The sequence below is a fragment of the Heteronotia binoei genome, chromosome 1 (genome assembly GCF_032191835.1).
Source record: "Heteronotia binoei isolate CCM8104 ecotype False Entrance Well chromosome 1, APGP_CSIRO_Hbin_v1, whole genome shotgun sequence".
Classification (NCBI taxonomy): Eukaryota; Metazoa; Chordata; class Lepidosauria; order Squamata; family Gekkonidae; genus Heteronotia; species Heteronotia binoei.
This window is the reverse complement of record NC_083223.1, coordinates 13,958,508-14,101,535: the sequence shown is the minus strand read 5'-3', so window position 1 is coordinate 14,101,535 and position 143,028 is coordinate 13,958,508. Positions and strand designations below refer to the sequence as shown.

The following is a 143,028-nucleotide window of genomic DNA, read 5'->3' as shown; positions in this document are numbered from 1 at the left end:
GGGCTGCAGGATCCAAATCTCTGCAGCCCTGGACCAATCACAAGCCCCCGCCGGTTTAAATGACCCAATAACGTGCTTACGTAGGAACCCAGGGGGGTATATAAGTTTGGCCCCGTTGGCCTAGTTCTCAAACTTGTAGTACAGCCAGCTACCACTATGCTTTACTGCTACCTCGTCTCTTCGATGCTTTGAACCTACTATACAATAATGACCAGCCACAGGACTTGGCTAACAAAGTTAACTGAGGGATTTGGTGTTGGGAATTTCTAGGTAACTCCTAGAGATTTCCCAGAATGCCTTCCAGGAGGGCCCCCAGGATGCACCTGGGTGTCTCAGGGTCCACCTGTGTGACCTGGGCAGACCAGGTCAAAAGCGGTGGAGACAGTAATATAAAATGGGTGGAGACACAGGTTTAATAAAAGTCCTTGCTCCAAGGAGAAAGGGACTCTTGAGCTGGGTCCAGACTGGCAGCTTGGGGCACATGGGAAGAAGAAGAATTGCAGATTTATACCCTGTTGGCAACGACATTAAATATTGGATACTGTCCTGGTAAATATATTCCACTGTTGCATACAGTTGTCTCTCTTGTCTATTCATCCCTGTGTTCCATGTCCCTCTTCTTCAGTATCTTCTGCTGCGTATAAATTCTCTAACATACCCCGCCCTTCTCTCTGAATCAGAGACTCAGAGCGGCTCACAATCGCCTTTATTTTCTCCTCCCACAACAGACACCCTGGGAGATGACTGGGGCTGAGAAGGCTCTTACAGCAGCTGCCCTTTCAAGGACAACTCCTGCTATGGCTGTCCCAAGGCCATTCCAGCAGATAGCTATGGCTGTCCCAAGGCCATTCCAGCAGCTGCAAGTGGAGGAGTGGGGAATCAAACCCGGTTCTCCCAGATAAGAGAACTTAACCACGTACTTAACCACTACACCAAACTGGCTCTCAAATTGGGCCATCCCAAATCGAGCTGGCTCAAAATGGTGTGGTGGAAGCCCATCCACATGCTCCCCCACAAAGCGCCTGTATCTCACCCAGGACATGCTATGGTGCGGTCAGACAGCTGTCCTGCACAATCCCTATAGCTTGGTTTGGATTTCTTTTATTAAAATTCATTTTATTGGTCATGCACACGTGCGCCCATGTGCCTATACCTTGAATAAAAGAGAGCCAGTTTGGTGTAGTGGTTAAGTGTGTGGACTCTTATCCGGGAGAACCGGGTTAGATTCCCCACTCCTCCACTTGCAGCTGCTGGGATGGCCTTGGGTCAGCCATCGCTCTGGCAGAGGTTGTCCTTGAAAGCGTAGCTTCTGAGAGAGCCTCTTAGCCCCACCTACCTCACAGGGTGTTTGTTGTGGGGGAGGCAGAAAAGGAGATTGTGAGCCGCTGTGAGTGGAGAGTTGAATATAAATCCAATGCCTTCTTCTTCTTCTATGTACTTGGAATCAATTTTTAAAATATTTTTAAAGCCGGAAGCAGCTTGGGGCAGACTGGTGGCTTCACACTGCAATGCACCTCGCGCGTGTGCTCTGGCATGCAGACACCCGCTGAGGTGGATGCTGTAAGAGGCAAAAATTTGCTACCGCTTCGGAAGTAGTAGCTTTTTCCGGTGGGACTAGGATGGGGTGAGTGTAGGAGCGGGATGGGAGGCAGATGTGCGTGTTTAATTATGCTTTTTTGGTCCACCCACATCCCATCCATGTGCTGGCTTAAAATGCCGGTCTGGGCCGAGCCTTGGTGTTGGTCTGTAAAGTACTGGGGTTGGCGCAGTAAGAGACCAGAGTCGGAGAGTGATTTCAGCAAGCTTTACTTCAGGAACACCAACACAGACTGAGCTCTATTCAAACCTCCCGCTCCTTTATACAATTCTTGCCCCCTTCTGATTGGTCCTTAACTATGTACATGGATTGGCTATTTACAGGGGCCTAAGGGCCTATCAGGGTACAGTATGAGCCTAGATGTTGATTGGCTACTTATGTTTCAATCCTTCCCCTGATTGGGCACGCTTAGGCCTTCTCTGGAACCCTGGTGTGGAGTACAAGCTTTGGCTTGTTCAGCTTCCCTCCAAAAGTAACAGTTCTCCCATTTGAGCCTAGGACACAACATGGTCCTTAGAAGAGGACAGACTGCTGAGCTCATCTTGACCATGTGGTCTGACTATGCCAGCGGGACTGGCATTCAAATATTAAAAAGACTTTAAACCAATAGAACAAACTCCAGAGGCACTTTTAAGGCCAGTAATGTTTTATTCAAGGTAGGAGCTTTAGTGTGCACTCACACTTCCTCAGATAACGGAATCTATCTGAGGAAATGAGTGTGCAAGCAAAAGCTCATATCTTGAAAAAACCTTATTGGTCTGAAAGGTGCCATGGGACTCTAACTTTGTTCTCTTGCTTCAGACCAACATGGCTATCCAGGGGTGGAATTCTAGCAGGAGCTCCTTTGCATATTAGGCCACACACCCCTGATGTAGCCAATCCTCCACGAGCTTACGAAAAAGAGCCTTGTAAGCTCTAGGAGGATTGGCTACATCAGGGGTGTGTGGCCTAATATGCAAAGCAGCTCCTGCCAGAATTCCACCCTGTGGCTATCTATCCCCCTCGATTTAATTCAGTGGGTGAGAGAAGTTCACCTCTGATTATGGGCATGTTTACCTCTTGCTGTTGGATTAGAAAAGCATCGATGAAGCTCCTCTGGTCATTCACATCCAGTTCTTTGAGGTGTTCGATGAAGGTGGCCTGTATGAAGTCGTACAGTTTATCCCTGTTCTTAAGGACAGACTTGAGACCACCAAAAAGAAAACCCAGAGCAGGGAACATGTTGTATAGCTAAAATGAGAAAATATGAGAAAGAAAAGATTGAGAAATTCCCAAATCTGACAGCTGAGGCAGAAATCTCAAAGATGTTTAAAAATCTCCCATGACGCTGTACCACCCAAACTCTCTTGGTGTATTCCAAGCACTGCAGTGATTAGGGTTACCAAGGTGTACAACCAGTAAGGTTGCCAAGTCCCCGCTGTCTGCGGCCAGAAGTTACGTCATCATGTCGGCAACGTCGCGCACACGCCGGTCTAGGATCATCCAGGAAAACTCTATGGTTTTCCCGGACACTCTAGCAATTTTGGAGGAAAACTCTATGGTACCCTATGGTTTTCATATGGTACCATAGAGTTTTCCCTCCCAAATTGCTAGCGCATCCGGGAACACCATAGAGTTTTCCTGGATGCTCCTAGACCGGCGTGTGCTTGACGTTGCCGACACAATGACATCACTTCTGGGTGATTTATTTATTTATTCTATGACTTATATCCCGCCCCTCCCATAAAATGGCTCAGGGCGGCTCACAACAAATGATAAAACAATAAACAAAGTGCAAAATTATTACAATTAAAAAGTCAAAGCATTTAAAAACCATAAAATCTTAACATTAAAACTATACCGTATATTTCACTAAGGTCTGATAAGCTACATTAATCTAGTCAGGCGTAGGCTAGCCGGAAGAGGCTTGTCTTACAGGCCCTGCGGAACTGAGTAAGATCCCGCAGGGCCCTCACCTCTTCCGGCAGCTGGTTCCACCATGTGGGGGCCATTGTGGAAAAGGCCCTGTCTCTGGTTGTCTTGAGACGGACTTCTTTGGGCCCGGGGATGGTGAGAAGGTTTTGCGTCCCAGACCTCAGTACTCTCTGGGGAACGTGTGGGGAGAGACGGTCCTTCAGGTAGGCAGGTCCCAGGCCATATAGGGCTTTAAAGGTAATGACCAGCACCTTGTACCGGACCCGGTATATTATTGGAAGCCAGTGCAGAGCCCGAAGACCCGGCCGAATGTGCCCCCACCTTGGGAGGCCCAATAACAGCCGGGCCGCGGCATTCTGCACCAGCTGCAATTTCCGGGTCCGGCACAGGGGCAGCCCCATGTAGAGGGCATTGCAGTAATCCAACCTCGAGGTGACCGTAGCATGGATCACTGTTGCTAGGTCGTCGCGGTCCAGGAAGGGGGCCAGGAAGGAAGGGTGATGTCTTTGTGCCGGCGACATCGGGCGAGGATCCCCCTGCCGGCCCAATGTGGGCTGGCAGGTTGAGAACCTCCCGGGTGGGAGAACCCTTGCTTGGCCCGGGAACTTGGCAGCCCTAACAATCAGGCCTCATTTTGGGCAAGAGATCTTTCTTTCTTACCCCCCCTCCCCATATATATATATATTTGTTTCTGGACTCCATTGTTCATACTCCCTGTAAGAATTTTGCTGAATTTTAAGATTTGATAAAAATTTCTAATATTTCCCCCCACACAAAAAAGGGAAAAATAACCAAAACAGACAAAGCAGACGGATGGAAATCCTCCTCATGCCATTGTGGCCACTTTGGAGAAAGTAATTTACAAAGTATGATGGGAGTAGGGTTTGATTATGACAATTGGAATTCAAGAAGCATTTTGAGGTAGATGCTGAGCTGATATAATTAAGAACACCTACTGGTGATGTCAGGGGTGTGGGGCATATGCAAAAATGCTTTTCAAATGAGTTGTGATAATGAACTCCAGCACCTCTTTTTCTATGAAATGACTCCTGTGTACAACCACCAAGGGATTAGGAATGGTGACACAGGGGGTGGGTTGCTGGCACTGCATGAGCTGTGACATCACTTCCAGGCATAACCACAAGTGACATCACCCTGTGTGTGACATCAACATCTTTTAAAATCTATTTCTTCAAGCAGCCGCAAGCGACAAGTGTTGTCTGAGGCCCTGGTAACACTTAAAGTGGCACAGGTCTGAAACAACCGTTCCATATATTTTCCTAAAAATTTCAAATAAGTTGCAGGTCTCTCCGAAGAAGTTTTGTAGCTGTTTTGTAGTGAATCTTTTTAAAGGCATAAATATGTACACAGTCCTGCCTGTACTGTTTCTTCTGGCATTTCAACCATTTTAAAACCAACTTTTAAATAGTTTACCATGACTGAGGGCTGTCCCATGAGGCGGATGTTTTCATTCATCAAATTCAGTAATCTTATAAATGTTTGATCTTCATATTCAAATCGCTTGCCAAGTAATATTGTTACTATAATATTGGCAACAGCAGAATTCATAATCATAGTAGTCTCAAACGGTTTCCCTACAGAACAAATATTACAATTAAGATGTGATGTTACAGAATCAACATCAATATTAATTGAGCCTCCTTCATTAGGTTGCCTAAGCTTGGTTAGCATTTCTCATCCATTCGGTGCTGATCCAGAAGGTTCTGCAGTGTGTATGGACCACATGAAGAAAAGCAAAGATACAAAGTTAACTCACTGTTGTATACTGCCTCTTTAAGAGGCTATCCCAATAGGCTTCAGAACAACCAGGAGACTAGGGTTGCCAATCTCCGGGGGGGGGGGGGCAGGAGATCCCCCAGTTTGGAGGCCCTCCTCCTGCTTCAGGGTCATAAGAAAGTGTGGGGGGAGGAGAAAGGAAATGTATGCTGGGCATGCCATTATTCCCTATGGAGAACGATTCCCATAGGGAACAATGGAGAATGGATTCACAGGTATCTAAGGCTGGGCAGGGCTGTCGTTTGAGATAGACACACCAAATTTGCAGCATAGCATTTGGTGCCTCACCCCAAAGTACCCTCCAAGTTTCAAAAGGATTGGACCAGGGGGTGCAATTCTATGAGCCCTCAAAGAAGGTGCCCCTATCCTTCATTATTTCCATTGGAGGGAAGGCATTGAAAAGGTGTGCAGTCCCTTTAGATCTGATGGCCAGGGCTCCCTTTGGAATTCAATTATGCTTATCGCAACCTTGTTCCTGGCTCCACCCCCAAAGTCCCTAGATATTTCTTGAATTGGACTTGGCAACCCTATCGGCAAATAGGAGTGGGTGTCATTTGTTCCATTACACAAAACTCACCTTTAAAAGATTCAAACTTCTGTATTAGGAAGTGGCACTCCTCAACAATTTTGTCTTCTATGGTCTTCTTGCCCATTCCGTAGTCCCTTAACGTGGTTAGCGTAAATCGTCTCATCACTTTCCAGTTCTCTCCATTAGCAAAAACAACACCTGCAGAGAAATATATATTATATTGATGTGCAGAACAGCAGTCGATTCTTCAGCGTTTGGCTCGTGGACTACAGATGACCCATCAGCCTTGTTGGAGAAACTAAAACATTCACCTACTAATCAGAAGTAAAATTGGGAAAGGGGGGGGGGTAGAAGAGAGATAAGTTCCTTGTTTCATTGCAAGACTGTCAAGCATCGATATTTCGAAATAATCAAGCTTTTGTTTTAAATCAAAGACTTGTTTTATTGAAACTCCATGACTTGCTCCAAGGACAGATATCTTGGAAGTAATACTGAACACAGTGTTGCATAGTATCTTATAGGCTACTTCAAAAGACAGGGTTACAGATAACTTCAAAAGAATAACATAAAGATGCAAATTGAGTTGAAGGTTCAAAGGCTACTAGCTATTACCCCTTTGATGCCTAAGGAATGTTAACATCTCCGTTTCTCACACATTCTCTACTAGCTGATAAGACATTGCTGTGAGAATCTGGGGGAGAGGCATTTTACATTGTGAATACAAGGTTACCTTACACATCTTGAAAGCAGAGAGATTTATTATGCATTCATAGGAAGGAGGAGAGAAGTGAGAGAATGGGGGGAGAAGGGAAGAAAGGTATGTTTAAACCAGCGCTTAGAAATATCAGGCTTGACAAAGACATTAGCAACGACAGAAATACATAAAAGAAATAAAATGTTTGCAGGGTCCAATTGTTTGTCCCTGAGAGCTGAGCCAGCTCCTATCCATATAACCAGGCATGTTTCTAGGTCACCCTACTAGGGCTGTGAAGATTTCCCAGAATTCCACCTGCTTCAGAGATAGGTTGCAGTTTTACCCCATCTAGTCTGTTCTTGCTGGCTGTACAATTAAATTTTATTTCAGGCCAGGGATAGAACACTCTTCCATCATGATTGTCCCTCTTCCCATGACGTGAACTTCAATACGTCTACCCCTTCCTTTTCTCTATCCCTGCAACCAGCCTCCCTACTCATTACACAGGGATGGGACACTGTGCTCTGTGTGCGTGTAACGTGTCGTTCAGACACAGCCATCTGATGGAAACCTCATGGGGTTCTGAAAGCAAGAGACGAACAGAGAGCGTTTTCGCACTGACCTTAATCGGGAGCGACGTCCCTCTTCACCGCGCAGCGTCTGCGCGGATTTCGCACGAATTGCTCCGCAGAACCCGGAAGAGCCGCAAAGTCCCGTGGCTTTTGCGTCGCAAATGTAAACTGGGTTTTGGCCAGTTTACATTTGCGGCGCAAAAGCCGCAGGACTTTGCGGCTCTTCCGGGTTCTGCGGAGCAATTCGTGCGAAATCCGCGCAGACGCCGCGCAGTGAAGAGGGACGTCGCTCCCGATTAAGGTCAGTGCGAAAACGCTCAGAGGTAGTTTTCCATTGCCTGCCTCTGCATAGGAACCCTGGACTGCCTTGGTGGTTTTTTGTCCAAGTACTAACCAGGACCGACCCTGCTTAGCTTCCAAGATATGAGGAGATTGAGCTAGCCTGTACAAGTGGCCTTGAACTGTAAGAGCCCTGCCGACGATAGAAAAAACTGTGAATGTTTCACTGTATGGAAAAAAGAGCTGCATGAGGGTTAGGGTACGATGAAGGTGTGAATCCACTGCCACTGTTTGTGCCTCTGTTTTTGAACCTTTTCCCTTCTGCGGTTTCCAAGATCTCAATCTCTTGGGGTTGTTCTTTTCCCTCGGGGTTTTGGGGCGGGGGGCGGGGACATAAGTGCTTGTATCAAAACCATTTAAACCAGCCCAGCACTATAGATAAGGAACCTCCACTTTGCATATCTCATGGATCGTGTTTGGTAGAGACTCTCCATGGCTGAAAGTTCTACCTAAGCAAGCAAGACTAGCTACTCTTCAGAAAGAAGAACCTCACCATTGCCGTGTTCAAGGTCTTCAAACGCTGGCATCACGGGCCTGTCCGCAAAGGCATCTGCCTGGTTCACCAAAGCTTCCTTCACAGTCTTGTAGCCTGCCAGAATGACCATTTTCTGGGTTCCCATTTGGATGCTGAAGACAGGGCCGTACTGCTTAGAGAACTGAAATGTAATGAAGGTAAATGAGGAGCACAGATAATTTGTACTCATTTTCTTCTCTTTAAAGAACTTCTCTTTAAAGATCCTCTCTGAGAGAACTTGTGACTCACCCAAGGTGATACTAGCAACTGCATGCGGAGGCATGGGGAATCAAACCTGGTTCCGCCAGATTAGAGTCAAGCACTACACCGAACGATTAAGATAATGTGTAGCTTATAATGAAGGCTCAAATTCAGCGTTAATATTTGTTCTTTAAGCAAGAGATGTAACCTTTCATGTTTCTGTTCATTTTTCTTCGACTGTTTTGAGTCATTTTGTTTATTGCTTCAAAGAGAGATTATAGATTTGGATGTTGTAATTATGATGCCTTATTATCTGCCGCTATATCTGAAAAGGATACTACGTTATATCAGAAGATGGTGGAGGACCTGGCGCGACTTGGTCCATGGGGTCGCAAAGAGTCGGACTCGACTGTGCGACTGAACAACAATATCTGAAAAAAATGTATTTTTACTAATAGAGCTGATTTCCCTTGCTGCATGTAACTATTCATGATATCTGAACTTTTTGTTTGATGAATTGTTATCTCCCCTAAACCTTCTTGCCCTTTCTATCCCAATTTTCTTTGGAGGAAAAAAAAAAGTTTTTAAAAAGATCATCTAGCTAGGTTTTCTAGATGGTGTTAACAAGGATACTAGACACGTTTGGTAAAAAATGTGTTGATCAAATATATACATGCACACATGTACATACGCACACAAGAAAGTGCCAGAAATGTCTCGTTAATAGAGGCCAGGGTTGTCAGTCTTTTGTCTGACTGCTGAGTGGTAGATTCCATTTGGTGTAGTGGTTAAGTGCGTGGACTCTTATCTGGGAGAACTGGTTAAGTGCGTGGACTCTTATCTGGGAGAACTGGGGTTTGATTCCCCACTCCTCCACTTGTACCTGCTGGAATGGCCTTGGGTCAGCCATAGCTCTTGCAGAAGTTGTCCTTGAAAGGGCAGCTTCTTTGAGAGCTCTCTCAGTCCCACCCATCTCACCGGGTGTCTGTTGTGGGGAAAGAAGATAAATGAGATTGTGACTGCTCTGAGACTCTGAGATTCAGAGTTTAGGGTGGGATATAAATCCAATATCATCTTCTTCTTCTTCTTCTTCTTCTTCTTCTTCTTCTTCTTCTTCTTCTTCTTCTTCTTCTTCTTCTTCTTCTTCTTCTTCTTCTTCTTCTTCTTCTCCTCCTCCTCCTCCTCCTCCTCCTCCTCCTCCTCCTCCTCCTCCTCCTTCTCTTTCTCCTTCCTTTCAAACCTTCCTGTGTGCAATGGAGTACAAATAGACGATGCGTGTGGATGGGCATTGTCCCTTTATCAAGCCATAGGGGCAAGGCAGACCACATGTATGGAGCTTGACCTTCCTGGTTGCAGATCTCTAGCATTTTCTCAGTTTTTGTTATGGGACAGAAAAAGAAAATACTGGAGTGTCCAGTTCAATAAAGTCCGCTCACAGAGTGAGCGACATATAAATCTTAAATAAATAAATAAAAATATGTCCAGCACGGCCCTTTCCCAAAGGAAAGAATTCCCCTGTAGATATGGTTTACACAGAATCCAGAGAACCAAGACCACATTTCTATGCGTCTTAACCTAAGATGGCCCATTTTCCCCTGAGATGTAAGTATTCTATATGTAGGGAGGTTTTTTAAAAAAATGTAAATCAGCATTCAAACATGTGACTTTCCCCGTCTATAGCTTTTGGTGGAAGAAGCAGAAAATGAGGAAGAAGAGCAGCTTGCAGTCTCCTTTCCCTTCGCCTCCCCTCCACAGACACCCTGTGAGGTAGGTGAGGCTGAGAGAGCTCTTTCCAGAACTTCTCTTTAAAGATCCTCTCTGAGAGAACTTGTGACTCACCCAAGATGACACAAGCAACTGCATGTGGAGGCATGGGGAATCAAACCTGGTTCCGCCAGATTAGAGTCAAGCACTACACCAAAATGGAAATATTGGTTGCAACTTGAGGGCACTTTCCACCACTACCTTTCTTCTCTCAAGGTATGACTGCTGGGGTTTCTATGGAGATCTAATTTCTGTTCCAATTTGTGGAATCCTAAGAATGCAGTAAGCCCCACTGAAGAGATCTGAGTGAGATTCCAAGTTGACTCATTGGTGCATGATCTACCTTGAACACAGCTTTGATTCCAATGTTCTGTCTTTCATTATTATTAATAGAGCCCTGTACCCCAACTCAATTTTCACTATGTTCTCTTAGAACAGAAATAAAAGAGGAAGTTCTTTTCATCTGGATTGTATGAACATATATGAAGCTGCCTTATACTGAATCAGACCCCTGGGTCCATCAAAGTCAGTATTGTCTACTCAGACTGGCAGTGGCTCTCCAGGGTCTCAAGCTGAGGATTTTCACACCTACTTACGTGGACCCTTTTTAGTTGGAGATGCCAGGGATTGAACCTGGGACCTTCTGCTTACCAAGCAGATGCTCTACCACTGAGGCACCATCCCTCATAGATTCTTCAGGAATAAATCAGATTATCTTCTAAAATTGAGGGGAACGTGGGTTTGAGGAAGGTTTGTTTTGGTTTAACTTGGTAAAAGTCTATGGATTTGTTCATGGCACCGCAGTGGTTTAGTTAAACAGACTGGTTACAGCATTACTTCCCATGTAATAATATAGCAAAGTATATTTTATTAATACATAAGCAAGTTATATGACATACATTCACCTTCACGTTAGTGCTTGCATTTGGGATAGAAAAACTTAAGGTCCCTCGATCTTACAAGACCAGCACAAGGCAGGGATCTAGGACAAAACAAACAAGAAGGTTACCTTCATCATGGTTGTGTGAGGCCTCTTCAGATCCAGTAGGTGGAGGTTTCCAATAAGTGGTAATGGGCGTGGTCCTGGTGGGAGCTTTTGGCTACGGCTCTTCCAGAAATTCTTCCGTTCCCAAAGGAATGCAAGTGTAAGGGCAAACAGGAACAACACAGAAATAGGACCCATCCAATCCATTTCTTGGAAACAAGAAGTTGCTTGTAGAGTTTACAGAGAAATTTGCAGTGGATTTGATCAAGGGGTGTTTCTGTCCCCTGAAATGAGTCAAAGAGATTTGTTTATATAGATGTGGTCCAGTATAAGCTTTCACCAAGCACCCAGTCTATGCATTTAATAAGAAATATCACCCAAGTTTCTGTATGCTTCATCTAAAACCGTGTGTTTGAATGGGTGGTGTCTAATTCATCAAATGGAAAGTTGACAGAACAGGTCTGAACACTCTTGACTCCTGACTGAAAGTTCAGCACAATATTATCTGGAAGGCTAAGCTAGTTAATTATCTACTGTGTCCAAAGTGTTGTGTTGCCATTGTATAGGTTAACTACTGAACTTTTACTTACTGAGAAGTTCCCAACAGGTGAGCATGACTTTCAGAATTGTTTGAGAGCCAGTTTAGAATAGTGGTTAAGTCCGTGCACTCTTATCTGGGAGAACCAGGTTTGATTTCCTACTCCTTCACATGCACCTGCTGATGTGACCTTGGGTCAGCCACGAGTTCTCTCAAAGCTGTTCTTCTCAAGAGCAGTTCTGTGAGAGCTCTCTCAGCCCCACCTACCTCTCAGGGTGTCTGTTGAGAGGGGAGGGGAAAGGAGATCATAAGCCACTTTGAGACTCCTTCGCTTACAGAAGGACTGTGTATAAATCCAGTCTCCTCCTCCTCTTCTTCCTTGTCTTCTTCTTCTTTTCCCATGGGCAGAGCAATCCTGAGTTATGCCAGCATCTGAGCACCCAGCTGACACATAGTTCAGGCACCACTAGGTGGCTCCCTAAGGGCCAAGTTATGCTGGAGTGGGAAAAGGGAGAAAGTGTCCCAGGCTGCGTGTGAGGCCATCACCATGGTGATTCCACTGGAGCACGGCCTTCTGGCATACTGCCAAGGCAGGGTGGCAGGAGGGGATGGGCACTGTTCACCCAGAGGATGGGCCAATCCTAGGACAAGTGTGGTCTCATGACACAGTTGGGAACAGGGAGAGGCAGCTACAGAGATGCTGATCGCCTCTCCCACCCTGCCCCCTGACAGAAACCTGTGCCAATGATAAGCATACAGTCGAAGTCATCTGCTTTCTCTGCATGCCACCATGTTCCACAGGCAAGCTCCCAGTGATTGCTTTGAGTCTTCCCTCTTTCATGGCTCCCCCTAACACTGACTCCAGGAAGCCCTGTGACACATTGCTGTCACCCCAACAGTGACTCCGGGAACCCCTGTGACTCATTGCCATCCCCTCAACACTGACTCCGGGAACCCCTGTGACTCATTGCCATTCCCCCCAAGACTGACTCCGGGAATCCCTGTGACTCATTGCCATCCCCTCAACACTGACTCCGGGAACCCCTGTGACTCATTGCCATTCCCCCCAAGACTGACTCCGGGAATCCCTGTGACTCATTGCCATCCCCTCAACACTGACTCCGGGAACCCCTGTGACTCATTGCCATTCCCCCCAAGACTGACTCCGGGAATCCCTGTGACTCATTGCCATCCCCTCAACACTGACTCCGGGAATCCCTGTGACTCATTGCCATCCCCCCAACACTGACTCCAGGAACCCCTGTGACTCATTGCCGTCCCCCCAACACTAACTCCGGGAATCCCTGTGACTCATTGCCGTCCCCCCAACAGTGATTCCAGGAATCCCTGTGACTCATTGCCATCCCGCCAACAGTGACTCTGGGAACCCCTGTGACTCATTGACATCCCCCCAACACTGACTCTGGGAACCCCTGTGACTCATTGCCATCCCCACAACAGTGACTCCGGGAACCCCTGTGACTCATTGCCATCCCCCCCAACAGTGACTCTGGGAACCCCTGTGACTCATTGCCGTCCCCCCAACAGTGACTCCGGGAACCCCTGTGACTCATTGTCGTCCCCCCAACACTAACTCCGGGAATCCCTGTGACTCATTGCCGTCCCCCCAACAGTGACTCCGGGAATCCCTGTGACTCATTGCCGTCCCCCCAACAGTGACTCCGGGAATCCCTGTGACTCATTGTCGTCCCCCCAACACTAACTCCGGGAATCCCTGTGACTCATTGCCATCCCCCCAACACTGACTCCGGGAATCCCTGTGACTCATTGCCATCCCGCCAACAGTGACTCCGGGAACCCCTGTGACTCATTGACATCCCCCCAACACTGACTCTGGGAACCCCTGTGACTCATTGCCGTCCCCCCAACAGTGACTCCGGGAACCCCTGTGACTCATTGTCGTCCCCCCAACACTAACTCCGGGAACCCCTGTGACTCATTTCCATCCCCCCAACAGTGACTCCGGAAACCCCTGTGACTCATTGCCATCCCTCCAACATTGACTCTGGGAATCCTTGTGACTCATTGCCATCCCCCCAACAGTGACTCCGGGAACCCCTGTGACTCATTGCCATCCCCCCAATACTGACTCTGGGAACCCCTGTGACTCATTGCCATCCCCCCAACACTGACTCCGGGAACCCCTGTGACTCATTGTCATCCCCCCAACACTGACTCCGGGAATCCCTGTGACTCATTGCCATCCCCCCAACAGTGACTCCGGGAACCCCTGTGACTCATTGCCATCCCCCCAACACTGACTCCGGGAACCCCTGTGACTCATTGCCATCCCCCCAACAGTGACTCCGGGAACCCCTGTGACTCATTGCCACCCCCCCAACATTGACTCTGGGAATCCCTGTGACTCATTGCCATCCCCCCAACAGTGACTCCGGGAACCCCTGTGACTCATTGTCGTCCCCCCAACACTAACTCTAGGAATCCCTGTGACTCATTGCCGTCCCCCCAACAGTGACTCCAGGAATCCCTGTGACTCATTGCCATCCCGCCAACAGTGACTCCGGGAATCCCTGTGACTCATTGCCACCCCCCCAACAGTGACTCCGGGAACCCCTGTGACTCATTGCCATCCCCCCAACAGTGACTCCGGGAACCCCTGTGACTCATTGCCATCCCCCCAACATTGACTCTGGGAATCCCTGTGACTCATTGACATCCCCCCAACAGTGACTCCGGGAACCCCTGTGACTCATTGCCATCCTCCCAATACTGACTCCGGGAACCCCTGTGACTCATTGCCATCCCGCCAACAGTGACTCCGGGAACCCCTGTGACTCATTGCCATCCCCCCAACAGTGACTCCGGGAACCCCTGTGACTGATTGCCATCCCCCCAACAGTGACTCCGGGAACCCCTGTGACTCATTGCCATCCTCCCAATACTGACTCCGGGAACCCCTGTGACTCAAATTTCAAATTTCAGCCTTTAATGGCATATAAAACAAGTTTAAAGACAATAGGAATTAAAAAAAAAACCAGTAAGCAGGTAAGGTACTGTACTGTTCATCAAGACCGACAACGCAACTACATACAAACAGTTAAATGAAACAGCAGGACTGTTCCTTGTCTTTATGAATCTTTTTGGCCCAATACAAAAATAAGGCCGTATTCACGGATCTCCATGTTGACTTCCGGTTGGGAGGTGGCTGGCCGCAGCTGTAGCTCGTGGAGGCTGAGTATTTTAAGATATTTTAAAGACATTTTTAAGATAATTCTTCCCGTTCCTCTCTGGCTTTTGATTTTTGTTATTTTTTTTTCCCTCTCTATTTTGAGAAGCTCTTGGGGGAATGGAACGAGTTGGCTTCTTCTACTTTACTAATTGGTGGAACAGAATCGTCGGCGGGTTGGGTTGACTTGCCTGGTGTGCTGAAGCTTCATACTCAGGGAGAGACTGATTATCTGCTATTTTTGGAAAATTACATTTGGAAGGCTGAAGACTCAAGATTGTTGGACACCTGAGCAACGTCTAAGAACTTTGGACTGGAGAACCCTTTTAGTATACCTCACAGCTGTGTTGCCGGGCAACTTATTATCTTCTATCACGGCAATTAGCTTGCCTGAGCTAACTCCCTGTACTGTTTGGAGGAAGTAAGGGAGTTCCTTAAAGCTGGCAAGCAGTTGACCAGGGACTCTTAATGAGCTAACTTGTAAGCTGTGTTAAGGAAAGAAAAAGGAGTCTACCTTTAGTAAAACTATGATATGAAGTGTCCTTTAAAAAAAAACAAAACTGCTGTTTCACATTCTTTGAGCCAGTTCTAGTTTTATTGTGTTAACTCCAAGAGACTCTCTGTTTGTCGAGCCAATGAAGCCAAACAAACGTGTAAGAGAAACAGAAGAGTCCCCGTCTCCCATCTCTAAACAACTGAAGATCGATGATTACTTCCTGACTTCTAATACTCTATCTCAGGAGACTACTCCAATACCAGTATTTAATCGTTTCTCTCCCTTAGCAGATTTTATTGATGGAAGCCCAAAAGATAGTTTGCCTGAGGTTAATTTGGGATCTATACCCCTGGGACTCATTGCCATCCCCCCAACACTGACTCCGGGAACCCCTATGACTCATTGCCGTCTTCCCAACAGTGACTCCGGGAACCCCTGTGACTCATTGCCGTCCCCCCAACAGTGACACCGGGAACCCCTGTGACTCATTGCCATCCCCCCAACACTGACTCCGGGAATCCCTGTGACTCATTGCCATCCCCCCAACAGTGACTCCGGGAACCCCTGTGACGCATTGCCGTCCCCCCAACACTGACTCCGGGAACCCCTGTGACTCATTGCCATCCCCCCAACACTGACTCCGGGAACCCCTGTGACTCATTGCCGTCCCCACAACAGTGACTCCGGGAACCCCTGTGACTCATTGCCATCCCCCCAACACTGACTCCGGGAACCCCTGTGACTTATTGCCATCCCCCCAACACTGACTCCGGGAACCCCTGTGACTCATTGCCGTCCCCCCAACAGTGACTCTGGGAACCCCTGTGACTCATTGCCATCCCCCCAACACTGACTCCGGGAATCCCTGTGACTCATTGCCATCCCCCCAACAGTGACTCCGGGAACCCCTGTGACGCATTGCCGTCCCCCCAACACTGACTCCGGGAACCCCTGTGACTCATTGCCATCCCCCCAACACTGACTCCGGGAATCCCTGTGACTCATTGCCATCCCCCCAACAGTGACTCCGGGAACCCCTGTGACTCATTGCCATCCCCCCAACACTGACTCCAGGAATCCCTGTGACTCATTGCCACCCCCCCCCAACAGTGACTCCAGGAACCCCTGTGACTCATTGCTTTCCCCTCAACAATTACTCTAGGAACCTCTGTGACTCATTGCCGTCCCTGCAACGCTGACTCTGGGAACCACTGTGACTCAATCCTGCCCCCCAACATTGAGTCTGGGACCCCTTGTGACTGAGTGCTGCCCCTTTCTATGTGTGCAGATGCCTCTGCCTCCGTGCCAGAGGAACTCCGTCCTGAAGCAGACAGAGTTCAGAGCCTCATCCACGCACCCATTCCATTAGCTAATCCCCCAAGGGTTGCATCAGTTCCCTCTTCACCATTCTGCAAGCACAACATTCCCATGAGGTTGGGTAGGCTGAGGGAATACATGTGGCCCAAGGTTCTGTGGAGGGGGCTTGGCTACACCAGGAAGGCAGGAGATTAGCTGAGCTGCAGTCAGCTCCTGAGGAGTTTTGAGGCTACTTGGCAGGGATTCAGCAGCAGGGGAAGACATATTTGCGGTCAATGGAAGCCTATGGTGTATATCATGTTTTCCCTTATAACTTTATGAATCTAGCTGGAGGTGTTCCCAGAGCCAACAAACTCTGGCCACGCCCCCAACATTGGCCCCACCTATGTCAATGTGGATGTCTACACCTCAGTTGCATTGGTGGCCAGCCCCCATGCCCCTCTGCCAGTGGCTGTGAGCAGTGAGGCTCTGCAGTGCCCCTCCGCCAACGTAAGTGCCATTTCTTCCAAAGTAACTGGACTTACAATCGATGTTCCTTCTAAGCTGTAGAGTCTTGTGAGCAAAAATTCTACTTGATGAGCTACTGGCATTCAAGTTGTGAGCTGCTGCATACACTAGCATGCTCTGGGGTCATTTTTCTTGAACTGACATGTGTGAGCTGGAGGCTAACTCACGCTAACTCAGCTTAGAGGTATCACTGCTTCCAATGGCATAACTTGGACTTCTGCCAACATAGTTCGCTTCCAGAGCAGTCCCCCCCCCTTAGGGTTGTGCTGTGGATTAATAAGAAATATTTTGAAACAAATGTCAGACGGCCTGGAGCTTTCTGAGTCACACCTCACAACAGTGGCAACACAGTATAGAGCGGAAAAAAAACTGTACAAAACACGCAATAATATATATTATTGGTGTTGCATTTTACACATGAAACCTGCTTCACAAACATATAAGGCCACGTATTTTTCTTCGTATTCTGCTAATTCTCAGATATATATACGGTCTCTTCTAGTTTGTCTTTGTTTGTTTGCCATGAGCCAATCTGCTCCATTTTACTTTTTGATGTCAACTTTGATGTCAATCAAATTTGTGCCTAATGGAAATTTGATTAAGTGGTCTTAGTTGATGTCAAAAAGTCAAATTGAGCAGATTGGCTCTTTGATGAAGCATTCAATGCGAAATGTGATCCAAGTTGACTGGCACGTAAAGGGGACATCACTTTTGGAGCCTGGATTTATATGGAATTTGGATACCGCACGGAATTGAAAAAGAGATGTGAAGGACTATATATCCTCTGGACATTTGAAGTTTTGTGGTTCCTTCCCTTCTGTGAGATATTTTTTGTTTATTGTGTATTTGGTATCATTGGAAACAAACAGAGACAAACAAGAGAGACCTTACACACACACACACACACACACACACACACATATATATATATATATATATATATATATATATATATATATATATATATATATATATATATATATATATATATATATATATTATTGTGTGTTTTGTACACAGTTGTTTTTTTTTCTGGAGCTCTCTGAGAGCAAACCCTTCTGGCTGCAGAAACACCCCCACTGGACTGTTAATATTCTGCCTCTCTTTCTCAATCACAAAAAATTGCCTCACCAAGAAATCATTTGGGCTTGCTTTCTCATTCAGTAACCATTGGTCTTTGTTTTATACATTTTTCAAAAAGAACCTCACAATAGTTAATAAGTAGAAACAAGTCTACACAATGGGGAATCATATGGAATCCAAAATGTTTACTATGAGCTTAATCAGGGCTCACTCTGAAGCAGGTGCTCCTTTACATGTTAGGCCACACACCCCTGATGTAGCCAATCCTCCAATAACTTATAGTAGGCCTTGTAAGAAGAGCCCTGTAAGCTCCAGGAGGGCTGGCTACATCAGGGGCAGTGTAACTGTTCAAACAAATCTGAGAATGAGCAGAATATGAAGAAAAATACGTGGCCTTATATGTTTGCGAAGTAGGTTTCATGTGCAAAATGCAACACCAATGTTATTTATTTTGTCTACATAACTGGTACAAATTACAAATAAATTACAAATAAAAATACCATTGGAAGAATCTCAGTTTGACGTATATGATCATTGTTAGCTCATTTGAGTTGTTCTGGAGATTCAAAGACATCTGTAATGTGTCGATGCAAGAAATCAGACACAGAAATAATGTTACTGTTGAGCAAATAATTCAAGAAGTGAAGTCCAAATTTTGAACTAAATTATGTCTCTATCTGTAGGGGTTCCAAAGAGAAGGATTTGAAACACAAATGTTTGTGACCAACCATAGTCTGTTTTTGTTGAATCTGAAATGTCCTTATTAAGAAAAAAGATGCAGAAGAGGAGGATGGTGTTCAGAAAGAACTAAGCATGGTGGGATGTTAAGAACGCGGCAAAGCACAGATTCTGAAGGCCGTTGGAAGTGCTGTGAACCCAACTACAGGAGTCAGGTCCAGGTCTTCTTTAGACGTCCCAGGGGCTGGTTGGAAAGTGAATCTCTGCAGAAGACTCACGAAGAAAAGGAAGAGCTCCATTTTGGCAAGGGTCTCTCCAGCGCACACTCGCCGACCTGTGAGAATAAACATGAGACAGGGAAGCCCTGCTTATTGAGCTTCTTTATCATACTTTTGTACCATTTCCCCCATAGAATGATGGCCAAAAGAATTTACCATAAAACACAAGAAAGTAAACATGAAGTTTACTGAAGTACATGGGGACACCACAATTAAGGGTACTGAGGAAGAACACTAATCTTGAATGAATAATTGAGAAATGGGCAGCTGGGATGATGTTCTTCCAAGTCAATAGGTTTGGGAACATGATCTGCTAATTAAACTCACAGTGATTAATTAAAAGGAGTTACCTGCAGAGAAAGGTAGAAAGGCATCTCTCTTGACAAACTTTCCTTCAGCATCAAGGAAGTGCTCAGGGTAGAATTTAAAGGGTTTCTCCCACTCAGATTCATCGTACAGCACAGAGTACAGTAATGCAATGATTTGTGTTCCCTGAAAAGACAAAGCAAAGAGTTATTGAAGAAAATGAAGATGGCCCATCAAGTTAGGGCACTTTTTCTAGCAGAAGCTCCTCTGCATATTAGGCCATGCCCCCCTGATGTAGCCAATCCTCCAAAGAGCTTAGAGGGCTCTTAGTAAAGGGCCTACAGCTCCAGGAGGATTGGCTACATCAGGGGGGCGTGGCCTAATATGCAAAGGAGCTCCTGCTAGAAAAAGAGCCCTGCATCAAGTACATAAGCTATCCTTCAGATAAAGAAAATGCCATTTTACAAACAGAGTTATGTGAGAATTCAAATGCAATGAAAGCGATTAAAAAAATTACTTGGATGGACAGTGTTTTCAGAGTTTGAAATTTTTGTCTTAATCCATGCAGTCAAACACATTCCCATTTTTCTCCACAAAACAAATCTATGGGACATAAAAGAAGAAGATGAAAATACTGGATTTATATCCCTCCCTCCACTCCAAATCTCAGAGCGGCTCACAATCTCCTTTATCTTCCTCCCCCACAACAGGCACCCTGTGAGGTGGATGGGGTGAGGAGAGCTTTCACAGCAGCTGCCCTTTCAAAGACAACCTCTACCAAGAGCTATGGCTGACCCAAAGCCATTCCAGCAGCTGCAAGTGGAGGAGTGGGGAATCAAACCCGGTTCTCCCAGATAAGAGTCCGCACACTTAACCACTACACCAAACTGGCTGTCATTAATTGGCTCTCTTATTCCATGTTGCAGCAAATTCACAAATGTGCCCTATTCAGCTGAGCAATGAATGTAAAGCTAAGAACGATCACCTTTGGGATGAAGTAGTCTCCAAGAGTGACGTCTGCATTGGTGGCATGCGGCACTCCAGCGGGGAGAATATTACCAAACCTCTGAACTTCGTGGATCACCGCATCTGTGTAGGGCATTTTTGCTCGGTGCTCTATCCGCGGCTGAGCTGATCCGATCACTTCTGTTATTTCTTCTTGCACTTTCTCTGAGAGGACAGAACATTTTCATCCAATGAATAAAATTTCTGTTTCAAATTTGAATGACGGGGCCATCTTAATTAGTATGAATGGATCTTGCATTCTGCTCTTGAAAAAGGGCCCCCAAGTTACAGCAATGAAGGAGGCCTCCCTGTTCAGCCTTGGGCTGTGATATCCAATAGACCTTGAGAGGGGGAAAGAAAGAGGGGTGGAGCCCACTTAGAGTAATAGAATCATAGAGTTGGAAGAGACCTCGAGGGTCATCTAGTCCAACCCCCTGCACAATGCAGGAAACTCACAAACACCTCCCCCTAAATTCACAGGATCCTCATTGCTGTCAGATGGCCATCTAGCCTCTGTTTAAAAACCTCCAAGGAAGGAGAGCCCACCACCTCCCGAGGAAGCCTGTTCCACTGAGGAATCGCTCTAACGGTCAGGAAGTTCTTCTTAATGTTGAGCTGGAAACTCTTTTGATTTAATTTCAACCTGCTGGTTCTGGTCCTACTTTCCGGGGCCACAGAAAACAATTCCACCCCATCCTCTAGAGGGCAGCCCTTCAAGTACTTGAAGATGGTGATCATATCAACTCTCAGCCGTCTCCTCTCCAGGCTAAACATCCCCAGCTCCTTCAACCTTTCTTCATAGAACTTGGTCTCCAGACCCCTCGCGATCTTTGTTGCCCTCTTCTGGAAGTTTGGAATTTGGGGAAGGAGGACATTAAGCAGAAGATGTCAGGGAGCATTGGTTTCTCCCTGGGAATCCGGCAAGAAATACAGAGTTGTTGCTTCCCGGAGGGCAAGGTTTTGCTTCACAATCACAATAAGTATCCCTTTGTTTAGCCTGCATTAGTCCATTGCCTACAGCAAACGGAGACACTCTGGTGTATGTCCTACGAAGCACTTCCTTTACCATCACTTTTGCCCATCAAATGTTTGTTTTTGTGGTCACAGAAATGCACAATGAACAGTCCCTCAGGTGGAGGTCATCTGTGAAAAGGAGGAAGGGGGTGAAATCACAACCCCCATGTCACGTAGTGCCTCATATTTCCTCTTTTTCACATTTCGGCGACCTGCCTGGGCATTAGCCAATGTTAGTTTATGACAACCCAGGTCCCTCTACAGCCCATTGAATAGAGACCACATACTGGGACGGCTGAAATGGAACAAGGAATTAAGAGCATTGTGAAACCCCTCACAACAGTTTATAGTCTTTGGTGACCGTTCCAGGGTTGCATCATGATGATTCCATATCCTTATAGGGAACTGAGGATCTCTACCTGCTGCATCCTCAATATATGTCGAAAAGAAGTACGTGAGCACTGCATTGTAGCTGTCTTCATCTGGAAATGCGGCAGCAAGCTCACCAAAAACAGTTCTCACATCATTGATTGGGACAAAGGCTAATGTAGTAAGAGATTTCAGTGTAATTTTTATGTTCATATTAGTTTCATATTCAGTCTTCAAGCCAACGCTGTTGATTTTCCTCATGAGACTCTGACAGAAGTGAAAATAACACCTCAGCATGTGGAAAGGCAATCCTCACTGAATTCATACAAGCCTTCTCAAAATACACTAAAACCTTTTGAGGGGACAGATCTGGAATCAATAGCTTCATTATTTCAAGCGTTCTATTATAGGTGTTCATGTTCTTTTTTTTTTCTGAAGTAAAATTTAAATACGTGGTGGATATGAGTTACCCACCTTGGAATGCCATGTGTACAGTTGGTAAAACGTATCTGGCACTTTATCAAAGGTGCCGTCTCCATAGATGGTATCTTTGTTTAATTCAAGCATGAGATCACCATCACCTAAAACCAGAATTCTGTCTGGATTTTTCCACGCCGGAATTGTGAAGTCTCAGTTGCCTATTCTGTTCAGGAATGTCAAAAGGTATGGTTTTTGGGTTAGGCAAATTATTGCCTGCTCTGTGATAGCTTCTCGTTCTAAAATAGCAGAAGTAGTTAAGGCCTCATAGATCTAAGAAGCTAAGCAGAACTGATTCTGGCAAGTATTTGGAAGGAAGAAATCAATAAACATAGTTGGAATTAATTAAAAAATGGTATAATAGAGAATTAATCTGTGGGTATCTGGGGCTCTGGGGGGGGCCTGTTTTTTGGGGTAGAGGAAGCAAATTTTCAGTATAGCATCTGGTGCCTCTCCCCAAAATACCCCCCAAGTTTCAAAAAGATTGGACCAGGGGGTCCAATTCTATGAGCCCCAAAAGAAGGTACCCCTATCCTTCATTATTTCCTATGGAGGGAAGGCATTTAAAAGGAGTGTGGTCCCTTTAGATGTGATGGCCAGAACTCTCTTTGGAGTTCCATTGTTCTTGTCACAACCTTGCTCCTGGTTCCACCCCCAGTGTCTCCTGGCTCCACCCCCAAAATGACCAGATATTTCTTGAATTGGACTTGGAAACCCTGTTCCACGTGGGCTTCTTTCCATGTGGGCTTCTTTCAGTATGGAAATTTTCCCATGAGGGCATGTTTCCATGGGGGCTTTTTTCCTGTGAGCATTTAGTCCATGGAATTTTTTCTTTGAGCTTTTTTTTCTTTGCACTTTATCCCTTTGTGCTTTTTTCCTAGAACCCACAGAATAATGGAAACCAATCAATGAAAAGGACCTACTCTGAATTTCAGGGTACTTCATCATCAGCAACAGGCCCCAACGCAAGGTAGTCGAAGTGGTCTCCATGCCAGCCCCAAATAAGTTCTCCACAAGAGCTTTTAGGTTTTCATTATGGAAAAATCTGTTGCTCTGATTCTTGTTCTTTTCCTAGGAGATAAAATGAAATAAAGCATTCCTTTCCTTTCTCCAATTCAAACTCTATGGCTCAATGCCTTAAGCTGTATAACAACCTGAAATTTCCAAGAGATTTCCCAGAATGCCTTTCAGGAGGGCCCCCGGGATGCACCTGGGAGTCTTAGGGTCCACCTGTGTGACCTGGACAGACCAGGTCAAAAGTGGCTGAGAGAGTAATGTAAAATGGGTGGAGACACAGGTTTAATAAAAGTGCTTGATCCAAGGAAAATATATTGGATTTATATCCCACCCTATACTCTGATTCTCAGAGCTCCAGAGCGGCTCACAATCTCCTTTATCTTCCTCCCCCACAACAGACACCCTGTGAGGTAGGTGGGGCTGAGAGGGCTCTCCCAGAAGCTGCGCTTTCAAGGACAGCTCTACGAGAGCTATGGCTGACCCAAGGTCATTCCAGCAGCTGCAAGTGGAGGAGTGGGGAGTCAAACCCAGTTCTCCCAGATAAGAGTCCACATGTTTAGCCTCTACACCAAACTGGCTCTCAAAGGGAGTTGGTCCTTGGAGGAGAACAGACTGCTGAGCTCTGGTTTTCAGACCAGCAGTCATCTTGACCATGCTGTCTGACTATCTGCATGCAGGAAGCCTGAGGTAATGGGACATCTTTAGAACCAGGGGCAGCACTGGGGTTTTAGCTGCCCCAGACTGCTACCCCCATGCCCCCCAGTCCTTGCCCCCCATGGAAGGTCTTAGGGGGGGAGGTGAGGCTGCTTCTGCCACCTCCTTGCTAGGCTGAGAAGCAGCTGATCTGCCTCCCCCCTCTCAGTTAAAGACCCCCACCGATCAGCTGATTGGTGGGAGTATTTAAATAGTGGGGAGGGGGTCACTGTGGCACCGTCTCTTTCGTCCACCCGATCCCAGGCAGGCAAAAGAGGCAGCTCTGCACCTCTGCCTCACTCTCATGCTGCCTTCCTTTGCAGGGGAGGCAGCCTAGAAGCGAGGCCAAGCCGCCTCTTTCCTTTGCCCGAGCTTAAAATAAAACATGCTTAAAACATTAGCACTTAGTCTTAAAGCTGCTTTCATTGTATCTCTCCCATGTGATACTGGGAAATGGGCAAAGGAAGCTCTGGTTCTCTCCTTCCTCTCCCAGGGGACCGGGGGGGGGGAGTTTCAGCCAACAGAAGGAGGAGAGGCTTGGCTCAGTGGCTCTGCTGTGCAATTGAGAGAGCCAGGCAAAGCAAGCTCTCCCTCCCTCCCCCCTCCCCAAGGGAAGGGCCTCAGACAATGGAGACAATGGAGACTTCTCTCAGTAGCTCCTGTGCAATTGAGTAAGCCTGGCAAAGCAAGCTGTGATGCAGAAACAAGAGAGAGGGAGAAGGAGGAAGATGGCAGTGAGTTGCTCACAGGCCTGATAGGAGCCCTCCGGGGGCGTGATTCAGCCCTCCTGGCTTAGAAGGAGGAGCACTTTGACAGCTCTAGAGAGAGAAATGAATGACTGGCCTGATTACTCAGCAACAATCAGGGTTAATTTCTGGAGCAGAGTCCTTACAGGGCCAGGGCTGACAGACTGATAAGGAAACAGTAAAAGATCTGCACCCATAGGAACATGGACACAACTGTAAGGAGTGAAACCTGGTCTCTGAGGGATGAATTAGCTCCTAGGCGAGCTCTGTTGCTCAATATGGTCTAAACTGGGCTGCCCAGCCGAGCCTGTGGGGAGAACTTTCCTCACAGGATCGATTTCTCGGCAGACTTTGTTGGGCAGCCCATCCTAAACTCTCAATCTCTCTGAATTCTCAGCTTTTCAAGTTTTTTTTTTAAAGTTAGTGACACCTTTCCTGTTGCAGAGACATAAGGAGAAAAGCATGTGAGGAATTGAGAGAAGCAGAATAATGTTTGTGCTTCATATTTAAATTGTGGTTTCCTTGTGGAAATCCCAGCTAGTCTGAAGGGCTGCTCCAGTTTGGTGTAGTGAGAGCCAGCTTGGTGTAGTGGTTAAGTGTGCAGACTCTTATCTGGAAGAACCGGGTTTGATTCCCCACTCCTCCACTTGAACCTACTGGAATGGCCTTGGGTCAGCCGTAACTCTGGCAGAGTTGTCCTTGAAAGGGCAGCTGCTGTGAGAACCTTCTCAGCCCCGCCCACTTCACAGGGAGTCTGTTGTGGGAGGAGAAGATATAGGTGCTTGTAAGCCACTCTGAGTCTCTGATTCAGAGAAAAGGGCGGGGTATAAATCTTCTTCTGCTTCTACCTTCCTCCAAGCTGGATTCTTTGCCAGCAGGCCTGGCATTCAAATATTAAGAAGACTTTAAATCAGGGGCGTTGAACTCATGAGGGCCAGATATGACATAAATGACACCTTGTTGGGCTGGGCCATGCATGTCATAAAGTGTAATGCCAGGTGGCATAGATATAAATTCTATAAAGCACACAAACACAAGTAAAGATTTTGTGTCTCTCATGTTTGAGGGAACTGAGGAAGGAAGCTCTGTTTCTTTCCCTCCCTCCCCAGGGGAGGAGAATGGGGTGGATCATCAGCCAACAGAAGGAAGAAAGGCTTGGCTCAGTAGCTCTGCTGTGCCATTGAGAGAGTCTGGCAAAGCAAGCTCCCCCTCCTCCCCAAGGGAGGAGCTTCAGCCAGTGAAGAAAATAGAAGCTTTACTCTGTAGCTCCTGTTTGATGGAACAAGTCTGGCAAAGCAAGCTGTGGTAGAAGGAAGCAAAGAGAGAGAGGGAGAAGGAAGCAGACTTGCTTGCGGGCCAGATAGGAACCCCTCTGGGGGCCAAATCTGGCCCCTGGGCGACATGTTTGACACCGCTGTTTTAAATCAATGGAACAAAGTTAAAGCCCAGTGGCTCCTTTAAGACAAGCAAGGTTTTATTCAAGGCATGAGCTTTAGCATGCACTCATACTTCCTCAGATAACAGAATATTATCTGAGAAAGAATGTGTGCGCACAAAAGTCCTACGGTGAATAAAATGTTGTTGGTTTTAAAGGTGCCACTGGACTCTAACTTTTGTTCTTTTGTGGCTTATCTATTCACCTCAATTTAAATTAGTGGGTGAGGGAAGTTCACTTGCTGTTATTGGCATGTTCACCTCTTGCTGTTGGATTAGAAAAGCATCAATGAAGCTCCTCTGGTCGTTCACATCCAGTTCTTTGAGGTGTTCGATGAAGGTGGCCTGTATGAAGTCGTACAGTTCGTCCCTGTTCTTAAGCATAGTCTTGCGACCACCAGAAAGAAAACCCAGAGCAGGGAACATGTTGTACAGCTAAAAGAATAAAATACGAGAAAGGAAAGAATTGAGACATTCCCAAATTCGAAAGCTGAGGCAGAAATCTCAAAGGTGTTTTAAAAATCTCCCATGGTGCTGTATGGGGTGGAATTCTAGCAGGAGCTTCTTTGCATATTAGGCCACACACCCCTGATGTAGCCCATCCTCCAAGAGTTTACAAGGCTCTTAGTACAGGGCTTACTGTAAACTCTTGGAGGATAGGCTACATCAGGGGTGTGTGGCCTAATAGCTCCTGCTAGAATTCCACCCCTGGCGCTGTACCGCCTGAACTCTCTTGGTGTTTTCCAAACATTGCAGTGGTTAGGGTGATAGGCTATAAAACCAGGCCTCATTTTGGGCAGGAGCTCTTTCTTTCATAAACTCCTCCCCCCAAATACTTGCTTCCGGGCTCCATTTTTCAAACCCCGTGTGAGAATTTTGCTGAATTCTAAGATTTGACAAACTTTCTAATATCCCCCCCCCCATTTTACAAAAAATGGGAAAAATAACTAAAACATATAAAGCAGACGGGTGGAGAAAGTAATTTGCAAAGTATGATGGGAGTAAGGTTTTATGATGACAATTATAATTCAAGACGCATTTTACGGTAGCTTCTGAGCTGATATAATTTAGTCCACCTTCCGGTGATGTCAGGGGTGTGCGGTGTATGCAGATGAGTTGTGCGAATGAGCTCTGGCATCTTTTTCAATGAAATGACTACAGCAGCAAGAGATTAGGAACTGTGACACGGGGGGTGGGTTGCTGGCACTGCATTAGCTGTGACATCACTTCCAGGAGAAACCACAAGTAGGGTTGCCAAGTCCAATTCAAGAAATATCTGGGGACTTTGGGGGTGGAGCCAGGAGACTTTGGGGGGGGGTGGAGCCAGGAGACTTTGGGGGGTGGAGCCAGGAGACATTAGGGGTGGAGCCAAGATCAAGGCTGTGACAAGCATCATTGGACTCCAAAGGGAGTTCTGGCCCTCACATTTAAAGGGACTGCACACCTTTTCAATTCCTTCCTTTCATAGGAAATAACGAAGGATAGGGGCACCTTCTTTTGGGGCTCATAGAATTGGACCCCCTGGTCCAATCTTTTTGAAACTTGGGGGGGGGTGTTTTGGGGAGAGGCACTAGATGCTTTACTGAAAATTTGGTGCCTCTATCGCAAAAAACAGCCACCCCAGAGCTCCAGATACCCACAGATCAGTTCTCCATGATTTTCTATGGGAATAAATCTCCATAGGGAATAACAGAGTTCCCAGCAGACATTTCCCTCCCCTCCCCCCGCTTTCTGACGACCCTGAAGCGGGGGGGGGGAGGGCCTCCAAACTGGGGGATCCCCTGCCCCCACCTGGGGATTGGCAACCCTAACCACAAGTGACGTCACCCTGTGTGAGACATCAACATCTTTTAAAATCTTTTTCTCGCTATTACTTCAAGCAGTCGCAAGCAACAAGGGTTGTCTGAGGCCCAGGCAGCGCTTGAAGTGGTACAGGTCTGAAACTTCTGTTCCACATATTTTCCTAAAAATTTCAAATACGTTGCAAGTCTCTCTGAATTTTTGTAGCTGCTATGAAGTCCCTGTGGTGCAGAGTGGTAAAGCTGCAGTACTGCAGTCGGAGCCCTCTGCTCATGACATGAGTTCGATCCCAGCGGAAGCTGGTTCAGGTAGCCGGCTCAAGGTTGCCTCAACCTTCCATCCTTCCGAGGTCGGTAAAATGAGTCCCCAGCTTGCTGGGGGGAAAGTGTAGATGACCGGGGAAGGCAACGGCAAACCACCCCATAAAAAGTCTGCCGTGAAAACGTTGTGAAAGCAACATCACCCCAGAGTTGGAAACGACTGGTGCTTGCACAGGGGACTACCTTTACCTTTTTCTTTTTTTTATGTAGTCCTGAGTTTGTGCAGTGAATCTTTAAAGGCATGAGCATGTACATAATCCTGCCTGTATTGTTTCTTCTGGTATTTCAACCATTTAAAAACCAACTTTTAAATAGTTTACCACGACTGAGGGCTGTCCCCCGAGGCGGATGTTTTCATTCATCAAGTTCAGTAACCTTATAAACGTTTGATCTTCATATTCAAATCGCTTGCCGAGTAATATGGTTACTATAATATTGCCTACAGCAGCATTCATGATGGTAGCTGTCTCAAATGGTTTTCCTATGGAACAAATATTACAATGAAAACATGATGTTATGGAATCAACATCAATATTACTTGAGCCTTCTTCACTAGGTTGCCTAAGCTTGGTTAGCATTTATCATCCATTCGGTGCTGATCCGGAAGGCTCTGCAGTGTGTACGGACCACATGAAGTAAAGCAAAGATACAAAGCCAACTCGCTTCCTCTTTAACAGGCTATCCCAATAAGGCCTCAGAGCAACCAGGAGACTAGGAGGGACTCATTGGCTGAGAACAGACAGGCATTCTGGGGCGGCTTGGAGGCTTCCCGAATTGGGACGGCTCAAAAAGAGCCATCCTTGAGCCTCCAGACGGTCCCTGGCGGCGTGGTCCCATCCCATCCATGAGGCAGCTGGGCGCCTCCACACGGAAAGGTGCCCTAGAAGCCAGATTCCCTTCTTTCCCCCTTGTGGGGCAAGCGCTCATGCATACAAGCACTCTGATTGGTTTCCTTTAAAAAAAAACCCGGAACAGTTTGGGGCGGCTTGACAGCTCCAGACCGCCAAGTCACCTCGCTTGCGTCCTTCCCCGTCTAGACGGCGGGGAGACAACTGACGGCCGGCTCAAATATTTGCTACCACTTTGGAAGTGGTAGCTTTTTGAGCTGGTCAAAGGAGCCTGGAGGATGGGGTTAGGATGGGAGGAGGATGGCCGGCAGATGTTGCCTTCTGCAGGGATTTTTTGGGCCAACTTCAGAGGCGTCTCTGAGTCGGCCCAAAGTGCTGGACTGTAATCAGCCATTGTATCTTGTCTCGGTCTCCCTTCTAGCGTTCTGCAGGAATGCAGGGTCTACTAAGGATCTGCAGAACCACATCAGGAAAACCCTGCCCAAGAGCTTTAGAAACAGCTTAGGTAAGTAGTGTTATTCCTTATTCCAATAGCCAAGCTACCTGTCCTACAGTTACAGTTAATAAAAAGGCCTTCAGCCAAACGGAACCGGGTGTTTCTTGTTCCACTACACAAAACGCACCTTCAAAAGATTCAAACTTCTGTATTAGGGAATGGCACTCCTCAACAATTTTGTCTTCTATGGTCTTCTTGCCCATTCCGTAGTCCCTTAACGTGGTTAACGTAAACCGCCTCATCATTTTCCAGTTCTCTCCATTAGAAAAAACAACGCCTGCAGATATATATATATATATTAGGTTGATATGCAGAACAGCAGTAGATTCCTCAGTGTTTGGCTCGTGGACCACAGATGAACCATCAGTCTTGTTGGAGAAACCAAAATATTCACCTACAAATCGGAAGTAATCAGGCCTCGGATTCAGCGGGAGCTCACAGAAGCGCAGCTCCTGAACCTTTCTGAGGGTTCCCCCTCCTCCTCCCCACCTTAGTAGGTGCAGCTGCATAACAATCCCTGGATGAGCTCCACCACCTGTTTTTCTACAAAGCGACCCCTGGAAGTGATATTGCGAAGGGGGGAGGGTTAGGACAGAGATAAGTTCCCTGTTCCATTACAAAACATTTGCAATAAAGAGCAAGAACAGGACAGAAATACATGAAAATGTTTACTGGGTCCCACTCTTTGTCCCCGAGAACTGAGCCAGCCCCTATCCATATAACCAGCCATATTTCTAGGTCACTCTACTAGGGCTGTGAGGAAGATTTCCCAGAATTCCAACTCCTTCCGAGAGAGGCTGCAGCTTCACCTCGTTGACTCTATTCTTGCTGGCTGTTCAATCATCCTTTATTCCACGCCAAGGATAGGGCACTCATCCATCATGACTGTCCCACTTCTCATAACGTGGACTTCAATATGTCTACCCCTTCCTTTTCTCTCTCCCTGCCACCAGCCTCCCTAGTCATTACTCAGGGATGATGATGAAGAAGAAGATATTGGATTTATATCCCGCCCTCCACTCTGAAGAGTCTCAGAGCGGCTCACAATCTCCTTTATCTTCCTCCCCCACAACAGACAACCTGTGAGGTGGGTGGGGCTGAGAGGGCTCTCACAGCAGCTGCCCTTTCAAGGACAAACTCTGCCAGAGCTATGGCTGTCCCAAGGCCATTCCAGCAGGTGCAAGTGGAGGAGTGGGGAAACAAGCCCAGTTCTCCCAGATAAGAGTCCGCACACTTAACCACTACACCAAACTGGCTCTCCACAAAACTGGCACTACACCAAACTGGCTGGATGGGACTGTGTACTGTGTGTGTGTGTATAAAGTGCTGTTCAGTCATACCCATCTTATGGCAACCTTATGGGGTTCTGAAGGCAAGAGACAAACAAAGGTGTTTTGCCATCACCTTCCTCTGCATAGCAACCTTCGACTGCCTTGGTGGTCTCTCTTCCAAGTACTAACCAGGACCAACCTTGCTTGGTTTCCAAGATCTGATGAGATCGGGCTACCCTGCACAGTTGGCCTTGAATTGTAAGAGCACTGCTGACGATATTAAAAAAAAATGCAAAACGTTTCATCCCATGGAGAAAGTGAAAGAGGTGCATGAAGGAAGTCCTCGTATGGTGAAGATGTGAATCCATCGCCACTGTTGTTTGTGCCTCTGTTTTTGAACCCTTTCCCTTCTGCTGTTTCCATGATCTCAGTCTCTTGGGGCTGTTCTTTGCTCTTGGGGTTGTGGGTGATGATATTGGATATTGGATTTATATCCCGCCCTCCACTCCGAAGAGTCTCAGAGCGGCTCACAATCTCCTTTCCCTTCCTCCCCCACAACAGACACCCTGTGAGGTAGATGAAGATATTGGATTTATATCCCGCCCTCCACTCCAAAGAGTCTCAGAGCGGCTCACAATCTCCTTTCCCTTCCTCCCCCACAACAGACACCCTGTGAGGTAGATGAAGATATTGGATTTATATCCCGCCCTCCACTCCAAAGAGTCTCAGAGCGGCTCACAATCTCCTTTACCTTCCTCCCCCACAACAGACACCCTGTGAGGTAGATGAAGATATCGGATTTATATCCCACCCTCCACTCCAAAGAGTCTCAGAGCGGCTCACAATCTCCTTTACCTTCCTCCCCCACAACAGACACCCTGTGAGGTAGATGAAGATATTGGATTTATATCACGCCCTCCACTCCGAAGAGTCTCAGAGCGGCTCACAATCTCCTTTACCTTCCTCCCCCACAACAGACACCCTGTGAGGTAGATGAAGATATTGGATTTATATCCCGCCCTCCACTCCGAAGAGTCTCAGAGCGGCTCACAATCTCCTTTCCCTTCCTCCCCCACAACAGACACCCTGTGAGGTAGATGAAGATATTGGATTTATATCCCGCCCTCCACTCCGAAGAGTCTCAGAGCGGCTCACAATCTCCTTTCCCTTCCTCCCCCACAACAGACACCCTGTGAGGTGGGTGGGGCTGGAGAGGGCTCTCACAGCAGCTGCCCTTTCAAGGACAACCTCTGCCAGAGCTCTGGCTGACCCAAGGCCGTGCCAGCAGGTGCAAGTGGAGGAGTGGGGAATCAAACCCGGTTCTCCCAGATAAGAGTCTGCACACTTAACCACTACACCAAACTGGGTGGGGGGGGGGGGACATATAATTGCTTGTATCAAAACAGTGTAAGCTAGCCTAGCTCTACAGATAAGGAAACTCCAGTCTGCAGATCTCCTAGTGTAATGTTCGGTACCAAGATACAAAGTTCTACCTATGTAAGAAAGATTAGCTACTATTCAGAAAGAAGAACCTCACCGTTGCCATGTTCAAAGTCTTCAATCATTGGGACCACAGGCCTGCCCGCAAAGGCATCTGCCTGGTTCACCAAAGCCTCCTTCACAGTCTTGTAGCCCGCCAGAACTACCGTTTTCTCAAATCCCATTTGGATTCTGAAGACAGGGCCGTACCGTTTAGAGAACTGAAATGTAACAAAGGTAAATGAGAAACATAGATCATCTGCTCAGTGATTAGGATAGTATGTGGGGCAGAGTGGTAAAGCTGCAGTACTGTAGTCCTAAGCTCTGCTCACGACCTGAGTTCGATCCCAGCGAAAGGTGGGTTCAGGTAGCCGGCTTCAGGTTGACTCAGCCTTCCATCCTTCTGAGGTCAGTAAAATGAGTACCAAGCTTGCTGGGGGGAAAGTGTAGATAACTGGGGAAGGCAATGTCAGGGAAAGGAAAGGTCTCCTGGGCAAGCACCAGTCGTTTCGACTCTGGGGTGACGTTGCTTTCACAACGTTTGAAGGCAGACTTTTTAACGGGGTGGATGGCAAACCACCCCATAAAAAGTCTGCCGTGAAAACCCTGTGATGCAACGTCACCCCAGAGTCGGAAATGACTGGTGTTTGCACAGGGGACTACCTTTACCTTTACCTTACCTCAGGGAACCTGAATAAAACTTTGTCAGAAAATGAAGCACCATTAGGATTTAAAATTTCCAAACCAAAAATAATAGGTTTATTATGTATAGGAGGCAAGGAAGGGAGGAAAATATTAACTATTGAATGGTTATTTGAAATCAGTTGGCAGGCAAAAGTTCAAATAATAAAATGATCTCTGAACACTAGAGATGTTGGCAGGCTGAAGTTGTACTATAAACCCAAGTACCCTAGAGAACACTAAAGATGTTGGGAGGCTGAAGTAATATAAAATAAACAAATAAACAAACAGTGTTTCCTCAGCTCTGGAAAACACTCTTAATCAGAAAAAGATTATAAATTGGTTCAGGCTTCTTATATCTAAAAAATCCACACAGTCAGAGGACTGTCTGAACTTGTGACAGAAATATCCCCACACAGACACTCTTTACTAGCACACAGGTACACTTCAGACTTTGAGAAATACCTAGGAACTAACACCCTTGAGTGCTATCACTAGCACCTCAATTCCCAGTGTTCAGTCTCACATAGCTAGTACCCCTGTCTGACTTCTGGGATTTCTTCACAGCCACAAGAACTTTAGCGTCTCTCCCAATGTGTTTGTGTTTTTTGTTTGAACCAGGGGTCTGTCCTTTAGCACTGACAGAACTCCTCAGCAGAGCCTTAAAGCTTTCCTTTGCTTTAGTAACACGGTGTGCCACCACTTTGAGAGTTTTCCCTCAGGAAGAGCTTTGGTTCTGCCCCTTCTCACAAATTAAAACTCTCAGACAAACTCTAAATTCCAGTTCTGTCTCAGGAACTGAGCCGACAGACTGTTCTTAGCTCCTTTCTCTAGTCGATCTCCAACTGAACTGAGGAGATCTTTCCCTTCCCCCAGCCTCCTTCCACCAGATACATTCATCTCCATGGAAGCAAGTCAGCCAATCAGAGTGAGTTTTTCAACCCCCACTCATATAGACTGCTTTAAGACCATCACAGTAGGTTATAGTGAAGGCTCAAAATTAGTGTTAATATTTGCCTTAAAGCTAGAGATGTAACCTTTCATATTTCTATTCGATTTCCTTCGAGCATTTTGAAACATTTTGTTTATTGTTTCAGAGGTAATATTTTTGAATATTGTAATTATGATGCTTTATTATCTGCTGCTATATCTGAAAAATGTATTTTATTAATAGAGCTGATTTCACTTGTTGTATGTAACTATTTATGATACCTGAACTTTTTTTTTGATGAATTATCTCCCCTAACCCCTCTTTCCCTTTCTATCCCAACTTTCCTTTGAGAAAAATAAAAGTTTTTTTAAAAAATCATTCAGCTAGGGTTTCCAGATGGAGTTAACGAGGATACTAGACACGTTTGGTAAAAAAAATATGTTGATCAAATATCTTTACTCTCTCACACACACAATAAAAGTGCCAGATATGTCTCTTTAATAAAGGTTATTTCAGAAACTTGGTGGAATGAGGAGAATCAGTGGGACACGGTGATTCCTGGATATAAGTTATATCGGAAGGATAGGGAGGGAAGGGTTGGAGGTGGGGTGGCTCTGTATGTTAGAGAGGATATACGGTCCAGTAAGACTGAGGTCAGAGAATTAGATTCACTTTTAGAAATGCTTTGGGTTGAAGTAGAGGGCCCAAAAGGGAATTTAACTATGGGAGTTTGTTATCGCCCACCAAATCAAAAGAGAGAGGACGATTATAATATGATGGAAGGCTTAAAGATAGCGGCTAAATGTAAAAACTGTGTCGTAATAGGTGATTTTAACTACCCGCGGATTGATTGGGTCAATATGTGTTCTGGTAGAGAGAAAGAGATTGAGTTTCTAGATGCTCTCAATGACTGTGCTAAGGAGCAGATGGTCTCAGAACCTACCAGGGGTGGGGCGATCCTGGATTTGGTCCTAAGTAATGCCCAAGACTTGGTGAGAGATGTAAAAGTGATTGAGCCTCTTGGGAGCAGTGACCACAATGTTATTGATTTAACCGTTTGTATAAATAGGGAGTTGTCCAAAAAGACCGCCACAACCACGTTTAACTTTAAAAGTGGTAGATACACTGAGATGAGGAGGCATGTGAGGAGGAAACTGAAAGGAAAGGTACATACGGTCAAAACCCTTGGGGAAGCTTGGACACTATTTAAAACTATAATCCTAGAAGCTCAGATAAAATACATACCACGTTAGGAAAGGCACAAACAGGCATAAGAAAAGGCCTGCGTGGTTAACAAACAAAGTAATGGAAGCTGTAAAAGGTAAAAAGGACTCCTTTAAGCGGTGGAAAACCAGTCCAAGTGAGATTAGTAAAAGGGAACACAGGCTGTGGCAAATCAAATGCAAGACTGTGATCAGGCAGGCAAAAAGGGACTATGAGGAGCATATTGCAAAAAACATAAAAACCAACAATAAAAATTTCTTCAAGTATATTAGAAGTAGGAAACCAGCCAGGGAGGCAGTGGGGCCCTTGGATGACCATGGGGTTAAAGGATTACTGAAGGAGGATAGGGAAATGGCTGAGAAGCTGAATGAATTTTTTGCCTCCGTCTTCACTGTGGAAGACGAGAACTTTTTGCCCGCCCCAGAACCACTAATTTTGGAAGGGGTGTTGAAAGACCTGAGTCAGATTGAGGTGACAAAAGAGGAGGTCCTACAACTGATAAACAAATTAAAAACTAATAAGTCACCGGGTCCGGATGGCATACATCCGAGAGTTCTGAAAGAACTCAAAGATGAACTTGTGGATCTTTTGACAAAAATCTGTAATCTTTCATTGAAATCTGCCTCCGTTCCTGAGGACTGGAAGGTAGCAAATGTCACCCCCATCTTTAAAAGGGGTTCCAGAGGAGATCCAGGAAATTACAGGCCAGTCAGTCTGACTTCAATACCGGGAAAGTTGGTAGAAACCATTATCAAAGACAGAATGAGTAGGCACATTGATGAACACGGGTTATTGGGGAAGACTCAGCATGGGTTCTACAAGGGAAGATCTTGCCTCACTAACCTGTTACATTTCTTTGAGGGGGTGAACAAACATGTGGACAAAGGAGACCCGATAGATGTTGTATACCTTGACTTCCAAAAAGCTTTTGATAAAGTTCCTCATCAAAGGCTCCTTAGAAAGCTCGAGAGTCATGGAGTAAAAGGACAGGTCCTCTTGTGGATCAAAAACTGGCTGAGTAATAGGAAGCAGAGAGTGAGTATAAATGGGCAGTCTTCACAGTGGAGGACGGTAAGCAGTGGGGTGCCACAGGGCTCGGTACTGGGTTCCTTGCTCTTTAACTTATTCATAAATGATTTAGAGTTGGGAGTGAGCAGTGAAGTGGCGAAGTTTGCGGATGACACTAAATTGTTCAGGGTGGTGAGAACCAGAGAGGATTGTGAGGAACTCCAAAGGGATCTGTTGAGGCTGGGTGAGTGGGCGTCAACGTGGCAGATGCGGTTCAATGTGGCCAAGTGCAAAGTAATGCACATTGGGGCCAAGAATCCCAGCTACAAATGCAAGTTGATGGGGTGTGAACTGGCAGAGACTGACCAAGAGAGAGATCTTGGGGTCGTGGTAGATAACTCACTGAAAATGTCAAGACAGTGTGCGATTGCAATAAAAAAGGCCAACGCCATGCTGGGAATTATTAGGAAGGGAATTGAAAACAAATCAGCCAGTATCATAATGCCCCTGTATAAATCGATGGTGCGGTCTCATTTGGAGTACTGTGTGCAGTTCTGGTCGCCGCACCTCAAAAAGGATATTATAGCATTGGAGAAAGTCCAGAAAAGGGCAACTAGAATGATTAAAGGGCTGGAACACTTTCCCTATGAAGAAAGGTTGAAACGCTTGGGGCTCTTTAGCTTGGAGAAACGTCGACTGCGGGGTGACATGATAGAGGTTTACAAGATAATGCATGGGATGGAGAAAGTAGAGAAAGAAGTACTTTTCTCCCTTTCTCACAATACAAGAACTCGTGGGCATTCAATGAAATTGCTGAGCAGACAGGTTAACATGGATAAAAGGAAGTACTTCTTCACCCAAAGGGTGATTAACATGTGGAATTCACTGCCACAGGAGGTGGTGGTGGCCACAAGTATAGCCACCTTCAAGAGGGGTTTAGATAAAACTATGGAGCACAGGTCCATCAGTGGCTATTAGCCACAGTGTGTGTGTATATATAATTTTTTTGCCACTGTGTGACACAGAGTGCTGGACTGGATGGGCCGTTGGCCTGATCCAACATGGCTTCTCTTATGTTCTTATGTTAGTGTTGCCAGTCTCCTGTCTGACTGCTGAATGGTTGATTCCCTCCTTTTCAAACCTTGCTGGTTGCAATGCAGAACAAGTGGACGATGCATGTGGATGGGCATTGTCCTTTTATCAAGCCACAGGGGAAGACAGAGCATGTGTATGGAGCTTGGCCTTCCTGGTTGCAAGTCTCTAGAATTTTCTCAGGTTTTGTTATGGGACAAGAAAGGAAAATATTGGAATGTCCAGTTCAATATGCCCAGACAAGTTCTTTCCCAAAGGAAGGAATACTCCCGTAGATATGGTTAACACAGAATGCAGAGAACCAAGACCACACTTCTATGCATGGTTTTTTGGATAGCAGGAACTCCTTTGCATATTAGGCCACACCCCCTTGAAGTAGCCAAGCCTCCTGGAGCTTACGGTGGGCCCAGTAAGAAGAGCCCTGTAAGCTCTTGGAGGATTGGCTACCTCAGGGGTGTGCGGTTTAATATGCAAAGGAGTTCCTGCTACAAAAGAAGTCCTGCTTCTATACATATTAAACCTAAGAGGAACCATTTCCCCCTGAGATGCAAGTTTTCTATATGTAGGGACATTTTTAAAAGATGTAAAGCAGCTTTCAAACATGTGACTTCCCCCATCTATAGCTTTTGGTGGAAGAAGAAGAAGAAGAAGAAGGAAGAAGAAGAAGAAGAAGAAGAAGAAGAAGAAGAAGAAGAAGAAGAAGAAGAAGAAGAAGAAGAAGAAGAAGAAGAAGAAGAAGAAGAAGAAGAAGAAGAAGAAGAGATTGGATTTATACCTTGAACTTCACTCAGAGTCTCAGGGCAGCTTGCAATCTCTTTTCCCTTCCCACAACAAGACACCCTGTGAGGTAGGTGGGGGTGAGAGAACTCTTTTTGAGAACTGCTCTTTCAAGATCAGCTCTGAGAGAACTTGCAGACTGATCAAAACCACCAAGTAATACACCGTCTTACAGTTTGCAAAAAGGTATTACAAGGATTGTGTACAACACATAATAAACAATACAATATTGATAGAGGCCAGCGGGCCGAAGGCCTTTTAAAGTAACAGAAACTCCAAGGTTTTCTCTTTCATGAAAGAGCCCAGTGCTCACACTGAATATGAGAAGCTTAATGCAGTGATTAGAGAATGTAGAACAGGGTTCCTCAACAACCGAGCCATTAAAATTGAAGAAGGAATTAAAACGTCATCAAAATCTAGAGAGGCGTCTTTTTAAGAAAGTGGCTGCATTGAAGCTACGTTCCTTAGGAGCACCCACCTTGTGAACTTCAGTTGGACTATTTCCAAGTTTGGACTTATATCTATTCATTTGGGGGCAGGGTTTTTTGGACCCCTTGGGGTTTCTGTTACTTTAAAAGGCTTTAGCACTGCTGGCCTCTATCAATATTGTATTGCTTATTATGTGTTGTACACAATCCTTGAAATATATTTTTGCAAACTGTAAGACGGTGTATTACTTGGTGGCTTTGATCAGTCTACTAATTACACCAAGTGCCCTTCAAGCAGCTGAGAGAATTTGTGTCTGACCCAAAGTGACATCAGCAATTGCATGCGGAGGCATGAGGAATCAAACCTGGTTCCCCCAGATTAAAGTCACTCTCTTAAGCACTACACCAAAATGGAAATATTGGTTGCAACTTGAGGGCACTTTCCACCACTACCTTTCTTCTCTCAAGGTATGACTGCTGGGGTTTCTGTGGAGATCTAATTTCAGTTCCAATTTGTGGAATCCTAAGAACGCAGTAAGCCTCACTGAAGAGACCTGAGTGAGATTCTGAGTTGACTTCCTGGTGCATGATCTACCTTGAACATAGCTTTGATTCCAACGTCCTGTGTTTCATTATTATTAATGGAGTCCTGTCCCTCAACTCAATTTTCAATATGTTCTCTTAGAACAGAAATAAAAGAGGAAGTTTTTTTCAACTGGATTCTCCAGGAATAGATCAGATTGTTATCTTCTAAAATTGTGGAGAACGTGGGTTTGAGGAAGGTTTGGTTTGGTTTAATTTGGTAAAAGTCTATGAATTTGTTCATGGCACTGCAGTGGTTTAGTTAAACAGACTAGTTACAGCATTACTTCCCATGTGCTAATATAACAAAGTATATTTTATTAATGTATAAGCAAGTTATGTAACATTCTTCTTCCAATTAACGCTTGCATTTGGGATGCAGAAATTTAAAGTCCATCTATCTTACAAGACCAGTACAAGACAGGGATCTAGAACAAAATGAACAGGTAAGTTACCTTGAACATGGTTCTGTCAAGCCTCTTCAGATCCAATAGGTGGAGGTTTCCAATGAGTGGTAATGGGTATGGTCCAGGTGGAAGCTTTCGGCTACTGCTATTCCAGAAATGGCTCCTTTCCCAAAGGAATGCAAGTGTAAGGGCAAATAGGAACAACACAAAAATTGGATCCATCCAATCCATTTCTTGGTAACAAAAAGTTGCTTGTAGAGCTTACAGAGAAATTTGCAGTGGATTTGATCAAGGGGTGTTTCTGTCCCCTGAAATGAGCCAAAGAGATTTGTTTATATAGATGTGGCCCAGTATAAGCTTTCACCAAGCACCCAGTCCATGCATTTAATAAGAAATATCACCCAAGTTTCTGCATGCTTCATCTAAAACCCTGTGTTTGAATGGGTGGTGTCTAATTCATGGAACGTTGACAGGACAGGTCTAAACTCTCTTGACTGCTGACTGAAAGTTCAGCACAATTTTATCTGGAAGGCTAAGCTAGTTAATTATCTACTATGTTCAAAAAGTAGTGTTGCCGTTGTATAGGTTAACTACTGAACTTTTACTTACTAAGAAGCTCCCAACATGCGAACATGACTTTCAGAATTGTTTGAGAGCCAGTTTGGTCTAGTGGCTAAGTGCGTACCAGGTTTGATTTCCTACTCCTCCACATGCACCTGCTGATGTGACCTTGGGTCAGCCACAAGTTCTCTCAGAGCCGTTCTGCTCAAGAGCGTTTCTCGGAGAGCTCTCTCAGCCCCACCTACCTCACAGGGTGTGTGTTGTGGGAAGGGGAAGGGAAATGAGATTGTAAGCCACTCTGAGAATCCGTTGGGTAGTGAAGGAAGGGGTATAAACCCAATCGCCTCTTCCTCTTCTTCTTCTTCTCCCATGGGTAGAGCAATCCTGAGTTATGCCAACATTCGAGCACCCAGCTGATACATAACTCAGGCACTGCTAGTTGGCTCCCTAAGGGCTAAGCTATACTGAGGCAGAGATGGAGAGGAAGTGTCGCTGGCTGCTTGCAAGGAAATCACCATGGTGATTCCACTGGAGCACGGCCGTCTGTTTTTTTTAAAAACAATACTTTATCAATTTTCATAGATTCAATGATAACAAGGAAAAGCAACACACACACACACACTAATAATAATAATAATAATAATAAAGATAATCAATGAAAACAGTATCAACAATTGCTTACACCATGGCACCAGGAAGGTAAGTATACAATACAAATTAGAAATTGAAGTTTGTACACAAAGTATAATACAAACTTAAATTACTTCCGAAAAAAGACAGGATCTTTTGGGTCGTGGTATTAAAAGAGAGGAAAGTCGACTCAGCATGTAGAAATTCCAAGAAGGGCTCCCATACAGTAAAGAACTTGGATCTGTAGGAGGGATTATGCAAACGGTAAATGTGATCAGCAAGTCTTTCCATGACAAAAAGGTCCCAGGTTGTCTTAAAGCACTTAGAAACTGTAGGGGGCCCTTCATTCTTTCAGGTATGAGTTAAGGTAACCTTTGCCACTGATATAAATAGAAAGTTTAGCTCCTTTCGATACGAAGGGATAGTAATCAGGCCAGTAACACAACAATATGGTTTCAGGTACATGTGGGACCAATATAGCCCAACATTTTATGAACATATGAAACAACCTTTATCCAAAAATTGTGAATAATAGGAAAACCCCACCAAATTGATATTAGAACCAGGAAGAGCACATCACTTCCGACAAGATGAAGATGAATTGCGATGAATATAGGAAAATTGTTTAGGAGTAGTATACCATCTTGCCAATGCTTTAAAGGAAAGGAGCTAAACATTAATGCACTTAAATCTATAAGGGCTATCCTGCCATGCTAAGTCCCATTGAGTAGGTGACAAGGTAAAACGAAGGTCCTGGTATTCTGGTATGGCCTCAGGCTGTTGAGGTCAGCAGAGAGAATGATTGAATAAAGTAGGAAGATTAACCCCTTGTGGCGAAAATGTTTACCGTTTAGCAAGCTTTCGAAAGGGGTGAGAGGTCTACTTAAATTAGTGCAGGAGTCAAATGAGTTAATATGATGTTTGATCTGGAGGTATTCAAACCATGGGATAGTAATGTTGGAGTTTTGTTGAAGATGGACTATATCTATAAGAGTATCTTGATGGATAACATTGACAAATTTAAATTTGTTAAGTCAGCGGTCCCCAAGCTTTTTTGCACCAGGGACCAGTTTCATAGAAGACAATTTTTCCACAGACCCGGGGGGGGGGGAGTATGGTTTCAGGATGATACAATTGTGTACTTTATTTCTATTAGCTTGGTGTGGTAGTGAAGTGTGTGGACTCTTATCTAGGAGAACTGGGTTTGATTCCCCAATCCTCCACTTCCAGCTGCTGGAATGGCCTGGGGTCAGCCATAGCTCTCGCAGAGTTGTCCTTGAAAGGGCAGCTTCTGGGGGATTTCTCTCAGCCCCACCCACCTCTAGGGCAGGGGTGTCAAACTCATTTGTTATGAGGGCCAGATCTGACAAAAATGAGACCTTGAGGGGCTGGGCCATGTTGGGTTGGGCTGAGCCATGTTGCGACAGGCCATGTGTGTACCTATTTAAGATTAGGTAGCAGAAATATGGGGGGGGGGAGGGGTGGGCTCCCTCTTGGGTATCCTGCCCCCCCAGGGAAAGTGTATGCGCAATACATAGCCTCTCCTTCCCGGTGTAGTGAACGCCGCGTGGTCACTGTCCGGCTATGCCTGGCAGATGGTCACTGCAATGGCCTCTCCTGCATTACTGCATCCGTGGCAACACCTTCCCGCTGGTCCCCCCCCCGTTTCTCACAGAGATTGCCACGTCATGGTGCGACCGAATGTCCGGTGGTATAACCGGATGGGCAGGCTGGGCTCACCAACCTCGCCAGCCAAGAGAAGGAAAACTCTAACATCAAACTCAGGCAGATAGAGCTCGTTAATGTAACACCTACCACCTGGAGGACTCGCTGCCGGCGTCCCAGCTTACTGGGCCGTGGCAGATGACCCCAAGGTGAAAGGGTGGAGCCAGTACCGCGCACACTGTGCTTCACCTAAAAATTCCTCTGCGCAGGCCTGAAGGGCATATCCACATCCACAACCCACAACACACCAAGTCCTGCAGCGATGGGCAAGATAGATAGATAGATGAATTTATTGTCATTGTTCTCAACAAAAAGAGAGCAACGAAATGAGGTGCTCTTCCACAAACATACCAACACATCAAACACACATATTCATAAACCATTTAAATACATCTAAAACCATTAAACCATTAAAACCATTTAAATACATCTAAAACGGATAAACATTCATAAAACCATTAAAACCATTTAAACCATTAAATAAACATTCATAAAACCATTAAACATTCATAAAACCATTAAAACCATTTAAACCATTAAATACATCTAAAACAGATAATCCTTCATAACCCTGCATTTAACCTAACCACAGCACTTGGATAGAAACTGTCCTTAAATCTGTTTGTCCTAGCCTTCAACACTCTATATCGTCTACCTGACGGTAAGATCTCAAAAAGCAAATGGCCCAGATGTGTATGGTCCCTTAGGATCATTTGTATCTTCCTTTTACATGCCATATTATACAGATCCACCAATGAGGGGAGAGAACATTCACAAATCTTTTGTGCTCTTCTCGTCACTCTTTGGAGCACCCTTCTCTCTGCTTCCGTGCAGCTCCCAAACCACGCGCAGAGGCAATAAGATAAAATGCTCTCAATGGAACTATGATAAAAGGCAACCAGCAGACTCCCTGACAGTTGTAGTGATCTTAAGAGTCTTAAGTAGTATAGTCGTTGCTGGGCCTTTTTCTCTAGAGCTAAAGTATTTGCCCCCCATGTTAGATCCTGTTTCATGGTAATTCCCAGAAACTTCCATTCTGTCACCTGTTCTACCATAACACCATCAATAAACAACGGCTGGGTGTCCAAACTACTCTTCCTGTAATCCACTATAATTTCCTTCGTCTTATTTATATTTAAAATAAGATTATTTCCTTTACACCAAAGGGACAGCTGTTGAACTTCCCTCCTGTACGGGGCGAAACGGCAGGTGGAAGATGCCACTGGAAGCCGCAGTCCCGATCCTGCATGTAGGCGGTTCAGGGTATTGGTCGCCTGATGCTGACCCAGAGACGAAAGCATCTTTCGGCAGCACCCTGAACGACCAAGCAGCCTTATCTAGGGACAGCACTGCTTGCTCCACACGGAGAGGGGCCTAGAAAAGGTGGCCTAAACAAAGCTCGTCTCCCCCACCCCAGTTGGCTAGCCGCGGTCAATGGGCATCCTTACTTGCGGTCAAAAAATAACAACAAAGAAAAGGCATGCACTTGCCTCACAAAGTGTGCAAAGACTTAAGCTTGTGTGTTGGAACATCAGAACCATGCTTGACACAGTAGACAGTGGTCGCCCTGAACGAAATCCCTTGGCACCTGTCGCATCAACCATCACCAGTGGTTTGACCTAGCCTCAGATCGCAAAGCATGGAGGCACACCATCCACCAGGCTGTCTCTTCCTTTGCGAACGCACGCATAGCTGGTCTTGAGGACAAAAGGAGATTGAGGAAGAATTGCACTGCTACAGCACCAACCCCAAATCAGACTTTTCCCTGCAGCCACTGTGGCCGGATCTGCCTGTCCCGCATTGGTCTTGTCAGCCACCAGCGAGCCTGCAGCAGACGTGGACTACTGCACCCTTCTTAAATCTTCGTTCGCGAAGTCAAGCCGAGAGAGAGAGAGCAGAAATATAAATTTTATAAAGAACACAAACATATTTTTTTAAAAACTTAAAACATGCTTAAAACATTAGCACTTCTTGGTCTTAAAGGTGCTTTCTTTGTATTTCTCCCATGGGATCCAAGGAACTGGACAAAGGAAGCTCTGGCTCTTTCCTTCCTTCCCCAGGGACTGGGGGGGGGGGGGGGAGGGAGGAGCCTCAGTCAATAGAAGGAAGAGTGGTTTGGCTCAATAGCTCTGCTGTGCAATTGAGCAAGCCTTGCAAAGCAAGATATTATGCAGAAGGAAGAGAGAGGAAGACGGAAGCAAATGACAGACAGTTGCTTGGGAGCCTGATAGGAGCCCTCCGGGGTCCTAATTTGGTCCCCAAACTGCATGTTTGACACCCTGTCATAGGGTGTCTGTTGTGGGATAGGAAGGTAAAGGAGATTGTGAACCACTCTAAGACTCTGAAGTTCGGAGTGGAGGGCAGGATATATCATCGTCGTCTTCTTCTTCCTATTACTACTACTCAGGGCTCTTTTTCTAGCAGGAGCTCCTCTGCATATTAGGCCACGCCCCCTGATGTAGCCAATCCTCCAAGAGCTTAGAGGGCTCTTAGTACAGAGCCTATTGTAAACTCCAGGATTGGCTACATCAGAGGGGCGTGGCCTAATATGCAGAGGAGCTCCTGCTAAAAAAAGAGCCCTGCTACTACTACTACAGGGGTGGCCAACAGTAGCTCTCCAGAAGTTTTTTACCTACAACTCCCATCAGCCCCAGCCATTGGCCATGCTTGCTGGGTCTGATGGGAGTTGAAGGCAAAAAACATCTGGAGAGCTACCGTTGGCCACCCTTGTAGTACTACATTGCAATATATAATGAAATAATTGTACAACTCCCGGCCCAGTTGCTAACAGGCCACAGACCGGTACTGTTCCCCGGCCTAGGGGTTAGGGACCCCTGTGTTAAGTCACTGCCATAGCTTAAAAGAGTTGGGATTCCAGCCAGGGAGACACCAGGGTTGACGAGAAAGGAGGAAACAGGGGGAAATAGAGCTTTTTTCACTGAATGATGTTTTTACATGTCTTGATAGAACTAAGGAAACACGTACAGACAGTCAGATATATAAGCTGATCCAGACCATTTCTCATTTGAGCAAAAAAAGTGCATTTTCTACCAGTGGAACATTGCCCTTCTCCCTCCGTATTTCAAGTTCCGGTTAGAGCCAGTCCGCAGCCAAGCTATAATCTCCGAGAGTAGTGGACCTTGATACCAAAGTGTACCACATACCTCGGGTGAGAAAAGGATACTTGTAAGTTTCACAGACATAACACGTGCAATTAGCTAGCCATCTGTTTCTGCAGCACAACAGCAAGGCGTTACAATAGTCTGGACCAATATGGAAGCGCTTATAGCAAGGAGACACCTTGGCATTATATTACCTGCAGCATCACAGCAAAGTTACAGCTCATGTTGACACTCCCTAGGTGTCCCTTTTCCCATCACACAAAGGACCTTTTGCATGACTTTATCCCCTTCTGATGGCTGAACAATGCCAACCCTTCTTGGAAGAAAATAGGCCACATGTTCAGACGTTTTAGTATGTGGTTCAACCTGTTTCGGGGCACAGGCGGTCTTAGTCACCCTGAGTGGGACAGAAACAGTGGAGGTGGAACCCATTAATTCTTTCAGAAACCTTCGATACTGTTGAGAATGGCATCCTTCTGGAGCGGTTCACCAAGAGGGGTACTTGAAAGCACCACGCTGTGATGGTTCTGTTCTAACTTGGAGAACAGGTTTCAGAAAGAGACAGAGTCCGGAATGTGTGGGGATCAAGTGGGATAGCTATTGTGTTTTCCATGCTGTTCAATAGGGGTTCTGGAAGAGGTTGTCTGGATTGGGACCAACCCAAATGAGATTGTTCCCAAGTTTCTCCTCTTTAGTGAAAGACCTGCACTGTTGTCTGAAGTTGGCAAAGAGATGGCAGTATAGTAGACACTAAAACCTATCGCAACTGTTTGCTAGAAAAGGGGTGGCCAAACTGCGGCTTGGGAGCCACATATGGCTCTTTCACACATAATGTGTGGCTCTCAAAGCCCCCACTGCTTGCCTGGAGAAGGCATTTGTCTCTTTAAATCACTTCTCCAAGCCAAGCCAGCCAGTGACTTGGAGAATGCATTTGAAGTTGTCTTCTTTCCACCTCTCCCTCCTCATCTATTCTCCTTCCTTCCTTCCTTCCTTCCTTCCTTCCTTCCTTCCTTCCTTCCTTCCTTCCTTCCTTCCTTCCTTCCTTCCTTCCTTCCTTCCTCCCTCCCTCCCTCCCTCCTTTCTTCCCTCCCTCCTTCCTCCCTTCCTCCCTTCCTTCCTTCCTTCTTTCCTCCTTCCTTCCTTCTTTCCTCCTTCCTTCCTTCCTTCCTTCCTTCCTTCCTTCCTTCCTTCCTTCCTTCCTTCCTCCCTCCCTCCCTCCCTCCCTCCCTCCCTCCTTCCTTCCTTCCTTCCTTCCTTCCTTCCTTCCTTCCTTCCTTCCTTCCTTCCTCCCTCCCTCCTTTCTTTACCACCTCCCTCCCTCCCTTCCTTCCTTCCTTCCTTCCTTCCTTCCTTCCTTCCTTCCTTTCCCTTCCTTCCTTCCTTCCTTCTTTCCTCCTTCCTTCCTTCCTTCCTCCCTCCCTCCCTCCCTTCCTTCTTTTCTTCCTTCCTTCCTTCCTTCCTCCCTCCCTCCTCCCTCCTTCCTTCCTTCCTTCCTTCCTTCCTTCCTTCCTTCCTTCCTTCCTTCCTTCCTTCCTTCCTTCCTTCCTTCCTTCCTTCCTTCCTCCCTCCCTCCCTCCCTCCCTCCCTCCCTGCTATCAAACAACTGGCATTCATGTGTGCCCTTGAAGCTGGTGGTTAAGTAAGAATGTGGCTACAAGCCAAACAGATGAATGTGTAAGGTTTTGCTCAGAATCTATCACAAGGCTTCTTGAGTAAATGCAAGAGAAGCTTTTAATGAAGAAACATGTAGCAAACACTTGTAGCATGCATATGCAAGACAGGGGTCGTCTTGTAGAAAAATAGGTGGCAGAGCTCATTAGCGTAACTTATTAGCATATGCCACCAGCCACCCCCAGGAAAAAGCAACCCGATGCAATAAAGGAGAGCCCGGGGCGAGCAAGGCCTGCTTGGGCTGGCTAGAGATCCAGCCAGCCCAAGCAGGCCTCGCTTGCTTGAGGCTCTCCTGGGCCGCCTCCCCCCAGTCAAAAGACCAGCAAGTCACGCATTGCCCAAAATCACATAAGGAGTGGAGAAAGGGTGGTCTGGGCTTCTCCAGGGGTTAATGAGGGCTGCTGGGGGTGTGGCAAAGTCCCTGGTGGCTGGCTGGCTGCCCGCTCTCCTAATCCAGGGATTGTTATGCAGCTGCACCTGCTATTCAGTGGACAAGATAGGTGGGCTCCTGCTGAATCTGAGGCCTGTGCAAGACTACTGTCTTGCCAGACTATTGAAAAACAAATTCCTATCTGGCCCCAAAACACGGCGACCAGCTGCAGCTTACACTGAAACAGAGTGGGCCGAGAGCAGAAAAACAACTGCATCACCGGGGGCAGAGCCGGCTCTTTTAAAAGCCTTCCGCTCCACCCTGATGAGTTCCCCCTATGCCCGGAAAAGTGTGCCTGGCTCGCATCCTTCCGGATGGCAAAAGACAGCTGCTGGCCTTAGCGGCCATTAGGCCACTCGGCCAGGTGGGGGCCCAGATTCTCATTAATATTAAAGCACACGCTATAATATATATATATATATATATATATATCACATAGGCTTCTTGCGTAAATGCAAGAGAAACTTTTAATGACTTTTACTTGACAGAATGTTTGTATCTTACCATTCTACTAAACTAGTCCAGAGCAATCTGGGAGAAAACTCTTCTCCCTCCAGAAACACCCCAATGCATCAAAGCCGGTATCTTAAATTTTTCGCATCACTTTCTCAACCACAAAAATTGTTTTCACCAAGAAATCAGTTGGGCTTGCTTACTTTCTTCAGTGATTTTTCTTTATACATTCTTCTCTGATTTAAGGCAGCATAATTGCTCAAATAGAGCCCCATGGCGCAGAGTGGTAAAGCTGCAGTACCACAGTCCTAAGCTGTGCTCACGACCCGAGTTCGATCCCAGTGGAAGCTGGTTTTAGGTAGCTGGCTCGAGGTTGACTCAGCCTTCCATCCTTCCGAGGTCAGTTAAAATGAGTCCCCAGCTTGCTGGGGGGAAAGTGTAGATGACCGGGGAAGGCAATGGCAAACACCCTGTAAAAAAGTCTGCCGTGAAAACGTGAAAGCAACGTCACCCCAGAGTTGGAAACGACTGGTGCTTGCACAGGGGACTATCCCTACCTCTAATTGCGCAAACATATCCCAGATGAGCAGAATGCGTAAGAAAACCAAGTAGCCTTACATGTTTCTGAAACAGGTTTCATGCAGTGTTCCCTCTAAGCTACAGAGGCTTGTCACACGCATAGCTGGTCTTGAGGACAAAAGGAGATCGAGGAAGAATCACACTGCTACAGCACCAACCCCAAATCAGACTTTTCCCTGCAGCCACTGTGGCCGAACCTGCCTGTCCCGCATTGGTCTTGTCAGCCACCAGCGAGCCTGCAATAGACGTGGACTACTGCACCTTTCTTACATCTTCGTTCGCGAAGTCAAGCGAGAGAGACAGAGGGTTGTGAACAAAGATTCTACTTTGTGAGCTACTGGCATTAAAGTTGTGAGCTACTGCATCAATTATTGTGCTCTGGGGTCATCCTTCCTGAGCTGAGACAAAAAATGTGTGAGCTGGAGGCTAAAAACCTGTGAGCTAGCTCACGCTAACTCAGCTTAGAGGGAACAATGGTTTCATGTGTAAAACACAACATTAACGATATTTATTTTGTCTACATAGTTGGTAGCATTGGAAGGATCTCACTTTAAAGGATATGATAGCTGTTGGCTCACATTAGTTGTTTGGGGGACTGAAAGACATTTGTAATGCGTCAATAGAAGACATCAGATGCAGAAACATTCTTATTGTAGAGCAAACAATTCAAGAAGCGAAGTCCAAATTTCGAACCAAGTTACGTCTTTGATTTAGCTTGTAGGGGATCCACAGCTAGGTATATGAAACACGAACGTTTGTGACCAACCACAGTGTGATTCTGTTGAATCTGAAATGTCCTTATTAAGCAAAGGTTTCAGAAGACAAGGATGGTGTGCAGAGGAAGCTAAACACGGTGGGATGTTAATAACGTGGCAAAACACAGAAATTGTAGGGCACTGGAGCCCCACTTAACCCAACTGCATAGGACAGGTCCAGGTCTTCTTTCGACATCCCAGGGGCTGGCTGGAAAGTGAATCTCTGCAGAAGACTGGTAAAGAAGAGGAAGAGCTCCATTTTGGCCAGGGTCTCTCCAGCACACGCTCGCCGACCTGTGACAATGCAGATGGGAGAAGGAACCCTTCTTAATCATACCTTTGTATCATTTCCCCACTGTGTGACGGCCAAAAGAATTTACCATAAAGTACAAGAAAGTAAACATGAAGTTTACCGATGTACATAGCAACACGATGAAGTGTACTGAGGAAGAATGCTAATTTTGAGCGAATAATTGAGAAATGGCCAGCTGGGATGACGTTCTTCCAAGTAAATGGGTTTGGGGTCAGTCTCAAAAAGGAGTTACCTGCAGAGAAAGGTAAGAACGCATCTCTCTTGACAAACTTTCCTTCAGAATCAAGGAAGTGCTGAGGATAAAATTGAAAAGGTTTCTCCCACTCCGATTCATCACACAGCACAGAGTACAGGAATGGAAAGATATGCGTTCCCTGAAATGGCAAAGCAATGAGTTATTGATGAAAATGAAGATGGCCCATCAAGTCCATTAGCTGTCCTTCAGACAAAGCAAATGCCATCTTACAAAAAGTTACATGAGAATTCAAATGCAATGAAAGGAAAATTAAAAAAAATGTCTTGAATGGGGAATATCTTCAGAATTTGAACATTTAGGCACAGTCTAGGAAAAGTCAGGCACACCCACATTGGTTCCATAAGACAAATCTAAGGGATGTAGAAAAACTTCATTAACTGGATATCTTAACAGCACAATCCGGAGGGGGGGGGGGGCGCAGGCGGAAAGTCTTTTGGGAGCAAACGAGCCGCTACGTGTGTGCAGGAACAGTGTGCGCCAACATACAACCGGCGTTGCCACAGTGGAGAGGAGTTATGTGGGTGGGGGCTGCCCAAGCGTCGCTCCGTCCGAGGGCAGTGGCGCCTGAAAGCTGTGCCCGAGCGCGGGCGGAAGTGAGGCGGAGCGCAATGTTCAGGCAGAGGAGGGGGTGGAGTTGGGGGCACGGCCAGGTTAGGCAGCTTCCTGAGCAGTTTGGCCCATGACACGCCCCCCCCCCCCGAGAGGTGCAATATCATGCCTGCAAAAATAGCGGTGTGTCCCATAGGCAGTCGTTGAAACCAAAATCAAAGGTCAGCTCGTAAACCCCTTAGGGAGCGGCATGATTGCCTCACCAATCCCCTTGCGCCTCAGCCTGGCGAGCCCCCACCACGGTGCCCAATTGCGGCCCCCCCTCCTAGAAATACTTCCGCTCTGCCTCACACAACTCAGTTGTTAGGGACAGGTTCGCATGGCGGTAAGTTCTGCTGGCGAGCTCCCGGCCATAAAGACTTAGAGTGAGGGACAGGCAAGCACGTTGGTGATGGATTTTGCACCACGCGGTTGCTTTGACAGTATCTTTCACTTGTGAGGGAGAGAGAGAGGTCTCTCCCCTGGGGCTAACTGCTCTTGTTTCCAGGTCTCCACAGGTTCCGGGCTCCTGGAGGCTCTGCATGTGAGGACTGTCACCCATAGCTGGTTAAGTTCCACTGTCCCCCCCCCCCCCCGGCCTCCCCCTCCTTCGCTCTCAATCGCTTGGTGTGTGAGCGGCTCTGGCACAAGCAGTGGGCTCCGGCAGGGGGCATTTGCTGACCCTGGTCCCCTGTGCTGCAGCCTGCTCCCTTCCCCTGGTCTGTCCTCTGCTGTGTTCCCAACCCCTGATAGGACACGGGGAGTGTGTGTGTGGCAGCTGCCCCGTTGTGGGGAGGTGGGTCAGAGACTATCCCGTTAAGAGAGCGCCTGGCTGAAATGCAGCCTGCTCTTCCAGCTGCCGCCCCTGCAGGTGCTCTTGATCTCTGTCTCCGTTTCGCAGGTGGGACTCCAACACAGAGGCTTCTGTGTGTGTTGCTCCACCGCCCCCCCCCCCCACTCCCTCAGCTGCTTCTGCCTGCCGTTCAGAATGGAATCCTGCCCATGCGAGACTGCCTAGTGTGCTCCAGGGAGACTGTTGCACTCTGTTCCAGAAAAATAAAGTCTGAGATGTGTCCTCTGTTGTCTCTCCTGCTTGGCATCTGCTGCATGTTCCCGGGGCAACCCCCCCCCCCCGTCAATGGCCTCTCCGAGGGAATGCCTGGGAGGGTGGGCAGACTTGGTTCTTAGGAGGGAGGAATGAGCTATGAGCCACCATGCTGCCCCTCACGTGGCTGGACAGGGGAGGGGGGATGCTGCCCCTCAGCCTGCCCGGGCTGACGGCTTACCCAATCACACAGGGCTGTTGTGCACTGGGCACTTATGGGGGGGCGCTGAAGTGGATGCATGCCCAGCGGCTCACACTCTAAGTTCTGTGCCCCCCAGGGGAGGTGTTCCTTGCACATAGCAGGGGCGGCAGCAGGGCAACACCGGGGGGAGGAGCTCCAGGGGGTGTCTTTCGGACTTGGTCTGGCCGCTCCCAGACACACATTCCAGCCGCTGTCTAGGACAGGGAACTTTTGCACTCGGCACTTCCTGCTTGTCCACGCATGCCTCTGCCCGCCAGCCTGCCATTGGCAGAGTCCCTGACAGTGGGAGGATTGACGGCCTCTCAGGCATGGGCTTTCCGCCCCCACGCTCGGTCACATGCAACAGGCTGGCCAATCCCGTGGTCCCGCACAAGCCTGCATCTCCCCCACCCCCACCTTGGCAGCGGGCCAATGGTGTGCACCTGGGAAGAATCAACATGACGACGGGTTCTCTCTCCAAGCATGGCGTAACATCTCCCCTTTGGAAGCCAATGAGCGGCACCATAGATCCGCCCACGCCCAAGCAGCCGGCCACCACGTATGTCTTGATTGGGCTGTTAGTCCACAATATTAAGCATTGGTTGCAACGGATTCACAAATGCACCATATTCAGCTGAGCAATGAATGTAAAGCAAAGATCAATCACCTTTGGGATGAAGTAGTCTCCAAGAGTGACATCTGCACTGGTGGCATGTGGCAAGCCGTAAGGGAAAATATTACCAAACCTCTGAACTTCGTGAATCACGGCATCCGTGTAGGGCAGTTTTGCTCGGTGCTCCATCCGTGGCTGTGCTGATCCAATGACCTTTGTCATTTCTTCTTGCACTTTCTCTGAGAAAACAGAACATTTTCATCCAATGGATTAAATTTCTGTTTTGGATTTGAATCTAAGTATACTGGGGCCATCTTGAACAAAGCAGGAGTCAAGCCTCACCTTTAAGACCAACAGTTTTATTCAGAACGTAAGCTTTCGTGTGCTCTCTAAGCACACTTCATCAGACGAGTGGATCAGGTATTGTGGGCTGAAATACATGCAGTTTGTTTAAGAGTGCAAACTGGCTGTGGTCACACGATACAACAGTGCGGCTTGGCCATTTGGTCTGGATAGCCATAAAAGGTAATAAAATTCCCTGCCAATCGGTGCTTTTGCCAATCACAGAAGGACATGTATTTCCTAGTTGTAGGCTACCTAATTTACTTATCAGCATCAGTCTATGCATTATAAATATCATTCTAGTCTGCCGTTAGAAAACAAGAATACATAAAATGAAAATGGGTTAGGGATATGTAATGGAATGAATAGCCAATATCCCTTATTTGAGTATGTCAATATAAAACATTATTCTGATACACTATTATAAAAGAGAAATATATTAGAATACATCTTAATTAGTATGACTGGATCTTGCATTCGGCTCTTGGAAAAAGTGCCCCCAGTCAGGGATTTAGTGATGGAGGAGACTTTCCCGTTCAGCCTTGGGCTGTGATATCCCAAGGAATAACCCCAGGAGTAAAATTTTTCATGCAGAAGTCACAATTCAGACAACAACCAGAGGAATAAAGGGATGCAGGAAGAAATTTAATCATGCAGACTGCAAAACAACAAGATAGCAATTTACTTTACAGAAAATTATTTTAGTGGTGAAATTAAAGAGATACTATCTATTCTTTAAGTCAGCCTTTGGGGGAAATTCTATGGTTTATCAATATGCTCCCAGGTGGAAACTGGAAGGGACAGTAGGGGAGAGACGGTGGCTCAGTGGTAGAGCATCTGCTTGGGAAGCAGAAGGTCCCAGGTTCAATCCCTGGCATCTCCAAAAAAGGGTCCAGGCGAGTAGGTGTGAAAAACCTCAGCTGGAGACCCGGAGAGCCGCTGCCAGTCGGAGTAGACAATACTCTTTTTGATGGACAGAGAGTCTGATTCAGTATAAGGCAGCTTCATATGTTCATATGTCCAGTAATGGATTGCTGTTGAGGACCCCGACCCCACCCCGTAAGTTCCCTCCTTGCCCCCCACACTGATTTCCATTTTTTTACATTACCAAAATCTTCTTCATAGCCATTTATTTATTTATTTTAGTATATTTCTATTCCGCCTATTCCCCGTAGGGCTCAGTGCAGAAATGAAATACAATAAAAACATTTTATATGTAATGTCTGGTTGTTCCTGAGAGAGTGAGAGTGAAGGGTCATTCTCTAAATGTGATTGGGATCTTGGGGAAGGGCACAACAGATACAACTTTAGAAGAGAATTCAACCCACCCCGTCTGTAGCATTACACCAGATGGGGAGAAACAGGAAGTATACACTCATTTGTTGATGTATTGTTATTGCGGTCTTTAGACCACACAGAAGTATAACTCAGTGGTTCTTCTTGTTCTCCCTTATTTAGGTTGCTACATCCAACAGCAATCTCAGGTTTTTGCCCATTCTTATTAGTATGCATAAATGGAATCCAAATATCTTAGAGTAACGGAAACAAATCAATAGAAAGGACTTACTCTGAATTTCTGGGTACTTCATCATCAGCAACAGACCCCAGCGCAAGGTAACTGAAGTGGTCTCCATGCCACCGCCAAATAAGTTCTCCACAACAACTTTTAGGTTTTCATTATGAAAAAATCTGTTGCTCTGGCACTTCTTCTTTTCCTAGGAGATAAGATGAAAGAAATCGTTCCTTTCCTTTTCTTTGGCCAATCAAAAATCTATGGCTCAATGCCTTAAGCAGTATTGCAATCTGAAATTTCATTTGCAATTTCTATTTATTTCTCAAAAGACAAAAGGAATTTTTTTTTTTGTCACATCCAAAATTAAATTAGAATTTTGATCTGAAATGGGACAACCTTGCTTGAATTAAAATAATAGAAATTCAGCTACCACAGTAAGGAGAAATACATTCTACACTTTAGCTGTATTGACATACTCAAGTAGGGATATGGGCTGTTTATCTCATCATATATACTAAACCCATCTTCCACTATATTTTTATGTATTTTTCTTTTAAGGGCAAACTATATGTATGTTACATGTTAAAAGGTAAATCAGTTGGATGGGAAAAACTTTTGAGAAAGAAATGCCCTCATTTTGGCCCAGAGTTATAACAATAGAGTGAGTAACTCACATTCTCACATTTTGCAGTGTTTCTGTTTTATTGGTTTCTCAGGTTCATGTTACCCAGATCAAAGGGTTTGCTCAATCTGTTAATTTTACTTTTCTGTCATTGGATTTTAAATTTGTACCATTTTGCTTTCTAAACCACTGCCTAACAGCTATAAGTAGAAGAAGAAGAAGAAGAAGATGGAACCGACTCCCCGAGGAGGTGCGGGCCCTGCGGAGCCTTGAACAGTTCCGCAGGGCCTGCAAGACCATCCTTTTTAAATCAGCATATTCGGACTGCTAAGAAAAATGGTAATTAAAGATCCGCCAATGCGGTCCAAAGATCTATACCGCAGTATAATTGTATCTACTAGACTGGTTTTTAATTTAATGTTTTAATGTTTTATTGTTCTATAATGTAATTCTAATGTTTTATTTATTATGGTGTTTTTATGGATTGCTGTTAGCCGCCCTGAGCCTGCCAAGGTGGGGGAGGGCGGGATATAAATGAAATTAATAATAATAATAATAATAATAATGATGATGATATTGGATTTATATCCCGCCCTCCACTCCAAAGAGTCTCAGAGCGGCTCACAATCTCCTTTATCTTCCTCCCCCACAACAGACACCCTGTGAGGTGGGTGGGGCTGGAGAGGGCTCTCACAGCAGCTGCCCTTTCAAGGACAACCTCTGCCAGAGCTATGGCTGACCCAAGGTCATGCTAGCAGGTGCAAGTGGAGGAGTGGGGAATCAAACCCGGTTCTCCCAGGTAAGAGTCCGCACACTTAACCACTACACCAGACTGGCTCTGCTCACTGTACCTGATTCCTTGTTTGATGATAGTGTGCTTAGAGCACACAAAAGCTGACATTCTGAATAAAACTTTGTTGGTCTTAAAGGTGAAACTTGACTCCTACTTTGTTCTACTGCTTCAAACCAACATGGCTGCCTACTTGGATCTGTCTATAAAAGAGGAGCATCGATGATGATGATTGTGATGATATTGGATTTATATCCCGCCCTCCACTCAGGCTGATTACAGACCGGCACTTTGGGTCGACTCAGAGACACCTCTGAGATCGACCCAAAAAATCCGTGCACATGGCAACATCTGCCGGCCGCCCCTGTCCCGAACTTACGCTGTCCTCAAAGACGATTCACCCAGCTCAAAAAGGGACAACTGCAAAAGTGGTGACTTTTCGCTGGGGCGGCTCCGAGGTGCCTCCCGGCCGTCTGGAAGGCCAGAGACCGCCAGAAGAGCACCTGGGAAGCCGCGAGTGGGACACGTGAGCATTCTAGACACTACCCGCCTGTCCACAGCCCATCCCTTTCCTCAAGTGCCGTCCGGAAGTTTCGGGGTGCTCTGTTTTTAGCCGGCTGTGTTTGAGACGGCTGCTAGCCGCCCCAAACCGGCCGGCTGGTTTCAGTTTCAGAGCGGCTCACAATCTCCTTTATCTTCCTCCCCCACAATAGACACCATTTGAAGTGGGTGGGGCTGAGAGAGCTCTCACAGCAGCTGCCCTTTCAAGGACAACCTCTGCCAGAGCTATGGCTGACCCAAGGACATTCCAGCAGGTGCAAGTGGAGGAGTGGGGAATCAAACCCAGTTCTCCCAGATAAAAGTCTGCACACTTAACCACTACACCAAACTGGCTCTCCTGGCGACATGAGATAATTTGGGAAAAAGAAGCAGCAGGCAGCCCATGATCTGGGAAAGGCTAGGCTAGGGCATATTTTTTGTTGACGAGAACAAAGGGTCCGCCTCTCGATATCAAAAAGCTTCCACTTCAAAATTCTGAATGCCTTCATTTCACTTAGTATAAAAAGGGAGTCCGGGGAACACCTATTGATTGTATTTTCTTCTGGATCCTACAATGTTGGTTAGAAATAAAGGAGTCAGAAAATATTGTATAAATAGTAGTAGTGGATCTGCTAGTCCCTCTTAGGTTTCCCAACCCTCCCGCCCTGGCGGGGGACCCCAGGATTTACAGCCTCTTCCCCCACTCTCCAAAAAAACGAAAGCGGAGGGAGGGGGGAACGGTGCCAAGGAGCGTGGCGAGCCGCCCCATCTCGGAAGAGCAGCTAAGGTGAACCGGAGAAGAGGTGGCAGCAGCACAGCGGCATCGCCCGCTCCACTCCACCTCTGAGGTAAAATCAGAGAAGGGGAGAGTGGAGGCAGGCCAGGAGCGTAGCAAGCCACAAATCTGGGTCCTGCCTCCACCCTCCCCTTCTCTGATTTCACCTCAGAGGCGGAGCAGGCGACGCCGCTGCGCTGCCGCCTCTTCTCCGCTTCACCGTAGCTGCTCCTCCGAGATGGGCTCAGCCTGAGCCCATCTCGGAGGAGCAGTTACGGTGAAGCAGAGAAGAGGCGGCAGCCATGCAGCGGTGTCGCCCGCTCCGCCTCTGAGGTGAAATCAGAGAAGGGGAGGGTGGAGGGAAGGAAGACATTTAAAAAGCTGTGCCGTCCCTTGAAATGCAATGGCCAAAACTCCCGTTGGGGTTCAGTGATGCTTGTCACACCCTTGCTCCTAGCTCCACCCCAGTGTCTCCTGGCTCCACCGCCAAAGTCCCCAGGGATTTCTTGAATTGGATTTGGCAATCCTAGTCCCTCTGAATACTCAGTTTTTCAGGGTTTTTAAAAAAATGTTATTGACACCTTTTTTGTTGCAGAGACATAAGAGGCAGGGCTGGCCTATCACTAGGCAATTCTGGGGGTGCCAACTTGGGTGCCCCCCGTGTAACTTGGTGAAATTAACAGGGAAGGGGCGCCAGAAAGGCTTTGGGGCCTAGTCTCTACCCCCTCCCCTCCTGTCTGGAAGTAGCAATTCTGAGGAGGCCTCCTAGAGATACAGGAAGTCTTTCAGGCTGGTCTCCCAGAAGGCTGCAAGAGGGGAAACCAGTTCCTGGATGGGAACTGGGTTTTATAGTGGAGATTTTGGGCAGGAAGCCTTCAGTTGGAGTTCAGTCTTAGAGGTCAGTTAGTTCAGAAAGTATGGTCAGGCTTGCAACAGTCCAAGTAAGGTCACTGCCCTGCAGGTCATCCAATGAGGGCAGGTAGTATAATAGGTAGAGAAGGAGCGTTTTTTCCTTAGTATGATTTGTAGCTTCTGTTCACTTTTTTAAAATGCCTGTAAATAGTTGTATGTTGTAAATAAATGTTATGTTTGTTTAAAGTGGAGTCCCTCTGTGCCACATAGTTTCCCCAACCGCCTTAGACCACGCTACTGTAAGAGGGGAGTCCAAGGAAGGGGGAAGGCATGCAGTTGGCAAGGGTGCCAATCCTCCAGGGGTCTCCCAAAGAAGGACTTTGGTCTCTGTGATAATCAGGTGCTGGGCTGGCAGAGGATCTTGAGGCCAGACCCCAGAACTGGAAAGGGGGATTGGGAGTCCTGTTCCTCTCAGTCAGGAACCCCTAAACTGAACAGGTGGTGGCACCATGCCCAAGTGGAAGGAAGAAAGTTAGCTCCCTCCAGGAGTTGGCAACCCAAAAGGGAGCTGAAGGGACTGGGTCTGTAGGCCAAATCGGGCCGGTTCCGCCACATCTTGAATAAAATTTTGTTGGTCTTAAAGGTGCTCTGGACTCTAACTTTCCTCCGGGAGAGCCAGTCTGGTGTAGTGGTTAAGTGTGCGGACTCTTATCTGGGAGAACCGGGTTTGATTCCCCACTCCTCCACTTGCAGCTGCTGGAATGGCCTTGGGTCAGCCTTAGCTCTCGTAGGAGTTGTCCTTGAAAGGGCAGCTGCTGTGAGAGTCCTCTCCAGCCCCACCCACCTCACAGGGTGTCTGTTGTGGGGGAGAAAGGTAAAGGAGATTGTGAGCCGCTCTGAGATTCGGAGTGGAGGGCGGGATATAAATCCAATATCATCTTCTGTTGTTGTAGACTAACCCACCTGGATTTAAATCAGTGGTTGAGAGAAGTTCACCTGTGATTATCAGCATCTTTACCTCTTGCTGCTGGGTTATAAAAGAATCGATGAAGCTCCTCTGGTCATTCACATCCAGTTCTTTGAGGTGTTCTATGAAGGTGGCCTGTATGAAGGCGTGCAGTTCCTTAATATTCTTGTCGAGAGACTTGAGACCACCACAGAGAAAACGCAGTGCAGGAAAGATGTTGTACAGCTAAAAGAATAACATATGAAAAAGGGAAAGATCGCAAAATCCTACTGCTGAGGCAGAAATCTCAAAGGTGTTTTGAAAATTTCCCATGACACTGCCACCCAGACTCTCTTGCTGGTTTCCAAGCATTGCAATGATTTGCAGTACCAGGCTGTGTGACCACCAGAAGATTAGGAACGGGGACATGGGGATGGGTGGGTTGCTGGCATTGCCTGCACTATGACATCACTTCCAGGGGAAACCACAAGTGACATCACTCTATGTGCAACATCAACATCTTTTCGTTCGTTAGATGGTTTATTCGATTTATATCCCGCCCTCCCTGCCGAAGCACACTCAGGGCGGCTCACAATTCATAATAATAAAACAAGGATATAAAAAAACATTAGACTAAAATGACACAGGTGCTATTTCAATACAAATAATTAAATAAATAGGTGGAAGGAATCTTAAAAGGCACCAGCCGCATCTCGTGGCCTTGGTGGTGACATAGCCGTTTTGATGCAATCGTTTCAGCAGATTCCATAATTAAAACAATCAAATGCAAGATGCAATAACATGGTCTCACAAGCGTTGTGGAACCAAGTAAGGTCCTGCAAGGCTCTGACGTCTTCTGGGAGTTAATTCCACCAATAAGGGGCAGCAACAGAGAAGGCTCTTCCACACATTGTTTTAAGTCTTGCTTCTCTCGGCCCAGGGATAGATAATAGATTTTGAACTCCTGATCGAAGTACCCTCTGGGGGACATTTGGAGAAAGGCAGCCCCTCATTTAGACAGGTCCCAGGCCATATTAAGAGCCCCGTGACTCAGAGTGTTAAAGCTGCAGTTCTGCAGTCCTAAGCTCTGCTCACGACCTGAGTTTGATCCCCGGCGGAAGCTGGGTTTTCAGGTAGCCAGCTCGAGGTTGACTTAGCCTTCCATCCTTCTGAGGTCGGTAAAATGAGTCCCCAGATTGCTGGGGGGAAAGCGTAGATGACTGGGGAAGGCAATGGCAAACCACCCCGTAAAAAGTCTGCCGTGAAAACGTTGTGAAAGCAATGTCACCCCAGAGTCAGAAACGAATGGTGCTTGCACAGGGGACTTTTCCTTTCCTTTTCCAGGCCATATAGGGCTTTAAAGATAATGACCAGCACCTTGTAGTGAAGCTGGCAGCCAGTTCAACGCTTCCAGCCCAGGCTTCCAGATTTGGGACCAAGGCAGCCCCATGTAGAGGGCATTATAGTAGTCCAGTCTTCAGGTGGCCATAGCATGGATCTTTCTCCCACTCTCCCATTTTAAAATCTTTCTCCCACTGCTCTTTCAAACAATAACAAGCAACACAGGTTGCTTGAGGTCCTGGCGACAATTAAAGGTTCTGAAAGGACTCTTCCATATATTTTCCTAAAATTTTCAAATAAGTTGTAAGTTTCTCTGAATAAGTTTTGTAGCTGCTATGAAGTCTTGAGTTTGTGCAGTGACTCTTTAAAGGCATGAGTATGTACGTACGTATTTCAACCATTTTTAAAACCAAATTTAAAATAGTTTACCATGACTGAGGGGCTTCTAAACAGCCGGGCGTTGTCATTGAGTAAGTCCAGTAATCTCATAAACGTGGGATCTTCGTACTCGTATCGCTTGCCGAGTAATATGATCACTATAATATTGGCAACAGCCGCATTCATGATTGCAGTAGCCTCGAATGGTCTTCCTATAGAACAAACGTTACACTGAAAACATGACATTATGGAATCAACATCAGTATTACTTGTGCCTCGTCCATTAGCTTGCATATGCTTGGCCAGAGTTTATTATCCATTCTATGCTACCCAGAATGCTCTGCAGTGTGTAGGGACCATATTGCAGTAAAGCAAAGATACAAAGCCAACTCCTTTAAGAGGCTATCCCAGTAGGTCTCAGTGTAAGCAGGAGACTAGGAGGGACTAAGTGCTTGTCTTCACAGTGTCCCTGCTAGCAGTGTGTAGGAATGCAGGGCCTATTAAGGATCTGAAAAAGGGCAACTGGAATGATTAAAGGGTTGGAACACTTTCCCTATGAAGAAAGGTTAAAACGCTTGGGGCTCTTTAGCTTGGAGAAACGTCGACTGAGGGGTGACATGGTAGAGGTTTACAAGCTTATGCATGGGATAGAGAAGGTAGAGAAAGAAGTACTTTTCTCCCTTTCTCACAATACAAGAACTCGTGGGCATTCAATGAAATTGCTGAGCAGTCAGGTGAGAACTGATAAAAGGAAGTACTTCTTCACCCAAAGGGTGATTTACATGTGGAACTCACTGCCACAGGAGGTGGTGGCTGTAAGCATAGAAAGCTTCAAGAGGGGATTGGATAAGCATATGGAGAAGAGGTCCATCAATGGCTATTAGCCACAGCTTATTGTTGGAACTCTGTCTGGGGCAGTGCTGCTCTGAATTCTTGTGCTTGGGGGTGGCACAGTGGAACGGCTTCTAGCCCCACTGGTGGACCTCTTTTTGGCCACTGTGTGACACAGAGTGTTGGACTGGATGGGCCATTGATCTGATCCAACATGGCTTCTCTTATATTTTGAAGAATCAGGTCAGGAGAATCCTTGCCAAGAGCTCTAGAAACAGCTTAGCTAACTTTGTTATTCCCTATTCCAATACCCCAGTTGCCTGCCCTACAGTTAATGTTAATAAAGAGGCCTTTAGCTAAATGGAACTGGGTGTCGCTTGCTCCACTACACAAAACTCACCTTCAAAAGATTCAAACTCCTGTATTAGGAAATGACACTCCTCAACAATTTTGTCCTCCATGGTCTTCTTGCCCATTCCATAGTCCCTTAACGTGCTTATGGCAAACCGCCTCATCACTTTCCAGTTCTCACCATTAGAAAAAACAAGACCTGGAGAGAAATGTTATGTTATGTTGATATGCAGAACAGCAATTAGTTTCTCCCTGTTTGGCTTGGGCCGCAGAAGTCCCATCAGCCTTGTTGGAGAAACTAAAACATTCACGTACTAATGGAGACTAATATTGAGAATGGGTGGCAGGTGAGAGATGTTCCTTATTTCACTGCAGAATATTTCAAACAATGAGCAAAAGCAAAATACAGGAAAGAAATAAAATGTTTACCGGGTCCTCCTGTTCGTCCCTGAGAACTGAGCCAGCTCAAGACATGGGTATGAACCAAACCACGAATCACAATTTGTGCATGAATTGGGTCAATTTGTGGTTCATCCCGAACTGGTTTTGACCCTGTTGATTTGTTTGGTTCGTTTTTGTGGTTCATCTTCCCGAACAGCCTGGCACTGATTCGATCAATTCCTAGGCAATGCTGAGACTTCTGGGATCCCTAGAAACACCCATAGCAGTTGTCCGTAGCTTGATTGGCAGCTCCAGGAGCCAATCACAGAGCTCCCATTCTTCAACATGAAGAGTTGTCGTGAGAGTTGAAGCTGAGATTTCCTGTGGGCACCTGCTTTGGGGAGTTATAACTCAGACATTACAAACCCACTCTTCGCCAAACTTGGAGGGTGGGTGGAAGAGAGCCTACTGAAGATTCCTGGTGAGTTTGGAATCTCTAACTTGTGAGGGGGCTGATCTACGCCTCTTGAATCAAACAAACCAAATGAACCAAGAACCAGTGTGGGCAATTTGGTGAGTTTTATCCCTCCTGGTGAGTTTTACACCTCCCAAACCAAATGAACCAATGAACCATGAACTGGGTCAGAAATCAAATGAATCACAAGATGAACTGAACTACCACTTCCCCTGGTTTGTGTCCATCCCTAGCCAGCTACTTCCATATAACCAGGAAGGTTTCTAGGTCACCCTACTAGGGTTGTCAAGAAGATTCCCCTGAATTCCAACTGCTTTTGAGATACATTTCAGCTTCACCCTGTCGACTATGTTCTTGCTGGATGTGAAATCACCCTTTATTCCAGGTCAAGGATAGAGCACTCTTCCATCATTACGGCTCCTCTTCTCATAATGTGGACTTCAATATGTCTTCCCCTTCCTTTTCTCTCTCCCTGCAGCCAGCCTCCCTATTCAGGGGTAGAGCAAAGTGGGCAGCTGTGTTGGTCTGAAGCAGCTGAACAAAGCGGGAGTCAAGTTTCACCTTAAAGACCAACCAAGCTTTATTCAGAAAGTAAACTTTCGCGTGCTAAAAACACACTTCTTCAGACGAGGGGATCAGGTATAGTGGGCTGAAATACATTCAGTTTGTTGATTAAGAATGTATTTCAGTTCACTATAACTGATCCCCTAGTCTGAAGAAGTGTGTTTTTAGCACATGAAAGCTTACCTATCCAGGGGTGGAATTCTAGCAGGAGTTCCTTTGTATATTAGGCCACACACAGCCCTGATGTAGCCAATCCTCTAAGAGCTTACAGGTCTCTTTTTTGTAAGCTCTTGGAGGATTGGCTACATTTGGAGTGTGTGGTCTAGTATGCAAAGGAGCTCCTGCTACAATCCCACCCCTATCCCTATTCATTACTCAGGGATGGAATATTGTGCTCTCTCTCTCTCTCTCTCTCTCTCTCAGTAAAGTGTCATTCAGTCACACTCATCTTATGGCAACCTCATGGGGTTCTGAAGGCAAGAGACAGAGTTCTTTTGCTATTGTCTGCCTCTGCATAGCAACCTTGGACTACCTTGGTGGTCTCTCGTCCAAGTACTAACCAGGACCAACCCTGCTTAGCTTCCAAGATCTGACGAGATCAGGCTAGACTGTGCAACTGGCCTTGAACTGTAAGGTCACAGAAGAAGACAGAAAAGATGCTGAATGTTTCATCATATGGAGAAAGTGAAAGCTGCCCGAGGGAAGTCCTCAGAAGGTGTGAATCCACTGCCACTGTTGCTTCTGCCTCTGTTTTTGAACTCTTTCCCCTGTGCTGTTTCCATGATCTCAATTTCTTGAGGCTTTTCTTTGCCCAGGGGGTTGGAGGAGGGACGTACTTTTCTCCCTTTCTCACAATACAAGAACTCGTGGGCATTCGATGAAATTGCTGAGCAATCGGGTTAAAACGGATAAAAGGAAGTACTTCTTCACCCAAAGGGTGATTCACATGTGGAATTCACTGCCACAGGAGGTGGCAGCGGCTACAAGCATAGCCAGCTTCAAGAGGGAGTTAGATAAAAATATAGAGCAGAGGTCCATCAGTGGCTATTAGCCATAGTATGTATATATATATGTATATATAATTTTTTTGGCCACTGTGTGACACAGAGTGTTGGACTGGATGGGCCACTGGCCTGATCCAACAGGGCTTCTCTTATGTTCTTATGTGGCACAGAGTGTTGGACTGGATGGGCCACTGGCCTGATCCAACAGGGCTTCTCTTATGTTCTTATGTGGCACAGAGTGTTGGACTGGATGGGCCACTGGCCTGATTCAACATGGCTTCTCTTATGTTCTTATGTGACACAGAGTGTTGGACTGGATGGGCCACTGGCCTGATGCAACATGGCTTCTCTTATGTTCTTATGTGACACAGAGTGTTGGACTGGATGGGCCACTGGCCTGATCCAACATGGCTTCTCTTATGTTCTTATGTGACACAGAGTGTTGGACTGGATGGGCCACTGGCCTGATGCAACATGGCTTCTCTTATGTTCTTATGTGACACAGAGTGTTCGACCGGATGGGCCATTGGCCTGATCCAACAGGGCTTCTCTTATGTTCTTATGTGACACAGAGTGTTGGACTGGATGGGCCATTGGCCTGATCCAACATGGCTTCTCTTATGTTCTTATGTTCTTAAAGCGCTTGTGTCAAAGCAGTTTAAGTCCTATAGATGGGAAAACTCCAGTTTGCATATCTCCCAGGAGACTTTCCATGGGTGTAAGCTCTACCTATGTAAGCGAGACTAGGCACTCTTCAGAAAGCAGAACCTCACCATGGCCATGTTCAAAGTCTTCAAACACTGGGATTACGGGCCTGTCTGCAAAGGCATCTGCTTGGTTCACCAAAGCCTCCTTCATAGTCTTGTAGCCTGCCAGAACGACCGTTTTCTGGGTTCCCATTTGGACGCTGAAGACTGGGCCGTACTGTTTAGAGAACTGAAATGTAACAAACGTAAATGAGGAACACAGATCATCTGATAAATGGTTAAGATAATACATAGGTTATAATGAAGGCTCAGATTTAATGTTGATATTTGTCTTAATGCTAGAGATGTAACCTTTTATATTTCTATCAGATTTTCTTTGAGTGTTTTGAAAAAAAATTGTTTATTCTTTCAAAGGAAGAAAATATTTTTGAATCTTTTACTTACATTTTATTATCTGCTACTATATCTGAAAATGTACTTTCTTAATATAGCTGATTTCCCTTGTTCTATGCAACTATTCATGATATTTGAATTTTTTGGATGAAGTTATCTCCCCTAACCCCTCTTTCCTTTTCTATCCTAAGTTTCCTTTGAAGGGTAAAAGAAACATTTTAAAAAGAGAGAAACAGACCATCCAGCTAGAATTACCAGATGGTGTCAACAAAAAGACTGGACACATCTGGTTAAAAATTTGTTGATCAGATTTATATATGCGCGTTCACAAGTGCACATGCAGACAAACAAGAAAAATGCGAGAAATGCCTCTTTAATAGAGGCTAGGTTGCCAATCTTCTGTCTGGCTGCTGAGTGGTAGATTCTGTTCTTTTCAAACCTTTCTTGGCTGCAATGGAGAACAAGTGGATGACGTTTGTCAGTATCTATTGTCCCTTTATCAAGTCGCAGGGGGAATGTGTATAGCAGGGGTGGCCAAACTTAACATAAGAGCCTCATAGAATAAATGTCAAATGTCTGAGAGCCGCAAGACATGAGCATCAGCTGTTTGAGAGCTGTGAGACAAGAATAGAAGAAAGGAAGGCAAATAGGTGGGGTCGGAGGAGGGAGAGAGAGGCGGAAAGAAAGCAACTTTAACTCTAAATGCACTCTCCAAGCCGCCAGCTGGCTTAGCTTGCAGAAGTGATTTAAAGAGACAAATGCCTTCTCCAAGCCAGCCAATAGGGCAGTGGGAGCTTCAAGAGCCACACAATATGTGCGAAAGAGCCACATGTGGCTTCTGAGCCACAGTTTGGCCACCCCTGGCGTATAGATTTTGGCCTTCCTTGTTGCGGGTCTCTGGTATTTTCTCAGTTTTTGTTACAAGACTGAAAACAAAAATACTGCAGTGTCCAGTTCAATATATCCAGCACAGCTCTTTCCTAAAGGAAGGAATACTCCTGTAGATATGGCTTACACAGAATCCAGAGAACCAAGACCACACTTCTGTGCATCTTAACCTAAGATGAACCATTTCCCCTTGAGATGCAAGTTTTCTTTATGTAGGGAGGTTTTTTTTTTTAATGTAAAACAGCATTCAAATGTGACTTTCCTCCTCTGTAGCTTTTGGTGGAAGAGGAAGAGGAAAAGGAAGAGGAGATCGGGTTTATACCCTGCACTTCTCTCAGAGTATCAAAGCAGTTTGCAATCTCCTCTTCCTTCCCCTCCCCACAGCAGAGACCCTGTGAGATAGGTGAGGCTGAGAGAACTGAATTGAGAACTGCTCTTGAGAGAACAGCTCTGAGAGAACTTCTGACTGACAGAAGGTGACACCAGCAGCTACATGTGGAAGAGTGGGGAATCAAAACTGGTTCCCCGAGATTAGAGTCCGCTCTCTTAACCACTACACCAAAATGGAAACACTGGTTGCAACCTGAGGTCACTTTCCTGTCAATTCCCTTATTAATTGCCTATGTCTGTTATATGTAACCAACAGAATGTATGCTTAGACTGCTAGAGAAAACAAACGTTATCTTTGTGCCTTCTGAGAATGGGAACCTGCAGACCTCAAGGCTGAGGCTCCCATCCTGGAGTATCCTTATCTAATGCTTTGTAGTAACTGCTTGTGTGATTTGTAACCACTACATTTGAACTGATTTTGTGCCCGAAATGAGGCACTCTTTTAACTGACTGAAAGGGACTATATAATCCTTGCCATCTCTGAGTGGGTCAGTTTCAACACTGACCCAGTGTTGTGTCACCTGGATATACCTTCCATTAAACACTTATCCAATAACATGGAGTGTCTTATTGAAGAAACCTAGAGACTTGACATTTCTTCTGCCACCTTTCTTCTCTCGAGGTATGATTGCTGAGGTGTCAATTAAGATCTAATATCAGTCCCAGTCAGTGCAATCTTAAGAACACAGGAAGCCCCACTGAAGAGACCTGAGTGAGATTTTGAGTTCTGTCTGGTGCATGATCTACATCAAGCACAGCTTTGATTCCAACTTTCTACCTTTTCGTTACTAATAGAGTCCTGTCCCCCACCACTCAATTATCAATATGTCTTTGAACACAAATAAAATAGGAAGACCTTTTCAACTGGATTATGGATCCCCCAGGAACAGATCAGATTGCTATCTTCTAAATTATAGAAAAATTTGAGTTTGAAGAATGATTTAATTTAGTAACGCTCTATGATTTAATTCTTGGCACTGCACTGTTTTAGTTAAACTGTGTTCAGTTACAGCAATAATTATTTCCGATATACTAATATATCAAGTACATTTTATTAATGCATAAGCAAGTTATGCGACATATATTTGTCTTCATGTTAATGCTCGCATTTGGGATGGAGAAAATTAAGGTCTCTGCCCTACGAAAACAGCACAAAACAGGGACCTAGAAGAAAAACAAGAAGGTTACCTTTAGCATGGTTCTGTAAGGCCTCTTCAGATCCAGTAGGTGGAGGTTTCCAATGAGTGGTAATGGGCGTGGTCCTGGTGGAAACTTTTGGCTACTGCTCTTCCATGAATTGCTCCATTTCCAAAGGAATGCAAGTGTGAGGGCAAATAGGAACAACACAGAAAGAGGCTCCATCCAAGCCATTTCCTGCTAACAAGGAGTTGCTTGTCCAAGTTACAGAGGAATTTGCAAAGGATTTTGATCAAATGGTGTTTCTGTCCCCTAAAATGAGCCACAGGGATTTGTTTCTATAGATATGATCCAGTATAATCTTTCACCAAGCATCCAAATCATGCATTTTATAAGAAATTTCCCCCAATATTCTTGTGTTTCATCCCCAAAAAACCCTGCGATTGAATGGGTGGTGTCTAATTCATCATGGAAAGTTGACAGGATAGGCCTATACTCTCTTGACTCCCGACTGAAAGTTCAGCCCAATATTATCCGAAAGGCTAAGCTAGTTAATTATCTACAGGGTCCAAAGAGTAGTGCTGGCATTGTATAGGCGAACGACTGAACTGGTACGTCCTGGTAAGTTCCCAACAGGTGAACATGGCTTTCTGAATTGTTTTCCCATTGAATTAATGACATATATTTTGAAACAAATGTAAGACACCTGCTCCATTTCAACCTGCCCAGATATCAGGGATGCAAAGGGAGAGAGAACTGCATTTTTCTGTAGTGTAAGTCCAGTCAACTCTGGAGTTCTGTATTTCCCAGAAAAAAAACTTTTTTAAAAATGGCTTATTATAATTTTAACATCCTATATATTTATTATGGATATTGCACAACCGATAAAGCTTACTAGGTAGCTTTATCCACCCCTGCCCGAAAAGAGTACCTGAATACAGAGCATCACTGCCCCAGTTCCAACAATACCCTGCGGCTAATAGCCACTGATGGAGCTCTGCTATAAATGTTCATATGTATCATAATACCCCTGTATAAATCAATGGTGTGGCCACATTGGGAGTACTGTGTACAATTCTGGTCATCGCACCTCAGAAAAGTTATTATAGCATTGGAGAAAGTCCAGAAAAGGGCAACTAGAATGATTAAAGGGTTGGAACACTTTCCCTATGAAGAAAGGTTAAAATGCTTGGGGCTCTTTAGCTTGGAGAAATGTCAACTGAGGGGTGACACGATAGAGGTTCACAAGATTGTGCATGGGATAGAGAAGGTAGAGGAAGAAGTACTTTTTTCCCTTTCTCACAATACGAGAACTCTTGGATATTCATTGAAATTGCTGAGCAGTCAGATTAGAACTGATAAAAGGGAAGCATTTCTTCAACCAAAGGGAATTCACATGGAATTCACTGCCACAGGAGGTGGCGGCGGCTGCAAGCATAGACAGCTTCAAGAGGGGATTGGATAAACATGGAGCAGATGTCCATCAGTGGCTATTAGCCACAGGGTATAGGGAATTCTCTGTCTGGGGCAGCGATGCTCTGTATTCTTGGTGCTTGGGGTGGGGCTTCTAGTGTCACCTGGTTTTTTTGGCCATGTGACACAGAGTGATGGACAGGATGGGCCACTGGCCTGATCCAACATGGCTTCTCTTATGTTCTTAATTAGCCGGTCAGCTCTTCCTGACCTGGTTTCTCTCCACAGGACTTTAATGGTCTTCTGCCATTGCTTGGAGGCTACTGTTCTTATGGGCAGAATCGAGACACATGTGGTAGCTGAAAACCAATCTTGGTGGACCTTTTCCTCTGATGAATCAATCTGACCCAAATCTAGGGTTGCCAAGTCCAATTCAAGAAATATCTGGGGACTTTGGGGGTGGAGCCAGGAGACTTTGGGGGTGGGGCCAGGAGACATGGGGGCGGAGCCAGGAGCAAGGGTGTGACAAGCATAATTGAACTCCAAGGGAGTTCTGGCTATCATATTTAAAGGGACAGCACACCTTTTAAAATGCCTTCCTTCCATAAACAATGAAGGATAGGGGCACCTTCTTTTGGGGCTCATAGAATCGGACCTCCTGGTCCAATCCTTTTGAAACTTGGGAGGTATTTTGGGGAGAGGCACTAGATGCTATACTGAAAATTTGATGCCTCTACCTCAAAAAACAGCCCCCCCCCCAGAGCCCCCAATATCCGCAGATCAATTCCCCATCATTCCCTATGGGAATCATTCATGGAGGTGCATAATGGCTGTGGGGGTGGGGCTTCCCCCGCCGGCCAGCTGGCTGGGGGAGGGGGGAAGCCTGTTAAACCGGGGGATCCCCTGCTGGGACCTGGGGATTGGGAAGCCTAGTTATAAGTCTAATTTTATCATAAATCTAATTTTGTTATAAATTAATTTTGACTACAGTTTGTAAAAAGGGATGATCACTTTTGCTGTTGCTTCCTCTGATACTGCTGCAGCTCTTTCGGCAGGAGGCAAAACTCCTCTTTCGGTATTCAAAGTACCATCAAATAAGGCGAGTTGAGTGAACTTTGGGGTTGGTGAGTAGAGTGAGCAGGAGCCGAACCCCTAGCCAGTTTGGTGTGGTGGTTAACTGTGCTGACTCTTATCTGGGTTTGATTCCCCACTCCTCCACATGCAGCTGTTGGTGTGATCTTGGGTCAGTCATAACTCTGTCAGAGCTGTTCTATCAAGGGCAATTTCTGTCAGAGCTTTCTCAGCCCTACCTACCTCACAGGGTGTCTATTGTGGGGAGGGGAAGGGAAAAGAGATTGTTAGCTGCTCTGAGACTCCAAGTGAAGGGCAGGGTATAAATCCAATCTCTTCTTCTCTTCTAATTATTCATAAATCTTATCTGCTCATAAAAAGAAGAGAAATAGCTTCTACCAAGACAGAAAAACTCTTGTCCCCAGTCCCAAGGTTATTGAACTACATTCCCCAATCATGAAAGGTCTTATGAAGGCCATAAAAATTATATGCCTTGGCCCTTCGGTTGTTAAAATTAAGGAGGTCCTGAACTTTTACCCTTTGACCAAAGAATTACAGCACTTTTGCCCATAAAGTGCAGGAATATTCCACTTTAACCTCACAGGCCACAGAAATACTGTGCTTTTACCGTAGCTCTGCAGAGTTATTTCACTGTACTTTTGCTTCTTTGTTGTATCTGTTTTGGATTATTAGTGCTTCAGTTTTTAAATAATGCTTTTTGAACATGGACTTTTATACCGCTGATCACATAGCTGGCTTTAATCTCTTTTTCCTGATCATCTGGTGTATTTTTTTTAAAAACTGAGCAATTGTTTAATTATTTTGATAAATTATTAGTTGCTCCAGGAATGAGTTTTCTGGTATGGGGAAAGGGTATAAATGGTTTTTATATAATCAAATATTTTTATATCGTTATAATATAAAGTTTGTAATACTATTTACTATATAGTATTATTATACTGGTTATACTTATTGGGACTGAGTTCAAACTAATTCCATCACTCTTCCATCTCTTCATTCACTGGTCTCCTTGCCTGTCCATTAGTTTTCTTTGCCAACTTAAATATATATTTTAGTATAGTCTTGCTAAGCAACAAAGTTTGCTTCCTAGCTCCAGTGTAAGGGTTTGCCTGATTCTCACTAGCAGTAAGAACACCAACAGGCAGGAAAACACAAGGTCACATCTGTCTCTGAAGACTTTTTCTATGTCAGCTGCTACTCACCACAGTTGCGTGCTTATTTGCACCTAATGGTAAGGCTGGCCCTGGATTTGCATCTTTGTGGGCAATCAGTACATACCAAGTGCAGCCCAATAAACTGGATTTTCCTCAGTTCCCCCATTAAAAGTCACAACATTCTTTTCCAAGTTCTCCCTCATTCTGGTGGAGTTCCCTTACCCAGTTGTTGCTAGCAATTTCCATCACTTGCATCCTTTCCTTTTCCCAGTCAGAATGCCTAGGGCTGCGTGTATTCCGTGCTAGAGATAGTTCTGTGTTTGCCATTCTAAATTCTGTGCCAAGAGAAGCTGGACTCTACAAACTGTATAAACAGCAGTCGTCAAAATGTGCATAATTTCTCTTATTTTTATAATTTGGTTGGTTTTATTATTATGGGAAGTTGAAACCTGTCTTACAGTGGCTGAAAATCTTATTCAGCCTCCCTTCTGGCATCTGAGATTTCATGAGTTGTTGCCTCACAATCTTTAAAACATATCTTCACACTGGTAAGGACTAGGTAGAAACCTTTTTTTAAAAAAATTAAAGTTGAAATGTTGATCTGCTCACTACCCACCCATTTGGTGTTTTTCCCCCCTGCACTGCCTGGGTGAAGCAGGGCGGTGGCGCGGGCATGGAGAGCGGGGCCGGAGGCTCGGGGCCTCCTCCTCGGCCTCCGGTGCTGCTGCGCGTGGAGAAGCGGGGCTGCGCTGCAAAGCTCCCTCATCGCCCTGGGCCGCGCCTGGCTCCACCGCCTCCGCCGCGCCCGTCCTCCTCACCGCGCTCCTGCTGCCCCTCTGCTGCGCCTCTGTGCGTGGAGAGCGGGGCTGTGCTGCGGAGCTCCCTCACCGCCCTGGGCCGCGCCTGGCTCCGCCACGCCCGTCCTCCTCGCCGCACTCCTGCTGCCCCTCTGCTGCGCCAACGCCGCCGGCGAGGCTCTTGGCTGACAGCTCCTCTGCCGCCGCCACCTCCTCCTGCTGCTGGGCGCTGGCGGGCCCGCCGCCTACGGCCTCACTGGGCGGGGAGGGGGCGGCAGCGGCACGGCGCGGTGGCCTTGCCGGCTCCAGGATGGGGCGGCTCGCCATTTTCCCCCTCCCCCCGCTTCCATTTTTGGGGGGAGCGGGGGAAGAGGGTGGAAATCCTGGGGGCCCCCACCAGGGCAGAAGGGTTGGGAAGCCTACCCAAATCACAGGGGCCCCTGGTGGCAGAATATCCTGGACAAGCCCCTATTTGTTCCACATAGCCCGTGGTCTGATGTGTCCTCCTACATCAGGGGTGGCCAATGGTAGTTCTCCAGATGTTTTTTGGCTACAACTCCCATCAGCCCCAGCCATTGGCCTTGCTGGCTGGGGCTGATGGGAGTTGTAGGCAAAAAAACATCTAAAGAGCTACCGTTAACCACCCCTGCCCTACACAATTAAAGAACACACAAGAGGTCCTGTTGAGAGAAACTTTAAAATGTTTTATTATTAATAAGGGAGATTTGGTCTGTTGAGCAAAAGGGCCCCAGGAAGCCAAGAGTCTTCAAAGAATACAAAATTGACCAAGGGATCTTATACTCAGGGCGAGCCCTAGATTATCTTAGCCAAGGCAAGGCTAACTTCTGCCTCTCCTCACTGATAATACATTTTCAAATAAACATAAATACCCATACCAAAAATAAATAAATAAATATTTTTCAGGGCTGTCAAATGCATCAGACTAGTGGCTGTGGACTTGGGTCAAGCTCCTGCTACTTGTGCTTTCTGTAGTCCACGAGAAATCATTTTGTGTGCCTCAGATGAATCATATATTTGCCATCAGCATTAAGTATTATGGAGCCCACACGTAGGGCTTTTTTTTTTGTAGCAGGAACTCCTTTGCATATTAGGCCCCACACCCCTGATGTAGCCTATCCTCCAAGAGCTTACAGGGCTCTTAGTACAGGACCTACTGTCAGCTCCAGGAGGATTGGCTACATCAGGGGGGCATGGCCTAATTTGCAGAGGAGCTCCTGCTAGAATTCCACCCCCTGCTCATCTGCATGTTAGGCCACGCCCCCCCTCGATGTAGCCAATCCTCCAAGAGCTTACAGGGCTCTTAGTACAGGACTTACTGTCATCTCCAGGAGGATTGGCTACATCAGGGGGGCATGGCCTAATTTGCAGAGGAGCTCCTGCTAGAATTCCACCCCTGCTCATCTGCATATTAGGCCATGCCCCCTCGATGTAGCCAATCCTCCAAGAGCTTACAGGGCTCTTAGTACAGGACTTACTGTCAGCTCCAGGAGGATTGACTACATCAGTGGGGTGTGGCCTAATACGCAAAGGAATTCCTCCTACAAAAAAAGCCCTGCCCATACACCTCAAAAAGTACACAAACAACTTATAACACGATTGCGACTGCAATGGAATAACAGCAGGAAACCTTGACAGATAACTGGCTACTAGCGAGAGTCAGCCTGAACAGGAAGCAAAACATGAAACTGCTCTCACTAAGATGCTGAACACAGGTGGGTCAGTATCCGGCAAGCTCATTGGAGTCAGTGCCTTTCAGAATTGGCTCCCCGTTATGAATATCAGAGACACAGCGGATACGGTTGTTGTTAGGGAATCATACCAACAACTGCAAACTTTTCGCAAACAACATAATATAAAAGAAATACTAGTGAAGCGTTATAAATATTGTCAACTTAATCCAAGCAAAAGGGAAAAAAAACGTTTCCCATGCCATGAGTGAGGTATTTCCCATGTCACAGGTGCTGTACCATCATGTCGTACCATCATCAGTACTGAAAAAAAAATTAAGCTATTAATATAGCATTGCTATTTCATCATTATTCAGACTGTTTGTTTCTGACGGGGGCCAGTGGGTTATGTAACAGCATAATATAAGGTATGCAAAGTGCTGATTAGATTCTGAGTTCAATGCTGCAACTGATTTTATTATGATTTTAGGTTCAATAACAACTTGAGTGAAGTATTTCCCATTTCAGTTGTCTGGAATTGTCATGTTATGGTTTTCCCTGCTTTACTTTCCTCCAGAGTAGTGACAGAGAATTTAGACAATTCCCAAAGCATGATCCCAAAATGTTGATAACTCTCTCTCTCACACACACACACACACACACACACACATACCCCAAATTATAGGACAGGAGTTCTTGATTTGGCAAGGACAAGAAGGAGAAAAACTGAATACGGCAAAGATTTAGTGTGGCTATGCCAGATGTAGACCGCTTACAGGCACTGCTCAGGCGGGCAGAAAAGAGAAGCAGTGTCCCTTCCCAGAAAAAGCTACGCTGAGGCTCTTGGGTGAACAGAGGTGGCAGGGAGACTTCCCAGTTACGAAGAATTGACTCATCATAAAGAGGAGAAGATTAATCATAATGTTCACTTACAAGGCATACCAGCTACACCGCTTTCTCTAAAGAGCCGTGGGTCGCCATGGTGATGCAATCTCTCACTAGCAGGGCTCCCTCACCCTTTTTCCTGTGTCAGTCTCAGTCCATTCATCCGGGAGGAAACAGAGCCCAGTACTGGAATGTTTTTGACAAAGAGGAGTGTTTATTGGAGCCCTTCAGTTCAGAGTGAACTTTTTGCGAACTTTACTTCATGTACTCTCTCTCTCCCCCCCCTCCCCTTGCAGGCAACAAACACTCAGACCATGCCACACTCATTGTGAGCCAGCAAAGGAAGATTCCCCCCAACACACACACAACTGCATTTTTCCAGGGAAAAACCCCCAACAATGACCCACTGGAGAGCTTTGCACACAGCCGAGGATCGCTTTCTGATGTGGGGCCACACTATATCGAGGTTTGGGGGGGGGCGCAGTGTCTCTGAAGCTGTCCCTAGTGACTTTCCCTGAAAGCTGCTGTCCCCAGAAGCTGCAGAGAACCTGGGGACTAGGCGGGCAGCTGCTGGGGCCATGCTGTGCCACTCCACCAGAGGGGCTGCCTGTGAGGGACACCAGAAACCATGAGTGGGAGGGAGGGGGAAAGCAGCTGCAGTGAGAGCCAGGGCAGGTTGGCTGGGGCAAGTGAAGCACATTCTGGTCAGGTAGCGGGGGGGGGGGGGAGCTGGGCTGGCTGGACTCTGTACCCCCTTGACTACAGGCAATGCAGATTGGCTGGGGCTGGCTGAGGTGATACAGTATGTCACGTGGGGGGCATCCAATTTGGCACCCCCTGGAGGCCAGCACTCTAGGCAAATGCCTAATTTGCCTCGTGGCAGGGCCGGCCATGCTTATACCCTTTGTGACATAAGCGAGGGTGAGTTAAAACACACATCATTGGATGATAGACAGAGTACTACATGACACGGTATGACTTGTCAAGCACACATAGGTGTATACAGAGAACTGGGATGGATTACAGAGATTTAGCATCCGTTGACGTTCGAAAACATACATTTTTTGTGTAATGAAAACAGTCCTTGTTCCAAACGTATATGCTTTATCAAGAAACTAGTTGTCGTTCCTCAAATCCATCGTGTGAATTTTAATTTAATTTAATTTTTGGATTTATATCCCGCCCTATCCCACAAGCAGGCTCGGGGCGGCTTACAGCAGCAAATTTCAGAAACATTACAGTTTAAAAATGAACATCATAAAAACAGATAACATAAAACCAAAGGCAATACAGTATCTCAGACACATGTGGCAGAACCACACAATAGCATATAGGCTGATGTCTATCGACACAGCACAGTCACCATGATGGTGAGATGATGGGGGGGCCAGTGAGTATCAAAGGGACATCCACCGGATCAATTAAAGCCTGGCGGAAGAGCTTCATCTTGCAGACCCTGTGAAATCTCAATAAGTCCCTCAGGGTTCGAACATTGACACTGTGGAATGGACTGTTCTGCTGTCCTAATTGCTCCAAGCAAATGGGGATGTTACAACTGTTATGCTGGGCAAAGCTGTTAGGAGCTGTCCATGAAACAAAAGAGACCTTTTCTCAGGTCTCTGCTTATGATGTGGCTAATACTGAATATTGATTGGGAATTAATAAAGAATCTGGCAATGTGCTGAATGTCAAGCAGACGGATTCAATGACGAGTCGAAGTTGCTACAAAGACTACGTTTATTGATATACCATTACTTTGGCTCAAGCCTTGGCTTGAGAAGAATGAAACCAATACATTGATACATGAGTTTTAAGGTACAGTTCAAAGAGATTCCTACGGGGAGGGGAAGCAGGGGAGCATTCACACATAACTACATACATTCCCAGGGCGTTATCAGGCATTCAGCCTTGTATCACCCAGATGGCACTTCCTCCCGCAAGAGGATTCATGGGAAGGTGCTGATTGCTTTGCTCTCAGTAATTACCAGTCATAAAACAAAGAGGGGCCAGGAAAGGATAATAAACTAGCAGCATTTGGTCCAGTGTGATCTTACCCAGGCCTGCTTGTGGCCGGCCGGGAACCCATTAGTTCTTGAACAGAATCAGTCGAGCTTGACACTGAACCAGCACTACAAGTAGAGACAAAGTGATCGAAAAGACAGCAGAATGTTCCGACTGCTGTAACTTATTTATTCTTGGCTCATTTTTTGAATAAACTTTTGCTAGCCTTCACCAGGCACTTTCTCTGTACATTATTCCAATATTACAAATGGCCATGTGAAAATTTTTCAGGCTTTTTAAAAAAAAAATTCCAGCATCTTTTATTGAAGAAAGGGTTTTATCATGTAGCAATACAGACATAATCTTTTTAATATAATAAACATCCTTTGACTAAAAGATTTATCTTCATCTCTTCCTTGTCTTCTTTCTTCTCTCAAAAATACCTTAATAAACTTATCAGGAAAATTTTTCAGGCTTTATTATCAGGGCTTTTTTTCTAGCAGGAGCTCCTCTGCATATTAGGCCACGTCCTCCAAGATGTAGTCCATCCTCCAAGAACTTACAGGGCTCTTAGTACAGGGCCTACTGTAAGCTCCAGGAGGATTGGCTACATCAAGGGGGCGTGGCCTAATATGCAGAGGAGCTCCTGCTAGAAAAAGAGCCCTGTTTATTATGATAGAGCATTGAAACTCGGCTGTCGTTTCCCCCTCTGTATTTTAACCCTCAGTTATTTTAACTGTTTTTTTAGGGTGGTGCTGGAGAAGAATCTTGGAAGTCCCTTAGACTGCAAGAAGATCAAATCAGTCAGACCTAAGGGAAATCAACCCAGACTGTTCCCTGGAAGGTCAGAAGCTGAAGCTCAAATACTTTGGCCACCCAATGAGAAGGGAGCACTCGCTGGAGAAGACCCTGATGCTGGGAAAGACAGAAGGCAAAAGAAGAAGGGGACAGCAAAAGATGAGATGGCTGGACAGCGTTACTGATGTAACAAACACCAATTTGAGCAGACTTCGGAGGATGGTGGAAGACAGGAGGGCCTGGCATGACTTTGTCCATGGGGTTGCAAAGAGTCAGACTCAACTGTGCGACTGAACAACATTTTAACCCCTGCTATGTAACACCTGTAATGACACCTCTTTGTAACGCTCCAAAATGTCCTGTAATTATTCTCCCTCCTTGACTTCTTTAGAGTTTCTTGGTGACCTTTGCTGCCACCTTTAGACCTCTTGGTTTAACTCAAAGAACAGGATGGGCTACTTAAATTGGGTGGAATCCGGCTCCCCAGGCCAACAGCCGAAGGAGATATGGCCAGAGAGGCGCCTTTGCCTTCTCGGAAGGCGGAAGCAGCATCCATTGGTGGCTATGCTACATATGGAATGTGGGTTTGCGGATGGGCAGAGCTCTTTCTGGTGACCCCTGACGCCACCTTCCAGTCTTCACCTTCTTGAGGCCCACCGTCCCACCCTGTATTGTAGCGCAGACTTTGACTGATCGTCCCTTTGCAGGGCTAGGTAGGAATTTTTCACCCCTTCTGAATTGACTTACGGGAGGGGTGTTTTTGCCTACCTTGTACTGTTGCAGTGAATTGGGTAATTGGCATGGAGGTAGTGCTGTTAAATAGGTTTTATCCAGGGGTGGAATTCTAGCAGGAGCTCCTTTGCATATTAAGCCACACACCCCTGATGTAGCCAATCCTCCAAGAGCTTACAAAAAAAAAGAGCCTTGTAAACTCTTGGAGGATTGGCTATATCAGGGGGTGTGGTCTAATATGCAAAGGAGCTCCTGCTAGAATTCCACCCCTGGTTTTATCACTTTTCAGGTTGGCTGGATTTTAGTGGCTAATAAATGTGGTTTGGGAGCTATAGCTGAATCAACCGTTTTTCTGGGATAGGAGTCCAGCGAATACAGCCCTTGGGTTAAATGGCTCTGAGTGAGGAGTTTCATGTCGATTCCCTTTCGCTGTGCCAACGGGGTCAAGTCACATCCAGATGGCTCCTGACTGGGACAGGTGTCAAAGATGTAAAGGCAGTGACCACTGGGACCACCAGTTGTCAAGTCTGCTTTAACTTTGGTCATGTCTGCTTAAACTTTGGTTCAGGGGAAAAGAACTCTGGGTAAAGCCATACTGTATTCCACTGCTGCTAGCTTGATCTCTCCTTTCCCCCCTCCTTTACTTTGATATGTAGCATTGCTTTGAAATGGATATATGGGAACAAGATTGGGGAGCCTTCTCAGGCGAGAGGGCCGGGGGAGGCGGAAGGCGGATAGCACCGAGGCCGCTTCAGCCCTGAGAATGAAATAGTAGCATCTATGTGTGAATGTACCCTGCATAGAGAACCCCTCCCTCAAGAATTCCTTTGAAGTGTACCTTAAAATGCTGTCCTTACTATATTGGCCTCAGTCTTTCAATCTCTATCGTAGTCAACAGTCATGATAACAATAAACTAGAAACTTTGTAACAGCAAAGTCTCGTTATTGAATCAAGCCGACTTGACACCAGTCACAGGTAGCAGTCCCAAGGAAGACACTTCAAACAGACAGCAAATCTATAAACAATCTATATTGGTGCAGGCAGGTAACAGAGTCGGTAGGCAGTCCAAAAATCATACACTTACAGACAAGTATAGCCAGACAGAGATCCAAATACAGAATCCAAGAGAATAGTCAAATACATGGTCCAAAGGCATCTATCCAATATTCATCCAAACAGTATATCGCGCCAGTATCGTTCTTTTCCTAACCCATAGCGAACTGGTAGCTGGCTACTATATTTCTAGTGGCCTTAGCCAATCATAGTACAGACCGGCTAAGTAGTTCACAGGACTGCATCGTACAAGCTTAGCAAGCAACATCTCATGACAATGTACCACCTGTAGCCAAGGATAACTCAATCCCTGACAGTTCCAAGCCTCCTTAAAGGAACAGGACACTGTCAACAGGGCGGCTCACCCAGTATACGACGGTGGGAAAGTTTGGGTAACTCTTGGCCTTGTTCATTCTGCAAGTTAGTTTGGCCCTTGCCGATTGCTTAATGTTGGCAGTTAAATAAAGTGGCCTGTTAACAAGTGTAACAGTTGCATTAATTCTTCTAGATTTCTGGTTGCAAGATAGGCGCAGGTTTTCTTTTTTGGGAAAAAAAAAGTTTCCCTAAATAGACCTAGCCAAATAGCCTAACAGGCTTATTTTTCCTATTGTTTAATTTTTTTGACCCACTCACACTAGATCCCCCCCCCCCCAAATAATTCTCCTATAAAGAAACAATTGACAGCTTATTAGAATTTAGAGGTAGGAGAGACTCTGGAAGAAGCCATCCTCCATTAGACATTGCTTACATTTTCCTTGGAAGCCTGGAATTGTATTGCTATTCGATTTGTTATATGGTTACTTTTGCATTCATTGGCATTTACATTTATGGGCAATAATGTGTGTAGTACAGTATTCTGACTTTTTCTTGCCATCAAGATCAAGCAGTTTCTTACATTACTTGTGTTTTGTGTATTTTTCCAAGTGCTTTGTGTATTTATGGCCATTGTTTTCATTGCGCAAAGGAGATATCTGGTGTTTTCTGGTCACTCAGCATGACAACGTACCTTCTGGGTGAAAGCCAAGAAGTATCCTTATCAGGGCTTTTTTTTTTGTAGAACAAGCCCAGCAGGAACTCATTTGCATATTAGGCCACACTCCCTGATCTCACCATTGTTTCACATAGGGCTTTTTTGAAGAAAAAGTCCAGCAGGGATTAATTGGAATATTAGGCCACATCCCCTGACACCAAGTCAGCCGGAACTGTGTTCCTGTGCATTCCTGCTCCAAAAAGCCCTGATCCTTATACATCACTCTAGGCCAGATTTCTCTAATCTGTGAGGTGGAGACCATAGATTGATGGGATTCCCAGGGTACCACTTGATATGTTTGATGTCAGTTCTGGGTCTTCAAGGGAGCTGACATAGCATCGAGCAATACCAATCCTTCTCCCCATTTCCCGTCTGCTCCAGTTAACATTGGTGGGGAAAGCAGGAGATCTGATGCAGTCTTGGGCACTGATAGCGGGCCATTGGCATCCCTAGATTTTCAGTTTTAGTGCAGATGGAAACTTTTTAAAGGTATCAGATTGAGGTATTACTTTTTAAGGGTTATCACAGATCTTTATTCACACGGTATGATTCGGCTAGTAATTTGCTCTCATCTCACAAAACTTGCAGTTTTTAAAAGAAAATTTAAATGGCAAGCAATTTCACTTCCATTAACTACAGCATCCACTAGGCCTACAGCCATGTTGACGCTCCCTAGGTGTCCCTTTTCCATCACCCAAAGGCCCTTTTGCTTGACTTTATTCCATTTGATGGCTGAACAACACCAACCCCTCTTACGAACATAAGAGAAGCCACGTTGGATCAGGCCAATGGCCCATCCAGTCCAACACTCTGTGTCACATAAGAACATAAGAGAAGCCATGTTGGATCAGGCCAATGGCCCATCCAGTCCAACACTCTGTGTCACATAAGAACATAAGAGAAGCCATGTTGGATCAGGCCAATGGCCCATCCAGTCCAACACTCTGTGTCACATAAGAACATAAGAGAAGCCATGTTGGATCAGGCCAATGGCCCATCCAGTTTAACACTCTGTGTCACACATTGGCCAAAAAACCCAGGTGCCATCAGGAGGTCCATCAGTGGGGCCAGGACACTAGAAGCCCTCCCACTGTTGCCCCCCCCCCCAAGAACCAAGAATTCAGAGCATCACTGCCCCAGACAGAAGAACAGAAGAGAAGCCATGTTGGATCAGGCCAATGGCCCATCCAGTCCAACACTCTGTGTCACATAAGAACATAAGAGAAGCCACGTTGGATCAGGCCAATGGCCCATCCAGTCCAACACTCTGTGTCACATAAGAACATAAGAGAAGCCATGCTGGATCAGGCCAATTGGCCATCCAGTCCAACCCTCTGTGTCAAACAGTGGCCAAAAACCCAAGTGCCATCAGGAGGTCCACCAGTGGGGCTAGAAGCCCTTCCACTGTGCCTGCCCCCCCAGCACAAGAATACAGAGCATCACTGCCCCAGACAGAGAGTTCCAACAAATAGATCAGATATCTATTGGAAGAAATAGATCAGATATCCACATTTTAGCCTCACTTTCAACCTGGTTTTGGGACAGAATGGGACAAAACCAGTGGAAATCGAACCCAATAATTCTTCGAGAAGCTTTCAGTGCTGTTGAGAATGGCGTCCTTTTGGAGTGGTTCTCTCAGAAGGGTACTGGGAGCGCTATGCTGTGATTGTTGTGTTCTCACTTGGAGAACAGGTTTCAGAAGGAGACAGATTCTGGAATATGTGGGATCAAGTGGGATAGCTATTGTGTTTTCCATGCTGTTCAATATTAGCATAAAAGTTCTGGAGGAGGTTGTCTGGTGATTCAGATTGGGCCCAACCTAAATGAGTTGATTCCCAATGTTCTCCTGTTCAGTGGAAGTTCTGAACTGTCATCTGAAGTGGGTGAAGAGCCGGCAGTTTAGGAGCCAGTTGCAAGTATTTGTTAGTATTACATAAAAGGTACACAAGCCGAGGTAAACTGGTATACTGGCGAATTGTTTTTTATTAGGACAAACGTTGACAGCTTGAATATGCACAGTGTTTGATAATTGAAACGACAGATACATAACTGTCAGAATCCCTCCCAGGTCTTCCGCCATGTATCAATGTGTGCTTTATATTATAGGCTATCAGGCCTCATTTTGGTCAGGTGTGCACAGGAGCGGCGTTCCGGAAACCTCTAAATTTTAACACATCTGTGTTAAATGTGTTAATACAAGAAGCCAGACACAGAAACAATGTTCTCGTAGAGCAAATAATTCAATAATTGAAGTACAAATTTTGCACTATGTCTCTTCCAAGGGTTCCACAGATAGGTATATGAAACATAAAGATTTGTGAAAAACGTAATCTGGTTCTAGTGTACCAGAAATTTCTTTATAATGAAAGAAAAGTTCCAGAAGAGGAGGATGGTGCGCAGAGGAAGCTAAACTTGCTTGGATTAGAGCATGGCAAAGCACAGATACTGAAGGCCATTGGAGGTGTTATTAATCCAGCTCCAGGGGTCAGGTCCAGGTCTTCTTTCGACATCCCAGGGGCTGGATGGAAGGTGAATCTCTGCAGGAGACTCACAAAGAAGAGGAAAAGCTCCATTTTGGCAAGGTTCTCTCCAGCACACGCTCGCCGACCTGTAATAAGGGAGATGAGGCAGAAAAGCCCTGTTTATTGAGCTTCTTTATCACACTTTTGTACCATTTCCCCCATAGAATGATGGCCAAAGGCATTTACCATAGAACACATGTAAGTGACTATGAAGTTCTCTGAAGCACATAGGAACACAATGATGAAGGGTACTGAGGAAGAACACGGATCTTGAGTGAATAATTGAGAAATGGCTTCCAAGTAAATAGGTTTGGGTACCTGATCTATTAATGAAGCCCACAGTGATCAATCTAAAAGGGAGTTACCTGCAGAGAAAGGCAGGAAGGCCTCTCTCTTGACAAACTTTCCTTCGGAATCAAGGAAGTGCTCAGGATAGAACTGAAAGGGTTTCTCCCACTCGGATTCATCATACAGCACAGAGTACAATAATGGGATGATATGCGTCCCCTGCAAAGGCAAATCAATGAGTTGAAGGAAATGAAGATGGCCCATCAAGTACATTAACTATCCTTCAGACAAAGAAAATGCCATCTTAGTAACAGAGTTAACATGATAATTCAAATGCAATGAAAGCAAAAATTAAAAAAAAAAATGACTTGGATGGACAGCGTTTTCAGAATTTGACATTTTCGTCACAATCCAGGCAAAGTCAAACACATCTCCATTGCTTGCACAAGACAAATCTATAGGATATAGAAACTTCGTTAACTGGCTCTTATTCCACAAGACTAAATGCTGGTTGCAACAAATACACAGATGTGTTATATTCAGCTGAACAATGAATGTAAAGCAAAGAACGATCACCTTTGGGATGAAGTAGTCTCTAAAGGTGACATCTGCACTGGTGGCACGTGGCATGCCGAAAGGGACAATATCAGCAAACCTCTGAACCTCGTGAATCACCGCATCCGTGTAGGGCAGTTTTGCTCGGTGCTCCATCCGTGGCTGAGCTGATCCGATTACCTTTGTTTATTTCTTCTTGCACTTTCTCTGAGAAAACAGAATATCCCCCCCCCCCCCCCAATGAATTAAATTTCTCAAAGATTTCAGGTTTTCACGGCTGGTAACATCATTAGGGTTTGTAGAATCTTTCGGATCAAGTGCCGTGTTCTACTGGAGAATTGCGTACAAGAATGGAAAACACCAAAAGGCTAAACACAGACTTTTTCTTTTCTTGCTGGTGGCAGATGAATGAAAATGAGTAGTGCAGACTTAATGGGGGCTGCAGGAAATTTGGCAAAAAAGTATTCCGAGGACTTAGATATTGATGAGTTTAAATGTGTTATCAAAGAAATAGCAGCTCTCCAGCAGCCCTGGCCTCACTCAATGCACAGCAGCCAAGAAGGTCTGAGTGCCTGCTCCAGCTGCAACGCCACTGAGGATGTTCTCTGCAGCTGAGAACAAAACGTCTGGAAGGAAAACTTTCTCCAGTAGAACACGGCACTTGATCCCGAAAGATTCTACAAACCCTAATTAAATTTCTGTTTCAGATATGAATGATTCTCAAAGTATACTGGGGCCATTTTAGTCGGTATAAATGGATCTTGCATTCTGCTCTTGAAAAAGTGCCCCAGTCAGGGATCTGGTGACAGAGGAAGCCTAGGGCTGTGATATCCAAGAGACCTCAACAGAGGATGTCGGGATCTCGAGGCCACTTCAGCACCTCTCGTAGAGACTATCTTACACCCGGCCTGAGAAAGCATTGCAATGGGTATGAGTGTGTGGAGCTTGAACCTGGGCACATGCTTCCATTGGCAGGAATTAACAGTCTGGGGCAGTGTATTAAGATCTGGCCCACCTAATGGTAGCCAGATCTGACACAGAGTCTCATGTTACTGCTTATGTTTGTCAAATAAACCAACCTTATTGGAACCACAGAGAGGCTTGGTCAGTGAGGACTAACACTGAGCTGACAAATCTAATATGCTAACCCAGGGTTTCCCAAACTCCCTCCCCCCACATTGCCCGGTTCCTTCCCGTAGCCTGGGCAGAGGATGATCAGGGAGGGATACAGACACTGTGCACTGGCCAGGAGCTTTCCTCGTCCTTCTGTGATGTTTCTGAACATCAGAGAGGGACGGGGTGGGCCTCTGGCCAACACGCAGTCTCAATATCGCTCCCTGATCGTTCTCTGGGTGGAGGATGATTAGAGAGCTCTACAGACACTGCGTGCATGCAGCGCCAAAGATAAATAGAGAGAAGAGGGGGCTGTCAGGCCGCCCCTGGCAACCCAGTATTGAGGCTTCCATGGCCCGGTACCAGGTCGCGACCCTGCAAATGGGAAACGCTGTGCTAATCAGATTGGAAGCATGGCATTCAAATTTGAAAACTATTGCTTTCATTAACTGTGATAATGAACAGTAAGATGTTCCAGTTCTTGCTACAGTTCCAGCATCAAAGACTTCCTCTCTTCCTCACATTGCTTCTCAAACTACTGCTATGAATGTACAGGAAGATCCCAATGCTATTTTTCTCATCGAAACTGAGGATTCCTCTCTCAGACCCGTGAACCCTGTAGAACTACTTGTCATAGTGGAGCAAAACACACATATAATCAGCCTAATGAAGAGAATTCTACAGAAGTTTATATTAGAATAAAAATTCTTACTTTCCAACATCGGGAGAGGGAAAGATGGCATCTTGATGTATAGCCATGCTTTGAATCACTCTAAGGCTGTTTTAAGAGACCAGGGGTGGCCAAACTGCAGCTCAGGAACCACAAATGACTCTTTCACACATATTGTGTGGCTCTCAAATCCCCTACAGCCCCATTGGCCAGCTTGGAGAAGGCATTTGTCTCTTTAAATCACTTCTCCATGCTAAGCCAGTCAATGACTTGGAGAATAAATGTAAAGGTTACTTTGTTTCTACCTCTCCCTTCCTCCTCCCTCCCATATCTATTTTCCTTCCTTCCTTCCGTCCTTCCTTCCTTCCTTCCTTCCTTCCTTCCTTCCTTCCTTCCTTCCTTCCTTCCTTCCTTCCTTCCTTCCTTCCTTCCTTCCTTCCTTCCTTCCTTCCCCCCTCCACCTCTCCCATCTCCCTCCCTCTAACATCTGGTATTTATGCTCTCACTTATTCTATGTGACTCTTACATTTAGCAAGTTTGGCCACCTCTGTAATAGATCCTTGCTGTTTTAATAATCCTTGCATGAATGGCTCATTCAAATTTCCCTCGGTAGTAGAAACCTGTTTTTGTCTAGAAATGTGTTCATTTGTTAATATACGAATTCTCATAAGATGAGGAGGGGAAAACGAAGCATGACAAGCTCAGATCTGTGCTCACCAGCAAAGACTACTGATCAATTAAGAATCAATGATATAATTTAAGGACTCTGTAAGTAAAATATCAGCTTTCTTTGCTCTTCCCTCATTAAATAGATGTGTGAACTTTGAAACAGGGGAAGATTTATCTCCTCAGTCATCCTTAAATTGCCATTTCTGTATTCCTCCTGATTCTCCTAATTACCAGAGGAAGGCAATCCAACACGCCTGTGTGGGAGCAAGGAATGTGGACTGAATTCTCAGAACGACTTTTTAAACTGGAATTTAAAGAAGATCACTGTCTCCTTACTGGTGAGACAGTTGTGTCAATTTTCCAGCAACTGAATCATATCTCCTTTCAACGTAATCAGCTAAGTCACAGACTGAGCTCCTCCACTCAGAAGGTTTTGAGCTCCTTGTCTTCTTCAAAGTAGTACAGAGAACGAGAAAATAAATAAGCCCAGAAATAAAGTTTTCCTGCAGAAGTCATAATACAACCCACAACCAGAGGAATAAAGGGATGCAGGAAGAAATCTAATTATGCAGATTGCAAAGTAACGAGACAGCAATTTACTTTACAGAAAATTGTCTGAATCATAAGCACTAGTGAAATCAAAGAGATATCTATTTTTTAAGCCAGACTTCAGGGAAAACTCTGTGGTTTATCCAAATGCACACAGGTGGAAACTGGAAGAGACAGTAGTAGTGGATTGCTGATGAAGTCCCCCCCTCCCATGAGTTCCCTCCTTCCCTCATCACTGATGCAACTGTAGAAGAGAATTCAACCCAACCATTCTGTAACATTACACTACATTTGTTTGTTGATTGCTATTGAAGTCTTTAGACCAAACAGAAGTATAACTCACTGGTTCATTTTGTTCTTCCTCATTCGGGTAACATCCAACAGCAACCTCAGGTTTTTCTCCATTCTCAAGAGGAAACAGCCAGTTTGGTGTATAGAGGTTAAGTGTGTGGACTCTTATCTGGGAGATTCCCCACTCCTCCACTTCCCGGGTTTGATTCCCCACTCCTCCACTTAACAGCTGCTAGAATGGCCTTGGGTTAGCCATAGTTCTCGCAGGAGTTGTCCTTGAAAGGGCAGCTGCTGTGAGAGCCCTCTCAGCCCCACCCACCTCACAGGGTGTCTGTTGTGAGGGGAGAAGATATAGGAGATTGTAAGCTGCTCTGAGTCTCTGATTCAGAGAGAAGGGCGGGGTATAAATCTGCAGTCTTCTTCTTCTTCTATGTATAACTGGAGAATAATGGAAACCAAACAATGGAAGGGACTTACTCTGAATTTCAGGGTACTTCATCATCAGCAACAGGCCCCAACGCAAAGTAGTCGAAGTGGTCTCCATGCCAGCGCCAAATAAATTCTCCACAAGAACTTCTAGGTTTTCATTATGGAAAAATCTGTTGCTCTGATACTTGTTCTTTTCCTAAGAGAAAAGACAAAAAGAAATCATCCCTTTCCTTTTCTATGTCCAATTAAAACTCTACGGGTAAATACCTCGAGCAGTTTTCATTTGCAATTTCCATTCTGAATAGACAAAAGTGATACTTAAAAAAAAAAAAAATCGCATTCCAAGTTAAATCAGAATTTTGATCTGAATGAGACCACCCTGCTTGGATGAGAATTGTAGAAATTCAGCTACCACAGCAAAATGAAGCAGCATCTTAGGGTGGAATATAAAGGACTGTCGGAGTTGGCCACCTGGACTTCAGCAGCAGAACCTGGTCTGCCCCGCCCCAGTGTCATTGCGAGCTCAGACAAACCGGGAATGGAGATGGGAGCCTTGCTCAGAAGCCAAGCATCTGACCCAGGGTTTGTTGTGCCTTGCCTTACCTTCAGTGCTGGAGGCTGGCTAGCGAAAGAGTTTTGGCGGATGATACAACAAGAAATCTCCAAAATTTTGGGTTACGACTTCAAGAAAACAGCAGAGACTTTTTTGCTTGGTTTACAATTAGAAAAATCTCCAAAGGAAGATAGGACTTTAATTTGGTACCTGCTCTCAGCTGCTAGGACATTGTATGCGCAGCTGTGGAAACAAGGGAAAAAAATACCAGAGAAATGGGACTGGATTATGAAAGTCTTATCGTGGAGTGAGATGGACAAATTAACTAAAACTTTAAGAGACTATGATTTAGACATATTCAAAAAGGAGTGGAAGAAATTTAAAGAATACATCGAGAAAGAGTGGAACGTAAAAAGACATTGGACAATTTTTTAGTATGAATGAGAAAAGAAAAGTGTTGAACTTTGATGGTTAAAGGTACCTTTATAATGAAACTCAAATATATAACTTCGGGGAAGTCAAGCAATGGAGGGAGGGAGGGTTGAAATATCATATGGGTTAGAGATAGAAAAGACATAACTAAATATTGTAACCATATGTTATTAATAAATTGTTAAAACACAAATGCTGGAGGCTGGCTACTTGGGGCCCCATCAGCAGTGCAGCCCCCACAAGACCCCGAGCAAATGCGAAACATGGCCGGGTACGGCAGAAGCCCAGGATGGCCAGGCAGTGGAGGGACTCACCTACCAAATGAGTGCCACAAGGCCTGAGCAGCCAGAGGGCTGAATGCATGAGGACCTGGGCTCACTTTGTAGCAGGAGCTGCTTTGCATATTAGGCCACACACCCCTTGATGTAGCCAGACACAAGGGGGTGGAGCATGAGAAAAAGGGGGCTGGAGAGTAAGAGTAACTTTTACTACACCAATGAGGAGAAAGGAAAGATGATAGATGGGGAAGGCAGGCACTGACAGGAGCACTGTCAGTGGGGAGGGACGGTGGCTCAGTGGTAGAGCATCTGCTTGGTAAGCAGAAGGTCCCAGGTTCAATCCCTGGCATCTCCAAAAAAGGGTCCAGGCAAATAGGTGTGAAAAACCTCAGCTTGAGACCCTGGAGAGCTGCTGCCAGTCTGAGAAGACAATACTGACTTTGATGGACCAAAGGTCTGATTCAGTATAAGGCAGCTTCATATGTTCATATGTTCACTGTTGGGAGGGGTGTGGAGGAATGAGCAATAAAAGGGGAAAGATGCTGACAGCCAGGGAGGAAGAGAACTCAGAGGCTGGGAGATGAGTGGGGGGGGGGGGGGGAGGGAGGGAGAGAGAGAGAGAATGTGTGCTAGCTACTAGGGGTGTGTATTTGATTTGCCTGAACCGAATAAACCTCCGAATCCCCCCTGATTCGAAAGTATATGGCGCCGTATGCTTCCGAATCCAATTGGAAGCCATTATATGGGAGCCCATATACTTCCAAATTAATATTCAGAAGTATACAGAAGTCCGTAGAAAAGGTGGGAAAGGAGCTTCTGCAGCCTCAGGGGAGCTGCTTGCCTCCTTTCCCGCCTTTGGAAGCCTTTTCCTGCCTCTCCCATAGCCGCCCTGGGATCAGGGAGGGAAGGGGAGGGGGAAAGGAGCCCCAGCAGCCAATCCAAAGCATGCATTTGCAAAATGCATTGGAAATGCATGCTTTGCAGGGCAGTTGTGTCAAGTTTTTTTCTGTTTTAAAAGGATTCTGTGTTTGATTTGTTGCTGTTGTGTTGTGCTGCTGTTGTTCCTTTTCTCTTCTGGTTCTTGGGCGGGGTGCTGTTTGGCCTAAATTTCATTGTTAAAAATGTCACTTTTTAAACAATTGAGTTTGTTGGCCTTTTCTCAGTGATTTGGATCTGTTGTTGTTGGTTGGTCTGAGGGTGCTTTCGGTTTGGCTAGTGCCACTAAATAGGCTGTCCCACTAATAAGGGTGTCTCCTGTATATACGGCTATTTCGAGTACCAGTATTTGGAAATATATGGTATTCCGAATATTTTGGCCCCGTATATTTCCGAATCCGATTTTTTCCGAATTTTTTTTTTGGCACACCCCTACTAGCCACCCTTACTCCAAGAGAGGCTCCTACAGAGTGCAATTAACTCCGTAGTCCTCATTGCTGAGGCCAATGGGTTCTGCTGCTCAGCTTCCCTGGCACAGCTGAGGGGGCATGGGCTGAGGATGCCACAAGGACATTCCAATAAAATATGATCAATTGTATCTACTCTACCAAGCAAGCCATAACAAATCCCATCAGAGCAGGGAAGATGCAAACAGCTACCTGTCAGCCAGTTCAGGGTAAGCAATAACAATTCCTGTGCATTCCTGCTCAAAAAAATGCCCTGGGTCTCTCCAGGATCCTTCATTTGCACTTCCTCACGTCCCGATTGGCCAGTTCTAAGCATACAGCCAATCAGAATGTAGGCATCAGGATCTTGGAGAGTAATGGAAACATGCTTCAAGCTCAGCCTTACCTATATACTTGCATAACACTGTCTCTCATAAACAGATCTTTTTTTGTAGCAGGAACTCCTTTGAATATTGGGCCACACACCCCTGATGTAGCCAGTCCTCCTGGACTTTACAGTAGGCTCTGAACTAAGATTGGCTACATCAGGAGTGTGTGGCCTAATATGCAAAGAAGTTCCTTCTACAAAAAAGCCCTGTTCATAAACATCATTAAATGGGCATTTGTTCTATCAAACTGTATTGAATGTCCAAGAGTTCTCGTATTATGAGAAAGGGAGAAAAGTACTTCTTTCTCTACCTTCTCTATTCCATGAATAATCCTGTTAACCTCTATCATGTCACCCCTCAGTTGACATTTCTCCAAGCTAAAGAGCCCCAAGAGTTTTAACCTTTCTTCATAGGGAAAGCGTTCCAACCCTTTTATCATTCTAGTTGCCTTTTTCTGGACTTTTCCCAATGCTGTAATATCTTTTTTGAGGTGCGGTGACCAGAACTGTACACAGTATTCCAAATGAGGCCGCACCATCGATTTATACAGGGGTATTATGATACTGGTTGATTTGTTTTCAATTCCCTTCCTAATTATTCCCAGCATGGCATTGGCCTTTTTTATTGCAATCGCATACTGACTCGACATTTTCAGTGAGTTATCTGCCAAAGCACCCCCTGAGCGACATACGACTGAATCGCACAGAAGCATCTTATTGGCATGTGGCTGCTCTACTTTGGGGCAGCAGTTTGGGATGCCTCTAGCGCATGTGAAGCTCCCTGTCTGTACCCAGCCTAACTTCGTTCTATTTAGGGTTGCCAAGTCCAATTCAAGAAATGTCTGGGGACTTTGGGGTGGAGCCAGGAGGCTTTGGGGGTGGAGCCAGGAGGCTTTGGGGCGGAGCCAGGAACAAGGGTGTGGCACGCATTATTGAACTCCAAGGGAGTTCTGACCATCACATTTAAAGGGACAGCACACCTTTTTAAATGTCTTCCTTCCATAGGAAATAATGAAGGATAGGGGCACCTTCTTTTGGGGCTCATAGAATTGGACCCCCTGGTCCAATCATTTTGAAACTTGGGGGGTACTTTGGGGAGAGGCACTAGATACTATACTGAAAATATGGTGCCTCTACCTCAAAAAACAGCTCCCCCAGAGTCCCCAAAACCTCCAGATCAATTCCCCATTATACCCTCTGAGAATCGATCTCCACATAGGGAATAATGAAGTGCCCAGCAGACATTTCCTCCTCCCCGCCTGTTTCTGGTGACTCTGAAGTGAGGGATTGGCCTCTCTACTCACGAGTTGCTGCCAACTTCTTCAAAGTAACACAGACACCCCATCCCAAGAGGAAGCCTTTCAATTGGAGACTGAAGCCTCCAGAGGTGGAAAGGCACATGGCCCTCTGGGGGTGGGGCTTCCCCCCACCGGCCAGCTGACTGGGGGTGGGAAGGAGCCTGGGAAAACGGAAGAACCCCCACTGGTACCTGGGGATTGGCAAGCCTAGTTCTATTGCTTCAGACTAACACAGCTACCTGCCTGGATCTATAACAGTGGGTGAGAGAAGTTCACCTATGATTATCGGCACGTTTACCTCTTGCTGTTGGATTAGAAAAGCATCGATGAAGCTTCTCTGGTCATTCACATCCAGTTTTTTGAGGTGTTCTATGAAGATGGTCTGTATGAAGGCATATAGTTCTTTCATATTCTTTTCAGCACTCTTGTAACCACCAGAGAGAAAACGCAGAGCAGGAAATATGCTGCACAGCTGCAAGAATAAAATATGAGAAAGGAAAAGATTTAAAAATTCCCATTAGTTGTTGTAGGTTTTCAGGGCTGTATGGCCATGGTCTTGGCATAGTAGTACCTGATGTTTCACCAGTGGCTGTGACCAGCATCCTCAGAGATACAACACAGAACATACCTCTGAGGATGCCAGTCACAGCTGCTGGCGAAATGTCAGGTACTACTATGCCAAGACCATGGCCATAAAGTCTGGAAAACGTACAACAACTAATGAACTCCAGCCATAAAAGCCTTTGACAACATAAAAAATCCCCAAATTAGACTTCTGAGGCAGAAATCTCAATGGTGTTTTGAAGATTTCCTTTGACGCTATACCACCCAAACCTTCTTGCTGGTTTCCAAGCTGGTTTAGGGTTACCAGACTCTTCGATCGTCAGGAGATTAGGAACAGGGATATTGGTGGGTTGCTGGCATTGCATGCACTATGACATCACTTCCAGGAAATACCTCAAATGACATCACTCTATGTGCGACATCAACAGCTTTTAAATCTTTCTCCCACTAATGGGGAGAAAGCAATACAGTTTGCCTGAGTTCCTTGCAACAATTAAAGTGGTACTACAGTCTGAAAGGACCATTACTACAGACTACAGTCTGAAAGGACCATTACTACAGTCTGAAAGGACCATTACTACAGTCTGAAAGGACTGCTCCATCTATTTTCCTAAAAACTTCAAATAAGTTGGAAATTTCTCCGAACAAGTTTTGTAGCTGCTATGAAGTCTTTTTTCAACAAACAATTTGCATTATGATGAAACCTATTTTTAGCCATAATACACACACAAAAAAATAGTGTTTAGAATCGGAATTGTCTTGAGGGAAAAAAACAGTATTATATAACAAATAAAAATCAAACAAATGAATACAAACAAAGGTAAAAAAAATAATCTCAGCCATACAACAGGAAGGGAACACAATGGCACTACGCTCAAAAAAACTTACTACGGTCTAAAAGTCATACAATAGCCAATAATTGAACTAGGGTTGCCAAGTCCAATTTAAGAAATAGCTGGGGACTTTGGGGTGGAGCCAGGAGACATAAGGGGTGGAGCCAAGATCAAGGCTGTGACAAGCATAATTGAACTCCAAAAGGAGTTCTGGCCATCACATTGAAAGGGACGGCACACCCTTTTCAATGTCTTCCTTCCATAGGAAATAATAAAGAATAGGGGCACCTTCTTTTGGGGCTCATAGAATTGGACCCCCTGGTCCAATCTTTTGAAACTTGGGAGGTACTTTGGAGAGAAGCACTAGATGCTATACTGAAAATTTGGTGCCTCTACCTCAAAAAATAGCGCCCCCAGAGCCCCGCAGATCAATTCTCCATTGTTTTCTATGGGAATAAATCTCCATAGGGAATAACAGAGTTCCCAGCAGACATTTCGCTCCCCTCCCCCCGCTTTCTGACGACCCTGAAGCGGGGGAGGGCCTCCAAACCGGGGGATCCCCTGCCCCCACCTGGGGATTGGCAACCCTAAATTGAACACCAAGGTCCTAACCACCAAAGAGGAATTAGAATAACAGAATTTCTTTACAAACAATGCGTTCAGCAACCAAACTAGCATAAAAGGGATCTTTATCAATTTACTCAAGGATAGGAAACCATTTTGCTACATATAGGCCTGATAAGGTTCAGACTGAGCTAAACCAGTGGATATTTTCTCCATGATAATATGATCCCATACCTGGGGCTTTTCTTTGTAGCAGGAACTCCCTTGTGTATTAAGCCACACACCCCTGATGTAGCCAGTCCTTCAAGAGTGTACAGGGGTCTTATCACAGGGCCTACTGTAAGCTCTTGGAGGATTGGCTACATCAAGGGTGTGTGGCCTAATACGCAAAGGAGTTCCTGCTACAAAAAAGCCCTGCCCATACCTCGTTAATACTATGAAGTCTTAAGTTTGTGCAGTGAGTCTTTAAGGGCATGAATATCTCCATAGTCCTGCCTGTACTGTTTGTACTGGTATTTCAAGCATGTTCAAACTAAATTTAAAATAGTTTACCATGACTGAGGGACTTCGAAACAACCGGGAGTTTTCATTCATCAAGTTCAGTAATCTCATAAACGTGGGATCTTTGTATTCATATCGCTTGCCGAGTATTATGGTTACTATAATATTGGCAACAGCAGCATTCATGATTATAGTAGTTTCAAATGATTTTCCTACAGAACAAATATTAAAATGAAAACATGATGTTATGGAATCAAAGTCAGGATTCCTTGTGCCTCATTCATTAGCTTGCATATGCTTGGTTAGCACTTATCATCCAATCTGTGCTGACTCAGAATGCTCTGCAGTGTGCAGGGGGGGAATTCTAGTTTGGTACACATAAAAGTAATGCAAAGCTACAAAGCCAACTCACTGAAGTGTATTGCCTCTTTAAAAGACTATTTGAGTAGGCCTCAGAGCAAGCAGAAGAGTAGGAGGGACTCAGTGCTTCTCTTCTCAGTCTCACTGTTAGCAGCCCTGCAGGAACGCAGGGCTTACTTAGAATCTGCAGAACCAGACAGCCTAGAGCTCTAGAAACAGCTTAGTTGTGCTATTCCTTATTCCAATAGCCCAGTTACCTGCCCTACTAGGCTTCCCAACCCCCCCGCCCTGGCGGGGGAACCCCGGAATAACAGGCTCCTCCCCCGCTCTCCAAAAAACCGGGGGCGGGGGGGGGAGACGGCGCCAAAACAGAGACGCTCTTTCCCTGCCAGCCTTCCCCCATCTCCTCTTCTTTCCCTCATTCCTGATTTCCCCCCCTTGCATTCTCCCGCAGACCGGCACAGTTGTTTCCCTGCCAGCCTTCCCCCTCTCCTCTTCCTTCACTCCTTCCTGATTCCCCCCCCCTTGCATTCTCCTGCAGACCCACACAGTTGTTTCCCTGCCAGCCTTCCCCTTCTCCTGTTCCTTCACACCTTCCTGATTCCCCCCCTTGCATTATCCCGCAGACCCGCACTTGTTGTTCCCTGCCAGCCTTCCCCCTCTCCTCTTCCTTCACTCCTTCCTGATTCCCCCCCTTGCATTCTCCCGCAGACCCGCACAGTTGTTTCCCTGCCAGCCTTCCCCCTCTCCTCTTCCTTCACTCCTTCCTGATTCCCCCCCTTGCATTCTCCTACAGACCCGCACAGTTGTTTCCCTGTCAGCCTTCCCCCTCTCCTCTTCCTTCACTCCTTCCTGATCCCCCCTTGCATTCTCCCGCAGACCCACACAGTTGTTTCCCTGCCAGCCTTCCCTTCTCCTGTTCCTTCACTCCTTCCTGATTCCCCCCTTGCATTCTCCCGCAGACCCGCACTTGTTGTTTCCCTGCCAGCCTTCCCCCTCTCCTCTTCCTTCACTCCTTCTTGATTCCCCCCTTGCATTCTCCCGCAGACCCGCACAGTTGTTTCCCTGCCAGCCTTCCCCTTCTCCTCTTCCTTCACTCCTTCCTGATTCCCCCCTTGCATTCTCCTGCAGACCCGCACAGTTGTTTCCCTGTCAGCCTTCCCCCTCTCCTCTTCCTTCACTCCTTCCTGATTCCCCCCCTTGCATTCTCCCGCATGTAGTGTATGGCGTTCGCAGAACGCAACCAGTTCATAATGGCCACAACAGCAGAATGACATCAGTCCACCCCAGCCGTGGAGGTAACTGAGAAACATCCAGGTGCCTCCGCGCTGGGCGCAACGATCCGCCAATCACAGCTTGTGGCGGGAAATACGGCTGGTCGGCATTGGACCGGCCAGCAGGAAGAATAGTCTGGCAACTGTATATATGCGGGATCCGGCCCGCGTGCTCGCTCTCTTCCATCTTGTATTGTACCATGGAATAAACTATATTGCCCTACGCTCGTCTCCAAGTCTGGTACTTTACACCGCAGACCCGCACAGTTGTTTCCCTGTCAGCCTTCCCCCTCTCCTCTTCCTTCACTCCTTCCTGATTCCCCCCCCTTGCATTCTCCTGCAGACCCGCACAGTTGTTTCCCTGTCAGCCTTCCCCCTCTCCTCTTCCTTCACTCCTTCCTGATTCCCCCCCCCTTGCATTCTCCTGCAGACCCGCACAGTTGTTTCCCTGCCAGCCTTCCCCCTCTCCTCTTCCTTCACTCCTTCCTGATTCCCCCCCTTGCATTCTCCCGCAGACTCGCACAGTTGTTTCCCCTGCCAGCCTTCCCCCTCTCCTCTTCCTTCACTCCTTCCTGATTCCCCCCCTTGCATTCTCCTGCAGACCCGCAGCTGTTCCCTGCACCTCCATCCTTCCCCTTCTCCTCTTCCTTCACTCCTTCCTGATTCCCCCCCTTGCATTCTCCTGCAGACCCGCACAGTTGTTTCCCTGCCAGCCTTCCCCCATCTCCTCTTCTTTCCCTCATTCCTGATTTCCCCCCCTTGCATTCTCCCGCAGACTCGCACAGTTGTTTCCCTGCCAGCCTTCCCCCTCTCCTCTTCCTTCACTCCTTCCTGATTCCCCCCTTGCATTCTCCTGCAGACCCGCAGCTGTTTCCCTGCCAGCCTTCCCCTTCTCCTGTTCCTTCACTCCTTCCTGATTCCATCCCCCTTGCATTCTCCCGCAGACCCGCACAGTTGTTTCCCTGCCAGCCTTCCCCCTCTCCTCTTCCTTCACTCCTTCCTGATTCCCCCCCTTGCATTCTCCACAGACCCGCACAGTTGTTTCCCTGCCAGCCTTCCCCCTCTCCTCTTCCTTCACTCCTTCCTGATTCCCCCCCCCTGGCATTCTCCTGCAGACCTACACAGTTGTTTCCCTGCCAGCCTTCCCCTTCTCCTGTTCCTTCACTCCTTCCTGATTCCCCCCCCTTGCATTCTCCCGCAGACCCGCACTTGTTGTTTCCCTGCCAGCCTTCCCCCTCTCCTCTTCCTTCACTCCTTCCTGATTCCCCCCCCCTTGCATTCTCCCACAGACCCGCAAATGATGTTTCCCTGCCAGCCTTCCCCCTCTCCTCTTCTTTCCCTCTTTCCTGATTCCCCCCCCCCCTTGCATTCTCCTGCAGACCCGCACACGTTGTGTCCCTGCAAGCCTTCCCCCTCTCCTCTTCCTTCACTCCTTCCTGCTTTTTGTCACCCCCACTTTTGCTTTCTCCCGGGCTCAGTCGTTTCCCTCCCAGCCTTCCCCCGTCTCCTCTTCCGTTGCACTTTCCTGCTTTCTGTCACCCCCCCTGGCTTTTTGGGGGGCAAGTTGTTTTCCTGCCAGCTTTCCCCATCTTCTTTTCCTTCTCTCCTTCCTATGCCCCCCCTCTTCTGCTTTCTCCCACATTGTTTCCCTCCCAGCCTTGGTGGACGCATGGCCCCTGTGATCGTCACCTGCTAGCGGAGGAGGGGAGAGGGAGAGCGAGCGAAGAAAGGTTTGCAAAAAGTTCATTCTGCTGTTTCCTAACAAGCCACCATGCTGCTTTTCAAGGATGGCTTTTTTAAAAAATGTCTTCCCTAGATTCCCTTTTCAAAGTTGCACTTGCTTTCTTTTCTTTTCTTTTTAAAAAGAAACTCTTTAAAAATGACCTGCTTTTCTTCAGAAAGAAAGTGATAGAGGAGTTAGCCAATTTGTGATGGCCAGAACTCCCTTTGGAGTTCAATTATGCTTGTCACAGCCTTGATCTTGACTCCACCCCTAATGTCTCCTGGTTCCACCCCCAAAGTCTCCTGGCTCCATCCCCAAAGTCCCCAGATATTTCTTGAATTGGACTTGGCAACCCTATGCCCTACAGTTATTGTTAATAAAGAGGCCTTCATCCAAACGGAACTGGGTGTGACTACACAAAACTCACCTTCAAAAGATTCAAACTTCTGTACTAGGAAATGGCACTCCTCAACAATTTTGTCTTCTATGGTCTTCTTGCCCATCCCGTAGTCCCTTAATGTGCTTATCGTAAACCGCCTCATCACTTTCCAGTTCTCACCATTAGAAAAAGCAATACCTGGAGGGAAATAAGAAATGATCAGATTTATGCAGAACAGTGATTGGTTCCTCACTGTTTGGCTCTTGGACCACAGAAGGCCCATCATTCTGGTTGGAGAAACTAAAACATTCACGTATTAATGGGGACTAATATTGGGAACAGTGTTTCCTCTAAGCTGAGTTAGTGTGAGCTAGCTCACAATATTTTAGCCTCCGGCTCACACATTTTTGTCTCAGCTCAGGAAAAATGGCCCTAGAGCAAACTAATTGAAGCTGCAGCTTACAACTTTAATGCCAGTAGCTTACAACTTCAATGCTACTAGATTCACAATGGCCCTGTTCAGACGCACAGTATAATCAGATGTCGCTGCTGTTTCCTTCCGGATTTAAAGAGGCTAATCAGACAGCAACATCTGCCTCCCGGTATTAACTTGTGGTAGCCCCCCCAGATCCTTCTTGGAACCGGATTATTTTGTTACCTGCTCCTTTGCGGTGTTTTTTGATTTCTCCAGTTTCACCTTGTAGTTTTCTCCATCTGGATAGTTCGGCTGCGATATTAACCAACTTCCGGATGTCTGGAGGCTGTCCCAGAGCAAAAGGAGCCTCAGACATTCGGCTTATGGTCACCATTTTTTTTACTACTTAGCGATGTGCGCATAACCACATGGTGTTTTAACCTATGCACATGTGCTTAATGTGCGCATGCGCATAATGGTGGAGGAAAAAAAGAACTGCATGGTGCCGTCATGTGGACGGCAGAAGATGGTTTCACCGCGGAGTGATTCGAATTGCAGTATGGCAGTTTGATTGATAATATCCAGAACAAAATATTTGGAACAGAACCGGGTCAGTTTAACCTGGACTCAACACGCTGTGTGAACAAAAAGAAGATATTGGATTTATATCCCGCCCTCCACTCCGAAGAGTCTCGGAGCGGCTCACAATCTCCTCTACCTTCCTCCTCCACAACAGACACCCTGTGAGGTGGGTGGGGCTGCAGAGAGCTCTCACAGCAGCTGCCCTTTCAAGGACAACCCCTGCCAGAGCTATGGCTGACCCAAGGCCATGCCAGCAGGTGCAAGTGGAGGAGTGGGGAATCAAACCCGGTTCTCCCAGATAAGAGACCGCACACTTAACCACTGCACCAAACTGAACAGGGCCAAAGTAGAATTTTTGCTCACAAGACTCCACAGCTTAGAGGGAACATTGATTGAGAATGGGGGGGGGGGGCAGGACAGAGAAAAGTTCCTTCTTTCATTGCAAAACATTTTCAACAACAAGCAAAATCAGGACAGAAATATGGGAAATACTGCGTGTCCCTGAGAACTGAGCCAGCTCCTACCCATATAACCAGGCATGTTTCTAGGTTGCCCTTCTAGAGCTGCCAGGAAGATTTCCCAGAATTCCAGCTGCTTCTGAGACAGGCCGCAGCTTCACCCTGTTGACTCTGTTCAGGGATAGAACACTCTTCCATTATGACTGTCCTTCCCATGGTGTGAACATCAATACATCCACACCTTCCTTTACTCTCTCCCTGCAACCAGCCTCCCTATTCATTACTCAGGGACGGGGTATTGTGCTCTGCACGTGTGTGTTTGTGTAAGCTGTCGTTCAGTTACACCCATCTTACGGCAACCTCATGGTGTTCTGAAGATAAGAAACAAACAGAGGAGTTTTGCCATTGCCTGCCTCTGCATAGCAGCCTTGGTGGTCTCTCTTCCAAGTACTAACCTTGGTGGTCTTCCTTGGTGGTCTCTCTTCCAAGTACTAACCAGGACCAACCTTGCTTGGTTTCCGAGATCTGATGAGATCAGGCTACCCTGTACAGTTGGCCTTGAATTGTAAGAGCACTGCTGACGATATTAAAAAAAATGCGAAATGTTTCATCCCATGGAGAAAGTGAAAGAGCTGCATGAGGGAAGTCCTCGTATGGTGAAGATGTGAATCCATGGCCGCTGTTGTTTGTGCCTCTGTTTTTGAACCCTTTCCCATATGCTGTTTCCATTATCTCAGTTTCTTGGGGTTGTTCTTTGTCCTTCCGCTTGGGGGGGGGGGGGGGGACATAAATGCTGGTGTCAAAGCACCTTCAGCCAGCCAAGTTCTATATATCAGGGGTGGCCAACGGTAGCTCTCCAGATGTTTTTTGCCTACAACTCCCATCAGCCCCAGCCATTGGCCATGCTGGCTGAGGCTGATGGGAATTGTAGGCAAAAACATCTGGAGAGCTGCCGTCGGCCACCCCTGCTATATATGGTTGTCATATCTCATAGGATCATGTTTGGTACAGACTCTCCGTAGATGTAAGTTCTACATATGTAAGCAGGGCCAACCTTAAGGCTGTCTGGCACCCTAGGCAACTTCTGGTGCCCCACTCCACCCCACACTGATAAACAGTGTTCTCTAAACTGAGTTAGTGTGAGCTAACTCATATACCGTTTTCGCACACAGCTTACCACGCGGTCACATTCCTGTTCTCTCCGCAGCATCCATCAGATTTCCCACTATCTACGCCAAAGTTACAGGAAGTGCCGCAGCTTTTGCGTAGCAAACGTTAACTGGGTTTTAACGGTTTACGTTTGCTACGCAAAAGCCGCGGCACTTCCTGTAACTCTGGCGCAGATAGTGGGAAATCTGATGGACGCTGCGGAGAGAACAGGAACGTGACTGTATGGTAAGCTGTGTGCGAAAACGGTAACAGTTTTTTAGCCTCCGGCTCACACATTATTGCCTTATCTCAGGAAAGATGTTCCCAGAGCAAGCTAATTTATGCAATAGCTCACAACTTTAATGCCAGTAGCTCACAAAGTAGGATTTTTGCTCGCAAGACTACACAGCTTATTGCTGATAACCTCACTGAGTCATATGGGGAGGTGCCCAATTCGGCACCCCCCAGAAGGCCGACACCCCAGGCAATCACTTAGTTTGCTTAGGGGCAGGGCCAGCCCTGTATGTTAGTAAGGCAAGCTACTCTTTAGAAAGAAGGACCTCACCGTAGCCACGTTCAAAGTTTTCAAACACTGGGATCACAGGCCTGTCCGCAAAGGCATCTGCCTGGTTCACCAAAGCCTCCTTCACAGTCTTGTAGCCCGTCAAAATGACCATTTTTTGAAATCCCATTTGGATGCTGAAGATAGGGCCATACTGTTTAGAGAACTGAAATGAAAGGTATATGAGGAACATAGATCATCTGATAAACGATCTATAATCTATAAGGTTATAATGCAGGCTCAAATTTAGTGTTAATATTTGTTTTAACGCTAGAGGCATAACCGTTCCTATTTCTATCAGACTTTCTTGGAATATAGGGCTGGATTGGGGGGGGGCAGAGGGGGGTACTTGCCCGGGCGCCATCAGGGGGGGTGCCAATTTGGATATGGAGTCCATTCTATTCTATGGGCCCATATAGTAGAATGGACCCATAAGGGGAAACCATTTTTTAATTCCCCCCCCCCCCCTCAAAAAACATGTAGATCCGGTCCTGTTTGAATGTATTTTAGTTAAACTGTGTTCAGTTACAGCAAACAAATAAGAAGGTTACCTTCAGCATGGTTCTATAAGGCATCTTTGGATCCATTAAGTGGATGTTTCCAATGAGTGGCCATGGGCGTGGTCCTGGTGGAAGCTTTTGACTTCTGCTCTTCCAGATATGGTTCCTTTCCCAAAGGAATGCGAGTGTTAGGGCAAGCAGGAACAACACAAAAATAGGATCCATCCAATCCATTTCCTGCTAACAGGAAGTTGCTTGTCGAGGTTACAGAGAAATTTGCAATGGATTTTGATCAAGGGTTGTTTCTGTCCCCTGAAATGAGCCAAAGAGATTTGTTTATCAAGACATGGCTCAGTATAAGCTCTTACCAAACATCCAACCTATGCATTTTCTATCCCCCAATATCCTGTTTGCTTCTTTCATAAAAACCCTGTGTTTGAATGGGTGGTGTCGAATTCATCAAATGGAAACTTGATAGGACAGGTCTAAACTCTGTTGACTCCTGTCTGAATGTTCAGCTCAATATCATATGGAAGGCTAAGCTAGTTAATTATCTACTGCCATAGTTGCCAGTCATAGCTTGTTGGAGGAATTCTTTCAGGAAAATAAGAACGACACTGTATAGCTGAGGCATTTCAGTGTTAACAGAGCAATGTTCCGAGAGCCAGTTTGGTGTAGTGGTTAAGTGTGCGGACTCTTATCTGGGAGAACCGGGTTTGATTCCCCACTCCTCCACTTGCACCTGCTGGAATGGCCTTGGGTCCGCCATAGCTCTGGCAGAGGTTGTCCTTGAAAGGGCAGCTGCTGTGAGAGCCTCTTCAGCCCCACCCACCTCACAGGGTGTCTGTTGTAGGGGAGGAAGGTAAAGGAGATTGTGAGCCGCTCTGAGACTCTTCAGAGTGGAGGGCGGGATTTAAATCCAATATCGTCTTCTTCATCTTCTTCTAACTTTATGTAATGGGAATAACCCAGGGATATATAATTAGTATCGAATCAAAATGCAAACCATCATTCCCTGCATCTGTTATTATTTTGAGGGAAATGTCTGTGGTCAAAGTCTGCTTGACTTAGAAGGGCTTCTTGAAGAACTGGTTTCTCCAGTGGCTCTCCCATCCTCCAGACCTCTGCTGTAAACAAATGTAAATGTTCAGCAATTGCCCAATGAGGAAACTGGTTACCATGTCTATTGGCTGCCTATTATGTAAGCTGGCTGCTTAACATAGACCATAGACCAAAGATAAAGAAGCTGAAATAGGAAACGGCAGGTCTTGCCTGGCTGCCGGCGTAGGATCATAGATTTTTTTCCAAACGCTAGAGATCCCCCTGAGATGTGCCTAGCATGACATCACTTCCAGGTGATGTTATCGTGCCAGGCATGTCAAGATGCACCGGTGCTCTTTGGGGGTGGAGTCTCCCACCGGCCAGTTGGAGGCCCTGAAATCAGGGGAAAACCCCATCCATGGCAGGAGACTGGGAACTCTAGTGGGTGGCTAGAGTGGGTGGGTGGGTGGCTGTTAATAGCTTTCCTCAGGCACGATGCCTGTATGTTATTCCAATATGACAAATTATCATGTGAGAAAATTTCAGGCTTCGTTATGATAAAGTATTGAAACTCGGTTGTAGTTTCCCTCTCTTTATTTTAACCATTGCTATGTAACACCTCTAATGGCACCTCTTTGTAATGCTCCAAAATGTCCTGTATTCAGGGCCGGCTTGCCCACTAGGCAAACTAGGCAGTTGTCTAGGGCGCCAGGAAGTGGGGAGCACCAAATTGGGCTCCCCCCCTCCTGGTTTCCATGACAAATGCCTAGTTTGCCTGCCTGCATCTCTCCTTGCCGCTGCCTGCCCTCCCCCCAGCGCTGCACGCCACCACTGCTGCCCTCCTCCCCTTTGTTGGCCGTTCCTTCCCCCCATGGCTGGTCCTTGCCCCCCCACCGCCTATCTCCCCTTTGTCATCCATTCCTCCCCCCTGCTGGTCTTTGCCCGCCACCCTCCTTCCCTTCGCAGCTCCGTCACCCCCACCTGCTTCTTACTGCCATGGATGCGGCTGGCGCGGCTTCTTAGCCTTCAAAGAGCCTGCAAGAGGAGACTTTGCCCCCCCCTCACTTCCAGTTTCAGGAAGGAGGGGGAGTGAAATCTCCTCTCGTGGGCTCTTCAAAGGCTAAAAAACGGCAGCAGCCACATCCAAGGCAGTAAGGAGCAGCTGCAGCATGGGGGGGGGCAACGGAGCGCAGCGCCGTTAAAATACAGAGGGGAAGGAGGGCGGCAGGCAAGGACTAGCTACGGGGGGGAGGTACGGGCAACAAAGGGAAGGAGGACGGCGGCAGGCAAGGACCAGACTAGGTGGGGGATGGTCTTATGTCACCCTATTCCATTTTGTTGATGGGGATGCGGGAGAGTTGATGCAGTTTTGTGTACCAATAGCTTTTCAGTTTTATTGTGGATAGAAACTTTGTTTGAGGTATCAGATTGAAGTATTACCTTTAAATGGTTTTTACGGATCTTCATTCACACAGTAGGGTTTGGCTAATAATTTGCCCTAATGTCACAAATCTCTCAATTTTTAAAAGAAAATTGGAACAGGAAGCAATTTCACTTACATTAAGTGCAGCATCACAGTAGGCCTACAGCCCATGTTGACACTCCCTAGGTGTCCCTTTCTCATCAAACAAAGGCCTTTTTGCTTGACTTTATCCCCTTTTGATGGCTGAAAAATGCCAACCCTTCTTGGAAGAAATAGATGAAATGTCCACACGTTTTAGTCTGCGGTTCAAACTGGTTTTGGGACACAGGCAGTCTCGTTCACTGACTGGGACAGAAACCGTGGAAGTGGAACCCCTTAATTCTTTCAGAAACCTTCAATACTGTTAAGAATCGCATCCTTCTGGAGAAATTCACTGAGAGGTGTACTAGGAACACTGTACTATGATAGTTCTGTTCTCACTTGGAGAACAGGCTTCAGAAGGAAATAGGGTTGCCAATCCCCAGGTGGGGGCAGGGGATCCCCCGGTTTGGAGGCCCTCCCCCCGCTTCAGGGTTGTCAGAAAGCGGGGAGAGGGGAGGGAAATGTCTGCTGGGAACTCTGTTATTCCCTATGGAGATTTATTCCCATAGAAAATCATGGAGAATTGATCCGCGGGTATCTGGGGCTCTGGGGGGGCTGTTTTTTGGGGTAGAGGCACCAAATTTTCAGTATAGTATCTAGTGTCTCTCCCCAAAATACCCCCCAAGTTTCAAAAGGATTGGGCCAGGGGGTCTAATTCTACGAGCCCCAAAAGAAGGTGCCCATATCCTTCATTATTTCTTATGGAAGGAAGGCATTGAAAAGGTGTGCCGTCCCTTGAAATGTGATGGCCAGAACTCCCTTTGGAGTTCAAGTATGCTTGTCACAGCCTTGATGTTGGCTCCACCCCTAATGTCTCCTGGCTCCACCCCCAAAGTCTCCTGGCTCCACCCCCAAAGTCCCCAGATATTTCTTGAATTGGACTTGGCAACCCTAGAAGGAGAGAGAGGAACATATGGGACCAAGTGGGATAGCTATTCTGTTTTCCATGCTGTTCAGTACTTGCATATGTTCCATGAAAAAGCCCACAGGAAAAAAGCTCACAGAAAAATCCCCATGGTCATAATGTTCACAGGAAAAAAGCTCACATGGAAAAATCCCATTAGGAAAAAAGCCCTCACAGAAAAAAGCGCACACGGAAAGAAGCCCACATGAGAAAATACCATTTAAAGCATCATAGGTGTGGATAACCATTTATCTCCATTTATGCGAATGGACAGATATTACCTATATTTTATGTTGTTAATTTAGGATTAAAATATGTCATATTCTCATGCAACAATTTGTGTTGTGATTTTATCAAGTATAATTAAATAATAATTTTTCTATGTTATTAGTATATTAATTCATTACTATATAAAATTGGCCTGTATGAAGAGGGCTTTAATGCCCTTGAGTGTAAAGGTCTGGAAGGGAAAATACAGGAATTAAAAGCAATCATCAATGAACTTTCTGAAGAAGGAAAAACAATAATAATAGAAATGAAACTCTATATAGAAATATTTTTTTTTAAAAAAATAAATACTTTAAATTTATTATTTTATACTTTGTCAACATTTTTAACATTGGTATGAAGTAGTTTCTAAAGAACTGTCTAGTATTCACAGCTTTTGAACTATATGGCTTAAAATGTTCAAATAATATTATTTACTGATTTTGTTATTAAAAATTCAAACCATAAGATAATGAAACCATAAGATAACATTAAAATACGTAGATTTCTTAGCTCAATTTCCCTTTATTTGATCCCCTTATCTGAAGAAGTGTGCTTTCAGTTCATGAAAGCTTACGTTCTGAATAAAACTTTGTTGGTCTTAAAGGTGAAACTTGACTCCTGCTTTGTTCAACTGCTTCAGACCAACACGGCTGCCCACTTGGATCTATTTAACAAATACATTGTGGTACACCCAGTGACCACAACAAAATACTACCTAACCATAATAGTAAAAGCAACAATTATTGAAGAACGACAATAACTACAATAACTCAGATAGAATTCTTCATTGCAAATTAGCCAGTCTCCTTAAGTAATTAAGTTGATCTTCCACTTGCTCATATTGCTGCACAAAAGTGGCACCAATCCCCTTTTCGCACACAGCTAACTTTGCAGTCACAATCCTGTTCCCTCCGCAGCGTCTGGTTAGATTTCCCACCATCTGCGCCGAAGTTACAGGAAGTGCCGCGGCTTTTGCGTAGCAAACGTAAACTGGGTTTTAGCAGTTTACATTTGCTACGCAAAAGCCGCGGCACTTCCTGTAACTCTGGCGCAGATGGTGGGAAATCCGACTGGATGCTGCGGAGGGAACAGGATTGTGACTGTGAGGTAAGCTGTGTGCGAAAACGGTCCATGTCATGTAGTGCCTCATATTTCCTCTTTTGAACATTAGCCAGTGTTAGTTTGTGGCAACCCCAGCCCTGACGCTAGGGACTCAGATGACCCAAACTGGCACCTGCCCCCATGTCCCCTACTCATGCCTGCCCCACCACCGCACCTCCTCCCACAGGGATGGCAGGCACGGCGGCACAGCTGGGGAGTCCAGGGAGGGCTCTGGGCGAACCACGCCCCTGCTCTTGGAAGCAATCTGAGACTGCTGTTCTTTGGGCAGTTTTGGAGCACTTCCAAGAATGCACTCACAGGCATTCTCCGAGCTCGGCTTTCCTTGCAAGAGAAGTGCACCCGGCCGCACCCGACTCATCTTGCCTTCAGGTGAGAGCAGCTGAGCGGGTCTGTAGTGCTCAGCCTGCCATCCTCCAAGTCTTCTCTGGCTTCCGGGCGGGACCTGGACAGGAGCCCCAGAAGGAGAGGCATAGTTGATTAATTGGCTGCCACCAAGCTGGTACAACAGTTATAGGAAGCAGACTGCCAGCCTACTCTGCTTCTCTGGCAATGGCAGCCCCGTAGCCAGCGTCTGGAACAGGGGTCCTCAAACTACGGCCCGCGGGCCAGATGCGGCCCGCTGAGGACGTTTATGCGGCCCTCCGGGTTATGGCAAAATCAGACCGGAAGTGACGTTCGACCTAAACTCGCGTTAGCAACGCACACTTCCGGCACTGGGCTGAGGCGGCGGAGACAGAGTGTGAGGTGATACCGAGGTGAGGTGAGTTCCCAGGCCGGGGTGTGTGGTGTGGGGAAGGGAGAGAGATGCAGAAGACGGAGAACTGAGGGCCCGCGGCCTTGTACAGTAACGGCAGTCCGGCCCTCCAACAGTTTGAGGGACAGTGAACTGGCCCCCTATTTAAAAAGTTTGAGGACCCCTGGTCTGGAAGGTCAGGGGGCCTTTGATTTTTTTGGGGGGGGGCACTCAACGGCCCCAACCCATAGCCGCTCCCATGGCCACCTGACCTACCATCACACTGGCTGGTGCCCCACACAGCCAGGATTAAACTTTGTTGGCCTTAAAGGAGCCACCGGACTCAAATTTTGTTCTGTTACTTCAGACCAACACTGCTACCCACCCAAATCTGTTTCTGTTCCCAGAACAAACTCCCTACTGCCCCCCCCCACACACACTGATAACCAATTTTCAAAAACTTGAAATTGCTCTGGCAAGTATTTGGATGGGAGACCTCCTTGGATTAACAAAGTTGGAAGGGCGGGTGTGTGTGTGACAATTAAAGCAAACTACAGGATGGTCACCAGAAGCGATGGAAAGCAGAACTACCTTTAGTCCACTTATTCAGTGGGTTTTCTCCCAAGATATTGGGCTACCAACCTCCTGGTGGGACCTGGAGATCACCCAGCATTGCAACTGTTCTCTGGACCACAGAGATAATTTCCTCTGTACAGAATGACTTTGTGGGGAGGGGGATGTGGACTTTACAGGCCACTGAGCTCCCTCCCCTCCTCAGGGTCCACCAAAAATATCCAGGAATTTACCAGCCAGAGTTCTTAATTCTACGAATTAAAGCCCATATATCATAGTTCTGCTACCCAAATACAGGATAACTGTATTGAAAGCATATTGCCAGCCTCCCCCACCCCCTGGCCCAACACACATGCACACACACAAGTCCTGTTCACAAGTAACAGTGAACACACATACAGGGTGTCTTGTTATTTAAATATACATTGAGTCATTCTTTTGGTAGAAAATAGCCTTGTGGAGCTGGAGCTAAATAAATGGCTTGCTAGAGAGACCGAGGAAGGAAGGGGGGGGGGGCTTAAAAGAGGAAATGCTCTTCCCTTTTTTGTGTGCGGGGTGGAGGGAGCGAGTTTTACCTTGTGAATTGCAAAGAACATGAAGCGCTTCAGATATGCAGCAGAAGGGGAAAGTTTTGCAGTCAGATGGGAACATTTCCTTACCAGGATGTGTGTGCGCGCATGGCGGGGAAGCTTTTAGAAGCTGAAATGCTGCTAAAATTTATAGAGGCTCCCGGCAGCCTCAAGAGAGAGAGTCGCAGCCAGCTGACAACAGGCACCCGGCAGGGTCTGCTCCACAGGGTCCTAGTGCACCCCCACTCCTCGTCACCAGCGCACCAATAGCTATGAAGCAGTAGAATCCCTGCTGGGTTAAAGGGCCCACTGATCAGCTGATCGCCTGCAGCTCTTTTAATTGGGTGGGGAGGCTGGGGACTGCTTCTGCCCCTGCCCTACGCTCTTGGATGGAGCAGAGGCCCAGGGTGCTGTTTGGGGGCCCCAAGTCAGGGGGCCTCACCCAGAAGTCAGAGGGCTGTGCCCCCACAAGCCTCCTCATAGCTATGGGCCTGGGCGACGGTATAACTCTATGTAGGCTCTTTGGCCAAACTCAAAGTCCCAGAGTAAAATCCTCTATAGCAGGGTCTAAGGCCACTGGAAGCTTCTGCCAAGCCTTGACAAAGAAACCATTCCAGAAGGTCTTAAGATTTATTGGAGCGCAAGCTCCTTTAGTCGCATTACCTTGGTGGTTTCACCAGTCGTCAAAAAAAAAAAAGTTTTAAAATGCAGCAAGTAGGTTGCTTACTTCAGCCTTTAGGCAAAGAACATTCCAGTCCAGAAAATACAAATACAAAATCCAAGTTTCCCAATAAAAAAAAATAATAGTTCCAAGGTACACCTCAAGTGTTACTTTCTACTTAAGCCTCAGCTTAGCATAATGGGGAAGAAACTCCCCGTCTTTTAGCCTCTAGGGGGAACCACAAACCATAATTAGCTACACCTGATCCCCCTAGCTAAATACAAGTTGGATGAGCCAATGTGGCTAGATGGAAACGGGGATCCTTAGGGGGATGACAAGTGATCTTTAACAGCTTACAGGTGACCTGCCAGCCTCAGGGACTCCTGCTGAAGCCAATTACAGTTGGCAACCTTAGACCCTGGGTTAGTGTTTTCAGTAGTAAACACTAACCCAGGGTCTAAGGTTACCAACTGTAATTCAAAACAAGTGACTCCAGTCACTTCAGGGTCACCTTCGTCTCCTCCAAGCTCCTTGCAAGGGAAGCCGAGCTTGGAGGGAAAAAAAATGTGTCCTGCTCATCTGCTCTCACTTTCAAGATGAGAGCAGTCAGGTGGGGCACGTTCTCCTCCTTGTAAGGGAAGCCGGGCTCGGAGGAGAGCCTTGCTGACGCACCATCCAGCCACTCTCAGCTTCCCGGGTCTGTGACACAGGAAGTTGAGAGTGGCAGGGCAGGGAAGGGGTTGCCTAGCAACGTCCCGTAGATGATGTGGCACTTCAGGCCTACCTCACCTACTCCCACAAGCTGGCCATGGGCAAGCCAGGTGCTTCTGCAGTCCATCAAATTGACAAATAAATTTACACAATTATTAATTTAATTATACTTGATAAAATCACAACAAAAAATAGGTAACACCTGTTCATTCTCATAAATGGAGGTCAATGGTTATCCACAGTTATAGATATCTATGATGCTTTAAATGGTATTTTCCCATGTGGGCTTCTTTCCGTGAGGTTTTTTCTGTGTGGGCATTTTCCCATGTGAGCATTTTCCTGTGAGCATTTATGACCGTGAGATTTTTTTCTCTGAGCTTTTTTTCCTGTGGGCTTTTTTCCCAGTTACCATTTGCATAAAGGTTCTGGAAGAGATTGTCTGGTGATTTAGACTGGACCCCGCCTCAATGAGATGATTCCCAATGTTCTCCTGTTTAGTGGAAGTTTTGAACTGTTTTCTCAAGTTGGTAAAGAGCTGGCCATAGGGTAGCCACATAAATCCAGGGCAACTGTTTGCTAGCATAGTATAAAAGGTATGGAAGCAAAGACAAACTCATACACTGGTAAATTATTTTTGTTAGTACTAATGTTGACAACTTTAATATACACCGTGTTTCATAATTGCAACGACAGGTCCATATAGCACCGTTAACAAGGGTCATTAAACTGCCTATGATAAGAATAGAAAGACGGAAGAGACAGATGTGCCCTCAAAGTAGTTGGTAATCAAGACCGTGACTGAAAGCCAAACAAATAAATGAATGTTCAGAATGTTCATATCTTACCATTCTACTGAACCAGTCTGGACTGTCTCTGAGAAAACGCCTTCCTGGCATGCAGAAAAGCCCTACTGGATCAAAGCCATTACCTTTAATTTTCTGCAGCTCTTTCTCAACCACAAAGTTTCACCAAGAAATCAGCTGGGTTTGCTTACTCATTCAGTGAACAGTGGTCATCGTTTTGTATAACCTCCTCCGACCTGAGGCTGTGGAATTGCTCAAACAAAACCCAGAATTAGCAAAATGGGTAAGAATACCAAGTGGCCTTCCACATCTGTGAAGCAGATTTCATATGTAAAACCCAACAGTAATGGGATTTATTTTGTCCACACAGCTTGTACCATTGAAAGAGTCTGACTTGGAAATATATGATTGCCATTAGCTCACGTTGGTTGTTTTGGGGATTGAAAGACGTCGGTAATGTGTCGACACAAGAAATCAGACACAGAAACACTGTTATCGTAAAGCAAACAATTCAAGAAGTGAAGTCCAATTTTTGAACCAAGTCATGTCTAGCTTGTAAGAGTTCCACAGATGGGTATATGAAACGCCGAGGTTTGTGACAAAACATCGTCCGCTTCTGCTGAATCTGAAATGTCCTTATTAAGTAAAACGGTGCAGAAGAGGAGGATAGTGTGTAGAGGGAAAGTAAGCATGGTGGGATGTTAAGAACGTAGCAAAGCACAGAAACTGAAAGGTATTGGGGGTGTCGTAAATCCAGCTGCAGGGGTCAGGTCCAAGTCTTCTTCTGACGTCCCAGGGGCTGGCTGGAAAGTGAATCTCTGCAGGAGACTCACAAAGAAGAGGAAGAGCTCCATTTTGGCAAGGTTCTCTCCAGCACATGTTCGCCGACCTGTGAGAATGAATACGATACAGGGAAGCCCTGTTTATTGAGCTTCTCTATCATACTTTTCTACCGTTTCCCCCATAGAATGATGCCCAAAGTAATTTACCATAAAACACAAGAAAGTAAACATGAAATTTACTGTACATACGAACACCATGATTAAGGGTACTGAGGAAGAACACTAATCTTGAATGAAAAATTGAGAAATGGCCAGCTGGGATGATGTACTTCCCCGGAAAGGGATTTTGGAACATGATCTGTTAGTTAAACCCACAGTGATTAAAATAAAAGGAGTTACCTGCAGAGAAAGGCAGGAAGGCATCTCTCTTGACAAACTTTCCTTCGGAATCAAGGAAGTGCTCAGGATAGAACTGAAAGGGTTTCTCCCACTCAGATTCGTCATACAGCACAGAGTACAGCGATGGAATGATTTGTGTTCCCTGAAAAGGCAAATCGATGAGTTATTGAAGAAAATGAAGGAGGCCCATCAAGTACATCAGCTATCCTTCAGACAAAGAAAATGCCATCTTACTAACAGAGTTATGTGAGAATTCAAATGCAACGAAAGGAAAATAAAACTTTGACTTGGATGGACAATGTTCTAAGAGTTGGGAACATTTTGGCACAATCCAGGAAAAGTCCATATTGTTTCCATAAGGCAAATCTATGGGATGTAGAAGAACTTCATTAACTGGATCTCTTATTCCATGAAAGTAAACATTAGTTGCAAAACATTTACAAGTATCCCGCTGAGCAATGAATGTAAAGCAAAGGACGATCACCTTTGGAATGAAGTAGCCTCCAAGCGTGACATCTACGGTGGTGGCATGTGGAATGCTAATAGGCACAATATTAGCGAACCTCTGAACTTCGTGAATCACAGCATCCGTGTAGGGCAGTTTTGCTCGGTGCTCTATCCATGGCTGAGCTGATCCGATCACCTTTGTTATTTCTTCTTGCACTTTCTCTGAGAAAACAGAACATTTCCCCCCCCCCCAATGAATTAAATTTCTCTTTCCGATTTTGAATTATTCCCTAAATATACAGCAGCCATCTTAATTAGTGTGATTGGATCTTGGTTTCTGCTCTTGAAAAAGTGCCTCCAATCAGGGATCCAGTAACAGAGGGGACCTTCCTATTCAGCCTTGGACTGTGATATCCAAGAGACCTTGAGAGGGAGAGAAAAAGACGGTGGAACCCACTTGGAAGTTTTGAATTTGGGGAAGGAGGACTTCTAGTGGAATAGTTCAGGGAGTATTGATTTCTCCCTGGGAATCTGAGGTGGGAACAGCAGAGTTATCTCTTGGAGGGCGATGTTTTTCTTCACAATCACAATAAGTACAACTTTTTTTCGTCTGCATTGGTCCATCCCCTACCGCAACGAAACTGAGACACTCTGGTGTATTATGAAGTACTTCCTCTGCCATCATGTTTGGCCACCAAAAGATTATTGCAAACCTTGACTGAAAAACAGAACGCTCCTTCTATCTGAGATGGTCATCCTCTTTTTCTGAATGCTCAGCTTCAGGGGGATGCGCATGGAGCAGAGAGGGAGGTACATTTTCATTCAGAAGTCACAATTCAAACAACAACCAGAGGAAGAAAGGGGATGCAGGATGAAATCTGATTATGGAGGGGTATGCAGACTGCAAAACAACCAGAGAGCCATTTACTTTACAGAAAATTATTTGAATCGTGGGCACTGGTGAAATCAAAGAGGTATTATCTATTCTTTAAGCCAGCCTTTGGGGGGGAAACTCTGTATTTTATCTATATGCACATAGATGGAAACTGGAAGGGACAGTAGTGGATTGCTGGTGAGGACAACCCCCCCACCACCTCTGAGTAAGTTTTCTCCTAGATTTCCTTTTTTTTAAGTTGCTGAAATCTTCTCCATTGCCAGTCGTGATTATGATGATGATGATATTGGATTTATATCCCGCCCTCCACTCCGGAGAGTCTCAGAGTGGCTCACAATCTCCTTTCCCTTCCTCCCCCACAACAGATACCCCGTGAGGTAGGTGAAGATATTGGATTTATATCCCGCCCTCCACTCCGAAGAGTCTCAGAGCGGCTCACAATCTCCTTTACCTTCCTCCCCCCCCAACAGACACCCTGTGAGGTAGATGAAGATATTGGATTTATATCCCGCCCTCCACTCCGAAGAGTCTCAGAGTGGCTCACAATCTCCTTTCCCTTCCTCCCCCACAACAGACACCCTGTGAGGTAGATGAAGATATTGGATTTATATCCTGCCCTCCACTCCGAAGAGTCTCAGAGCGGCTCACAATCTCCTTTCCCTTCCTCCCCCACAACAGATACCCCGTGAGGTAGGTGAAGATATTGGATTTATATCCCGCCCTCCACTCCGAAGAGTCTCAGAGCGGCTCACAATCTCCTTTACCTTCCTCCCCCACAACAGACACCCTGTGAGGTAGATGAAGATATTGGATTTATATCCCGCCCTCCACTCCGAAGAGTCTCAGAGTGGCTCACAATCTCCTTTCCCTTCCTCCCCCACAACAGACACCCTGTGAGGTAGATGAAGATATTGGATTTATATCCTGCCCTCCACTCCGAAGAGTCTCAGAGCGGCTCACAATCTCCTTTACCTTCCTCCCCCACAACAGACACTCTGTGAGGTAGATGAAGATATTGGATTTATATCCCGCCCTCCACTCCGAAGAGTCTCAGAGCGGCTCACAATCTCCTTTCCCTTCCTCCCCCGCAACAGACACCCTGTGAGGTAGATGAAGATGTTGGATTTATATCCCGCCCTCCACTCCGAAGAGTCTCAGAGCGGCTCACAATCTCCTTTACCTTCCTCCCCTACAACAGACACCCTGTGAGGTGGGTGAGGCTGGGGAGGACTCTCACAGCAGCTGCCCTTTCAAGGACAACCTCTGCCAGAGCTATGACTGACCCAAGGCCATTCCAGCAGGTGCAAGTGGAGGAGTGGGGAATCAAACCCGGTTCTCCCAGATAAGAGTCCACGCACTTAACCGCTACACCAAACTGGCTCTCATTTGCAATGTCTAGTTTGGACTCAAGAGAGTGAGAGTGAATGGTTACTCTTTATCCATGATTGGGATCTTGTGGAAAGGCACAACAGATGAAACTTAAGAAGAGAATTCAACCCTCCCCTTCTGAAACATTACACCAGACGGGGAAAACCAGGAAGTGTAACTCACTGGCGTTTCTTGTTGTCCCTTATTTAGGTAGCATCCAAAGACAACCTGAGGGTTCTTTACATTCTTACCACTATGCATAACTGGAATCCAGATATCCTAGAATAATGGAAACCAGCCAGTGGAAAGGACTTACTCTGAATTTCAGGGTATTTCGTCATCAGCAACAGGCCCCAACGCAAGGTAGCTGAAGTGGTCTCCATGCCAGCAGCAAATAAGTTCTCAGCAAGAAGTTTTAGGTTTTCATTATGGAAAAATTGATAGCTCTGGTTCTTGTTCTTTTCCTAGGACACAAGATGGAAGAAAGCATTCTTTTCGTGAGCAGAGGGCTCCGACTGCAGTACTGCAGCTTTATCACTCTTCGCCATGGGGCTCTCTTCCTGCTTAGAATAGAGTTGTAGAAATTCAGCTACCACAGTAAAATGAAACAGCGTCTTAGGTTGGAGTATAAGCAATATTCCAATAAAATAAGATAAATTATATCTATTCTATCAAGCAAACAAGACCAAATCTTGTCACAGCAGAGAAGATGCAAAAAGCCGGCTCTCATAAACATAGCTGAATGGGCATTCATTCCAGAAAGAGTAAAGGCTCTGACGAGACCAGGAGGTCTTCTGTTACAAATGAAGAAATGAACTGTGGTGAAACTCCCTTTTGAGTTGAAAACGTGTCATTGTTTTTCTTTTCTCTCTGAAAGGGCAAGAAGCAGTGCCGGAAGATTTTTAAGGCCAAACCTTTTGCCCAGTTACTGTATGGAGCGCCTTTAAATGTATCCCCACACCAATCTCATGGGCAGGCATTAGAAACAGTTCAATCCAAGTTTTTAAGATGTATTTTACAGGTCCCTCCTGGTGTCTCTAATTCTCTGATTCGCTTGTAAACTGGCAGGGTTACTTTAAAGGCTTGTCTATGGACTGTTGTTATCTTGTATTGGTTTACATTAGCATCTAAGTCTACTGGTTTGGCAAGCTTAATTTTGAGGAATCCCACGACACCATTGGCAGGGATCCCATTGGCGTTAGGAAGATGAGATTACTGAATTTATACGATGAAAATGCCCAGCTCTTGGGAAGTCCCTCAGAGGAGCTGTCAGGAGCTGGGTCCAGCAGCAGACCCAATAGAGGAGGCATTTGGAATTCAGAACGCTTTCCAGCCGCAGCCAGGCTGCTCAGTCTTCCAGTTCAAGAGATGCCACAGAGCCTGGAACCTCTGTCTTCCTTGGCTTCTTCTGAACTAGGAGATCATAGAAAAAGGAGAGAGCGTGTGACACCTTTAGAGAGAAGATGAAGCACTTGGCTGATTGCTCAGCAATGATCAGTGTTTACCTCTTGCTGTTGGATTAGAAAAGTATCTATAAGGTTTCTCTGGTCGTTCACATCCAGTTCTTTGAGGTGTTCTATGAAGGTGGTCTGTATGAAGGCAAAAAATTCATCTCTGTTCTTACGGATAGCCTTGCGAGCACCAGAAAGAAAACCCAGGACAGGGAATATGTTGTATAGCTAAAATGATAAAACACGAGAAGGGAAAAGATCAAGAAATTCCCAAATTCCAACTGCTGAGGCATAAATTTCAGTGGTGTTTTGAAAATCTTCCGTGACACTGTACCACCCAAACCTTCCCACTGGTTTCCAAGCACTGCAGTGTTAAGGGTTACCAGGCTGTGCAACCACTGGGAGATTAGGAATGGGGTTAAGGGGGGTAGGTTGCTGCCATTGCATGCACTTTGACATCGCTTCCAGGAAAAACCTCAAGTGACATCACTCTATGTGCGACATCAACATCTTTTAAAATCTTTCTCCCACTACTCTTTCGTGCAGTAACAAGCAACACAGGTTGCCTGAGGTGCTGGCGACAATTAAAGTGGTACAGCTCTGAAAGGACTCTTCCATATATTTTCCTAAAAAATTTCAAATAACTTGCAAGTTTCTCCGAGCAAGTTTTGTATCTGCTATAAAGTCTTGAGTTTGTGCTGTGAATCATTAAAGGCATGGATATGTCCATAGTTCTGCCTGTACTGCTTATACAGGTATTTCAAACATTTTAAAACCAAATTTAAAATAGTTTACCATGACTGAGGGACTTCCCAAGAGCCGGGCGTTTTCATCGTATAAATTCAGTAATCTCATAAACGTGGGATCTTCATATTCATATCGCTTGCCGAGTAAAATGGTCACTATAATATTGGCGGTGGCAGAGTTCATGATTGTGGTAGTCTCAAATGGTTTTCCTATAGAACAAATATTACAATGAAACCGGGACATTATGGAATCAACATCAATATTACTTGTGCCTCCTTGGTGAAATAAAGTGAATTAATCAATTATTCTTGAATTAATCAAGAAACAGCTGCAAACAACCCAGGCCACTCACTCAAGAAATACACTGTGGCTGCGTTAAGTACGCCCCCTTTAGTCGGCTGCAATCCCTCCTATTGGTCTCTCCAGGATCCTTCATTTGCATTTCCTGGAAGAAATGCCTCATGTCCTGATTGGCTGATTCTAAGAGAACGGCCAATTGGAATGTAGGCATCAGGATCCTGGAGAGCAATGGAAGCAGGCTTCAAGCTCAGACCTACTAACAGTGAACACAGCAATTACTTAACAAGTGTAGTAACAGTGAACACAACAAATACAGAATACTTGGCTAGCATTTTTCATCCATTCTATGCTGGCATAGAATGCTTGGCAGTGTGCAGAAGGAGAATTCTAGTTTGGACCACGTCAAAGTAATGCATAGCTACAAAGCCAACAAACTGTTGTGTGCTGCCTCTTTAAGAGGCTATCTGAGAAGTCCTCAGAGCTATCAGAAGACTAGGAGGGACTCTGCGACCAATTTTCCACTCACCCTACACCGCTCTGACGTTCCTCATTTCAACACGGCGTCCTTCCAATTTTCTACTATCTGTCCTGAGGCTTCAGCCTGTGTTGCCGTTTTTGCGTGGCAAAGAGAAACTGGTTTTTAGTGGTTTCTCTTTGCCACACAAAAACCATGACGCAGGCTGAAGCTCCGGGGCAGATAGTCGGAAATCGGAAGGATGCCATGCTGAAAAGAGGAACGTCAGAGTGGCGTAGGGTGAGCGTGGAATTGATGTGCTCCTCTTCTCAGTTTCTCTACAAGCAGAGCGCTGCAAGGCCTACTAAGAATATGAAAAACGAGGTCAGGTCAACCCTGGCCTAGAGCTCAAGAAATAGATTAGGCAAGTATTGTTATACCTTATGCCAACCGCCAAGTTTCCGGTCCTACAATTACTGTTAATAAAAAGACATTCAGCCAAATGGAGCTGGGTGTCATTTGCTCCACTACACAAAACTCACCTTCAAAAGATTCAAACTTCTGGATTAGGAAATGGCACTCCTCAATGATCTTGTCTTCTATGGTCTTCTTGCCCATTCCATAGTCCCTTAACGTGCTTATTGCAAACCGCCTCATCACTTTCCAGTTCTCACCATTAGAAAGAATGACACCTGGAGGGAAACATATATTATCAGGGCTTTTTTTTGTAGCAGGATCTCCTTTGCATATTAGGCCACACACCCCTGATGTAGCCAATCCTCCTGGAGTTTGCAAAAAAGAGCCTTGTCAGCTCGTGGAGGATTGGCTACATCAGAGTGTCAAGTCTGATGTTTCAATAACGAGTCCTTGTTGATAAAAGTTTCAAGTTTATTGTAACATGTTGCAAGACTAGTCGACAGAGATTGAGAGAACTGGCGAGCATATACAGAGGGCAAACATTTAAGGTACAGATCAGAGGAATTCCTATGGGGGGAGGTATTCTTAAGCGAGCACATTCACACATCGTTGTTACTTTATCGTTCTCAGGCCTGGCTGGCCTTGGGCACTTCCTTGGTACCCATTATCTGTGAGAAGGCACAGTAATCTTTTTCTCATAGCTAGTTGCAGGGCATTGCTACATAACAAAGGGAAGGAGGGGGGGTAGGGAGAGGTTGAGCTAGCAGCACTTGAATACAGTATGGTTTTTACCCAGGAGCCATTTCCTGAACCAAAGTTTGAGCCAGCATTTAAATCTATACTACTAAAGCACAACTCAGACTTGACACAGAGAGGTGTGGCCTAATATGCAAAGGAGCTCTTGCTAGCGTTCCACCCCTGCTCATCTTATGGAAACCCCTTAAAGCTCTGAAGGTAAGAGACAAAGAGAAGTGTTTCGCCGTAGTCTGCCTCTGCATAGAAACCCTGGACTACCTTCCAAGATCTGATGAGATTGGGCTAGCCTGTACAAGTGGCCTTGAACTGTAAGAGCACTACAGAAAATATTTAAGAAACGCTAAATGTTTCATCATTTGGAAAAAAGTGAAAGAGCTGCATGAGGGAAGTCCTCATATGATGAAGGAATGAATCCCCTGCCACTTTTGTTTGTGTTCAGGGGCATAGGCGTAAACTATGAGGGGGCTCAGGGACTCGAGCCCCCTCCAATTTTTTCCGGAGGGGGCTGAGCCCCCCCCCCCCCCCCCGGGCAATCAGTACAGAACTTGGGGGCTCAGCAACCAATGTCAGGCATAGTGACAAACTCCTTTGAGTTTAGATTTTCAAGAAGGAGAGATAATGATCTTCAAAGGAATGTGAAGCAGTAAAGCTTCCCCCCCCCCCCCCGTGTTTTTTCCTCTGGGCTGCGAAGAAGAAAGTCAGAGGTGTAATGATCTTTTTCACCTTCTTACAAATGCTAATTGAGCTACAGAGCAGACAATGGATAGATAAATAAACATCCCCCTTCTCTACCCTCCCAGGAAACATAGGTCTTCGTGATGTAATTGATCTGTTCAGTGGAGAACAAGGAAAAAATCTGTGTCAGCTACTACCAGAATTAGCTAAACTTATCAGAATAGGCCTTAATATACCTGTTTCCCCCTGCACGCCAGAAAGATCATTCTCATGCCTTCGTAGAATAAAGAGTTTTCTACGGTCAAGCATGGAACAGGATAGGCTCAATCACTTGGCTCTTCTTCATGGACATAAACCTATTTCTCAGGAAATTGATCTTAATGTTATAGCTAATGAGTTCATTCAAAGAGCATCTATTAGAAAGAACACATCCAGTGTCAGTTAAGTACAGGGGTTTTTGAATAGCTGTACCTTAACAGATGTGTTGTACTTAGATGAAGCAATCTTTAAGGTTTGCCACAATCTTTAAGGTTTGCCACAAATCATGTAGCACATGGCAACTACTGGGGTGGGGAGGTGGGATGTGGCAGGAGAGGATGCTTATGGGAGCAGAAGGGGTAACAGGGGATTGCCCCCCAAGGTCGGAATAAAGAGTCGGACACAATACATCGGAATAAAATTGGGCCACTTTATTAACTTAACAGTGTAAACAGCAGTGGCCAGGGCTAGGGGTCACCGCGACCGCTCCCCTGCCATTAACGGGCGAGAGACCCAGCCCCCCCGGCCGGAGCTGAGCAACTCAGCTCCCTCCAGGCAGGCCCAGCAGGGAGACCCGCACCAGAGGGCCCAAACCCAGACGCACATCTCGCCAGAAAGGCACCCTCTAGCCGAGCCTCCTGGACAGTCTGCATTCTCCAAACCCAAGGTTGATCATGCCAGACCCCAAATTCCCCAAAAGGGGGATGCTTCGCAGTCCTCCCCTAGCCGCATAGTGTCCTAAACCCCCAAAACCTGCCAACTAAAGTGACCACCTATTTAAAGGCATCATCCCTGAGCCAATTCCACAATCCACTGTAGTGCTATGCAGAGTAGGCAAAAAACACACCCCAGCAACAGCCAAACAGCTGGAGCGTAAAAAATCCCTACCCGGCTCCTCAAATGAGGCAACCAGCAAAGCCTACATAACATACATGGCGGGCGGGAGGGCCGATCGACGTCCAAGTGCCTGGAAGGGAGCGCAGAGCCAGCCGTTAACACGGCTATGCTCCGCCCCCCCGAATTGCGCGCCCAAATGGGCAAATTCCTCCTCCTCCTCCCAGGGAGGCAAACGGAGCAAAAGCAGCCTAGCAGCTACGCTGCAGGCTGCACGCTCTAGATTGCCCCCCAAGGTCGGATTAAAGAGTCGGACACAATACATTGGAATAAAATTGGGCCACTTTATTAACTTAACAGTGTAAACAGCAAGGGCAACCCACCAGCGGCCTGGCCAGGGCTAGGGGTCACCGCGACCGCTCCCCTGCCATTAACGGGCGAGAGACCCAGCCCCCCGGCCGGAGCTGAGCAACTCAGCTCCGTCCAGGCAGGCCCAGCAGGGAGACCCGCACCAGAGGGCCCAAACCCAGACGCACGTCTCGCCGGAAAGGCACCCTCTAGCCGAGCCTCCTGGACAGTCTGCATTCTCCAAACCTGGGTCTCCAAACCCAAGGTTGATCATGCCAGACCCCAAATTCCCCAAAAGGGGGATGCTTCGCAATCCTCCCCTAGCCACATAGTGTCCTAAACCCCAAAAACCTGCCACTACTAAGGCCAAGTCTCTACTTAGGGCTTAGCGCCCACCGGGAGGCCCAAAGCCACCCACAACCCTTGCTGCAAATCTCTCAGGAAAAGCATATTACCCTTTTCCGAGAGATGGACCCCATCCCCTCTGTAGAGGCCAGGACATCTTACCAAGATATCCGGATGGGGCAAATAGTGGCCCAAACCCCTTTCCAGCAGCTTTTTAATTTCCTTATTGGCCTTATATCTAGCCCTTTCTATAGCTGCGGGGTCCAAAGCACAACGCCACACCATGCGGGGCAGCATGGCTGACCACACTAAGGTGGTCCCCGGCCATCGCTCCCGAATGTGCTGGAAATCGTCATGGGCTTGCCACACTAAGGCCTTGCCCTTCAACAGCCCCAGATCGTTACCTCCCAGGTGAACAATTAAGATCTGAGGAGGAGGACCCGCTCTATCATCAAACAATAAAGGCAGCAAGCCCGGCCACTGAGGGCCCCGGTGCCCCTGCCATTCGATAACGGCATGCTGGCTGAGTCCCAGCTGAGAGCCGACCGCAGTTCTCCGTGCTTGATGAGCGGCCCAAAACACGTGACTATGGCCGCAGATGAGGACTCGTCTCCAGCTCCTCTGGCCAGGAACAGCAGAATCTAAAGAGAAAAAAAACAGTTAGACACAAACAGAACCAATAACGTTCCTACCAAAGTTACTCACGGCCCAATAAAAGGACGTACATAGGCCTTGTAGGCCAATGAACGCCACCGACCCAGCCTCTGAAAAGAAGTAGCAGCATGCACCCTAAAGTCTTCAAACTACTGCACGGCCCGTTCATAAGACTTCCGCGTGCTAGGCGCAATGGCTAGACCTATCGCTCCGCAGGCTTTGGCTCTCCAATCATCCATAGCTCCTGGGGCCTTGGCACCGGCACTCCGTCTGCCTCTGGGGCCAGCTGACGAAATCTCTCCATCTGTTTACGAGATAGAGCGTCAGCCACCCCATTACTTACCCCAGGAACATGCTTGGCTAAAAACGAAATATTAAGCCGCAAACAATGCAGAGCGAAGGCCCTCACCAATCTCATAACCCGCCCAGATTTGGATGAGAGGGAATTAATGACGTGGACCACTGCCATATTATCACACCAAAAGTGAACGGTGTGATTGGCCATATCCTTCCCCCACAGCCAAAACGCAACTAAGATGGGAAAGAACTCGAGAAACGTGAGATCCCGGTTCACCCCTACTCTTGCCCAGGAATCGGGCCAGCTATCCGCGCACCAATGTCCACGGAAAAAAACACCAAAGCCCAAGGAACCAGCAGCATCAGACATGACTTAGAGCTCAGCCTCAAGCCTCAGATCCTCCCTCCAAAAGGAGACTCCGTTAAAAGAGTCCAAAAATTCCCGCCAAACCCTCAAATCATCCCTAATGCTGCAGGTAACTCTAGTTCTATGCTGAGGCAGGCGCAGCCCTGCCATAGCATCACACAGCCTTCTAAGAAAAGCCCTACCAGGAGCGACAACTTTGCAAGCAAAGTTGAGGTGCCCTACTAACTGCTGCAATTCCAGCAGAGTAACCTTCTTCTTAAGAAGGAAGGTACAAATCCTAGCCCTCAACTCCTCTATCTTCTGAGGTGGAACCCTACACAATTGTGCTACAGTATCGATTTCTATGCCCAAGAAGGTCAGCCTCTGGGCCGGACCTTCAGTCTTCTCAGGAGCTAAGGGAACCCCAAGCTCATCTGCCAGCTCGGCAAAACCAGCCAGCAGCTGCCCACAACGCCCCGTTCCCTGGGGCCCCACAAAGAGGTAGTAATCCAAATAATGAACAACCTCCTGCAAACCCACTTTTTCCCGCACAGCCCATTCCAAAAATGTGCTGAAACGTTCGAAAGCGGAACATGACACAGAGCAGCCCATTGGGAATGCTCTATCCATGTAAAATTGGCCCTCAAAAGAAAATCCTAAAAGCTCAAAATCATCGGGGTGAACAGGCAGAAGACGAAACGCCGACTAAATATCACATTTTGCCAATTCCGCCCCCACCCCACAACGCCTAACCACGGCAATTGCCTGGTCAAAACTGGTGTACCTGACAGAGCATAAGTGTTCTGGAATTCTATCATTCACCGACCCGCCCCTGGGAAAAGACAAATGGTGAATCAAACGAAATTCACCAGGCGTCTTTTTAGGCACCACACCCAAAGGAGATACTCTAAGAGTACTTTCTGGAGGATGTAAAAAGGGGCCCAAAATCCTCCCCTCAGCCAGCTCCTTAGCAATTTTGTCCCTAACGACCTGTTCCAAACCTTGAACTGACTTAAGGTTTCCAGACATAAACTGAACTCGAGACCCCTGAAAAGGAATCCTAAAACCAAACTTAAAACCCTCTAACAAGTATAAAAGGTCAGCCCTCCGAGGATACCTTGCCAACCACTGCTCAAGAGGTCCCACCTTTATCGGGCTGGGCCCCTTTCTTGGCCGGAAAGCTCCCTCCGCTCCCTCTGGGCTTCTTAGCATTCCTACGCCCCTGGGCTTTAGGGCAATCATCAAAGGAGTGGGCTCCCCTACACATGGGGCACTCGTGCCTAAACTGGCACGCTGCCCGATTACATACCCCGCGGGCTCCGAATTCCCAGCAGAGCGAGCGGGGTTGAACCGCCTGCCCCGCTGTACCACGGGGAGAATTTGATGAAGCAGAAGCAGAGGTGGACAACTTATTTACTAAGTGACTACTATCAGATTGCTCCCCCAGATTGGGCCTAGCCGGGGACATCACCTGCAGCCAAAGCTGCTGATGGATCCGATCCCATTGAAGAGACGGATACAGGGCGGCCCTCATCCGGAATTCCTGGTCATATTGCAGCCAGGCTGGACCACTAAAGGCAGTATAGCCTTTATAGATAATATCCAGGTACTGGAACAATGACGCCGCTCGCCACGGCTGTGCCCTGGCAATCACCCCGGCATAAATACAGAACCCAGGAAGCCAATTTGCCCAAGTCCTGTCCACCTTCCTCTTTTTCAACTTCTCCTTCTCCTTATCATCTAAATCTTCTTTATCCTTTTTTTTTCTAGCTCACGATACAGGAGGGAAAATATGTCTACATATTCCCCTTTTAAAATCTTCTCCCTGGTGGCTGGTAGCAGATGGTCCCCTAGCGGCAAAGCAACTTCCCCAAAGGGCAAGGCTGCAAAAGGCACCATCCCATATGGAGAAGGTGCCCCCATAACAGAACCCGCCAAATTCATCTGCCCTGTAGCTGGACACGTCCAAGGCATACCCTGCCCACCTGGCCACGCCCAGTTTATCGGTATTCCTGCTCCAGGAGATGCAGGCACCCCTGAAGTACCCCGCCCGGCCGCTGCAGCAGGCCCCCAAGGCCAAGCCTGTCCAGACCCCATTTGCCAATTATCACCAAACCTACCTCCAAATCCAGCAGGCATCAGTGGCAAGCCGCCGCCAGACGTTCCAGCCGCCGCCGAACCCGCATCCGGAGCACATGGACCAACATCCCAGCCAGGCACGACTCCACCAGACCTGCCCTCAAGCATAGACAGCCTGGTGAGAATATTAGCCTGCCTCGCCTGTTTGGATTGCTTTCTGCCTACCCCCCCACTTAGAGGAGGGACACCCGCTACCTGCTCCAGCGCCCTTAACCTGTTTAAAATATTAGCGTCCACCGCTGCATCACCCTCCTCATCCGAGGAAGATGATGGGGGAGGTGGTCTCTTAGGAGGTATCTTAGATGGCCTAGGCGCAGGCTTCTTACCTTTGGATTTACCTGAACCCTTACCCCCAGCCATATTGCCACAGAAATATGAACAACAATTACCTCAGTAACCCTAAGATGGCCGCCACACACCCCACCAAAGAGGCGACTTAAAATGGCCACCCAACTGTCAAACTTAAAGAGACAAAATGGCTCCCCTACCTAACCACTAAAGATAGGCTCAAAATGGCTGCCAATATCTCTGAATGCCTTCCCTCCCTCCAATAGAGGGATAAAATGGCTACCTGATCTTCTGCCCATCAACAAGCCCCAAAATGGCCGCCAATGCGATAAAATGGCCACCTGATCTTTTGCCCAGCAACAAGTCCCAAAATGGCCACCAATGCTAATGACGCCTAACCAGGCACAAAGCAGGGGCTTAAAATGGCCGCCACCAGTTATTCTCCCCAGAGACAGCAGTAAAAGGAACCAGCATTGGCCCCTTGTCAGCAGCTGGGGGGAGGAGAAGCTGACAAGAGCCTAAAAATGGGATTTGCTGGGGCTCAAGCTGAGGTTTCCCACACGTTCCCACCTGAACCCCTTATAGCTGGTAATATGCTAAATCTCAATGACCGAGATGCTCCCAGCAGGCTCTGACAGTTCATGAAGCCCTGCTGCCACCCAGCCGACGTCCACCTCCCTGGGAAGGGTCAGAGTCACCCACCCCAGCTGCCCCTCGATCCCCCAAGCCTGCGGCCACGTAGAAACCCTGAAGCTCAAGCCTAATTAGCCAACTTCACAAGCCCCAAACACTCAGCCGGCTCCTAGTAACGAGCAATGTCCCACGATGCTCTCACAGCCGCCGCCAAAGCCCCCATCATGGTGACGCCACCGACGCACCACCGATCCCTCTACCCAGCAAAGCCTTCATAAAAGAAAGCCCCGCAGAGCCAGCCAGCCGCACTGCCGATCACCCGACCACACAGAGCCTTCAAAAGAAGCCCAACCGAGCCGGCCAGCAGCACTCCGATCGACGTTGAAGTGCCTGGAAGGGAGCGCAGAGCCAGCCATTAACACGGCTATGCTCCGCCCCCCGAATTGCGCGCCCAAACGGGCGAACTCCTCCTCCTCCCAGGGAGGCAAACGGAGCAAAAGCAGCCTAGCAGCTACGCTGCAGGCTGCACGCTTTAGATTGGGAGAATATTTGATTGTACTATAATTTCTAAAAGTAATTTCTAAAGAAACAGTATGCGTTGTTAATTAAAAGTTAAAGTTGTATTTCAGCTGTCTGAGAATCATTTGTTGAAGCCAAATGTGTTTTGCAAGTTGAACCTAAAGAGCAGAAATTTACCATGCACAGGAATGCAGTCATTTCCCATAAACTGAATCATGTGATTTTCATTAATGATTTGTTCTGAATACCTGTGTTTTTAAGGAGGAATTTCTAAGCGGTGTTCTAAGAGGCCAAGGTATATAAAATCCTAGCTGGTATGGGGCCAATGTCAAGCATGGAAGTTTCAAATAACCAAGTACTTATTTGATACAAAGTCTTAGTTTATTGATAATCCATTGTGGCTCCGAGGTGAAACACTTTGGAAGTGATACACAGTATTGCAAATCATAAGGTTTTAAGGATTACATCAAAGCATTCCGTGGTGATATCTCACAGACATAACATGAACGTGTGAATTACTACAAACTATGCAATGGCCTATCTTTTGTGGTTAATAACTTCCCTTGGTCTCAAGCATTCTTCTTTACAGATGATGGTTACAGTGTTGAGACCTTTCAGGGAGGCGCCTGCTATCAAAGCATTACATTCCTACATTTGCTACTCAAAGGTGAGAAAGAGAAAAGGGAGGTGAGAAGAAAGGCGAACTACTTAGCTTTGATATGCAATTACATGGGAAAGCATTCTATAGGAAGAATCCAACTTATCATTGAATACTGAGTGTAAAACACATGCTTGACAGCGGTTTTCTAAGAGGGCAAGGTATATAAAATCGTAGCTGGTATGAGGCCATGGGCCCTGTTCTGAATTGCCTCAAAATGTGTTTGTACTCACTTTATAGGATAGGAGTTTGAAGTGAGAAGAACATTGCCACTAACTCTGAACTTCGTACATTGCTCAGAAATTGAATGCCCAGAAACTGTTTTGTATTCTGTCGTGGGTCATAGACCCATGAATTTATCAAACAAAGGTATCTGATGCCATAGTTTTGTCAATTTCAGTACAATGGTACCCTTATTAATGAGGCAGAAACAAGATACCTGTAAGTGAACATCCAGGGAAACATAAAATGTTCCCCTAAAGCTTTTCTGTATTGCCTTTTACTGTCAAATTTGTGACCACTGGTTTGTCCTATGCACATGATATGTATATTTGCAGATCTTAAAGTGACTATTGTAAAAGTGAATTTCAAAAACAGGACACAGAAAGAGACCTGTGAGATACCACTATAACCACTGGCCAACTCCCATCTTTTCCTGGGTTTGGCCTGGTCCATGGGCATTGTTGGGGGGATGCTCCCTAAATTTATGGGGAGGAAGCTTCTCCATAAATTCATAGGTAGTGATAATGGAGGCCCCTCCCTGTGATGTCACTGGCTCCTCCCTATGATGTCACTGGATCAAATGCCTCTGGCTGGTCCCCAGCCCCCCCCCCCCGGGAAATTGAAAAGTCTACGCCCCTGTCCAGGAGTAGTTTTGTAGAAAAAAAGGTGCAGGAGCTCAGTAGCATATCTCATTTGCATATGCCACATCCCCTGGAGTGTGGCATATGCAAATGACATATGTTAATGAGAGGATCAAAGAGAAAGAAAATTTAAGAAGAGAGAAAAAGAAAGCAGATAGGGAAGGGAGGGGAAGAATCAGAGCTGGCGCTTGGGAGTTGGCGAACTAGTCAACAGCCTAGGGCACCAGATCCCACAGGGGCGCCTCGCCACCACCCTCCCTCCCATCCTGGCGTTGGAAGCCAGCGCCGTGCTCCACTTGCCTTGCCGCTGCCACCCTCCTCCCTTCCCCCTTCCTTCACTGCATTGGAAGCCAGCGCTGCGCTCCACTCGCCTTGCTGCTGCCAAGCCTAGGCTGGTTCTTACCAGCTTAATTGGGACTGCGCGCAGCTTCTAAGCCTTTGAAGGGCCCATGATAGGAGAATTCACTCCCCCTCACTTCTGGTTCCAGGAAGGAGGGGGAGCGAACTCTCCTCCCGGCACATCCCCCTGCAGGCACATTGAAGCTGGTAAGGACCAGCCTCGGCGGGGGCAATGGCAATGGGCAGGTGCGGCCTGGCTTGTAGTGCCGCAATGGAGGGAGGGCGGGGGGGGGGGTAAAGATCAGCCTGGGAGGGCTGGGCAACAGAGGCTTTGGAAGCCTCGGCATGATGGGGGGTGCCCGCTGTCTTCCCGCTCTTGCTGAGGCTTTGCAAGCCTCGGCTAGGTGGGGGGGCTGCCCAACTCTCTTCTGCTTCAAAGCGGGAGAGGGCCGAGAATAGGTGGCCCATACACGATTCGCACAGCCTGATGATGTCATCAGGCCACACACGCTCTTGTGTGCTCAAGTTTATAAAAAAAAGGAAGTGTACGGGGGGCAAATTTCGGCCTGGGGCGCTGGAAACCTCAGCATCGGGCCTGAGAAAAATTAATGAAGGAAGGAAGGAATAGAGGGGAAGCGGGGTGTAGGGGAAACTTTTAAAAGTGCAGTGTCCTTTTACTTTTCCTGATTTCTGTGGGTGGTTGGATTTCTTGGGGTTAGGATGAAGGTTGTTGAGGGGGGGGCGGGTTGGTTAAGTTGTATTGTTAAAGTCATTTTTTTTTAGTGTTTTAAAAGAATCCTCTGCTTTGTTGCTTCTGTTGGTTTGCTGTTCTTTTTTTCTTCTGTTTCTGTTTCCTGGGGGTGGTTTGGCCTAATTTTTATTGTTAAAAGTTCAGTTTTGAAGAGTTGGATTTCTCAGTTGGATTTGGTAGGATCTGTTGGTGTTGGTGTTACTGATGCCCCTTTTTCCTTGTTCTGGTTCTTGGGGTGGGGGGTGGTTTGGTTTGGCCTGTATTTTTTGTTAAAAGTTAAGTATTTAAGAGGTTTCTTGGTTGGATTTGTTGCTGTTGCTTGTCCTGTTGTCTCTTCTTCCTTGTTCTGGTTCTTGGGAGGGGGGGGGTGTTTGGTTTGGCCTGATTTTCAAGAAGGAGTTAAGTTTTTAAGTTGTTGAGTCAAGTTTTGGGTTTTTAAAATTTTCTCTGGTTGGTGTGAGGGAGTTGGTGGGTGGGTTGTGTGGGGTGGGTTAGACTGGTTCCCTTTCCTGTTGTTATAGAATTTTTTTGGAATCTGAGGGTGTTTTTGGTTTGACTAGGACCAGTAAATAGGCTGCCCCACTACTAAGGGTGTTTTAAAGAATTGTGTGTATTCAAATTTTAAAAAAAAACTTAATCCAGTTTAGGGCTTTAGCATTTTTTAAACTCAACTAGGCCAGATAGGGGCAATTTTAAAAGATTGCAGTTTTTTTCAAAAAGGCAGAGTGACTAGGCCAGATCAGGCTCCCTTTTAAAGAGACTAGGGTTGCGATGCAGCTTGCTTTCAGCTACTGAAAGCCAGTGCATCCTTTGATTTCCATAGGGTAAACTCACAGCTTGTCTCTAGTCATAGGGGACACCTGATTTCTAGTATGCAAGGAAATCTTGTTTATCCCAGGATCTAGTTAGGAGAAGTTTAACTAGGAGCATATAACAAGGATTGCCTTCATCTCAAGGTAGCCTTTTAAAAACTGTCGCCAGGTAGATGTAGGATCACCTAGTTTCCTAAACCTTACCAGACTACTACCCCCCACCCAAAAAAGGACAGGTTAGGGACCAAAAAAACCCCAAACCCAACCGGTTTCAGTGGGAGGGTCTTTAAAAAGAAGTCAGGCCATGTGTTGGTTCAGGGTACAGTGTAGTGAGGTAGGTTTGTGAAAAACCCCACTCTCAGTTCAGGCTGTGAGACTGGTCAAGGGTGATGTGATAACAGACAGCTGCTTTAGACAGACGGCTGGAAAACAAATACAGACGGCTGGAAAACAAGCGCCCCGGAGCTTCCAGACAGCGCTTGAGGAAAGGGGCGGGCCTTGGGTGGCCGGGGAAGCATCTGGAATGCTCACACGTCCAGCTTGCGGCTCCCTGGGCACTCTTCAGGTGGTCTCTGGTCTTCCAGACAGCCGGGAGCCACCTCAAAGCTGCCCTAGCAAAAAGAGACCACTTTTGCAGTGGTCCCTTTTTGAACCGAGTGGATTGTCTTCAAGGACAGGGTGAGTACGGGATCCGGATGGCAGATGTTGCTGTCCGGAAGGTTTTTTGGGGTTGATCTCAGAGGTGTCTCTGAGTCAACCCAAAATGCTGGTCTGTAATCAGCCAATATGTATGGAAATGTAAAATCCCCCCCCCCTTTTATGATATCCCTTGGAGAAAACCTAGTTTTGCTTTTGATTAAATACACTTATTGTGGATTTTGTGATTTTTCAGTAAATCAATTGCTTTCACTCTTAGCAATCAATTGCTTTTGTTTGCATTTTAAAGAAAAAAATATATCATTAATTGAGTTTGCCTGTGCCACTTATAAAGTTTATATCCCCAGTATCTGGCCTTACATTTTATGGCATACATGGTCTGGCCCAATGAAATAGCATTTATGTCAGATCTGTCCCTTATAACAAATGAGTTTGACATCTTTAGTATAAAGAGCCAGAGCGATTCCTCACTAGCAATTGCTCCACCCCCAAGCTTCTGCTTTCCCTGGCTCAAGGGATCAATTCCCCATTAGTTGCTGCACAAGTGCATTTTGACCTGCAGCACCCTCCACTTCCCCTCTTGGCTTCCTGATCCTGTTTTTTAAAAATCAGGAAGACATGAGGGAAATCGGAGGGAGCTGCAGGTCAAAATGCACCTGAGCAGCAACTGGTAGGTAATTGATCGCTTGAGCGAGGGAAAGCAGAAGCCTAGGGATGGAGCAACTGCTAGTGAGGAATCGATGCCAGAGTGATCAATAAATCAGGATGGACCCATTGTGCCTCTGTTTCTGAACCCTTTCCCATGATCTCAATTCCTTGGGGCTTTTCTTTGCCTTTTGGGTTGGGGGAGGGGACAGAGATGTTTGTGTCAAAGCAGTTGAAGCTGGCCTAGTTCTATAGATAGGAAAACTCCAGTTTGCATCTCTTATGGATCATGTTTGGCACAGACTCTCAATGACTATAAGTTCTACCTATGTAAGCAAGACCAGCTGTTCTTCAGAAAGAAGGACTCACCACAGCCATGATCAAAGTCTTCAAACAATGGGGTTATGGGCCTGTCTGCAAAGGCATCTGCCTGGTTCACCAAAGCCTCCTTCACTGTCTTGTAGCCCGTCAGAACAACCATTTTCTGGAATCCCATTTGGATGCTGAAGATAGGGCCATACTGTTTAGAGAACTGAAATGTAATGAAAGGTAAATGAGGAACATAGATCATCTAATAAATCAGGTATGTCCAACTTCGAACAGGTCGTGATCTATTTTTTTCTAGACAAAAGTGCTGGTGATCTACCACCATGAAAATTAAGTTTCAAATTAGATTTTAACCCACCAAAGTTGGGTTCCACTGACCCCCCCCCCCCCCATTTACAATGCACTTTCTGTCATTTACTGGTAAGCAAAATAAGCAAAAACAAAACAGAGAGACGAAGATCCAGAAAGAACTGCGAACAGTTTTTCTTAAATTTTTATTGTTATAACTTTCTTTAACTGTCTTAGTAACTTTATTTCACTTTTATTGAGTAATTTGTGTTAAATGTAGGTCAAGTATTGATCCAGGCTGATCTTGTGCAATCTTTAAAACTTCACTCTTGCTGATTAGTGAGACATCTGAGCCTGCATTTCATCCACCAGCTTTTTGAAGTTGGGTGAATATTGCGTTAGGGCCAGTCTCAGGGAATCCTGGAGATGGGCATCTGTCATGTTGGAACGCTGTGTACTCTTTTGTCATTTTCAGATGGGAAAACGCAGATTCACACAAATAAGTTGAACCGAAACAGGAGTGTACAGCTTCACTGCATCTTCTCAAGTTGGGAAATTTGTCTCTAGGCACTAGCTTCCAAAACGATTCTTGCTCAGCACGAGTATTGAGAAAAATGTCATTTTTAAGGATTACTATTTCGTTTTCAAGAGATGCCTTGTTCAATGAGGAATTTTTACTGATAGCAGCTGCAGTTTTCTTAATGTCCATATCTGCTTTGAATGGGTATGACAAGTACTTCACAACTTTCTCAATTCTTTGAAAGTCACAGAATCTTTTTTTGAATTCCTGGATAACAGAGCAGATTTCTGTCACATACTTCTTGTTCTGAAAAACCAAATTTGGATATTGTCCCAGATGGTTCTGCGTATTAGGAAAATGATCAAAAGTGTTGTTTGCAAGGTCAGTCATCGTTAGCTCAAATTTGCTCTTGTAGGATGAAACTGTACTCATCATCTTGCCAATGCATTTGTTTTACCTTGTAGTTCAATGTTCATAACACTTAATTCACCTGTAAAGTCAGTGAGAAATGCCAGATCACATAACCACTCCTCATCATCCAACTCTGCTTTGTCATCTCCCCTCTCCTTCAAAAACCTTATTTCATTCAGCAAATCACAAAATCTTTGCAGAAATTTGTGCCTACTTAGTCACCATACATCTGTGTGCAAAATGATTTCCGCTGCCCCTTCATCAAGAGTAAGATTGAAAAGCCGTCTTTGAAGTGATCTTCCACTAACTGAATTTACAATTTTGAAAGTGATGTCCATGACAGTCTTTGTATTGAGTCTCTTGCTTGCCAAAACTTGCTGGTGAATGATGCAGTGGTAAGAAAGGAAATCTGGAAAGTCGTCATGCTGTCTACAGAGGCCTATGAAACCGTTAACCTCACCTGTCATTGCTCTTGCTCCATCAGTAGTGTTGGAAACAAGTTTCTGCAATGGAAGATTACACTTTGTCACAAAAGAATGGAAAGAGCTGAATATTTCCTGACCGGTAGTTCTCCCTTTTAAAGAAATAATTCCAAGTAGTTCTTCTTTAACACTGAAGTCTTCAAAAACCATCCGGATAAAGACTAGTAACTGGTCTATGTCTCTTATGTCTGTAGATTCATCCAGTTGGAGTGAGAAAGCTGAAACATCCTTCAACAATTGTTCAGTTGTGTCTCCACACATCTTTTCTATTCACTGCACAACAGTGTTTCTTGACAACTGTACATCTTGAACAGCATTTGTGATCTCTTTCTTATTCTTAAATCCTTCAAAAAGATTGTCTGCTGCTTCAAGAAAACTATCTTTAACATTCTCTTTCATTGAAAAGTTTGCATTTCTTTGCAATCAGGTTCCTGACCTTGAAGGATGCCATGGTTGCATTGACCGAATGTGACCTTGGCTTCACCATCAACTGTTGCTGTGCAGCCAATTTAGATTTAAGTTCTTTGAGCTTCAGTTTACGAATTTCACTTTTGGGTGGAAAATCAGCATCAAACTTATTGCTATGCAGAGTCTTATAATGATGCTCCAGATTACCCTTTTTGGGCAAGGATACAGCGGCATTACAAAGTAGACAACAACACTTGTCTTTCACCATGATGAAGAAGTAGTCCATTTCCCATTCATCATGAAAGTGGTAGGTTTTGCTCTTCTTTGGAACACTCATCTTCGTTATACTGGGGTGGCTGGGGTGGTAAGTTAACCCTGGCTGAATCTGGTCCAAAACTGTCACTGTCCCAACGTATTAAAGATCAACAGGAACTGAAGACCTCTGGATGATGCCAAAACCACACATGCAGTTCTAAAAGTAAAAATAAGAATTCATCATACTGGCACCAATAATCAAATACCACCACACCAAACAATCATCAAAAAACCCCAAACACCTGTCCAGCAAACCATGAGACCACGTGGGGCTGGTGATCTACCTCTGTCCCTCCACGATCTACTGGTAGATCGCGATCTACCTGTTGGACATACCTGTAATAAATGATTAAGATACTATGTAGGTTATAATGAAGGCTAAGATTCAGTGCTAAGATTTGCCTCAAAGCTCAAATGTCAACTTTCACATTTCTATTAGGTTGTCTTTGAACATTTTGAAATATTTGGTTTATCTTTCAGAGAGAAAATATATTTGAGTATTAGAAGTATGATGTTTTATTATCTGCTACTATATCTTGAAATGTGTTTTTATTAATATAGCCGATTTCCCTTGTTGTACATAACTATTCCCCTAACCCCTCTTTCCCTTTCTATCCCAATTTTCTTTTGGAGAAAAAAGAAGTTTTAAAAAAGAGAAACAAGGATCATCCAGCTAGGGTTTCCAGATAGTGTCAATGAAAGTACTAGACTCTTTTGATAAAAAAAAAAAAGGTTGATCAAATATATACACACATGCATGCACACTCAGAAACACACAAGAAAAATGCCAGAAATGTCTCTTTAACAGAGGCTGGGGTTGCCCATCTCCTGTCTGGCTGCTGAGTAGAAAATCCTGTTCTTTTCATACCTTTCTGCCTGCGATGGAGAACAAGTGGATGATGCGTGTTGGTGGGATCTGTCCCTTTATCTAACCACAGGGGGAAGACAGAGCACGTATATGGAGTTTTGTTTTCCTGGTTGCAGGTCTCTAGAATTTTCTCAATTGTTTTAGGGACAAAAAAGGAAAATACTGGAGTGTCCAGTTCAATATGTCCTACACAGTTCTTTCTCAAAGTAAGGAATCCTTCTGTAGATATGGTTTATATAGAATCCAGAGAACCCAGACCCCACATCTTAACCTAAGATGAACCATTTCGCCCTGAGGTGCAAGTTTTCAATATGTAGGAAGGTTTCATTTTTCTTTTTTAAATGTGACTTTCCCCATGTATAGCTATTTTTGGAAGAAGAGGAGAAGGAAGAGGAGAGATTGTATTTATACCTCGCCCTTCACTCTAAGTCTCAGAGCACTTTACAATCCGGCCCCACCCCGGCCGCGCCGCAACGCGGCTGCGCGCCGTGGGGCCGTCGTTTGCAGCCCCGGCAGGATCAAAAGAGAAGTTCCCGGGCATCCGGGGATTGTTTGAGGGAGGGGGCGAGGCTTTAAATAGCCTCTGCCCCAATTCCGCTCCACGCAGTTCCGTGGAGGCGTCGGGGGAACAGGAGCTAAAGCGGCCTTTCCCCTTACTTACTGCGTCATCGGGTCCGTCGGCTGCGTCCGTGCCTACTCCAGCATCGGCTGGGAGAGCCTCGGCTGCGGCGCGCTGCGCTCGGCCGGGTTGAAGTCAGGCTCGGAGCGTGATCGCGGTTTGCTGAAGCGCCGCGGATCAGCTGTTCGGCGGCTCCGCTTGATTGACGAAGGCGTGAGGCGAGGCCCATTGGGGCTTGTCAGCACGGTTTGGCGCTCTGGGCTGTGGGGTGGCCTTTGCTTGGGCGGGGCGGCATGGGCCCGCTTTCTAGGGAGCGTTTGAGTCTCTCCATCCCCACAACTGTCGGAGGCGGCTGCTGGCTCGGGGCGGTTACTGGGTAGCGCCATTGATTTGAGCTGTTTGGGGTTGGACCTGTAGACTTCCTGGCCTCCAAAGGGGTGGCCTTGGGTGTGTATGTGTGGGTGTGGCTGGTGGTCCCTGGAATTCAGGCCATTTTTACGACACCCCTCCTTAGTTATTTTCTGTATCACACTTGGGTGACTTGGTGGCACTAATTGCCCTCACCCTACCTTCCTTACATCCTTTCCAGCTCGCTGCGTTGTGGAATTAAGGCATGGCTCCTAAAAAAGGCCAAGGACCGTCAAAGGGGAAGCAGCCAGCCAAGGCAACGGCCAAGCGCAGGCATACTGAACCCCCTTCTGATGAGACGGACAGTGCGGTAATACGCCAGGCCATCCTAGACAGGGTAACGGTTATGGAAGAGGAACAGGGCGCGTCTGGGTCCCAAGCAGTGTGGCCAGGACGCCATAGTGCGAGTGGCAGATCGGGAACTATTACATTTGAGAGGGAGTTGCTCTCCAGACTTTCCTTTTTGCAGGACACTATGGTTGCCAGGTCGAGGGCGGACCATTCGCAAGGGGGTGAGGCGAGCGTTGACCCACCGGCGGACGGTGCCAGCGGTGGTCTGGATCAACCCGAGGAGCACGAACAAGCGGCACAACCGGCGGCGGTGGCAGGGGCACCTGTTGCGGATGAAGGTAGGGCGGTCTTGGCTGCACAGCACATTCATTGGCCGTGGGGCGCTTGGGGTACAAACCTACCACAACGGATGGGAGAAGTTAGGGTAGACACCTCACCGCCCGAGGTTGGTCAAGGCCCTCCCCCGGCAGTCCCAGGCCCATCCTGGGCCCCGGGTGGCCCTACTCTTAGCCGGATCCCTGGGCTGTCTGCAGCATGGGGGCAACCCCCTTTGGTACCTTCCACGCAACCCCCCGCCTCAATCCCCAGAGTGACGCCTGCTTCCGTGGGAATTTTGCCGTGGGGTAGCCAGATGCACGCCAGGCATCCTTATGGTTGGCGGGCTGTGCCTTGCAATCCTTGGGGATATATGCAGAACCCTTACGGGTCTGTCCCTTTGCTATCCATTCCTTACGGTGACCCTGCTATGCCGCTGGGCGACCACCTCACCCCTGCCACAAGGGAAAAGATCCTGAGGGGCGAGTATGTGGACGTCTTTAGCTTGCTGTATAGGGAACTGGAAAAGAAAAGCAAAGAGGAACTGGATGAAAAAGAAAAAGAGAAACTCAAGCGCCGGAGGGTGGACCGAACCTGGGCCAATTGGCTGCCGGGTTTCCTTATTTATGCCGGTGTTATTGCCAGGGCCCAGCCTGCTAGGGCCGCCACCTTATTCCAGTACTGCGATATTATATACCGGGCTTATACGGATTTTGGGGGCCACGCCTGGTTGCAGTACGATGAAATGTTTAGAATGAGGGCGGCAATTAACCCCCTACTACTGTGGGACCAAATCAACCAACAGTTATGGTTGCAACTGATGGCACCGGCTAAACCCAATTTTGGGGATAGGGCCGATAGTGGGCACTTGGTCCATAGGCAAGCAAGCACTTCTACGGCCCGCCCTACGGCGGGCCAGCCGGTTCAACCCCGGCTGTTGTGTTGGGAATACACCTCCCAAGGCATTTGCTCGAGGAAGGCTTGCAAGTTTAAGCATGAGTGCCCGCTCTGTGGGGGTCCTCACGCCTTTTCAGCATGTAGTAAGGCGAAACCAAAAGGCGGCCCCAAACGTCCCGGGGGCAGCGGCGGCCCACAGCAGATGGGAAAAGGGCCCCAGTCCCATTCGTCTGAAGGTTCTTGAACGCTTCATTCGGAATTACGCACGGGCCGCGGATAAGTTGTATTTGTTAGAGGGGTTTACGTTTGGTTTTCGCATCCCCTACGCCGGGCCCAGGGTCCCTTGCGGTGCGTCCAATTTGCGTTCGGTTATCGGTTTAGAACATGTGGTCAGGGAAAAGATCGCTAAAGAGTGCGCGGAGGGGAGAGTTATTGGCCCTTTCACCGGCCCTCCCGTTCCCAATTTGAGGGTATCCCCATTGGGGGTGGTCCCCAAAAAGGTGGTGGGCGAGTTTCGGCTTATCCACCACTTATCTTACCCTGCGGGTGGGTCGGTCAATGATGGTATACCCGACCACTTGTGTTCTGTTCGTTATACGTCATTTGACCAAGCTGTTAAGGTCATACGGAGCTGCGGGCCCGGCGCGGAAATGGCGAAATGCGACATAAAATCTGCATTCCGTCTTTTGCCGGTCCATCCTCAGGATTTTGAATTGTTGGGATTTCAGTTTGAGGGCAAATTTTACCTAGATAGGGCATTACCCATGGGCTGCTCGGTGTCTTGCGCCGCCTTTGAGCGTTTCAGCTCCTTTTTGGAGTGGCTGGTCAAAGACAGGTCTGGCGGCCGTGTGGTAGTGCACTACCTGGATGATTTTTTGTTCGCAGGCGCATCCGGTTCAGGCGATTGCGCCCGTTTATTAGACCTCTTTATGAGATTAGCTGCGGAGTTGGGCATGCCGCTTGCCCACGAGAAGACTGAGGGCCCTGCCACCTGTATCACTTTCCTGGGTATTGAATTAGATACAGTACAGCAGTCTTCCCGGTTACCTGCTGACAAGGTTAGCCAGATTAGGGCCAGGCTCCGCGCAATGAGGGGCAGGCGCAAGGTGTCGCTACTCGAATTGCAACAACTCGTCGGGTATCTGAACTTTGCCTGCAGAGCCGTCGCCCCGGGGAGAGCTTTTATCCGGCGCCTTTGTGACGCCATGGCTAACATTCGCCTCTCCCACCATAGGGTCAGGTTGACCGAGAGCATCCGTGGTGACCTGGCGATCTGGGAGTAATTTTTAACTTCTTTCAACGGAGTGTCTTTTTGGAGGGAGGAGCTGATGCTCGAAGCCGACCTCCAAATCGCCTCCGACGCGGCTGGCTCGCTAGGTTTCGGTGTCCTGTTTCGGAGCCATTGGTGTGCTGAGCCATGGCCTGTGGAGTGGCTCCGCAGCGGTCTATGTAAAAACTTGACTTTGTTGGAATTTTTCCCCCTAGTTGTGGCAGTTTTTATTTGGGGTGCACAGATGGCGGATAAGGTCGTCCACTTTTGGTGCGACAACCTAGCGGTAGTGCACGTGGTGAATTCCTTGACGACCAAATCTAAACCAGTTATGTCGTTTGTCCGAGTTTTTGTCCTGCGCTGTCTACAGTTAAACATCGTATTCGTCGCCAAGCATGTGCCAGGCATTAATAACGGGGTGGCGGACGCCCTGTCTCGCCGACAGATGGAGCGGTTCCGCCTTCTCACCCCGGAGGCTGATGCCCATCCGACTCGGATGCCACCCCACCTTTGGCACCTTGGCTGGCCGAAGCAGGTAGGGCAATCCTCTTAGCGCTGGCCCCGAGTACGCTGAGGGCTTATAATCGTGTGTCATCAATGTTCAAGGTATTTCGCCGATCGGCCGGGCTGGGTGAGGTATGGCCCATCCCGGTGGCCCATTTGATGCAGTTTTGTGTTTATCAGAAGGCTAAGGGTATGAAAGTCAAAACCATCAGGGGCCACTTGGCGGCGTTGTCATTTCTCAGCAAAGCCCAAGGCTTCCCTGCGGTAGGGGAAGACTTTAGGGTCAGGAAGATGCTCGAGGGTTGGTCCCGGGAGCAAGGGCGGAGAGTGGATACCAGGGAGCCCATATCCCCCACCATTTTACGGGGTTTGGTTGGAGAATGGCCCAAAGTCTGTAGCTCAGACTATGAGATGGTGCTGTTCCACGCTGCGGCCCTGGCCGCCTTTTTCGGAGCCCTGCGTGTTAGCGAGTTAGTTCAGTCCTCACGGAAGGACACTACTGACACTGCTTTGCAGTCGGGTGACGTGTCGTTTCAACACGGGCAGGTATGGCTGCAGGTCCGGCGGTCTAAGACGGACCAACGGGGTAAAGGTACCACCGTCAAGCTGGGGCCCTGCTCTGTACCTGGGCTCTGTCCTGTTCAGGCGCTGCGTGCGTACTGTCAAGTACGGGGTTCTGAACCGGGCCCCTTTTTTTCGGCACAAGGGGGGATCTCCCTTGACAAAGTACCAGTTTTGGGCTGTTACCTCCCGGGCCTTGGGTAACCTGGGTCTTGGGGGTTTCCGCTTTGGGACTCATTCTTTCAGGATTGGCGCGGCTTCCACAGCCGCGGCCATGGGATACCCGGGACCGGCTATTCAACGGGTCGGGCGTTGGAGGTCCCCGGCCTATCGATCCTACGTTCGCCCACTGTTGCTCCCCTGAGGGCATAAGGGGACGGTTGGGTGTTATTTGTTCTGACGTTGTTTTCATGTTTCAGGTGCTGTGGCTCGACATGGGAGGCTGAGGATCCTCGAATGTGGTCATAGCATGGTCTTTTGGGCGGCCCATTTCGCAAGAAGTTCGTCGCTCGGGTTGCAGCTCGGACTGAGCGAATGGGCCACGGTTGAATGGTTGGGGCGTCGGGGGCTTCGATGGGCCCAGTTGTTGTCGCTGTTGTTCGACAATCGGCCTCGTTCCCCTCCTCATCTGTTGGTCATTCACCTGGGCGGGAATGACCTAGGTTTGTTGCAGGGCAGGGCACTTTCCCTGCAGGCGATCTCGGACTTGCGGGTCATCGCGAGTAGGTGGCCCGGAGTCCGGATCATCTGGTCTGCGATTTTGCCTCGCAGGAGGTGGCAGTCTGCCTGGAACCCCGCCGGGATCGAGCGGGCCAGGAGAAAAGCAAACCGGGCCCTGCGGTTGGCCCTGGAGGGAGGTCTGGGCACCTTCCTCCCACACCCTAGCATCAATGTGCATGACGCTGATTTTTATCGGCCAGATGGGGTACATCTGGCGGATGCAGGGAATTGGGCCTTCTTGACAGAGCTCAGGCAAGGTCTTCGGGAGGCTTTAGGCCTCCCGGGGGTCGCTAACGCCTAAGCAGAGGCTTGGCGTTGCGGTTGGCGGAATTTTCAAGGGATTCGGACCTTGCCGGCGAGCACCCAGGCCTTTGCTCCTGTGGTTGTGCGTACGATCCGTGTGGAAGGCAGATGGGCTTTACGGCTCAATGTACTGAAATACGGATCGGGTCCATGTATCCCCTTTTGCGCCCCTTTCTGGTGATCGGGGTGGGCATTAGGGGATGACATGTTTGGTCTGCCGCCCGGTTATAGCCATGCGCGTATGGCTATGACCGGGGGCAGGGTGGCTCGCCCTTATAGGACTTGGCGGGGTCATTGCTGACCCCAGGGCTCGTCCTCTCTGTTATCCTTGCCTAGTTGTTTACTGTTAAATAAAGTGGCCCATTTCCCAACAACTGTTGTCTGTCTCTTTATTCCGTATGGGGGTGCAATCTCCTTTCCCTTCCCCTCCCAACAGCAGTGAGGTAGATGGGGCTGATTTCAAGATCAGCTCTGAGAGAACTTGTGACTGACGCAGGGTAACGCTAGCAGCTGCATGTGGAGGAGTGGGGAATGAAACCCAGTCCCCTCAGATTAGAGTCTGCTATCTTAACCACTACACCAAACTAGAAATACTGGCTGCAACTTGAGAGCACTTTTCTCCACCACCTTTCTTCTCTCAAGGTATGATTGCTGCGGTTTCAATAATGATCTAATTCCAGTCCCAATCAGTATAACCCTAAAAGCAGAGGAAGCTCTACTGAAGAGACCTGAGTGAGATTCTGAGTTGACACTTTGGTCCATGATCTACCTCGAACGTAGTTTTGACTCTAACTTTCTATGTTTTAATGGGGACAGAATAAAATATGAAGTCCTTTTCAACTGAACTATGGATTCTCCAGGAAGGGATTAGATAGTTATCTTCAAAATTCTGGGGAAAGGGGGATTTGAGGAATGTTAGGTTTGGTTTAACTTTGTAAAGGTCTAAAATTTTATTCTTGACACTGCAGTGGTTTAGTTCAATAGATTTCAGTCACAGCATGACTTCCAATGTACTAATATATCAGGTACATTTTGTTACTGCATAAGCAAGTTATGTGATTTATATTTGTCTTCACATTAAAGCTCGCATTTGGGATGCAGAAACTTATGGTCTGTCTACCCTACATGAACAGAATAAGACAGGAATCTTGAACCAACCAAACAAGAAGATTACCTTTAACAAGTTTCCATATGGCCTCTTCAGATCCATGAGGTGGAGATTTCCAATGAGTGGCAAAGGGCGTGGTCCTGGTGGAAGTTTCTGGGTGCTGCTCTTTCGGAAATAGCTCCATTTCCAAAGGAATGCGAGGGCACATAGGAACAACACAGAAATAGGATCCATCCAACCCATTTCCTGCTAACAAGTTACTTGTTGAGGTTACAGAGGAATTTGCAACGGATTTTTCCCCCTGTCCCCTGAAATGAGCTGTGCAGAGTTAGTTATATAAACATGGTCCAGTATAAGCTCTCACCAAGCATCCAACCTATGCATTTTCTAAGAAATATTCCCCAATACTCTGTTGGCTGCATCTAAAAAACCTCTGTGTTTGAATGGGTGGTGCCTAATTCATCTAATGTAAACTTGACCGGTCAAGTTTCCTTACTGGACAAGACTCCTGACTGAAAGTTCATCACAAAACTATCTGGAAGGTTACGTTAGCTAATTATTTACTGGGTTCAAAGAGTAGTGTTGCCATTGGATAGTTAGTGTCAGCTCTGGGACTATTGACAGACGGACGGACAGACAGACAGAAAGACAGACAGACAGATGGATGATAGATAGATAGATAGATAGATAGATAGATAGATAGATAGATAGATAGATAGATAGATGATAGATAGATAGATAGATAGATGATAGATAGATAGATAGATAGATAGATAGATAGATGATAGATAGATAGATAGATAGATAGATAGATAGATAGATAGATAGATAGATAGATAGATAGATAGATAGATAGATAGATAGATAGATAGATAGATAGATAGATCAGCAGCAACACACGACAGTATCAGAACTGGCTCACCTGTGAGGTGTTCCAAAATAATATGGAATGTCTGCAATAGTACAATACAATATCCATATCAAAATTATGCAGACACTAGGCAAAAAATAATAAAGTCCCATTTCCTATTTTTTGTCTAGTGTCCGTAAAATTTTCACCTGTGCGGTGGCCAGTCTTATATACCTTATCTAGGGCTGTTAAAACTACAGTGCTAAAAGCCCACATAAAATGACACAAATTGATTCCCACCAACTTTTCTCACACAGCAGACAGTGGGCAGCAGAGCTGTCTCCGCAAACAGATAAAATGACTTTGAAACACCGGATAAACAAAGGGCTTTTTTTGCAGCAGGAACTCTTCTGCATACTAGGCCACACTTTCCTGATGTAGCCAATCCTTCAAAAGCTTACAGGACTTTCACTGCAGGGCCTACTGTAAGCTCCAGGAGGATTGGCTACATCAGGGGTGTGTGGCCTAATAGGCAAAGGAGCTCCTGATACAAAAAAAAAAGCCCTGGATAAACGGATACTTGTGAATCTTGCAAAACGAAAGGGATAGCACAAGCAAAGCCAGCATGGCTCAGCCTCCCCGTGCTCTGTACAGTCAGTATACAGAAACAGCAGTACAGAAACAGCAAAATGGCAAGGGCTCTAGACTGTTGGGTTAACTCCTGAACTTGCAGTGATTGGGAAGTTCCCAAGAGGTGAAGATGACTTTCTGAATTGTTTCCACATTGAACTAATGACATTTTGAAACAATTGTAAGATACCTGTCTAGATACCATCCAGGGCCGGTCCTAGACTCTCTGGCGCCCTAGGCAAGGTTAACTTCTGACACCCCCCCCCCCCTTCCCACACTGATAACCAATTTTCAAAACAAGAAAAGCTGGGAGGGAGGCTCTATTCAGCCACCTCTCTGACTATCCTTCCCTCTGCAGGGGC

The 143,028-nt window shown here is 46.5% G+C and overlaps 4 protein-coding genes and 1 pseudogene across 4 annotated transcripts in view; all 5 read right to left on the bottom strand.

The window, feature by feature from the left end:
* LOC132566182 (cytochrome P450 2K6-like) overlaps positions 1-11,293 on the bottom strand; it is a 17,716-nt gene extending 6,423 nt beyond the window's left edge. Inside the window, exons 1-5 of the mRNA XM_060230951.1 lie at positions 10,931-11,293; positions 7,936-8,098; positions 5,886-6,035; positions 4,946-5,106; positions 2,654-2,827 (exon numbers count right to left, since the gene is read on the bottom strand). Coding sequence (XP_060086934.1) covers positions 2,654-2,827; positions 4,946-5,106; positions 5,886-6,035; positions 7,936-8,098; positions 10,931-11,113 — 831 coding nt within the window. The 5' untranslated portion in view covers positions 11,114-11,293. The remainder of the gene's footprint in view (positions 1-2,653; positions 2,828-4,945; positions 5,107-5,885; positions 6,036-7,935; positions 8,099-10,930) is intronic.
* Positions 11,294-18,480: 7,187 nt separating this feature from the next.
* LOC132566157 (cytochrome P450 2K6-like) lies at positions 18,481-39,912 on the bottom strand. The gene is made up of 9 exons (XM_060230914.1): positions 39,465-39,912; positions 32,345-32,507; positions 29,664-29,813; positions 28,513-28,673; positions 26,334-26,507; positions 23,106-23,253; positions 20,303-20,487; positions 19,362-19,503; positions 18,481-19,067 (listed from the first exon to the last, which is right to left on the bottom strand). The coding sequence occupies exons 1-9, from the start codon at positions 39,645-39,647 to the stop codon at positions 18,880-18,882; spliced, it is 1,494 nt and encodes a 497-aa protein (XP_060086897.1). The 5' UTR covers positions 39,648-39,912; the 3' UTR covers positions 18,481-18,879.
* Positions 39,913-49,073: 9,161 nt separating this feature from the next.
* On the bottom strand, positions 49,074-68,104 carry LOC132566228 (cytochrome P450 2K6-like). Its single transcript, XM_060231036.1, has 9 exons — positions 67,670-68,104; positions 64,877-65,039; positions 61,729-61,878; positions 60,549-60,709; positions 58,851-59,024; positions 54,308-54,455; positions 52,453-52,637; positions 49,888-50,029; positions 49,074-49,636 (listed from the first exon to the last, which is right to left on the bottom strand). Exons 1-9 carry the CDS (start codon positions 67,850-67,852, stop codon positions 49,449-49,451), a joined length of 1,494 nt encoding a protein of 497 aa, XP_060087019.1. The 5' UTR covers positions 67,853-68,104; the 3' UTR covers positions 49,074-49,448.
* A 14,515-nt stretch (positions 68,105-82,619) lies between these two features.
* Positions 82,620-101,928, bottom strand: LOC132585793 (cytochrome P450 2K6-like; annotated as a pseudogene).
* Positions 101,929-110,309: 8,381 nt separating this feature from the next.
* Positions 110,310-141,695, bottom strand: LOC132566201 (cytochrome P450 2K6-like). Its single transcript, XM_060230990.1, has 9 exons — positions 141,253-141,695; positions 130,941-131,103; positions 117,880-118,029; positions 116,632-116,792; positions 115,891-116,064; positions 114,702-114,849; positions 112,160-112,344; positions 111,676-111,817; positions 110,310-111,383 (listed from the first exon to the last, which is right to left on the bottom strand). The coding sequence occupies exons 1-9, from the start codon at positions 141,427-141,429 to the stop codon at positions 111,196-111,198; spliced, it is 1,488 nt and encodes a 495-aa protein (XP_060086973.1). The 5' UTR covers positions 141,430-141,695; the 3' UTR covers positions 110,310-111,195.
* Positions 141,696-143,028: the final 1,333 nt, after the last annotated feature.

Coding starts and splice junctions, on each gene's coding strand:
- LOC132566201 (XM_060230990.1), bottom strand. CDS start 141,429: ATGGGTTGGATGGATCCTATTTCTGTGTTGTTCCTATGTGCCCTCGCA. Junction 116,065..116,631: donor TGGGAAGTCCCTCAGTCATG/GTAAACTATTTT, acceptor TTATCATTTTAG/CTATACAACATATTCCCTGT. Junction 111,818..112,159: donor GAGGCTACTTCATTCCAAAG/GTGATCGTCCTT, acceptor TTGCCTTTTCAG/GGAACACAAATCATTCCATC.
- LOC132566228 (XM_060231036.1), bottom strand. CDS start 67,852: ATGGCTTGGATGGAGCCTCTTTCTGTGTTGTTCCTATTTGCCCTCACA. Junction 60,710..61,728: donor GGAGTTTGAATCTTTTGAAG/GTGAGTTTTGTG, acceptor TTTGTTCTATAG/GAAGACCATTCGAGGCTACT. Junction 52,638..54,307: donor GAAGTACCCAGAAATTCAGA/GTAAGTCCTTTC, acceptor CTGTTTTCTCAG/AGAAAGTGCAAGAAGAAATG.
- LOC132566157 (XM_060230914.1), bottom strand. CDS start 39,647: ATGGATTGGATGGATCCAATTTTTGTGTTGTTCCTATTTGCCCTTACA. Junction 28,674..29,663: donor GAAGTTTGAATCTTTTGAAG/GTGCGTTTTGTG, acceptor TTTGTTCCATAG/GAAAACCATTTGAGACAGCT. Junction 20,488..23,105: donor GAAGTACCCTGAAATTCAGA/GTAGGTCCTTTT, acceptor CTGTCCTCTCAG/AGAAAGTGCAAGAAGAAATA.